Here is a 144179-nt window from a genome sequence, read left to right as displayed (position 1 = left end):
ATAAGTTGCATAATGTTGATATTGAAGTGGACTCAGATACTTAATTGCAACCTGATGGAGTAGAAGATTGGTTACGTAATTGATAGTTATATTGATCCCTATATTTTCTTATGCATATAGACCTTAATTGAGACATTTAAGTAAAAAATCAATTTAATAACCTAGGATTCACATTTGATTAATAGAATAGTAACTTTAGTTAATTACATGAAACCATGGGTGTACCAGCGGTAATAAATACTTAAATAAATGTACCATTGATAAAAGTGCAAACCTTAGGTGTACCAATGATAATTTCCCTAATAATAATAATAATAAATCATCATAATAACCGATATTTTCTACAAAAAAAACTTAATACTTCGTACTATAATATTGACTTTTAATCAAAATATACAACTGACAGCCAATTCCGGGTGGTAATATATTTAAAATTCCAACAAAAAAACAAAATAAACAAAATTAAACTGATAATGAGAAACTGCTCATAAATAAATAGTTAAAATTTCAACTAGGCAATAAAAATGGGAGAAATATTAATTTGAAAGAGATGATTGAAATATTTGTGGAGAACACAATTAAGGCATCTATTTCTAAGATTAAATTTGTCCCATATGACTAAAATTTTGGACATCAAAATTGTGTCAACTCCGATTCGAAAAATTGCATATAAAACCAAAAACCAGAATGGAACTCTTCAAATTGCATGTACAATGTAAGTGGTGCTAATTAATGTTCAACCATCACAAATTCACTTTTTTTTTTTTTTTAATTTGAAGAAAGCGGTTAGTGCATTAATTTATAGCAAAAGTATCCAAAAGTACATATGGGGAAATCTCACAAGGAACATGATTTTCTCAACGTTGATCATTATTCAATGGCGCTAACCTAGCTAAATGATGGGCAACAAAGTTTCCATCACGTTTAACATGTGACCAAATAACAGAAGAAAAACAAGTGCTAACCAAGGCAATATCCTCAAAAATATTATCGGTTGTAGAGAAAGAGAAAGAGCATTTCCTAAGCTTCGAGACCAAGAGCAACGAATCGGACTCCCCAGCGACATCACTGAAGCCATATTACCCAGCCAATTTAATCCCAAAAAGAGCAGCTTTGCATTCGGTAATGAGAGGATTGCACCTTGCTTTAACTCTACGAGCAGCAGCAAGACAAAACTGACCCCTGCAGTCATGCGTTATCATGCCTAGCCCAACCCACCCATCTTCACTAACCGAGGCATCAACATTAATCTTCAGAACACTATATGGAGGGGGAGACCAAGTCATGCTGCCAGGAGCTTCGGATTGGATAGTTTCCCCATAAATCTTCTCCATATATTCACCAAAGTCTGTGACCAACCTGTTATGCCTTTTAATGAGCATGTCATCCATTTTCCAAGTATTATAAAAAACCCACATATTCCGCTTGTACCAGATGAACCAAGTGAGGAAGAGACATTTCTTGAACATCTCCTCAAATAGCTCTTTATTCCATAGCAATAGAATTTCCCCAAAAGAAGCATTAACTCCATACTTGAGAGCAGCCTCACAGACACTTCTAATCCAGCATTGCTGGGCACTTGGGCATGCAATTTATGACAGCATGAGCAATGGTTTTGGCCTCAACACCACAACAAGGGCAAATAGGGTCATCAATTAAGTTTCTATATTCAAGGAGGTGGGCAACAAATTAGAACAGCATCTCCAAAGGAAGTGGCGAACCTTTAGAGTTATTTTAGCCTTCCAGAGTTCAACCCAATATTGTTCAAAGTTATCTAGGCAACAAGATTTACCTAAGAGGTATGCAGACCTCGCCTCATAGTATCCACTCCTCGACCAAGCCCAAGTGAGAGTGTTACTAGGAAGCTGATCACTAATAGGGATTGCAAGAATAGCTTGCTTGTCACGATCATTAAAAATATTTTCAATCATCTCCAAATTCCAGCATTTGCAACTTTCATCAATAAGATCAGCAACAAGAGTGCACGCATTTTCCCTGTTCTCAGTCATTGCAAACTTGCTCATATCATCAATAAGCCAAGGATCCTTCCAAACGTTGATTTTATGCCCATTCCCAACTCTCCAAAGTATCCCCTCCTTCACTGGAGCCTTCGAGCTCCATAAACTGCGCCAAGAGAAACTGGAAACAAGACCAAGTGCAGCCTCAAAAATTGTAGACCGAGGGTAATACTAGCCAAGTTTTGAACTTTAATAACTCCTAATTAAAATTATAGATACCTAACTATTAACAAAAAAATAAAATAATTTAACCGAAATCAATTTTATAGCAATGAAGTCAATCGACCCCACTTAACTCTTATAAAAGTTTATTACATAAAATTAAAATATAATAATTAAATAATTAGTCACTATAAGGAAACAATATGCAAGTTTGATAAAAAAATTTAATTTATACAAATTTATATAGGACAATAGATACAAATTAAACAACATATTACCATACATGTACAATATATGTACAATATATGTACAAAAATAATATAAATTAAAAATACGTACCATTTTGGATTTGTAGTTAATAAATTTTGAGTTATGATTAAGTGTAAAAACTTAAGGTCTCAATAAAAATAAATTCAAACATTAATTTTTTTAATTAAGTAGTAAAAGTATCTGTGTAAGATTAAATTTTAATTTTCATTTATTCGAATTTACCTGAAAAAGTTGTTGAATCTATCACTTGACATGATATCTTTCAAAGGCATGTCTAGCTAGTAAACCTTACAAAAATTATAGGGACCGAACCCCTATGAGCCCCAAGGAAGTTCCTCCCTTGCTTTGAAGCTAAGTCTTTGTCTGCCATGTAGTTTCTACTCAGATTCCTACTGAAACCTATACGAATATGGAATATTGTTTGTCAAATCCCAAGGAGATGTCATTGTCAAGGTCCAAAGTGGCAAATAATTATAAATAAGTTATTTAAAATTTTATCTGTAATAAGTTATTTAAAGTTATATAAATAATTTGCCCGTATACCTATCGTTGTCCAATGTCTAAATGTTTGGCTACATGTTTTGCCACAAGTCTATAGAGTATGTAAGACTTGTTTGTCTGCTTGACATCATTTCACATCTCCATTGACATTTTCACTTCCAGAGAAAAAAATCTTTGACATTTTCACTTATAGAGAAAAAGATCTTTGACATTTTCATTCCAGAGAAAAAGATGATTTATAAGTGCGACTTAAGATGGTTTCTTGCAATTTTGATCAACATATTTGTTCGACCAGAACTCCATCAATTCTTCCCACATTACACCTCTTTTGCTTCCCTTTCAAAGCCTACCCTGCTTCTAAGTGTTGCCGCGTTCTAGCTTTCAACATCGTTCATGACATCCTTCTCATGGTGGAGTGAGGCCATAAATTCACAATTAGAGCAATGAATACAAACATATTTATCCGTATAAGTATCATAACAAAAATGTTATTATTGCAAAACACCATGAACTTGCCTAATATATTCCAATTCAGGTATATTAACAAAAACGAAAAGTATTATTGTGAAAAAAAGAAATCAATCCGTAAATATAAAATACTACTTCCGATTATTTTTTTATCTGCAACATTGGATCGGAATATTATTTGTGAGATATAAACTATTCCAATGTTAAAGATGAAAATAATCGAAGGGAGTACATGAATTGAAACATATTACATCATATTACAAATTACATGAATTATGTATGTCATTACAAATTACATTCACTGCTTTATATAATTCTTAGAATAGTATATAATTCTTTATTATTTGATCTTTCTAAAATCAAATTTTTCCCATGGTTAAAATTTTAGACATCAAAATCATGTCGACTCCAAGCCGAAAAATGGCATATAAAGACAAGAGCATGGGGGAAACTCTTCGAATTGCATGTAATAGGTAAGCCGTGATAGTTGAGCCAGTTTGATCGACTCCGATGGTGTCTATCTCAGAGATTGATAGATCTAGAAACAGTAAATAGAGTTAATGTTTCACCATGGCAATAAGAGGAAACAGTCTAGAGATGGAAATATATTTACCCATCATCAATGTAAGATGATAAAAATGCCAAATCAAGCCGTAAAACAAAATATCACATGGTGTAAAATCAATTATTTTATAAAGAAAATGTTTATCAAAATGATTAATTAACGATGGTGGTTGTGGTGGTGTTGGAATTAGTAATAGGAGGTGAAGAATTAATGGTGGTGTAATCAGTGTTAGAAATGGTGGTGCGAGGAGGCAAACAAGTGAAAGGTGAAAAATTGGTGATGTCGGGGGGAGGCGAAGAAGCTGTGGCGATGGGAGAATCAAGTACATGACATAGATTAGTATCGGCGGTTGAAGAACCAACATATTGGGATATATTTTGGGAGATGTGATAACAGTGAATATTGTGAAAAGATAGCATAGAATATTTTGTGAATTATCTTTGGAATATTTGACCTTGACCTTGCCCTCCAAGAATACCTAGTATATATATTTTGTACACGGCCGTGAACATTGAATGAGAAATACAGTGAAACACTTTGACATTAATTTAACATGCTTTCAAGAGCCCGAGCGAGGTCTAAAATTTTTTCAACGTTGTTTTTCATAGACATCTTTTGTTACTATGACGTTTTTTTTTTTTTTGCAAGGTTTCATATATTCTTATTCTTTTCCCTTCCTCTGTGTATCTTTGAGTGATGAAGGCAAGACAAAGGCTAATTTGACCAACCACCTTGGCTCAATAGAGTGATGGGCCAGAAAATATCATCACTCCGATTCAATTACGGGGTGAGAACTATGATGAATGGGCGAAGGCTGTGAGAATGGCTTTGAAAGCTAAGCAAAAATTTGGCTTTATTGATGGCACGATTGCAAATAAACTAATTCGGAGAAACTAGAAGATTGGGTGGTTGTGCACTCTATGTTGGTTTCTTGGCTATCCAATACATTAGATCCGATTATGAGGTCAACTCATGGGGATTATGATGGCTTACTTGTACTGTTGTGGAGAAATCTACTCTTCTGTTCCAACTTTTTTTCAGTTTTAACTAGTAATCAACAAATTAAACATCCATCACCAGGGTGTGGAACCTCATGATATTCTTTATTTCAAACGAAAACAGAGATACAATAAAGATTGGTCCCTTGAAATAAATTTACACATGAATTTTGTCAAACCATGCCATGAACGGCTGTCATGAACTTCTTGATGCCACAATGTTGTTGCTATTCATTGTATTTAGGTTCACAAGAGTACCGCAAACGTTGTGATTGAGCAACTCATAACTCTTTTATTTCATGACCAAGCTACAATGCTAATCATACATCACAAAGTAACACCCCCCAACTCAACCATCCTTGCTAATGTAAACTTTCAATTCAAGCAAAAAACCTACAAATTAAAATTAAGAAAACACACCCAAGTAAACTAATAATCGAATATAAAACAAAATGACTCTCAAGTAATTAAATATAGGGACAAAGTACGACAAATATCATATAAAAAGTGGCGTATAAAATACATAAATTATCGTGTTATAAATTATTAATAAAATTATTACTCCATGGGTCTGTTCTTCCCTTACACACGCAAAATTAAACAAAACAAATAAAAAAAATACAATATATTAATTCTAAAACACAAACTAAAAAGGAAAGGGAAAATGGGCTAAAATTTAAATTTTTTTTTTTGTTTTTTTTTTAATTTTTTGTTTCTTTTAGGTACTCCGTATATGTTTTATGGTTAATAAATTTATACGTAACCAATGAATAAAATAAGGAAAATTTGTGAGAAAGGTCCTTTTAAGTAGATCTTTTTATTGTAAAGGTCTTTTTATAAAAAAAAATAGATGGCACAATAGGTCTTTTTATCGCGCCTAGGTTGTGGCGAGGGTCCTTTAACCGGATTCTGACAATTGACTTTTTTCCGGCCAAAAAAAGTCTCATATGTTGCACATGACCACTTAAAATACTTTTTTTTTCCCTTTTCCCCACTTTTCCCCCTAATACCTTGCTCGATTTGTCTTCAATTGCCCTCAATTATAATGCGAGGGACTAGAATCCGAGTTTGATGATTTTTTTTTTCTCAAAATAGGGGTTGTGTTGAGGTTGATGATGAAAAAATTAGGGTTTAATAAAGGGAAAAGGAGGAAAAATAGGTTTTTGTGCAAGGCACATGACTTTTTTTGGTCAGAAATAAAAAGTCAATTGCCGGAATCCGATCAAATTAAATAACCCTTTCCACAACCTAAGTGCGATAAAAGAACCTTTTGTGCCACCTTTTTTTTTATAAAAGAACCTTTACAACAAAAAGGTCTACTTAAAAAGACCTTTCTCACAAATTTTCCTAAACATATTTTGTCAGTGAAGTTCTTTTAAGTGGTTGTTGTGGTAAAGATCTATATATATTAAAAAAAAAAAAAAAAACGGTAAATAAGGTTCTTTTATCACACTTAGGTTATAAATAGGGTCATTTAACTTTAATTATGGTCATTGACTTTTTTCCGGCTAAATAAACCTTTAAAATCATTTTTTTAAAAAAAATATTTTCCCCCCTTTCCCTCCAAGTTAACCCTTATTTCTCTTTTCTCTCTCCTCTGTGCGAACTCTAATTCTCAAGAAACATCAACTATCTTTGAATATAGTCTCTTTTCCATCAAAATTGAAGGCAATCTGAATCAAATCAGGTGAAAACTCCTTTGTTTATCTAGTGTGAGTTGAAAAGTGGGAAAGAAATTTCAAAAAGGGATTTTTTAAAAAGGTTTTTTTTTACCGGAAAAAGTCGATGACCAGAATCCAGTCGAAAGACCCTATTTACAACCGTAGTGTGATAAAATGACATATATATATATATATATTGACAAATTTTTCTAAAAGAAGTTAAATCATATTAAATAAAATATGAAAATGATATAAAACTAGTAATGATGGTATTTTTTTCCCTTAGCAATAAGCGACTAGGAGTCAAATATTCAGAGTTATGGTATTATAGTTTACAATAAGGGTGCTTATGAGACAAGACAACTCGAGGGCTAATCGAGCTCGACTCGGTTAAAAGTCAAAACTTGACTCGAACTCGAGATTGACTCGAAATGTTAATGAGTTGAATCAGGTGACTCATTACTCAACTCGAAAACTTGTGAGAAGAAACTTGAATTACTTTATACAATATTAAATTTAATAAAAATAATAATTTTTTGAATAATTTTTTTTTTTTACAATAGTAACTAATAAATATACAATACTCATATCATAATATGTATACTTTTTAAACTAAAGAGAAGGAACATATGTTACATTAAATAGGGAGTTCTACTAATACCGAATCAAATAGAAACCTACAAGAGATCAGCTCGGTCAAATTAAAGCTCGACTTGGTCAATTTTGATCAAACCTCAACTCGGTCAAAGTTTGGTCAAAACTCGACTCGGTATGTTAACGAATCGAGTCGAGCTACCCCAAACTCAAATTCGACTTGCATCATAAGCACCCTAGCTAATAGGGAATTTTTTTTTTTTTTTTATAATAAAAAAACAAAAACTAATTTGTTAAGTAAATAATTAACAATAATAATAATATACAAAGTATACTCCGCATATGTTTGTAATAAAGGACACGGGATTATGAGAATATGACTATGGATGACAATCTTGTTCGGATATGAACAAACAAAAAATCTCAATAAAAAGTTGCTAAATTTTCATGTGAGTACTCCGTACTAATTGTGAAGAAAAAAAAAGCGAACAATGGAATAAAGATTAAAGAGGTGCATGGATTAGAAATAAAATCATGAAAGAAGAATTTAATCAACATTTTTCGTGCGATTAAAGTGATCAAAGTCAAGGTACTTGGATGTTTATTGATCCAAATTGATATTAACGGATTCTAAAGTCCCACAAGAGACTCTTTCATGATTTTATTTCTAATCCATGCACCTTGACAAGATCCACGAATTTTACAGTCAATATTTACTAAATCAGCTCATAATTAACTTTTTTGAACTCATATAATCTAATGATGTCCTACTAAATCAGCCCATATTTTCTTTTTGAACTCAAATGGGCGTGCAATTAATAGTAAATCACAGCTCATATTTACTTTTTGTTTAGCATAACAAAGATACACAATCATAGCTCTGTCATACGAAGTATAAGCTAAATCTTAAGTATTTATGTTTAAATTTTAATTAACTAATCCACCCATACTTCAATTCTTTACTCAATACGGGGGAAGCCCCTATATCACAGGAGCGGTGGGGTAAGAATCGAACCTAGGTCACTTCTAAGGGAGATGGAGGGACAAACCGTCCTTCAACTCAATCATCATCATATTCATGTTATCATGTACATATAAATCTACTGTATAATACGAGTACAATTACAACGATACATGATGTTTCAAAAAAAAAAAAAAATTACAACAATACATGACAGTATGACACCCACTACTTCGGAGAAATTTTTAACTAATGTTTCCCCACGACTCAAACAGCTAGCGGTCTAGTCTTGGAGTCAAAACACAATATTCGATAGAATCTAGCTAATTTAATCTAATGTCTAGAATAATTGTTTTGAAAGTATTCTTAAAGCCATACTTCATACATTATTGGGATCAACGCGTGCGTACATTTTCAACGGAATGATTATATTATATATTTTTCTACGCAGAAAGGGATAATGTTGCATTAAATTACTTGGGTATAAAACCTCGTAATAAGTTACAGTGAATGAATCTTTTTTCATTTCTTTTAAATTGTTTGAGATAACTCTTATCAATTGTATTTGAACAGGATAATTATACTTTTTAAATTATTTATTTACTTATTTCAATTGTATTGAACAGAATAATTATACCCTTTAAATTGTTTATTTACTCATTTGCTCTTATTAATGCTAATTGTCTTTTTTGTTTTTGAATTTTTAAGAATAGTGTGTACACATTTATCCCTAATTCCCTACCTTTTAAAAAGTTTGAAATAATTCTTATGAATAACTTTTGGATAACTATATCCTCTAAATTGTTTATTTATTTGTTCTCATTAATGTTAATTGTCCTTTTTATTTTTTGAACTCTTAAGAATAGTGTGTAGACATATATACCCTTAAAATATCTGTTTAATATTTTTCCTTATTAAGTTATTAATGTTAGCTAACAATTAGAGTTGTAACATAAAACCAAACTGAAAGATCAAGCTTATCGAGCTTCCCAAACATGGCGCCACCCTAGTGATTTAAAATAAAGGGAAAAAAATTTATAAAATAGAATAACAAACTTGAAATTTACTGTAAAATTTATATTTTTGGTTACTCAATTTTTTTAAATAAGTAAATAAATTTTGTATCAGATTTTTTAATAACAAAAACTATTACACACTTGGAAATAAATGGACTTGATTTAATTTTATGAATAAAAGCTCTATCTTTCCTTCAAAAAATAAATAAAAGGAAATACTATTGTAAATGATCACATGGCACTACCTTGTGGCTTGTGGAAATTTAGAATTCATGTTTCCTGATACTCCTTATATCGAGTCCCACAGATAGTGTGAAGCCTGGGATTTTCCCGACAGAATCTTCTGAATGTACTGTATAATATAATTCTACAATATCAACTGGAGTATAACTTTATGCTAACATTTCTAAGGCACCATCTTCCACCTCTCATATGTCATACCTATCATTAGATCTGCTCGTGCACATTTTCAACAGAATGATTGCATATATATATACTCATCACAGATCATGATCTCATTTTTTTTTATTCTAACAACAATCAAAACAAGAAAATAATCCAAACAACACCCAACAAAAATGCTATCTACTCATACTCAAGGTCGTCATTACTATGACATTAGATGGATCTTTCTAATTCTAATCAATTTGTTTGTTAGACACCAATTCTATCTTTTCTTTGCAGATGACACTACCACTACTACCACCACCACTACTACTACGGCCTCACCCCTAAGCCTCCTGAAAGCTACCGTGCTTTCGTTGGTGTTACTCTTTTATCTATCAACTACTTTGAAAATAGGCATTGTTCTCGAAGCTGATGGTTGTATTTTCATCCGTTTACTAGTTAATCATCACGACGGATGGTCTTTTCCTTTAACTTGTTCCTTCATATTCTCTCTACTATGTCCTACTTTTATTTTTTCCTACATTTACCTTGTACTATTCTTCCTACTCACTCTTTGGCATTACCTTCTTCGCCGTTGTCAATCCTTCAATGTACTTCCCTTAATTACTCATTCGCAATCGCCTACACAAGTATCTTTGTTTTACTTCTATGACGTAAGATGGATTCTTTTATTTGTCATAAATTGTTTCCTAAGGCCTTATTTCAGCCTATTTTTCTCCAATCATACCAATACAACGTACCAAAAAAATCCCCTTTTAACCCTTTTACTGATTTTTCTGATATTGCTCATTTTCCTCTCTGTCTCTTTGCAAATGTGCCTTACAGTGTCTGAAGAATTTGATAGTGTCCTTTACATATTCTTACGAATCAATTATCGACACGGATGGTCGTTTCTCCTGATGGGTGCACTAGTATTCTCGCTCCTCTGCCCAACCCTTGTGTTTCTATACCTCTACCCCTGTCTTCTCATGCTCTCTCTTTGGCCTTCTTTCTTTCGTAACTTTGTTTATAATAGTGTTCTCCGCTTTCGACACGGTTTGACTGCCCTATTAGCCTGCATTGCGCCCATCACCAACACTCTGCAAGATGAAGATGATCCTGCAGCTGTCTTTGCCTAACAGCGCCTTAAAACACTTTGCTTACTATCAATGGTTTCAGAAGTTGCACCAAAAAAAAAAAAAAAAAAAAGAGTACTGTTTTTAGTTGCTACAAAAATATAAATTAAAGTGATTTTATGGTTCACTAAATTTGTTAAAATTTGTTGTGTGTGTTAACCTCATTATAGTACTGTATATGTTTTTGGAAAAAGATCTTTTTAGTGGTTGATACAATGATTTGGTACTTTGTATTTACTTTATCGATGCTTAACGTTGGATTTATTTTATTAGCATGACAAGCAAGAGAATCTCCATCATACAATCGGGTATACGTGTATCTTATACGGAACAATCAAGACTATTTTTTTTTTACCCATGTTAGTGGCGGATCTAGGGGTACACAGAGGTACAACTGTACCTCCAAAAAAAAAAAAAAAAAAAACTGTTTACAAAAGAGACCAGTTTTCTGAAATAAATGATCTCTAACGTATGAACTAAAATTTTGCGAACAGGCTCTGGCAGAAGAGGGCGGCAGAAAAACGCGTAATCAAAGAGATCGGTTATGTGTAAAAACAGATCTCTTTGATGTACCAGTTTTTTTGCCTTTTATTTTGAAGAAACCCAATTTTTATCTCTTTTGTTTACCATGGTATTATTTATATATATACTTGTATCAATGTATTTGATTTTTTTTTTAATAGACTTATACTTCTTATATAACAATTCTATGAGGTATTTGTTCTTTACTTTCTTTTCCTTGAAAATGGTTGTTAATTAAAATTTTGACTTTGATAAACAATTATATAGAGTATATAATAATGGTGTTTTGTATAATTAATTATTTTTTTCCTTAAAAAAAACAAGACCCAATACTATTGATTGTAAATAATTTATTTACAGTAAACTTTGCATACAGTACTAACTACAATGTACTACATAATAAAAAGTGTGATTAATCATATGAAACTAAATTAAATTGTTATATTATTGGTTTTGATTTTATTTGCCTCAATATACATTGTTATTATTGGAAATAAAAACTCAAAGTTTATATGACAATGCAAATAAATAGTACTCCATAAATTAATGTACTTACACTTACAACTTACAAGGTACAAGCACATTGTTTAAGACATAACTTTGATTATACTATGTACAAAGAACCAATTACACATACAAAATTGTTGCTAAAAACATGACGAGGGATACCAATCCTGTTTTGTTTAGTATTGGGATTGAAACAAGCTACTCGAAAGCTTGTGCTTAGTATCCATCAAGTGATCAAGCAATTGTTCTGTTTTAATTTCCCGATTATTAATAACAATTATCACCTTGTTCTAGTAATTCGGCCTTGATTATGATCAGCTATGCTAATTATACATACAATACCCCTTTAAAGAGCTTCATAACTTATCAAGGTAAAGACAACTTCATAATTTAATAAGCAAGGAACAAACAAATATCACTTATCAAGGTAATTCATGATAATCATTCGTTCCAAGGTCAAAATACATTATGATTCTATACATTATATCAGTAGTCATTTTAGTCTAAGGCTTAAACTCTATCCAATGCAACGCATTATTAGAAAGAATCATACATTTTGAATAAGTCGATAAATAAATCGTTAAAGGTTAGACGACTTTCCATGAATTGTTCTTCAAGCTATAAACATGAGATTCAACCTTTTTCGGGTAACTAACAAATAAACTATTGAATTTTTTTTTTTTTATATTTGTAAAATTTTATAATCGCTACTCGTGCAATCATAACCAAATCCTATCCTATATTTAGTATCTTTAATACCAAAGGGCGATACACAAACAGTCTAAAGTCTTACACGCATCGACAGCCGGGTTGTAAATCAAATAAAATTCTTTTTACCTGAAACAAAGCAAGCCATTACACGAACCGACAAGTTGAGTATGATGGTCGTCAAAAGAATGACTTAATCGAGTTAGCCTCTTGACGTTTCCCAGAGAATGGTAATCAAAGGAGTATAAGTTAGCCGAGGAACGACTAAATAATATAACAGAACCTCTTGAATCTGTGTTGTTGAATTTGATGATTTGTCATGTGTGAGACTTGATAAAACAAGGGTTTTAGATCTTTAATAGGTAACCTTGAAAGGATATCACTTAAAGAGTTCAATCTCTAATGGAAGACACTTAGAAATTGACGGAGGAGGAGAGGTTTTCATTGTATTTTCCATTGTTGTTTGATAAACGGGTCTGGGTCGCACCCGACATAACTGTCCACTTTACACGACCAAGGAGGTTCCACCTCAAAACCATATGGCAATGAGGGGAGTAGCCCCTTAGCCTTATAAAGTGGACACAACTTTCTTATTTCTTCAATGTGGGGTACACATGCATCCCAATATAAACTTTCACTTATAAACTCAACCAATTTGGGACAACACACCACTCACATGTGGGTTTTATCATAGGCTCAACACTCCCCCACACATGTAAGTTGTCCATAATATTGGCCCACATCACAACACAACTTAACCTGACTCTGATACCATGATAAACGGGCCTGGGCCACACCCGACACAACTCTCCACTTTACATGACCAAAGAGGTTCCACCTCAAAACCTCTCCTCCTCGGTCCCTCGCGAAGTCATGAGGAGGGCTTTTATATATACGTAGAATATTTATACTCTTACCACCTCCGATTATAATTTTTATATACAACTTTGAAATATTTATATCTTATATAAAATATTCCAAAGTTGCATATAAAAATAATCGGAGGTAACATAATTTTTTTGTAAAGAAATACGTTTGCCCAATATTAAAATTACGACAAGAATACAATAATTTGGAAGCCTAATATAAAAAATAACAATAAAAATCAATACAAAAGATAAAGATGAAAAACGAGCAACTCCAATGATAAGCTAATTAGCAAATTAGTTTATTATGCCACATAAAACTTTAAGCTAATATATTTTATAGCTAGTTTGTGATTCAATGGTTAACTAGTAGATTATGATTTAATTAAGTCTTAATTTGTTAATTAACTTTGTACATATAATTTTATTAATGTATCAACCTATCTTTTTGGCAAGTTTTTTTCTCAAGCATAAGAGCTTAGCTATAAGCTATAATTTGCTTGAGCAAGCTAATTTAATTTTTTAACTCTAATGGTTAAGCTAATAGATAGGATATTTTCTAAATTGCAAGTGTATGGGAGATACCGATAACTAGTACAGTGCCGATATCTATTCTTTCACAGACTAAACGGGTTCGGATTTTTAGTCATAAACACACATATCGGTTACATCATATAACGACTTAGATATCGGCGCCTCTTAAACCTCAGCACGTGGCGTTAATTAATCGACATTTGGCATAAAGTGGTTTGCATGGTATGCAACCACCTGGCAGTTGAAGTCATTATAAATAGGTGAGTTTATCCTAATTAAAAGGCAGCATTTATTACTCTCTCTCTTTCTCTTTCTCTGTCTTTATATCATCCCTTCTTTCTCTTAAACACTTTCTAACTTTATCATCAAAATGGGGTTCATATGTTATGATATGAATATACCACACCAATTATCCCCGGATTCACCCTGGGGTTAACTGACCTCATTTCCTGCGTAGGTGCTTAGCCGGGCGATAGGATTTTCACGGATCTCTGATACAGGTTGTCGGATCTCAAACGAAACAGTAAGCAAGTCACTATTATAACCATTGGAGTTGCTCTAAGGATAGTAGACTAGTACGAAGTACTTTGAAAAAAATCCAAAAGAGACTTGCAAGGATACAAGATTGTAAAACTAAAATCATACATGAGTAAATCGTTATCTATCAAAGCGAATTTTTTTTAAAGTAAATTTTCAAAACTCAACTTTATCTTTTTTTTTAAGAAAACTAATTTGTTTAATAAATTAATTTTTTATTATTTGTGATTAAATTAAACAAGATTACCAAAAATCATTGGGCATGTAATGTTGTTCCAGAGTCCATGTACCAACACGGGTCTTACTATTGAAAACCCATCATTGCAAAGGCATTTCCAAACTCTATTTATTGGATTCATGATAGATAAAAATGAATAAATTGTTACTTATAAACTTGAATCACCCTAACCCCCCCCCCCCCCCCCCCCCCCAACAACACACACACACATATTCACAGGTTACACCCACTATTCTCAATAATCAATATAATAATAATAAACAATAGCGAGATCATGCCTTTCAGTAACAGTTTTTTGACCGTTGTAATATACTCAATTTCTTGTAGTGCAGCCACACATACGCATCCACGGCGAGCAGTGCTATTGGGCCTTGGTGCGCACAGTGCATGTTGTGCCGCATGTTATTGGGCCTTGGCCTGACACCGAGGCTCAACTGGGCTATCTAGCATCCTTGGCTTGACTACTTGCTACCCGCCTTGGCTCGCTAAGCCTCGACTAGGCCTAATGCCTCGCCAATCCACCATATATCGGCCTAGCAACCCACGAGTATAGCCCTTGGCCTATTGCTCGTTATGGCTTGTCTTGTTTTGTCGTTTGTGATCATTCGATCCAATTGACAATGTACGCTTGCACTTGGCGCATCTAAGCCTAACATCCAACGTTTTGATCTAGATTGATTTATAGACATATTTTGACATTTGGTTTAATCCATCTTCTGGTTTAATTTTGTGTAAAAGGTGTGATTCAGTATTATATTGTTCTCACTAATCGAAAGCAATATCCAACTAGACATTTTGATCACTTGATTTCATTGAATAATTCACTCCACAATTAACTAAATCATCTATTAAAATAGTACATTTGGTCGAAAAACAATACTCTTTCAATTTCCTACTTGACCTTGTAATTAAGCAAAATCTGAGGCCTATTATTAAGAATTAACCATAAAAATAAATAAATAAAAGATATAAAAAAGATGTTCTTGTGAAAAAAAAAATTAAAAAAAAAAATGATGTGATGAAAGTTATAGAATATTAGAATTAGCCATAAAAAAGATTAAATACTAGTGAATTGATAGAAGTTAGGATCAGTAGACACAAACACAAAGTTATAGACTTATAGACTATTTGAATTAGCCATAAAATAAAAAGATAAAATACTAGTGAATTGATAGATATTAGGATCAGTAGACACAAACACAGCTTTGATATAGGAAGCTTTTTCAAAAAGAATTGGACCAAGACCCCACCAACGTCAGCCATGAAAGTAGCAAACAACTCTACAAGTACCATCCATAGCACAAATCTCAGGCCTACATCAACCCAAATATCCCATCAACCCAAAAGTTCCCATCACAACTTATAATTCCCACTTGACCTTGTAATTAAGCAAATTAAAACTGAGGGCTATTATTAAGAATTAACCATAAAATAATAAATAAAAGATGTAAGGAAAAGTGTTCTTGTGAAAAAATTAAAAGAAAATGTGATGAAAGTTATGCTTAAGCGTTTGGTTGAGTTAGGGCCTGTTCTGATACGATTATTTTCAGTTCAGTTCAGTTCAGCTCTAATAAGTTCAATTTAGCTCAATTTAGTTCAGTTCAACTCTAATCATTTCAGTTTAGCTCCTAATTTCCTTCTCTTATAAAATATTCATTTTAGTTCAATTCTAATAAGTTCAGTTCAGTTCAGTTTAGCTTTAATAAGTTCAGTTCAGTTCAGTTCAGTCAATGAGAACGTAGTCTTTCAACAAGGATGACAATAATTTTTATATTTTGTTACAGCTCATGTAATTTATGATGATAGATATTTTTATGATCATATTTATAAGTATATACGAGAATATAATTATAGAAATAAGCTATTTATTTCAATAATTTTTGCAATCCGTGCATCGAACGGGTCTAATCTAGTAAATAAATAAATAAAACTCACCTCTCTTCCCATTTGGTCTTTGATAAGTAAAACTGATCAAATTGTCGTTTAGATCACTATCAAAATTGGAATTTGAGAGCTCAATTTCATTATTTAGATCAAGAATAACCATTATTTAGACTATGTTTGTCCTATAAACTCTTCCGTAGGTGCAAACGTTCATGAAATGGGTACTTCATTTGCCCCCACACAAAAGTATGTTCGTCAGCTCCTTTGAACTTTTCTTAAGACCCCAGTTCACACTCCCCCCACCTATAAAACCACCCTGACATTAGAGCTCACACTTATCTCCCACTTATTAAGAGAATAACAAGAGTATCATTGTCCCATGTAAAGTCCCCATCAGCATCTCCTCTGAATCTATGATACACTACGTCATCAATAAAACCAGCGTCTCTGTTGAGAAAACACACACCCTTCTCATCAATAAAAATATAAGCTCTACATTGCGTGTCAATCCCTTCGACTCTCTTTCTATGACCCACACACAAAAGTTTTGTCCTCTAAATCTCTCTGTCTAACCTTATAAAACCCCCCTGAATCTTCAAGGCTTCACTACACACCCCCTCTTTCAATAATTTAAAATTGAGAGAAAATGCCTTTTCAAGCTCATCAACAAATTAAAAATGCTTCTTTCAACTAAGATGGGTTCTCTTAATTCTATTGAACATGTTGAGGTCCCAATTTTGCCTCTTCTTTGCATATTACTCGTCCATCTCGTTACAAGGTATTTTCCAAGCAATCTCAATTTTCATGTTACTTTCTTTGAAAACCTACTTATCATTTAACAACAGCAACCGTGATGGTTCCGTTGGTGTTTCCATCTTAGCGCAATGTAGACAAGGGCGTTGTCCCTTCCCACTCCTCGTGGCGGCCCTCGTACTCTCCCTCCTCTCTCCGACCTCTTTTTTTCACTACTGCCATCCTTTTATCCTCCTCCTTTGTACATGGCCCTCTATCCAAACCTTCCTTCGTCATCTTCTTCCTTGTCATCATTATCCGTGGCTACGCCGCCTTTTTAATACACAATTCCCACATCCCACACTACCGGAATCCTCCCTACACTACTATGAACTAAGATGGTTGCTTCTATTTCTCATTAACCGCTTTCTAAGACCGACCTTAGCATTCTTTTTCTCCGATTACATAACAACCACCTCATATTGTCTCCTTGTCAAATCCTCCATTATCATATCCACCATTACACTAGCCTATCTCTTCGTTTCCTTGAAAGTTTGTCTCACCCTAGATGCTAATAATGGGTTACTCCTCATCCTCTTACGTATCGGTTTTCGAGACGGATGGTCTGTACTCATCACCTGTGCATTCCTTCTTTCTCTCCTATGCCCAACTCCGGTTTTCCTATACCTTCACCCTTGCATTCTATTCCTCACACTTTGGCCTTCCTTCTCCCTAAACTTTCTTCGCCGCCTTAGCGCGGTTGTCTCTGACGGTGTGCTCTACCTAAGCACTCCCATCACTAATCCAGAAGCACGGCAAAATGGAGAAGAAGATCCCACTTCCTTTGTTTAAACCATGACCCACAATATACAAGTGAACTATGAAGTACAGAAATATTATATGTTGGGTACGGACGTACGGTGGAAACCTCAATTCCTCAAATATTAGATATATCAATATTAAGTTCAATAGTTTAATGTAAGAATGTTTGTGGTTTAGCGGTATGATGCACAGTTTTGGTAGAGAAGATGTGTAGTTCATTAGAGCACTTCGATTCCTATTCAATGCATTTTTCTTGCCTTTTCATATGTAGTCCTAATAGTCATAGGACTATGGTTATCATTTTCTTATTTTTTAAAGTCTTTTATTGTTGTTATGAGTATTTTTTTTTTTTTTTTTTTTTGTACGATTAATTATAAAAGACCTAATTTTTAATTATTCGCATAGGTCGCTGAATTAGAGTATATTCTTAGTTTTTTTTAAATTCTTAAAGTTGTACGAGATAGCTAAGCAGTGCAGCTGAAGTTCCGTACTTCCGTTCAAAGTCACTTAGAACTATGATTATTAATATTTGTAATGATCGCAGGTAAACGGTAAATGTATCAAGCTAGATTTATTTTTAATTGCATGGCATGAAAAATTGATATTTTATTACTACCTCCGTTACATATTAGTTGCAACTATGGAATATTTTATCTCTCACAAATAATATCAAAAGTTGCAACTAATATGTAACGGCGATAGTAAATTGTTTTTGTTGGGTACAGGTGATCCAACCTGGAATAATCTACCGGAGTAACTGGGCACCCACATTTCGATTACTTACACCCAAACACTCCTGGACTTGGTCTGGGTGGAATGACCCTTTGGATTGGTTTTTTTTTTTTTTTTTATTAAGACCCCACTTATATATATATTTTTTTAAAAAAAAAAAAAAAAAAAAAATTGCTACACGTCAAGCGAAGTAAAGGAAACTATTTTTCCAAAAGGCCATAAAATTATGAAGGTAAAAATTTTAATTTTAAAAGTCCTATATATCACATAGTTGTCAAACCCAAAACTCAAAAAGACAAAAATGGCATACCATTTGCGCAATGCCTAATAAATAATCAATCTAACCTACACGAGTACATCAACTGATATACTTATTAATAAATTTTCTTGATTTGTAAAGGTTAGTTTGACAAATCTAATACTGGTACAATTTTAGCATTGCAATGATTAACTGACTTCTTTTGGCAATAAGTTTGTTCTTTAATTGTTATATACAAGTACTGATACTATTATGCACATTCATAGTTTAGACTTTAGTGACAGAAGATGAGATCTTTGAAAGTTTAATATTGTAAATACTCATTTTTTTTTTTATTATTATTTTTCAAAACATTTTATGACAACAATTATCAAAGTAGGAAAAGAAAACTTCACAATAACAGTGTGTTCATTAATAGATTTAGGGTCTGTTCTCTTCAGATTATTGTCAGTTCAGTTCTTAAGTTCCTTCTCTCATAAAATATTCAGTTCAATTCAGTTCAGCTCCAATAAGTTAAGTTAAGTTCAATTCAATCAATCTGAAGAGGCCCTTAGATTTCATTTGATATCCATTTTCGAGTACCAAAATAATCTAAGTATTGATTTTTTGAACCTATTAGATAAAAAGTATAGATTAGTCACCATCACCAATAGTCCAACTTAGTGCATCACATAAGTTTTGAAGCTAAGTCTTTGTCTATTGAAAGTTGTCAAATGCAAGTTCTCAAACAAGATCTTCCACACTTGTAAATTAGAGCTGTAAATTCGGATAAACGGGTCGGATTTAGATCGGGTAAGAGTGGGTCGGATCAACTCGGGTCGGGTCAATTCGGGTTAATGCCATAACCTATGCGGGTCGGGTTCGGGTTGGGTCATGCTTAAGTTGGGTCACGTCGGGTCATACATCTTATCGGGTTTAGGTCGGGTTAATATCAAGTCGGGTTACATTCGGGTCGGGTGAACAATAGATCGGGTTTAATTCGGGTTTTCACGGGTTAAAACGGGTTAGGGTAATTCTTGTGTTCGAGTCGGGTTCGGTTCAAGTCAATAATTAGCGAGTTAGAATCAGGTCGGGTCATTCTTGGGTTTGAGTCGGGTTCGGTTCAAGTCAATAATTTCCGGGTCATAATCAGGTCGCCTGTCATTTCCAAGTCGGGTCATTCTCGAACTCAAGTCGGGTTCGGTTCAAGTCAATAATTTGCGGGTTATAATCAGATTGAGTCATTTCCAAGTCGGATCATTCTCGGGTTCAAGTTGGGTTATGTTCAAGCCAATAATTTGCGGGTTACAATCAGGTCAGGTCATTTCCAAGTCGGGTCATATTCGGGTTCAACTAACTATAAACAGATAATTATCATTTTTATCAAGCTAATTATTTCCTTTGACTATAATATATATGGCAACATACTAGGGAACTATAGCTTATAATTTAGGAAGATAATCATCTCCTTTAACCATACAACAAATATATATGGAAAACTATATTTAACTCTTAAATTTGGGGATGATGCTCCTTTCTTTTGCTGGCCTGGACCGACTTGGTCTCCCTAGACAAAATGCTTTGATCAACAATAATAAGGTGGTCTAAATTGAATTTAAGGTGATTTGAAATCAGGTCAAGAACAATTTGGGTTGAATTTAGGTCGGGTCAATAACAAGTCGTGTTGATTTCAGGTCGGGTTAGTAACAAACCGGGTTGAATTTTTGGGTCGAGTTAATAACAGGTCGGGTAAAATTCGGGTCGGGTCAATAACAAGCCAGGTTGAATTTAGGTCGGGTCAATAATAAGTCCGGTTGATTTCAGGTCGGGTTGAATTTCGAGTCGGGTTAGTAACAGGTCAGGTTAGGAACGAGTCGGGTTGAATTCAGGTTGGGTTAGTAACAAGTCGAGTTAAATTCGGGTTTTGACGGGTTAAAACGGGTTTGGGTCAATTTCGGTTCAAGTCGGGTTCTGTCCAGGTCAATAATTTACGGGTTATATTCAGGTCCGGTCATCTCCAGGTAGGTTCATGTTCAGGTTCAAGTCTCACATACTCGGGTCAACTTGGGTCTAGGGTTGGTTTCAAGTTGGGTTTGGGTCACCATTTTTTCAAGTTCAGATAGGTCGGTCAATAATCGGATTCGGGTCAATATTTCGGGTCGGGTCAACTTTTGATAGCTCTACTTGTAATGAACTAGTATTAATGGCAACCAGTTCACATCTATATAACAACATTTTCCTCTATTTTGTTTAATTATTACAACTCACCACATTAATTAGCAAGCAATTTTATGAAAAAAAATAGAGAGGTAAATGGAAAATTTAATTAGAACAATATAAATCCAAGTTATATTATATTTTAGAGTAACTTTTGTATACATCCGATGTATAGTAATTTACTGTACATTTAGAGTCACTTTTATCAAATTTAGGGTCATTTTTACAAGTTTTTAGATAACTTTTATCAATAAATTAAAGCATAAAATACTTCGTAACTTTCATTTATACTTGGCCGACTATCACCGTAAGCTATCCAATACAAGGCGTTATTAGAGTAAATCATACACGAAGACGTGTAATGAAGTCTTTCCGTAAAACAATTCTCTGTATTTGTTTTGATGAATTTCCAGGAATTGTTCTTCAAACTGTAAACATATGATTCAGCCTGAAACGGAATACGATAGTTATAAACTATACATGAGATTTTATAATCATGAGTCATGCTATCATATCCAAACCCAACCATACTCTGGCTACCCTCATTATTCGGAAACAATGGCGGTAAGATGTAATCAACATTGCCTATAACCGGGTTATAAAGCGAAAAAAATCTATATTTTCGAGGTTCAAAATTTAACCAACAAGTCGTTTATTAAACATGCTAATTGGAAGGTTAGGAAGACGAGTTAACTCGTTGACATGTTGAGGGGAATGGAATCCAAGTAGTATAAACGAGATGATTTATGACAAAAAAGGATGACGGAGTTACTTGTATTTGTCTTGTTACTCTCGTGAAGAAAGCGACTTTGTGATGTGATGAAATTGAGGTTGTTGATGATATCATTACTCCAATGCTTGCAAACGCATTGACAACGAATAAGGTCTTTGATTGGAAGTTTTAAGAGGATATTTGTTTCTAATTCCAACGGGAGTTGACTAATAATTGATGTAGGATGATTGATGTTCTTTCTCTTCTCCATTGTTGAACAATTTTAAGGTTTAGGGCTTATATTTGACAAACCCTAAATTTAGAGGAAGTTGAATGGCGTGAGACTGGGTTCAGGATGGTAATGAGATTTATAATTTTCTTTTTTTTTTTTTTTTTTCCGAGAACTCTATAGGATTTATAATCCTAATGGAATTAACCACTTGAGTAATAGCTTTTGTTTTTTTTTTTTTAAGTCTATCATTATGGGTAAATACATTACTACGTAACTATTCTAAAAAAAAAAAAAAAAAAAAAAAAAAAAAAAAACGTAACTAACAGGTGAAATTAATTGGGAAATTTTTATTTTTGACAAATTTTTATTGTTTGACTTCTCTTTCCGTTTTTATCGGAAGATTTTATTGTTTGATGAGTATTTAACAAGTTCATGTTCATTTGTTGGAAAATTAATTAATAACAGAAAGACAAAATGCCTCAAAAAAAAAAAAAAAAAAAAAAAAAACAGAAAGACAAAAAAACAAAAAGAAAAACACTAACACCCCTCAGGAAAGCTAAACGTCGCCCTCGAATATCTAATTAACGCCCGCAAAATAAACTAAAATTACAAATTTACCCTTTTTTAATCAAAAAAAAATTACCCCTTAATTTACCCCCCTCTTCATACTACCCACCACTACCACCTCTTCATACTAACCACCACCACCTCCTCCTCCTCTTTTAACCACCAACTCTTTACCTCCGGTTTCACGATCTACATAGCCGCGGTAATGACGAGTAAGGACAAAGGAAAGTCGGTCGCCGGCGGAGAAAATGTTTGTTTTTTTTTATTTTCTGAATTCGCGGCAAACGCCTAGATTTTTCGCACGTCCTAGGCTCAAACGCCTAGTTCGTGCGAACAACCGTGTGGTTGTATGAAAAATCTGGGCGTTTGAGGTGAAACGCCTAGTTTTTAGAATACCCTAGGTTGAAACACCTAGTTTTTAGAATACCCTAGGTTGAAACGTCTAGTTTTTTCGAATAACCTAGGATGTTTCGAAAAAACTAGGCGTTTCAGCCTAAGGTATTCGAAAAATCTAGGCGTTTATTGGGTTTCAAATTTCTTAAAAAAAATTATCGCGACGTACCGATTTTGTACTGTTCGACGAGCCTTTGGCGAGCGTCTAAGGTTGTATTTCTGGTATTTTGTCGTTATCCATAAGACCTAACGAATTTGATTTTGCAAAATTTAAAAAATATGTTTGATTTTGAAACTCACGGTGGTTGGGGTGGTTGTTCGATGAGCATTAGTGGTCGTTGACCACTAGAGAGAACGATAAAAAGTTTTGTGTATATTAAAAGTGTGAAATTGAGGTAAAATTAATTATTTTTATAATCGTTATTATAAGGATAAATACGTAATTTTATTTTATTTTGCGGGCGTTAGTTAGATATTTGAGGGCGATATTTAACAACCCTTTTTTTCTTTCTAGGGTTCTTCAAAACAATAATATTTATTTTAAACACAAAAAAAAAAAAAAAAAAAATAAATAAAATTGGTTGTCACCTCCGCTAGTCCGCTACCCTCAAATTCCCAACCTTTCTCTTTTATCAATTCATATTACCATATCAAATTCTTCATTCATATCATCATATGCCAATTTGCAGACCTAGGGTTTGTCAAATATAAACCCTAAACCTTTAAAATTTTCAACAATGGAGAAGAGAGAGAACATTAATAATCCTACCTCAATTATTAGTCAACTTCCGTTGGATTTGGGATCAAATATCCTCTCAAGACTTCCAATCAAAGACATAATTCGTTGTCGTTGCATTTGCAAGCATTGGATTGATGATATCATCAACCACCCCAATTTCATCGGTTTACACACTCACCAACTTCTCCAAAGTAACAAGACAAATCCCTCCATTATCCTTTTTTGTCCTCGATCATCTCGTTTGTACTCCTTGGATTACCATTCCCCTGTCAACAAGGCAACTCGCCTTTCTAACTTTCCAATGGTTAATCAACGACTCATTGGTTCTTGCCACGGATTGCTATGTTTTCAGAAAATAAACAATGTCGATTCTTCTCTTCAACACTATAAATGTAGACAGTTTTCGCTTTATAACCCGGTAACAGGCGCTGTTAACATGTTACCGCCATTGTTTCCAAAGAATGAGGGCAGCCACATTATGGCCGGGTTTGGATATGATAGCGTGAATTATGATTATAAAATCTTATGTTTCGTATATAGCTATCCTTTTCCGAAGCAGGCTGAATATTATATTTATTGTTTGAAGAGCAATTCATGGAAATTAATCACTAAACCGGGTTTTGTTTCAAAGATTCCTTCTTCTTCATTTATGGTTTACTCTAATAACGCCTTGTATTGGATAGCTCGTACTAACACATATGATATCCTGCCAAGTATAACTAGTTTCGATCTTGGAAGGGAGGAATGTCGCGATGTACCATACCCTGATCGGGTTGGTTATAATACATGGGTATTAGCTGATATAAGTAGGGATGTCAGTGGGGCGGGTCAAGTAGGAGACCCGCCCCATCCCCGCCCCAGTAGGGCGGGGATGGGTCTCAGTTTGGCGGGTGGTGGGGCGGGGATGGGGATAAAAACCATACCCGCCATGGGTGATGGGGCGGGGGTGGATTTTAAGTTGTACCCGCCCCATCCCCGCCCCGCCCCACCTGCCCCACTTCATACCCGCCCCATCCCCACCTCATACCCACATCTATATATCTTTTAAAGCAAAATTACATACTTTTATACTATTTATAAAATAATTACGTGAAATACAATATTAATTATAATACTTTGTATGACACTTATATTATAACACAAAAATGTGTGTAGAATGTTTTATTTTATAATTCGTATTAATTATGTAAGATTGTTTATTTGAGATACAGAGATTAGGTGGATCTTGGATGGGGATTAGGCGGGTCTTTGGTGGGGATAAGGTAGGGATGGATATCCAAGTGGGGGGTGGGGCGGGGATGGTTTTGGAGTTGTACCCGGTGGGGCGGGGATGGGGATGAAAATTGGACCCGCCGCGGGGATGGGGATGGGGATGGGGATGGGGATGGGGATGAAAATATTAGGTGGGGATGGGGATGGGAAGGCCAACATCCGCCCCGCCCCGCCCCATTGACATCCCTAGATATAAGGGGTCGCTTGCATTTCGTAAATTGTTTGAATGATGACATGATGCATGCATGGGTTATGACGGACTATGGTGTGAATCAAACTTGGGAGGATATAATTGGCATCCGACTTCGCCACGGTGTTGTTGAAAACCAAACCTATAGGGAGTGGGGTTTACCATTCAATAAACCATTACCAAACGAAGTCCCCTCATATTTTCCGCCATTGCCTCTTGCTTATTCACAGGACGGACAACAAGTCCTTGTGAGTATAGGTCGAAATGTTGTGGTTTTCCTTCAATGTCATGTGCGTAGTGGAAAATTCAAGGAGCTCAACATATGTGGTTTGCCGGATGATTGGAAAAATGGATATGTAGCGATGCCATGGTTTGGTTCCCTTGTTGCCCCTTCTTCAAGCTCGTGTAATTAATTTTAGTTTTATCCTTTATCTTTGTCTACTAATTTGTTAATGAATTTTGTTTTTAGATTTTGATGTGATTTAACAGCCAAATGAATTTATTTAAGGTTTTTGATTTACAATCTTGCAACTGACACTTTTACCATTGTATTGCATTTGGCACCAAGGTCAGCAACACCGATAAGGTTAGGTTTGGCTATGATTGTATTAGTCATGATTCTAAAATCTTATGCTTAGTTTATTACCGTGACTGCCTGAGATATGTCTAATCTTAAAGTATACCTAATGAATTGTTAAGTATTACTTATAAGTATTTAAAGACATTGTTTCATATTAGATTATTAGTTAAAATTTGCATCAACATATGTGTTCAGAAAAAACGTAACACTACATTTCGCTACACTTTTTAGGTTGAAGAAGCAAAGGTAAAAATTGAGGTCTAAACCGTAATTGACATTATATTTGGCTACACTTTTTAGGCTGACAAGGCAAAGGTAAAACTTAAGTCACATGGTCTCTCATCTTTCTTAACGACAAGGTGCACAAAGTGGATTCAATTTTCCCCTCAAAAAAAAAAGTGGATTCAATTTTGGAAGATATTAGCTACGGAGTACTGTTTTTATTTCTCTAATTTGATTGTGATGTCTGCTATGCAATCCGTTGAAATAGTATGGACTGTATGGTTTAACAATCTTTTTTCCTTTTTTTTTTTCTTACCTCCGTTAAATATTAGCAGTAACTATGAAATACTTTATATCTCATAAATATTAAGTAATATTTCAAAATTGCAACTAATACTTAACAGGGTAATAATCTTTCTTAACGACAAAGTGGATTCAATTTAGGAAGATATTAGCTACGAGTACTTTTTATTTTTCTAATTTGACTGTGATGTCATTAACTCATTATGCAATCAAGTAAAGCAGTACTGGTATATAGTTTGACAATTTTATTTTTTTCTTTTTTCATTTTTACTAAGTAGGATCAACTAAAATTTTAAGATTTATACATTGGTATATTGTTTTAAATATAATATACTACTTAAATATTTAAACATGAAAATGCATAAATCTATTATTAATTAAAAGACCAAATAATTTCAGTTACTTATGCAACTTGTTTTACAAAATAATTAATATTTTATAGATTTTTTATATAAAATATTTTATATATATCTCTCAAATAATACCCCAAAGTTGCAACTAAAAAAAATCGAAAGTAATATATAGTATAGATATTTAACAAGTGAACAATTCTTTTAGTCTCATTTATTGTAATAACCCAGAATATTATTCGAGTAGATAACTAGTTACATTAAAAAATAAAAAATAAAAAGATATAGAGTACCTTTAACATTTTCAAATAGACCACATACAAAATATAACAACGGCCTAAATAATATAGTGGACTATATAGTATATACACTCTTCGTTTTAGAATAATTAACATATATGACCATCTTTTACTGCTATTATTTAAAAGTAAAATTTTATTAAAAACTTAATATTCCAATAACATACATTAAAATAAATCAACAACTTATATTAAAGTTTTATTTTATATCATAACAGTAAATATGGTCAAAGTTAATTAAATAAAAGTCAAATGTGTCGATTATTTTAAAATGAAGAGAGTATAAAACAATGCTAACATTTTCAAATACTCCAATACAATATAACATTAGTGATCAGTCTAGATAAAGCAATAGAGAAGCATTATTCTATGTAAACACTTACTAGTTACAACAGTTTTAAACAAAGTTAGCACGTTGGTTGTTGCTAATTAAATTGTTAAACAGCAGCATGAACATCTTCGTTCTCATCTTGCATATCGTTGTTGGGCGCAATGAGAAACAAACAGGCAGTCAAAAATCGATGGAGGCGGACTACGAAACCGAAAATAAAGCTGCGGAAGAAGAAAGGCCAAATAGAGAGAATGACGATGCAAGGATGAATGTACAGAAAAATAGGGGTTGGACAGAGTAGTGAGAATATCAGAACGCCCGTCAGGAGATACGAATATCCATTTCGATAATCGATACGTAAGAGGATCAAGAGCCCACCATCATTGTCCTCTGGTACGACAGTTAGGCACATTTGGAAGGAAACAAACAGGAAGATGAGAAATATAAGGGAAATTAGCAGGAAAGGTTTAAGTAGATTTTGTGGGTAATTATTCATATGATTGGAGAATAATTGGCTGAAATAAGGTCTTAAGAAATAATTAATGAAAGGTAAAAATATCCATTTCATTTCATAGAAACAAGACTGCAGATTAAAAGGAGATAAGTTGATAATAGGGAGAGCATTGGAGGACAAAGACGAGGTATGAGCGAAAAAATAAAAATGGAGAGAGAGTAAGATGAAGAGGAAAGGGTAAATGCAAAGAAAAACAGGGGTAGGACTGAGTAGAGAGAATATGAAGGAACAAGTTAAGGGAATAGACCATCCAGTTCGATGGCAGATGAGTAAGTGGATGACAAAGCGGCGGTGTTCGTCGATGGAGAACAAGGTTATCAAGGACGATGAGAGAAAAAGAAGCAGCAGCATGAGAAGAAGAAGGGTATTGGAAAGGGTTAAACAAGTGTAATCTGAGAAGAAAAGATGGAATTGTGGTCGAACAAATAAGTTGATCAAAACTAAAAGGATCCATCTCAACTCATATTGATAACTCATTGAGGCAATCTATCGTTTCTCTGAATTTGGAGTTTGTGACTTGGTGGTAGTGAAAATGTGAGGGAAACGCGGTAGTTATGGATGGACTTTGTAAAGTATTCCCTCCGTCCTTATATTACATTCCTACTTCTCTTTATTATATGAAAATTAAAATAAATGCTAAAAGTTAAAATGTAATTTAGGGACAGAGAGAATAGTAAAATTACGATCATAGATAAAATTAAGACTGATGCAATTTAAATTAATAAAATAAGGAATGATGTCAAAAGAGTTCCTAACTTTAATAAAATGCAAAGAACGAATGTGAGATGTAAAAAAAGTTTCAAAAACAATACGGAGTAAAAGAATTAAGAGCAAGGCAAAAAGCAAAATCTGGCCCCACGTATATCTCAACATGTTTTTTACTCTGTCTTTAACAGTAATTTGACTACTAATCATGCCAAAAAAAAATTCAGCTTTAATTCTACAACTTTTCCAAAATCCATTCAATTTTTAGCTTCAATACAAGTTGAGACTTTGATTTTGCAATCGATAGGAGTGCACCTAGACGCATAGGTATATGTATTTGGCATGGATATACTTTTTCCGTTTTGTATTAGCTAAAACAGTAGGCTTGTTCATAGTTTTAGAAAATTATAGTATAAGCTATTGTTAGTAAGAGATAGAAATAAATATAAATAAATAAATTTTTTTTAAAAAAAAGTAGTATTGATGGAGTTTGTAGAAAAGAGAAATAATAAAATATTTGTGAAACTGGTGGGGGGTTCCACCGTCCTCCGACTGTTGAAGCGTGGAAAGACGTCTCACATTTAGCTTCAAAATTCTAATTATAGAAATTAAATTGATAAATGAATCACCCTATTTTGAAAATTCGGGGTTTTTAGTTAAAATAACAAAGACAAAATCGGGTTTTTACATTACTGTTTTGTCAAATTTGAGCTCAATTCGATTCCTTAGACTCCATATAAATGCAAGTGATGAACACTGCATATTGCGTGTTGATGGCAAAATTGATTCAACTGCATATTGATCCAGACTGATAATCAAGATTCAAATCCAGGTAAAACAAAACTTTCAAAAAAATGCAAGAAAGAAAGAAAAAAAAAACTTAGAAAAAATGCATGGATCCAAAAGTTGACAAAACAAGAAAGTTGGCCAAGCAAAAAAAGTTTTGATTCATATCGGGTTATTGACAAAACTTTCTTGCTTGGCCAACTTTCTAAGAAAAAAAAACTTAGAAAAAATGCATGGATCCAAAAGTTGACTTACCAAGTCCCAACTTAGATAAGGTGAGACCTATTAAAGAACTCCAACTCAAAAAATAGTGGAAAACAAAAGGTTGGGAAAAGTTTGAAAGTCGTTAGTTGTCTGTAAAGGTAGTTTTTTTTTTCTTTTTTCTTTTACGTAATAAGCCGAAAGGTAGTCTTAGGGCCTGTTCTGATTGACTGAATTGAGCTGAACTAAATTGAACTGAATATTTTATGTGAGAAGGAAATTAAGAACTGAACTGAAAATAATCTGAATAGAACATACCCTTAAGTTGGGGACTTGGTGCAAAAAAATAAAAATTTCATACTTGCCTTGCTATTTTGTTGCTTTTGCCTTCAGTCATGTGACTCCCGTCGAATCTACAAACAAAATCTTTGTTAAGAGGGCAAACATATAATACCTCACTACATAATTTTAGGTTAGATCGTAAGAGACTCCAATAGGCAATAGTCTAATTTTTACTTTGAATTATCTTTACCTCACCAAAAATCTTTCAAGTTACAAGACTTGTGTACTCAATTTCGTAGTGTGTGTGACCATGTTTATTTATAAAAATAATCTTTAACGTATGCACAGTTTTCACTGCTTGTATATACGTTTACGTTTAACATCAAGCATTCAAGCATAACTTCAAATAACATGAAAACTAACTCCAATGAACAGAAACACCAAAAAATAAAAGGGTGATGTAATGTTCATTAATTACAATTTATGTTTATTATAGTTTTAGTTTTATGTTCTCTAAAGTTCGGTTTGATGTTCAATGTATGCTCTGGCCATACACCTCCAATCCCCAATTAAAAAGAATGGAAATTGGGAAATTTGCCTTTTCCATTTAAAAGCAAACAACCTAAAAAAAAGATAAAGAACCCTAGTAGCTCTTTCCCCTCAAGCTCGTTAGCTGCCCTTTTTCTCCAGTCTTGCAAGATTCAATCCCCAATTTCTTCTGTCCCCTATCCTATAGGCACCATAAAAAAAATATGTATCCTTTGTCTGCGTGACTACGTTCCATTTAGTTTTTTCTAGCGTCCTCTTTCCCTTCTTCCTTTAATTTCCTCCACAAAACACCAAACACAAAACCTTTTTTCTTTTATAACAAGAATTAAAGCTTGTTGCTCATTTTCATGCTAGGGTAAGCTTCGCATAGTATAATCACTTTCTTCGATTTTTATTACTTGCATTATATACATATTTGGTACTATACTATATTCAATTTTTGCTTGTGTTTACCCACAAAATATCCTATCCATTCTTGCTCATAAGTAATAACAACCATTATTATTATCAACCGTGTCTCTCTCTCTTATTTGTTTGTCACATGGTGAAATTTGACATTCTTCACAATTTCACATTATTGTACTCTTTTTTTAAAAAAATAAAAAATATTGTGTCTATATCAAACGTTACTTAAAAAAAAATTAAGGCCCTGTTCAGTTCACCATATTTTTGCTGAACTGAAATTATGTTTACTAAAATGAAATTATTTTTGCTGAACTTAAATTATTTTTATTGAACTGAAATTATTTTTACTGATTTTCTATTATATTTCTTCTTTCACTTCACTGATTTTTACCGAATTAAAATTATATGGGATACCTTGGTTTCCTAAACAAATAGGGATCATCCTTTATTATTAGAACGACATTGAAAATTATGTACTCCATATATCTCAAGTATATAAATATAGGAAATTTTTATTTTAATTACCCTTAAAAAGCACACTTTTCCTTTTAACTACCTTGTTTATTATTATTATTTTTTATTTTAAACCTTTACAATACAAAATCTTTTTATTTTGCTACCATGTATGACGTCTCCCATTATAGTTTGCATATCCATTCATCCCCTAACGTCTCCCGTTACGTTTTCTTTAGTGACACCATTAGATATTCTCAAGTTGCGTGTCAAAATTATTTCGTTAAGTTTTTGAGTGTCATTTTGGCCTTAATGATCCAAATTGAGCTCGAAATTACAAAAATAAAAAAATAAAAATAAAAAATAAATAAAATCAATAACTCGTTTTGCATGTTAAAAAATGTTTGAATTTGAATATTGACATATTTTAATCAAAAGAATTACTCGGTTAAAGTTTTGTGGGTTATTTTAGCCCATAAAGATCCAAATTGAGCTCAAACCCCTACCCACTATTCTAGCTTCTCGCAGATTCGTTTTTGATGGATGCGCGACGATGAAAAAAATGAAGCAAATCGCCCGAAGAAGACGAAGTAGATCGACGAAGAAGACAAAGCAAATCGACAAAGAAGACGAAGTAGATTGAGGAAGAAGCTAATGGAAATAGAAATCGATTTGGATTCTCAAGTCTGGACTCAATGTGAGTCTGTCCAACACAAATTTTTTTCCTATTAATTTAAGTACATACATGTTATCATGTGATATATGTTGTCGGATTAGTCATAATATGTACTTTAATAAATGGAAATTTCCGTCCATTTGACACCATTGTAGATTTATTTTTCCATTTGATACCCAATTTTTAGTTTTACTCCACATGCTACCATTGTAATTTTGGCTTATTCTTTACTATAGCATCTCGTTAAATGTAACATTAGTTTGGGGCGATTGTGGTCTTTCATTTCTAATTTTGACTACAAATTTTGATCCTTTAAGGTCATAATGACTCTCAAAACTTTAATCAAACATTTTTTTTGGAACGAAACAAATCAAAATATACAAATTGAGACATTTTTCTTGCACATAAACAGCGACATTTTCAAGTTTTTTTTTTTTTTTTTTTGGCTAATTTGACCTCAAACTTGAACCTTAGGGTCCCTAAGGGCTAAAAAACTTTATAAAACTTTAACCGAACAATTTTAATGACACCCAAATCAAAAAATACATAATATATATTTGATGGAATGCTACAATAGAGAATAAATTGAAAGTATAATAGTACCATTTGGAATAAGACTAAAAATTGGCTTGGGTACCATGTGAAAAAGCACAAAATACAATGGTACCAAGTGGAAAATCCCTTAATAAATCAATTTTCTTATAACTTTTTTTTACTAAATGTCTAATTAAACAAATTGATGATCAAAGTTATGTTTCAACAAATATACAGACTCAAGTGATACATTTAAAATAAAAAATAGAGAGATTACTCTTATAAATCAATGTGGTCACACCATGTAACAAAGCACACACAAGCACACAAGTACTTTACAACACAATAAAACAAATCTTTTACAAAAATAATACTTGTATTATTTTTTTTGCATATTCCATATTATTACTTAGTAATTATATTTATAATTAAGGTAAAATGATTTATCTTTCCTAAAAAAATATTGACAATTATAAACTAAAGAATATATTCTTAACATAAGTGACATGTTCTACAATGGGGATAAATTTGTTTTATATTTTTGAACTACTTTTTTTTAAAGGAAGATGGGAAACTTTTATTCAACAGCAAAGAAAAATTAACTAAGATTGATTTTTCCCCTACTTTTGTTTTAGTTATGTCTTAGAATATACAATTATCAAATCAACATCTCATACTTTTCTTCTACATCTTATTAGAATCTATTTTGAAATAACACCACTATTTAAAAAATTGATATTTATGCACTACATTTTGAAACGATTCTAATAAGATGTTGGTACGTCCTTAATTTTTTTATATTTTCTTTTACATTTTTTTTTGGAGAAAATCTTCTTTGAGTAAAGTTTAACAAGGTAAAAAACAAAAAGAAAAAAAAATGACTAAAATGGAAATAATCTGAATTGTAGAAATTCCAATTAATTATGGTCTCAATCTTTAATTTTAAAAAAAACCATGTCAATGAATTAAATAAATTAGTTTTGATAATTACCTTGAATAAAGTTAAAAATTATAATTTTTTTCCAATCAAATCATCTTGATAATCAATTACTATGTAATAATCATGAATCAATAACTCAAATTTATTGATTAATGACTATAAATTTTTATTCAATATATTTCCAAAATATAATATTAAATATATAGATATTTAATTAGAGTTCATAATAGGATGAAAGTTTAATAAAGAAATATACGTCATCACAAAGATGTAGAATAATTATTAGATTTGCATAATTTTGAATAAATAATAGAATGATTTTAATAGTGCGTAAAAGGAAATCTTTTCACGGGGTTAGATACCTAGTTTTAAAATTTTCATTTAAAAATAACACTATAACTTTATCATATTGAAATGCATAAAAATATCATACAATCAAATGCATAACTTCTAAGTGCATAATTAGCTTATAGGCTTTTTTATGTTTATGTTTCATTTTACTAAATAGTTTGGTAGTATAGTTAGTTCACACTATTTTAAGATAATTTTTTTTACACTAATTAAAATAGTATTAAATTGGTAATAATACTGAAAATTACTGTACATGGCACGAGATGTAACCTAATGTACGGCTATATCCGAGTATCTTTCCTAGTGCAATAAGGCCTATTGGAGAATTGGTTGTCTTGTTTAGATGTTTATTAATGAGGAAATACAAGTTAGATAAACTTTGTATGCAAATCAGGGGGTATTAATGCCATTTTAGTTATTTAATTGGGAGTATTTTTGTATTCCCACCCACCTTCTTCCTCCAAGCCAGTAAACCTGCACACCAATGATACCACCGCATGTGGCGGTTCAAAATGCCGCTGCGATGGTAAGGCTTTTCCTAAGGGGTTGATATGACCCTAATTTACACCGTTTGCTACTAGGGTGTTTTTTTGTTACCGCCGCGAAGCGGCATTGGACTATGATGATGATGGACGCGAAGATGTTGGTGGTTGTTATGGGTTGTGAGTCTGTGATGGGGATGGCGGCTGAGAAGAAGATGGTGGTGATGGTTGTAATGGTGATGGATGCGAAGATAGAAATAATGGTTCGTGGTTGATCGGTGATGGTGATGGTGATTGAGATCTACTTTTTTCTTTTTCTTTTTTGATTTTTTTTATAAAATGCACAATATTACAAAAATGCCACCTGATATACATTTGATGTAGAGGTGATCAAGTTGAGCCTGGCTCGATTTTGGGAGGGCTTTGGACAATTTTTTCCGGCTAGACCTGAACCGATTTTCTTAAAATTTTGGTGGGCTTGGGAAATCAATTTTATGTAATTTTAGTTGTTTTTTTTGGCTCGGTCTGAAATTGGTCAAAAAAGCCTACCTGGCCCGTCTAGTTTGGGCACACATTTTCCGACTCAAAGTTTGACCCAGCCCAGCCCAATAATTGGGCATATTTTTTGACCCCAGCCTGGCCCAAACTCGTCCCGCCCATTAATCACCTCTAATTTGATGTATATAAGGCTGATTAATCGGGCTTCCTCTTTATCAACTGGTGAAGGCTGAAAAATATTTCCTGATTCGTAAGCAAATAGAGCAGTACAGACGTACAGTACACAAACTTCACTTCCTAGTTCGCTAGTATGCCAGTAATCCGCAGATTAAAGTAAACATCTCATCTTTATCTCTTCCTCCTTTCATTTTACTCTCTCTTCAATGGTGGAACTTTCCCGCCAAATAAATCCTCCATAGCAGCAACCATTTTACATCTCCAAATCCGCCATGATCAAACCTCAAAGTTCCGCTTCTTTCCTTTTCTCTCTCCTCATTCTCTTCTCCTCTTCTCTTCATTCCCCCTTTCTCGATGACGGAACCCTAACCCTAATTCACCGTCCTAAGCCGGATTCCTCAAATTCGCGAAGAAACTACATCGTCCGATTCTTCAATTACAAGGACGCCGATGTTCACCGAAGTTACCTCCGTCGTAGCATCAAATCCGACGGCTGGGACTGGATCGAGCGCCGGAATCCTGCGGCGAAGTTTCCGACTGATTTCGGCGTCGTTTCGATTGAGGAATCGGTGGAAATGGCGGTGATCGGAGAAATTAAGGGTTTGAATAGGGTGAAGGATGTATCCGTGGATTTTAGCTACTCGAGGAGTTTGCTTGAGGAGGAGAAATTGGAGAGAGAGAGTGTTTTTTGCGATGTGAAGAAGCGGCCTGGGAAGATATTTACCAAAATGTCCTTTGAGGCTGAGGAAGAAGTTGTTGGAGGTCACTGGAGCTCGCTGAGCAACCAGACGATCAATTGGAGGCGCCGGAATCTTCTCAAAAAGGTCAGCTGATGATAATAAGTTTGTAATTGTTTTTGATAGATTAGAAATCTGTATATTTATCAATTGGTACATTGAATTTTTCTAGCATGTGAATGTTGATGGATAATCTTATCAATGAATCAATGATGGATTGATGATATCAATATCAACTCAAGATATACTAGTATGTATTGACATCTTACTTTGATTTTGATATCAATTAAGGCTAATGCTTTGCTATCTTTGTCTGAAATTTGTGAATCTTTCTGAACTTGATGGAATTTTACTGAGCTGGTGAGAGTAAATGTAATGGAAAGTTTCTGAAAAGAGTAGGACTGGCATTGAATTTGAGAGGTTCGATTATGATAGTGTTGAAATCAATGGGAATATATTGAAAAATTATTTCAATACCTTCTAATGTTTGGAAATGTGTCAATTGAGTTTATGTCAGTGTCATGGATAGCTTGAGAAATGTATTGAGAATTTGAGATATTGGTGGATTTGAATTTGTTGGAAACCAGTTTTGGCAGTTTGTGTTCTTTGCTTAAGCAAAACCATAAGCTGTTCTTTGTGCCTGTGAAAGAACTAAATATCTTTTGGTATAAGATTTAAACATGGAGATTTTGTGCATTGTATTTGTGACTTGGTTGCTGATTATTTTTGTTCTATTTCTGATGCAGAGTTCTCAAGTGACCTCTCTCTTTGGCGCTGATGTTTTATGGGCCAAGGGCTACACAGGTGCTAAAGTAAAAATGGCAATCTTTGATACTGGAATTAGGGCAAATCACCCTCATTTTCGCAATATTAAGGTATACTATATTCCTAATAGATGGATTGTAAGTATAAAATGTTATTTTAGTCATGGAGGTGATATTGTTATGACCTAAAGAATGAAATTTGAATACTGTAAAGCAGTAGTCTGATGTTTTGAGTGGTTTGCAGGAGCGAACTAATTGGACGAACGAAAACACTTTAAATGACAATCTTGGACATGGGACATTTGTTGCTGGAGTTATAGCTGGCCAAGAGTCAGAGTGCCCTGGATTTGCTCCAGATACTGAAATTTATGCTTTTCGTGTATTTACTGATGCACAGGTAATCCATGTTTTACTACAGGAGAGAAAAAATTGATAATACTACTATTGCTAGACTTGCAAGCCTTCTTCTTCCCTCAAGTTAAAAATTTGTATATAACTGGAATTTTTAACCTATATAGTTTATACATTATACTGCTCTCTTGTTCTTGGACTTTTTCCTAATACAAAGTATATTGATTCAATGGTAAATCTTAAAAGGTGCTGTGATACTTGTGCTTTCTCATTGAATGGATCATTTCATCATCAGCTTCAATTAGAGGAAAAGTTATACTGTGCTTGGCTGCGGTGACCGAAAGAGCTTTAATAAAGGAGAATAAAATGTATAGAGAGAAGAAGCTATAACAATCAACAAATTTGGTCATCTTTAAAAGTGACATTTCTTAGTTTAGTGAATTGGCATTTTTCCTTTTTAGAGAGTTCCAGATTTTTTTTGTTACACGACTCTTCCTAGTCCTTTGCCCTTGTAAAGAAGAAGCTGGTATAGCCTATTAGATTACATGGGAGTGGACTAGTGGAGAATAAATACTTAGTCTTGAATCTTTGATTGGTTTGAGCTAGATACAAAGTTTCTGTGGATGTGATGAAAGTTTTTATTTGATAGGCTTCTAAGAATACTGATCCTTAGTCATACTCAAATGAACACAGAACATAGAAAATAAGAAGAAAAATGCAAACTGATCAAGGTAAGGTATCAATGTATGTAGCCATAATCAAGGTGTAAAAGCTAACCAACTCTCAAGAAGTTGACACTCTCCTTCCCTACAAATCAATCACCACTTGTCTGAACATTCCTACTCCCTAGCCTATGTGTACATTCCTCTATTCCTTATATTGGTACCAAAACTAGTGTGGCTTCCTCACTACTATAAACCTGTAACTAACTTCTTTCTTGTTTCCATAATTTCCCTTGTCACAAACTCAAGAGAATTCTTTTCCCATTCCCACTTGCTTCCTTCTTGCATATTGTTGGGGGGTTGGGGGCCTGGATTGATTCTCTGCATTGGCCACATATTTTTTTGAGTCAATTGATAATAAGCTGACTAAAGATGGAGCTTTATCAAAATCATGCTAATTACATCTCTCTTTTTATATTCTCCCCCTCTGGAATGTTCACTTCAAGTAGCATGCTATCAGCAATTTTGTGATAATCTTTTATTCAGCTTATTGCAGGTGTCATACACATCATGGTTCCTTGATGCATTCAACTACGCCATTGCAACTAATATGGATGTGCTAAATCTGAGTATTGGTGGTCCTGATCACTTGGACCTTCCATTTGTGGAGAAGGTATGTTGGTTAACGGTTTCTTTTCACATAAATTGTGGTATCTTATTGCAGTATCAAAATCTTATATATAAGTGCATATTCGTCTACAGAACAGGAGTTTCGTTGTTGGGGGGGGGGGGGGGGGGGGTTACAAAGTGTTTCAGATTTTCACCTCCCATTTTTAGTGTATATGTATTATTATTTTTATGTCGAGACTTACATGATACCAAAAAAAAAAAGAAAAAGAAAAAGAAAAAAATTACATTTCCTTTTAGCTTTCACAATTAGAAAATTGATCTGATACTCCATTATTTTTTACTTGCTTCTATTTTCCCTTGTTATTTAAGGTGTCTAAACTTAATTTATGTACCTTATTATAGCGTGTTAGCATCTTAGTTGCTGATGGTTAAGTGGTGGCATATATAATATAGTTCTTTTACATGATGCCTAATAACCCTTTCCGGTGCTACTATTGGTTGTTACATCTTTGCTTTGATTGCACTAGAATCGTTGATAACATCTCTATGGCGGAGACAATTGATAGTCTCATAGTAATGCTGGAAAGTAGGCTATTTTATCCGATGACCTCCCTTTAAAAAGCTTCATGTCTGTTGTATAGTGATCATAAGGCTTCCTATGGCTCACTCGCCTAAAAATGTTATATTTTTCTTAAGGTCCGTGAATGTTGATTTGGTTGATTCATTATATAACATGTACACAGCGTAGAGTTATCATTTTAATTATAAGGTAGATGCTACTATATAAATAACTATGGGTAAAACTCACAAGTGAAGGAATGGGGGTGGGGGAAAGGGGAAAACCTGAGAATTGAATGTATTATTTAATTATAGTGTTTAGGTTTTGATGATTGTTTCTTGTAACCCTTACTTCATGCATGTTTTGATGCTAAGTGGTTCTTGTATACTGTTGGAAGATGACTGAGGCTTTGGAAACTTTTTCATATTGTTTAGGTTTGGGAACTAACAGCTAACAACATAATCATGGTGTCTGCAATTGGAAATGATGGACCACTCTATGGTACACTGAACAACCCAGCTGATCAAAGTGATGTCATTGGAGTTGGTGGTATAGACTATACTGATCACATTGCATCATTTTCTTCACGTGGCATGAGCACATGGGAGATTCCACATGGGTAATAGTTTAATTGTTTTCTGTATGATTTTTTGCTTATAATAAGTACATCTTTGTAAACTTCAGCTAATGCAGCTATATAGTTAATAACAATGGAAGAGACCTTAATCATCTTTTCAGCAAATTGTGCATACAGTGTATTTGATATTCTATATTGAGTTATGGATTTATATGTGATCAGATATGGCCGTGTGAAGCCAGATGTTGTCGCTTATGGACGTGACATTTTGGGATCAAAAATCAGTACAGGGTGCAAAACTTTGTCAGGCACAAGTGTTGCAAGTCCCGTGGTTGCTGGAGTGGTGTGCTTGCTAGTCAGTATCATTCCAGAGAGCAACAGAAAACGTACCCTGAATCCTGCAAGCATGAAGCAAGCACTGGTTGAAGGAGCTGCGAGGCTCTCTGGTCCTAATATGTATGAACAGGGTGCTGGGAGAGTTGACCTGTGAGTTACTTAATTTGTGCATACTTCTCTTCATGGTCTGAAAAATACACTAACTTTGTTTTCACAAATGCTGACGCCTTGCTTGTTACAATTGCAATCAATTGCTGATTATGGTGTCAGGTTAGAATCATATGAAATCTTAAAGAATTACAAACCACGGGCAAGCATCTTTCCTAGTGTGCTGGATTTTATGGATTGCCCTTATTCATGGCCTTTTTGTCGTCAACCTCTCTATGCTGGTGCCATGCCTGTTATATTTAATGCTACTATTCTGAATGGTATGGGAGTGATTGGCTATGTTTATGAGTCACCAAACTGGCATCCATTTAACGAGGAAGGCAATCTGCTTAGCATCCATTTTACATATTCAGAGGTTGTATGGCCATGGACTGGCTATTTGGCACTCCATGTCCAGATTAAGGAAGAAGGTGCACAGTTTCATGGAGTGATTGAAGGTAACGTGACTGTTAAGATCCGAAGTCCACCTGTTCAAGGTGAGAAAGAAGTACGAACTAGCATATGTGTTCTCAGGTTGAGATTGAAAGTTGTTCCAACTCCTGCAAGATCCAAAAGGATCCTGTGGGATCAATTTCACAACATCAAATATCCACCTGGCTATATACCGAGAGATTCATTGGATGTCCGCAATGATATCCTAGATTGGCATGGGGATCACCCCCACACAAATTTCCATACTATGTTCAACATGTTGAGTGATGCCGGATACTATGTTGAGACCCTTGGTTCTCCACTTACATGTTTTGATGCTCGCCAGTATGGGACCCTCCTGCTTGTTGATCTTGAAGATGAATACTTTGAAGAAGAGATAATTAAGTTGAGGGAAGATATTCTGAACACTGGATTGGGCTTGGCTGTGTTTGCTGAGTGGTATAATGTTGAGACAATGGTTAAAATGAGATTTTTTGATGATAACACAAGGAGCTGGTGGACCCCTGTTACTGGTGGTGCAAATGTTCCTGCACTGAATGACCTTTTGGCCCCATTTGGGATTGCATTTGGTGATAAGATCCTTAATGGTGATTTTTCGATTAATGGTGAACAAAGTAGGTATGCATCAGGAACCAACATACTAAGGTTTCCAGCTGGTGGATATGTTCACAGTTTTCCTTTCATAGATAGGTCAGATGGGGGAGCTACTCAGAATGTGCTATCATCCGGTCTGATGAAGGTAATTGGTATCCTATTTTATAGTCATTCAACTAGAGTTAATAATTTTTATTTTATTTTTTATTTTTTTGAAACCGCTAGAGTTAATAATATATGCTTAGATGTTGATTGCTTATTTTTATTTATTGGAGTAATTTTTATTTTGCCAATGGATCAGGGGTTGGGAAAGACTGCCCAGTGCCCACATTCTTTATCAATCAATCAATCAATCAATCAAAGCCTTAATCCCAAAAGTGGGGTCGGCTAACATGAACCAAATTTGATTATTCCGTGTAGTCATCAACATAAATCTTTCTCCTCCATCCCTTACGATCCAAAACTTCATCCTCACGTAAATCCATGCACTTCATATCCTTCCTCACTCCTTCCAACCAAGTCATCTTTGGTCTCCCTCTTCCTCGTTTAATCCCTCCATGGTCCCACTCTTCCACTCTTCGCACCGGTGCACCCTCGGGTCTCCGTCTTACATGTCCAAACCAACGCAGACGATTTTCCCTTAATTTATTCTTTATCATTCTTTATCATTCAAAATTTAACATTGACCTTTTAGTCTTTCCTTTCAAGAAAAAAAATAAAATAAAATAAATGGAAATGCCTAAATCAAACAATCCTTTTATAATTTCCCCATTTTGGTGAGTGGGATGATTTTCTATTTTGCTGGCTGGTTGACTGGGATCACCTGCTAATAGTTTAAGCAGTTAAGCTCCTTTGACATGTCAAGTAGGTCTATCTTGCTAACATCTTTATCTTAATTCTTGTAGGAAAATTCACCTATTCTTGGTTTTCTGGAGGCTGGTGAAGGCCGGATATCAGTTTATGGAGATTCAAATTGTCTTGACAGTAGCCATATGGTTACTAATTGCTTTTGGCTGCTTAAAAAAATAGTAGAGTTCACCAGTAGTAATATCAGGGATCCAATTCTTTTCTCAGATTCTGTTAGACAGGGTGCATCCTTGTATATAGATGATAAGCAATTGCCATCACGAAGGACTGACGTGAATTTCTCAGCCTATTCCGCTGTCATGGGGAAGGAATTGATGTGCCGGACTGACTCCAGGTTTGAAGCGGTAGGAACTAAAGGTTATAATATGCAAGTTAGGGGAAGAAACAGAATACTTCCTGGTTACCATGCTATTGATATGGGCAGAAGTTCAAATTCCAGTTTTGAGGGCTCAGGTCTGAAAGTCCACCGTATAGTTCCCCAGAAAACTGGTGATTCTTTAAGTAACAAGTATTTTGGCCTCTTTTACACGGATGAGGTAAGGAACTGATGCTGCACATATAATTTGCTGTTTCATAAGCTATTTAGTACCTCATATATGATTTTTTTGATGATTTATACAGCTTGACATGCCTGTGCTGGTTGCTAGTCATTGGCTTGTACCTGCAATAATCGCCACTTCTGGTTAGTATTGTATTCTTGATGAAATTTCTTTTATGTCATGATTATTTTTTTCATCTCTGAAAACATTATCCCTATTTTGCCACCTAATCTCCTTCCAACTTTATTTAATTATTTTGCCGTATGGTTTTGTGGTCTCATCCAGTAGTCAACATGTTCGAGGTTTTTACATCTGATTGAATCTTGCACATCTAGTTTTCAACCCTAAATTTTATTACAACCTGTGGATGTCTTATTATTTATGTGCTTTTGTAGGATTCTTGCTTGTTTTGAGCTTTTGGCGAATCCGACAAAAGCGGCGGCGACGGAGGAAAGGTTCAAGCTCTGGTAGATATCCAAATGTGTAGTATAATTGGCGGAAAAGTTTTGTAGCAAAGATCGTAGTTCTTAAGATTGAAGTACAATTAGTTTTTAGGATCTGTATTTGAAACTGAAATTTAGATTAGTCTTTTTCTTACTCTTATAGCTTTTGGGTAGATCGAACTTAAATACATTGTAGGCTCCAAAAATTACACAAGTAAAAAGATCTTTGTTGTACTGTTACTGTCATGTTGGTAGTTAAGTTTCTATATAGTAACTCAGTAACTGCAGTCACATATAAAGATCCAACTTATGGAACATTGTTGGCTCTCAAAAAAATCACGCTGAGTTAGAATTTATTTTTCTCCGACTGTAATTGCCAGCAACCGTTAAATCTGTATACAGTTGCTCGATTTTGCCAGATATGAATGTGATCTACGGTGCATGCTGCTGTGCAGGCTACAGTGAATTCAAGGAATATGGATTTTGGATAGGTGAGTAAGTAGTATTATCACCAGAAACTATTTGCCAAAAATCTCTTCATGCCCTGCCAAGAATCAAGGAAAGCAAGCAGATTAAGGAAACCCGGTTCAATTATATTATACAGACTACGGAGTAGTAAAATTTAGACCCTAGGTCAAGACTTTATGCCATTGTTTGCAGTTGGAATAACTTTGGTGTGAACATAAACATGATCCCATTGCAACCAGGATATATCTCCACAATCAACATCAAACGACAAAGAATTATTAATAATAATGAGAAAACAAGTACAGGTTGATAATCCAATTCCTCCTCGATTCTCCATTATGATGTGTGTACATTCACAGACAAACTTGTCAAAATTGTAAACAATGGAACAATTCAGGATTTAAGGCAATTCTTTTACACGGCAACAGATTCTTAACATTCACAGGCTGAAGAACTTTGAGATTGTGCTCTGTTCGTCATATCAATGGTGTCAGGAACATACCTATAACATGGTTAATAGATCAAACAATTAGAATCCCTTTGAAGTAATATATAGGTGTAGCAATGGAAAGAAATAACTCCAAAGATGTTTAAGGATTCATCAAAATATAGTATGGAGCTGAATGAATGCTCCCTCCATCGATATATATATGCTCCAAATACATTTAACATGGTTTGGGTGGAGTTCATAAAAGGTAAATTAGTGGAACCATATACAATTGATACGAGTAAGTAGATGGGGTCACATGGCTATCAAGGAAATGGAGCATTCTTTCAAGGACACCCATAAAAGAAATCCATATAGGGACGATGGGAGTGGTCCGTTTCCGTGCTCAAACATAATCAGACAATACAAGCCAAAGGAAAATCACTTAATGGAAACTCACATTTCTTCTTCAGGTTCATTCTTTATGGCATTTTTAGCTATGCACATGAAAGCCTCTTCAACATTTGTACCATCTTTGGCCGAGGTTTCAAAATAAGGAATATTCCCCTTGCTCATGCACCAAGCTTTTGCCTTCTTTTCTGAGACCTGTTTTATTTGGAGATATACATGAGCTCATATGATTACTGGCAATTTATTTTTGACCAAAAAAAAAAAAACAGGGTAGGTACAGCATACAAGTAACAAGTATTAACTCCTTTTACATTGACCCAAAGACTTCAGACTAGTTCTACTTGATGTACATTATCATCATAGGAAATGATTCTTATAATGTCCAAGATATCAAATTGGAGAAAAGCCATTTATTTTTAAGATTTAAGAAAATTTACCACTCTGCCGCTTCCACCATCAACATCTATCTTGTTCCCCAGCAAAATAAATGGGAAGTTATCTGGATCACTTGGGCTCGCCTATCAAACAAAAAGAGTAAAACTCAGTGTAGTTACCTCCCTTGAAGTGTTCCAAGTATTTAGGACAAACTTGAAAGAACACATACCTGTAATAAAAACTCCTCCCTCCACCGATTGAGGTTCTCGAAAGACTTCGTGACATTAACATCATAAGTAAGAACACAACAATCTGCACCACGGTAAAAAGCAACACCTAGACTCTGAAACCTTTCCTGTCCAGCTGTATCCCAAATCTGCAATTCGGCCAAACAACATTCACCTTAATTTAGAGTATTGCGGGACAAATTTTTCAGTATAGAAGAGACAACAAGCAAACAGCTGCTGATGGATACACAGGATACATGAATTACAACATTTTAGACCATCTTTCTCTACCATTTTCCGTATGTTCTTTGTTTTACAGAGGGTACATCACAAGCTCGCTGATAGGTAAGCTACCGTTATGGCGTTATGCGTCTGGGAAAAAAAATTTCAACAACAAAGTCTCTACCGTCAACCGTTTTTTAGGTTAAATTTCATTATCTCATCCTATTTCGTTATCTCATCCTATTTAACTGCATCATTAATATGCAAATCAGAGCTCTAAACCCCTTTAGTACATTCAATCCATGGATACAGGGTGACAGAGAAAGGTCATCTTTATCTTTCTCAATGCCATAGATAGAACAAAGTGATCACAATTCACCAATACGATAAGAAAAGGATCATTGGATCAATCTCTAGATATAAGAACGAGAAAACGCATACGAGAGAATCTCTTATTTTAAATATCTAAATGATCCAAAAGGAGGTTTCTGCACAGCTATAAAGCTACATTTGATGGGTGAAACTTAGTAAGCACAATAAAGAATATATATAAAGGAAGAACAGTAGGAGAAGCAAAGCTCCCACGACCAATCATTCCCACTGAATCTTTTCATAAAAATCCAACATAATGGTTATGAAGGATGCAGCAAATTGTTTCCATCACCATATGAGTGGGGTTAGGAGAACAAGTGTCTACTCTAGGTCCATGAGACAGAAATGAAAGATGGATGACAACATAAAGAGCACAGATGCAGTCTGTTGAATAATTAGTATTTAAGCCATTGGCTCACATCCTTCAAAATGTATTCAGATTTCTGTAGAATCGAACACGTAACATGATTTTGGGATACCCTAAGTCCCAACTTCTTCATGCCAATGAAGGCAGACATGCTCATACATCAGTATAAAAGCTGCATAAACTTATCATCTTTGCACTCTGAATTGAAGGCAAGGAAATTTCCTCTATCTTATTTTATTTTTTTATTTCGAAGAAAAGGTTCCAAAAAATGCACAAGTTACCCCCATGCTTTGAAACATGCACCATGTATTGACATAATCTACGAAGCTCAGGCGAGTGAGGAAAGCTTCCAGCTTCATACAATTACACTTCTTCCATACAATTACACTTCTTCAAATTAAAATTATAACCAAATTCCCAAATTCTTAAAGATCTCAACACTAAACATGCATTTAACATAACACAGCAATTGAAGGCAAATTCACTCGCAAAAACGAAGTAATTAACGAATGCAAACTGCGAAAAGGATGAGTCATAAACATGATCATACCTGTAATGTGAAAAGCCTATCTTCAAATTGAAGTTCTTTAGTCAAGAAATCAGCTCCAATTGTTGCTTTATACTGGTTACTGAACTTCTTATTAACAAATCTGAATTTTATCAAATTTAAGGCAAAACCCCAAATTTCTAATTCCAACTATTATACATCATACATTAAAAACACATTCCACAAAATTGATTAAAATAGGTCAGCAATAAATTTAGAAAATGGGGCATGCAATAAAATTAAATTAAAAAGGGTAATCACTAGAATTGGCAAAAAAAAAAAAAAAAAAAAAACCAATAGACACCAAAAAAGGTGGTCAAAAATATAGAGAAAGCATAATTCAATTCAAAGGATACTGATTCATAAGTGAAGTCTTCCCAACTCTGTAAAATCATCATCAAATATTCAAAAAGATTAAAAATTTAAAATCAACCCATCAAAATTCATCAAATTCCAAAAGTAATTAAAAATCAAGGAGAGAGAAAGAGGATTAAGATTACCCGCTATCACCAAGGATGATGATTTTAAGGAGCTTTCGACGACGCGATGCCATTGACCTTGGATTTGAGAGAACCCCTTTTGGATTTCTGTTAGAAAGGAGGAGAGAGAAAAAAAAGGGGAAAATGGGAGAATTGAGGAAGAAGAAGAAGTAGACGAAGAAAAGGAATATGCAAGCTAAGGGATTCGTTGTCTTGTTACAGAAACTATTGCAATTTGCAGCTGTAATTTTGCTACTTAGCGACCAGTCTTTTTACGGAATACATGTTTAAAAGTCTAATACGTACTTGTACTCGTATTTGCTTATTTCATAAATGATTAGAATGGACTATACTATTCGTGTACGGAGTACCCAGATCATATTTTATTTTACGGATTGGTGTATAAGAGTTCAAGTTTGAGTTTGTGATTGGTATCTAAAGCTGGACTTGTTAAATCTATAAGAGATGTCGGGGGGTCTTTCTTCTTAACTTAAAAAAAAAAAAAAATCTAAAACATGAGATTATTATTTTCTTAAGTTTATTCAAACTAGATTAAATCAAATGGACTAAAGCATAGTATATATATATATATATATATATATATATATATATATATATATATATATATATATATATATATATATATATATATATATATTTTACGTTTCTCCATTTTTCTTGGCGTACTTCTCCATTTCAGAATAATTGATATAGTTTGACCTTTTTCACTATTTATATACATTAATCATTGTGATTGGGTTTTCAAATGAACCATAGTATGAAAAAACTATAATCAAAAGAAGGTAATCAATTGGACTAAAGCATAGCCTTTTTATTTGTTTTCAAACGAAGGTAATCAAATGGACCAAACAAACAAAGGTTATCAAATTGACTAAAGCGTAGCCTTTATAGTTTTTTCATCACCAAAAGTATACATTATTAGGGTCATATTACTCATAATATGTTGTGTTTGGAACCATATACAAGTATTCAACCATTAGTTCGTTATATAGTGGCCTTGAGTTAATGGAAGGAGGAACCTATATAACTAGCTATATGATATTTTAAAGGTGGAGTAGACGATTCCAACCACCTAAATGACCTCTCAAAGACTCGTGGGGTCTAAAAGCCACAAAATGCCTAATTGATACCCAGAAGGCCAAAACCATCTCATTAATGGATTAAGCATTTGGGCCACCTCTTGTTATCATGTCTTAAGATGCCTTTGCCCTTGTATTGCCTTGGCTTGGCCTTGTTGCCTTGAGCAAGCCTTCCCTTCCCTTCCCTTGATCCTATGTCAAACCAAGATCCGACCCTCAATTGCCAAAAATAGATGTTTAATATGGATGAGGTGTCTTTATGTCTTATTCTCGTGTTCATGACTTTTGTCCATGCTTAATGCCCTGTGTCCACATTTGCCTCAAAAAAAAAAAAAAAAAAAAAAGCCTTGTGTCCACATCACCACACGTATATTCTTTATCATTTGTCCAGAATGTTATGAATGCAAAACTTCCTCTATCCATATTTGAAGGTCAAAAACAAACTCCTAATTTAAATTTGTATAAAGCAAAAACTCCAACATTTACTTAGAATATTCATATTAATAATAAAACAAATTAATAAGAAAAAAAAAAATCAATTTCCTACAGAATTTCTCTATGAACAAAAATAGTTACAATTGGGAAAAACATTTTTTTTTACATTGAAAGAATATGAAATGGTCAGCAGTCCAACTCACTTACTCACACATGATGACTGATGAGTGTGGCTAGCATGAAATTGTATTAGACAACAAGTTATAGGATCTTTTTTTTTTTTTTTTTTTTTTTTTTTCTTTTTTTCTTAACACAACCATCCTCATCTCCCTCAATATAATCCAGCATATGCAACTTAATAAAATGTGAATACTTGGAAAATTTCTTGAATAGCACCTGAACATACCATCAGTGAACATAATAATGCGACTGCAAAATTGATTTCTTTAAGTCATCCTTTGTAGTAATTGATTTGCAAGCTAGAATCAGCTCGAGGAATTTAAGATCAATAATACGGAGTTACTTAACATGTGCCTTATTTCTCTGCACCTCTTCAGTATCCAACTCTCGAGTAGTCTGTTCTTCGCTACTTGAACCAGTCACATACAATCCATACTCGCTTGTTGTTCCATCATACTCAGTGCTAACAAATTCTGTTGAGTCCCCTTTGGAACCTTTCTTGTACTGATTACCACTATTTTCTGAAGCAGTTTCATATCTATGTAGCATACTACGGCCAGGTGTTATTCCTTCGGTTAAATCAGTAAGGGACAAATTCCCTTCAAGAGCTCGAACTACCTGCTCATTTCCATAGTTCAAAAACAGCATCAGAAAAACAAGACAGATAAGTTGGCATAATCGTAATCAAAGGGAAAACAGATGCAGAAGTCAATAGTATGCCCTCTTATTATCTGATCAGTAACATATGAAGAATGTGCTCATTGAAACAGATTGACAGGGAATCTAATACCCTAATTATCTGCTTCAGAGAATTTCAAGGCTAAGCAGATGCATTAGTCCATAGTATGCCTTCTTATTATTATACATTTTCAGACATGCATGTTGAGTACCTGACTCATCAGTGGTCTACTACGTGCTGACTTTCGAACACATGTAGCAGCACAAGTCACCATACGAGCCATCTCACTATGCTTGTAACTAAATTGCAATCGTGGATCAACAAGTTGATTGAAGTTCTCATCCTCCATAGCAGTTGTGAGTAAAGGTCTCGCCTGCAAAAAGCCAGCAGAACGCTAATTTATTTAATTTTCTGAGAATCTTGTAAGCTGTAGCTTCTCAGCTTGATTGAATCCAAATGTATAATAATCTAGAAAGAAGCTGTATGAAATTATACAAAATATAGATATGAGGTGAACCGTGAGAGAATAAAACTTTACCCATTCCACTAGATTATACTGCTTTTGTGTTTTGTCAACAGGTCTACGTCCAGTAATCATTTCCAGAAGCAGGACACCAAAGGAATAAACATCAGACTTCTCCGTGAGTCTCCCAGATGAAGCGTACTCTGGAGCCAAGTATCTGCAAGCATGATATAGAGTGAAACATCAGCATATGGAGTGTTAAGTTAATACAGTACTTAATTAGATTTTTTGGATACATCTTTGGATAAAATACATAAATAGACCATGAAGAAGGGATCAGATTATACCCCAAGGTTCCCATAACTCGAGTGGTAACATGCGTATATTCTTCAGGTGTAAGCTTTGCAAGTCCAAAATCTGCAACCTGCATAACACAAGCTTGACATTTACATTGTAGAAAATGATTTCTAACGTAATAAAAGTTCTCATATACTCCAATAGATGTTAAAGAGTTCAGAAGGGAGAAAAATGATGAATATAATGAACAAATCAATACATAACAGCAAAATCAATAGCAACACTAATCAAACATGATCAGAAAGTCACCTTGGCTTGATATTTGTCGTCTATGAGTATATTAGAAGCTTTAATATCACGATGTATTATTCTTGGTTGGCCTACATTATAGTGACCGTAACATGCATTAGATTTACACCCATACACATTGTGTATCAGGAAATCACCAAAATTGGTTCCTGACATTGAAGGTATAATGACAGCAAGAGTACTTACAATCTTCATGCAGATATGCTAATCCTTTTGCAGCCCCCACAGCCACCTTTAGTCTCGTAGGCCAATCCATTGTAGGCTGATCCTTACCTGCAACTTGATTATTTCATCAGATGGAACCAGAATAGATACATTCTTGAAAAATTAACAAAATTAAAACAATGATTAAGTAAAAGTAAACATGATCTAACCATGAAGGTGGAACTCCAGAGTCTTGTTAGTAACAAATTCATAAACAAGAAATCTTTTCGAGCCAGTGATGCAGAAACCCGCTAATTTAACAAGATGCCTGTGATGCACTCGGCTAATGATTTCAACTTCTGCCGCAAATTCACTCTCTCCTTGACCACTATTAGATCTTAGAGACTTAACAGCAATCGCTTTCCCAGTAGGAAGAAGTCCTTTGTGAACAGACCCAAAACCACCTTCTCCCAAGTAATTATCTTCTGAGAAGCTATTTGTTGCCATTGCAAGATCATTGTAAGTAAACATGGTCTGTGAAGAGGCATATGATAAAGCTGGAGAAGGAGGTGGGATTAAGCTTCCACTGCCGGATAAATTGGACTGCCCTGAGTTCGAGTAAGCTGATGGAGCTTGAGCTGCTGGAGAACGGCGAGATGGTTGTGGAGGCAATGGGTTGCTGCCATTGCTTCCCACAGAAGACTGTGAAGGAAGATGTGATACAGCTGAAGCGGGAGGAGTATATAAATCCTTATGATGTTCAGCCCTTCTAGGTGGATTATGGTGCTGCTGCCGTTGTTGAGCTGGTTCAGCATGCTGCTGGTTACCTAACAACCATTCCATCCATTTAGACATTTACACAAACTAATGACAAAGGATTATTACATGTTTTGGTAGAAAGATAAACATAGAAGACAGAGAGTAACAGATTTAAATGGGTTTTTTTCACTTCATATATATATATATATTGACTAAATATCATCATATCTAATGGAATTCCAAAATACCATGAATGTGTAAATCATAAGAAATTGTGGCATTTCTTAAGCACTTGTATTCGTTTACTTAATTCCTAAGAAGTTTGGGAAATTTTGATCACCAGCCTTAGCTTACAAGCATAAATTATCCCATTCATTATTCAGATAAAAGCATAAAACCCATTCATTTATGTAAAAAAAGGGCAGGATCATATGTGCTAACACCAAGATAGAACAAAATACTAAATTCTGCAGGATAGGGTTATATATACCTCTAATAGCTCCAGGAGGATTTTCTACAGAGATACTGTGAGTCGGTCTCCTCCTATCTCCATCTCTTCCTCGACAGAGCATGCAGCACAACCAAATCAAGAGTATCAGTACTATTAAAAGTCCTACAGCAATACATGCTACAACTAAAGTAGATATATGTGCTCCTAGAATGTTAATGCTCATAATGACCTCTAAAGAAGCAAATATTCAAAACTATCGAGAAAGTATAGCCTGATCGTCTCCAATCCTAATGTAAGAGAGAAATAATTTGAAAATCGAGAACCACAAACAGAAGAAATAGAGGCTAAGAGTTGAATGTGTGGCTCATTCAACTTTGCATGTTTAACTTCAGATAGATGTACTCAAAGATGATGAGATTCAATCGTTGCTACCTTGAATGGTATAATGAGGGCATGTTTGGCTATGATGTAATGCAAAACTTTGAATGTCAAACCAAGACCAAGTAGTTGACACACTATTAGCAAGTCATGTATGCAAGGAATGAAGCAGTCAATGTAAATAATCTTAAAATAGACATCTAAAATTCTTTTTTTACATATTCATAATCACAAGCAAACAAACTATAGGCAAAATTTACTAATTTAAAGTCAAACTCATTAAAAGATATTATCATCCTACGAATTAATTAGGAACAAGTTGATGGTTTTCTTCAGTTAATACTGCTGTTAATGATCTGGAGGTATGGTACTTAGTCTTTTTCCAACCATCAGCTGTACAATCAAGTCAAATTATTCAACTGTGTTTTGGCCAAAAAGCATATACAAAGTATAACGTTTAGAGGAAGTAAAAGGAAATCAGTTATTCAACTTCCTATATACTTCGCCTGTCTTTTAACTTTCACATCAGTGCACTACTTTGGCTGCTAATAATATCTTTACATATGAGTATCAAGTACAAAAAAACTAAAAATTTTGAGGATACAAATTGAGATTAATCAAACAACTTACATAATAATATTAATCATCAATAAAAAGTCTACAGCAAATTAGTAGCTAAATCTAAAGCAGTATATGAGGTGCAAAAAGTCAAAACGTTGCATGTATTAAGGAAAGGACAAAGGTGTTAAAACTATGGGATATCCCGAAATTCGTGGTCTCCAACTCTCCATTCATGCACAGCTTCATGTCATGTATTCCGTACAAGTTGTCAAAGCAAAATAATCAACCTCTACCAACTGCATAAATTAATTCAGAAAGATTACAAATACCCCCTTTTCAATCTGGTATAGATTTAATTAAGTAAAGATTCTATTTGCCATAGGGCAGTTTTATTAAACAATACAGGATGCAGTATTAGAGCACTAACTATGTTCATCAACTAGACAATTTACTAATATTATACAGCAACAACTAACCAGAACAACGGCGAAGAGGACGACAACAACAACAATAACTAGGGCTATTGAACATTCCACAAATGGAAAGTGAGGTTATTTCCAAGAGACTTAAATAGAGCTACCTACATTGAAATATGATTGCAATCATTTTTCAATTGTCACATTGCCTCAACCCATCACAATCATGATTACTACTAAAGTTTTTTCTGACATTAATTTTATATCATAATTGATTAAAAAAATAATCAAATTTCATATAGAGCTCTAAGATATTAGATAGTACCTCCGTATTTGTTAAGATGACTGAAAACAGAACAGATAAAACTTACCTTCCAATTAATGCTGACTGCTTTACAGCTTTGTGAATTTGCTTCTATGGCTGCTTGATCCTTTCAACTTTTTACCAATGCCTCAGAGTCCAAAAACCCTCCTTCCACTGATGTTGAAAAACCTAACAATCAAGCTCAAGTCAATCAAGCTCTTAACAATGTTTGATTGATAATAGGAAGTAAAGCAAGACTCGAAATTTTCGAGGTATATTCATTGTCACTCGCTTATTTGGCAAAGATTATAATGTTATGATGAATATATGATACATTCGGATGTATAGTAGGCATTTGAAGCTATTGAATTGAAGGTGACTCGACTTGTAATGTATGAGAGGAATGAAGTTATAATTCGATTAATTTCTTAGTTTAGACTTTAGATATTGGGTTATTAGGTTCTACTTGTACAGATTAAAATACATTTTTCCCTAATCAAAATTGATTTTGAACTGATAATGTTATATTGTTATACATAGTACATGTAAAATGAGAGTATTTGTAAGAATATGATAGAATCTAAATACTTGTACTGAGTATTACACAACAGCTTTTTTTTTTTCTTAGTAATTTCTTGTTAGATTGGTTCATTAGTATCAACACATGAATGACTTGATCATTTCAAAGGGTAAACAGAGTTAGGAATCGACTCCGAAAACGAAACGGTGGCTTTATTCTAAATTGGGAATTCACAAAATCAGGATCTGCAAATGGAGTTTCACACTCACTAATACTGTTTCAAACTTTCAAATTATGAAATTAGGGTAATTTCATTTAGTAAAATCTTGGGACTCCAAATTCATGTTAATTCATCACTAAGCTGCCCGGCTTTGTCCATGAATTTTCATGGTGGGCAATATTAAGTACAAATTACAGGTTGAATAAATAAACAAATAAATAGATACATCAATGGCCAATGGGGCAAGTTGGAAAAAAATATATACTCATGTTCGAATCAAAATCATGTGAAAAAATCCTCAGGATAAAGTGGTCAGTAACCTACATTCAGGCATGTCTTTGTGAATGGCGCTGCATCTCACTACTGCTTGACAGTCCACCATCACTGAACTCACTCCGTGTCCTATTAAACTCGTTGGTACCATACTCTTCACTTAGATATACCAACTTCCTGAATTTCTTTTCATCTTCCACACCACTATCCATGTCAGCAGAATCAAGGGATGAGCTAAATCCTGGCTTAACACCGTCATTGAGATCAGATAGTGAAAGATTTCCTTCTAGCGCTCGAACAACCTGTTGAAAAATGACATGATGAACACCGTGAGAATCTACTGACAAGGCAGCATGAGGAACAGCATACCTATTAAAGTTAGCAAAATGATGGGTGGATTTGGTAAGAGAAAAACTCCAATGTGGCAATATGAAAGAGGAAGCTCCAATGTGCTAATATGGAAGTAAAAACTCCAATGTAGTTCGCAGAAGTTGATCAAATCTTGGGACTTGGGAGTAGATTGATTTATACATATTAAGAGCACTCAAATTCAGTTGATTCAAGAAAGTTGCACCTCATGACGATTTAGACTTTTGATCATATGAAGTATACTTTATTATATTACTCATTTTTACAAAAGTTTGAACATAATTGATGACTGCTGATAAAACCAGTAAGTTCAATAAGTTCAGAGTATTTGAGAAGATTTCAGGTGAAGGGAACATGGCCTTAAAAACAGCTTTGTTAAACTGACTTATAATACATAGTGTTGGAATGCCTAATATAAACCTTTCACCGACTCCAAATTCAGGAATACAAATTACTTATTTTATATTATTGGTGCCCACTATCTACACATTCATCAAAACAATCGTTGTTCTACACCAACGTTTTTCATTGCATCTTAAAGCATATTGTTCTCTAAAGAAATATATGAAACCGTCAATTATGACAGAACACAGAGGTCTACTTCGAATAGCAACATAGTTTTATGGAGGTGAGAGTCTCTCAGCTAGCATCCCTCCCCATCATCTCAAATAATAGAAGCCACTCGAGTATCAAGACATCCCTTCTTCAGGACAGTCTTTGAAAAACAATTATTTGGAGTAATGTTGCTTCTATATATTGTCTCTCTTTTCCACACAAGTCAAATCCATAAAATATCAAGCACACAAATAATAAGATACATGGTTGATTATTTCATGTCATTTAATTCAGTTGGATACTGTATCAGTCAAATCCATTAAAGCTTGCTATACGATCAGAAAACACTTTCAATTGGACTTCAAAGTAAATCGAATTGCCTATCCACATTTTGTTGAAAATATCCCAGAGTTAAATAGTAGAATATTACCTGGCTCATTCGTGGTCTGCGTTTCGCAGAATGACGCACACAAGAAGCAGCACAAGTAATCATGGAGCCCATTTCTTCATAGTCATAACTGTTTCCTAGCCGTGAATCAACTAAAGGATCAAAGATTCCATCTTGCACAGCTTTTGAAAGTAGTGGTCTAGACTGTAATGGAAAAAAAATGAGTTTAGCTTTCTAATGATCCTGTTGCACCCCCCTTAATGCACAAGACAAAGCATAGGGAAAATAATTATTTTATCATGACGAATCTGTTTCCAGATAAGTAAATTGAATATTTACCCAGTCCACCAAACTGTCCTCCATCTCAGAATTTGACGAGTAGTCAACTGGGCGGCGACCTGTAATTAATTCCAAGAGCAATACTCCGAAAGAGAAAACATCACTCTTCTCAGTGAGCTTTCCGGAGTTAGCATACTCTGGAGCTAGGTACCTACAAGTATTAGAGAGAAAAGAAAATGAAGCCACTATGTTAGGTTCTTCCTATTGTTCACACTGTTCACTCTAATCAAACAATGTACAGAAGATCACACTCAAGTAAACATCAGAATGACATGATCAAGTCCCCTAAACCCAACCTCAGTAAATTAACATTAAATAATAAAGGACCAACAAATCATTTATATCAACTAGATAACAATCAGACAAAGAAATTATACGAAAATTGATTAAACGTGAGCCATTACCCAAAAGTTCCCATAACTCTGGTGGATACATGAGTATTAGCATCAGAAGTAAACTTTGCCAGTCCAAAATCAGCAACCTGAATGAGGAAGAATAAATAAGTAAATAAATAAATCAAAAAATCTAAGAGGAATCTAAGTAGCTGACAAGCTGTAGAATCAAGTCAGTTTTATCTTATACAGAAACAAGTCAAGGTCTATTTATCATAAAGGCAATGACATTGAGTCATTGGCAAAACCTTCTTGCCCTTCTTGAATAAAGAAGCAACATCATCTAAGGCAAGAAAATAAAAGGCTAACATGGAGTGAAGACTAAACCCTGACTACTACCCATTATAAGCTTACCAATGCCTCAAACTTGAAATCCAGAAGGATATTAGCTGCTTTAATATCCCTATGAATTATTTTAGGATGACCTGCAGAAGTAACAAGTAAGCACATTTTCAGATTGTAGTTCAAACAAAATCAGAGCATTAATGTGTACAGCCAGAGGTTGGTAAGAAGAACAGCTTACAGTCCTCGTGCAGATATGCCAATCCTTTTGCAGAACCAATAGCAATCTTCAGCCTTGTAGGCCAATCCATAACAGGTTGTCCCTTTCCTGCAATACAATATTTCTTATTAGATTAAAGGAACTGCTCTTTGAGAAAAAGGACCTAAAAAACTACTTGAGTGTCATATATTGTTGATGATTATATATGCTTAAAAGGGAAGCCCGATAAGGATAATATTCAAATCATTCTGACCATAGCATCCATATAAGGGGGTCTTCAGAGGTAGTAAAGTGTCAGAAAAGAGTGACAAACTAACCATGCAAATGAAACTCCATGGTTTTATTTGGAAGAAATTCATAAACCAGCAATTTCTGGGGACCAGTGACACAGTATCCAACCAATGACACAAGATGTTTGTGGTGCACTCGGCTAATTGTCTCCACTTCAGCCTGAAATTCACGCTCTCCCTGCCCGCTATCAGCTTTGAGTGATTTGACAGCTACTATTTTCCCATTTGGAAGTATTCCTTTATGGACATATCCAAAACCACCTTGTCCAAGGAGATTTTTGCTCGCAAAGCCATCAGTAGCAACAGAAAGCTCTTCATAAGAAAAGGAACTCGATGAATTTCCTAACACCATGCCCTGCGAAGATGGTGGAATTGAGTTCTCAGGCCCAGAACTGGGAGACCAGAAAGATCCACTGCCGTTTGTAGAAATTGGTTGAGCTGTTGAAGAATTTGATCTCGATGGTACAGCAGCCAGTGTTATAGAAGATGGCTTGGACATCGAATAATGTTCAGTTGACTGGGGATTACTATGTTGCCCAGGTTGTGCTGGCCCTGGATAAAATCCATCTACCAAATATGTATTCATGATATACAATAAAATCAGCAAGAGTAGCACAATAAAATTTTCAGTCTTAGTCCTCTTCCTGGAAGAGTTAATATAAGCATAGGTTTCAATGCAACCATAGATGTGAGAAAGAGGAGTACAGGGTTGCTAAAAAGAATCTAGCATCTTTCCAACAAGTGGAAATTATTGTAAAATTAATCAAGACGTAAATGAATAAAGAGAAATATGCCATTTTAATTATAAGTGGGCTTTTCTTCCCATACTATTTTTTAACACTCCAATCCTTCAACTTCTTTTGTAACATCATGAAGATGGAATGATAGCATGTGAAATACAAAATTTTTCAACTCATTAAGATTAATCGACTAAAAAAAAAAAAAGCAGTAAATTGGAGGAAAGGACACTGTTACATTGTTATGAAGTTAATAGGCCTACAAAGAATTAAATGACCTTAAGCTATAATATCTGGAAAGAGGTTTCTTTGATCTATAATTCTATATGAAGGAACTGCAGAAGACCTACTTAAGATTCTATTAGGATAAATAAAATTCCAATCAAGATAATTGCGTATTATCAAATAGAATTGCAGAACTCATATAGCACTGAAAGGATAAGATACAATTGATATATATACATTTTAGACACATCTTTTTTGAATATAACTCAATGACTCAAGTTAAGTCAATGAATTTCCTAACGACAACTATTTTGAAACTTTTGTCATGAAACTCATATAATATTTACAGAATTCTCATTAAGTTCAAACGCTTAAGCATCTTAAGGCTCAATTCAAAACTTCACACCCCACAATAATAATTAACAACTCCAAAAGACAACCTTAGCCAGGACGAACCATAAGAATCAACAATCCAAACAGTATTATAAGGAATCATCCAGAAACGAAAGAGGATTCAGGCAAAAAAGTATTGCAAGATTTGTAACCATATAAATTAATATAGACACAAACCTCTAGGTACGTAATATCCCTCTGCTCCATATGAATCTTGCCTTTTCTTCCTCCTAGCAAAGAGCATCCACAGAAGGCCAAACACAGCCAGTACTATCACACCCCCTATTGCGACACCTACAATAAGACCAGTTTGTGTATGAGTTGATGGACTGGGTGGAGGAGGAATGTCTGGTGAGGACGGTGGAGGCTTTGATGGATTCAAACTAGGAGATGGAGGGCTTTGAGATATATTTGGTGGAGACAGGGGTAGAGTTTCAGGTGTTGATGATGGAGGTGGGCTAAGAATTGGAGCTGGTGGCGTAATTGGGGAAGGTGCAGTGGTTGTAGGGGGAGGAGGAGAAGGAGATGGGCTAGGAGGGGGAGGAGAAGGGCTTGGAGGAGGCGTCTCAGGAGCTGGGGTTGTAGGTGGTGGAGTCTGAGGAACCGGGGCTGGAGGAGGAGGTGATGGGCTTGGTGTTGGAGGAGGAGGTGATGGGCTTGGCGTTGGAGGAGGAGGTGATGGGCTTGGCGTTGGAGGTGGAGGTGATGGGCTTGGCGTTGGAGGTGGAGGTGATGGGCTTGGCGTTGGAGGAGATGGACTTGGAGTTGGAGTTGGAGGGGTGGCATCTGGTGGTGGGCTAACAGGTGGAGTTGGAGCTGGAGGGGTTGCATCTGATGGTGGGGTAACAGGCGGAGGATCAACTACTGCCGGTGGGGTGACAGGCGGAGGATCAACTACTGCCGGTGGGGTGACAGGCGGAGGATCAACTACTGCTGGTGGGGTGACAGGCGGAGGATCAACAACTGCTGGTGGGGTGACAGGCGGAGGATCAACTACTGCTGGTGGGGTGACAGGCGGAGGATCAACTGGTGTTGGGGGTGGTGGACTTCCAACATCAGTTGGTGGAGGCGAAGACATTTCTTAAATCTAATCAAATGTTTCCTGTACCAGCAACGTTGAACAGGAAGTAGAGGAGAGGATGGAACACCTTTACCTTCCTCTTGAATAGGAAAAATGAATCAATTTGATTCTCTTACAGTTTTTCAAAATTAAGCATCATTATGCAGGCCTCCCTCTATTTTCCAATTCCCAGGCAGTCATTGTATAAAATAATCAACTAATTACTTAGACATAATCCATCTCCCAGCAACCAAAACGTGCTTACTTTGTTATATCTGAACAAGTCCTAGTGTCTTACCCCTACCATTAAACAAATAAAATTCTAAAAAACATCCTTGCATGTCATATTGTCATGAATTAGCTAGCTAGAAAAAGCTGTTTCCACACCTCCAATTAACATTCAAGACCAAGTCACCCGATCAAGCCACCGTCTTCAACGGCCGAGTTTTATTTATTCATACACATGTATATAAAAAATAATAAAACCAAAAACCCCAGATTATAGATTGAATAAATCACAATTAAGCTGGATGTTTGATAAACTCCTTAAATAATTAGTCTGGCAACTGAGAAAGTCAACTAGAACATCAATTCAACACCCCATTTTTTATAATTTCTTCTTCATCTCTCTCTTCTATAATCATTACCAATTCAAATTCGTTCAAGTAATAAGAATTAAGAAATCAAAACTATATCAAATGTTCGTGCCCTCCAGTATATCCGACTCCCATGACTATACCAACCATAATTCATACAGGAATAACGTAAATTTGAATAAATGCCAGACAAATTCAAATTGCGGAATCTGATGATTATTATACCAACCCTAATTCATATCGGAATAAATTAAAATAAACAATGAAATTATATCAAAGCATATAATATATGAGAAAATTTAGCGTATTATATGCAAGCATAATCAATCAATTCTAGGTTTAAATTACAGTAGCTTACCTTCTTCAATTGTTGTGTCAAGCAGTCAAGCCCCAATTGAGATTCTCTCTCCTCGCAACGCGAATTGCTCGTTCCATAGGAATCAGTTATTTCATCCGGTGATTCTATTGAGGTGATGTTCATGTTGATGTAGCAGAGTAGGAGAGTGAAAAATGTCGAGGAAATTTGGCAGTTTTCTCCAGAAAGAAAGGGAAAGTGTGGAAATTGGTTAGTTGCATCATCAACGGTATAGTGTTGCGGTGAGTTTGGTCTTTTTCTAAGTTTTGGCTTTTTTTTTTTTTTTTTCATTTTTTGCTTAGAGTGCCACAAGGGCGGGGTGAAAATCAATCCAAAATATTTTAGAATTTGGAGGGAACTCTAACCATTTGAGCCATCCTTCACTCTCTAAGTTTTGGCTTATGTGATAGGGTGCAATCTACGGAATAAACGAGTAAAGGTACGTTCCAATCTGAATCGAAGTTAGTAGACCCGTTTGGCCTTAATTTCATCACGTGTTTTACCCCTTATTTGAGCTGATTAGTTTTGATTAATCCTAAATAGTGTGAATGCACTTAGATTAGTTCAATACGGAGTATTATATTATGTCACTGCTCTATTTATTGTTTTAAAAGCACTTGCATAGTAGTTACCTGCTTATCCAAACCAAACTACATACATAACTTAAACAAAAAGATGAAACTTCTTACCAAGTACATTCAACTACATCTACTTCACTAATAGTTCATGTTCTAATAAACACATCAAGAGAACAAGTCTTGAATAAGATTGTCTTATAATAGTATGTGAAAAGGTGTCCTTCAAGGAATAGGTCACTCCAACAGATAATGAGGTATGTTTAACTGAAATTGATGGGCTAATTAAAACTACTGCCATATAGGGCTTAGGCAGTCGCTCAGAAAACCCCATCGCCTAGAAGGCTAGAACTCAACTAGAAAACCACCATTAATAATGCAATGTCTATAAAACTGAAGTATGGGCTTTGGTTCAATGATTTAAGGAGTATGGGCTTCTAAAGTTGTAACCATACTTGGAAGGATCTTGCCCAGTACAAGTCTACATAGTCTTTGTGGTATATCATCTACTTCCTCCATTAGTCAAACTATTGCAACTAAAACACTTGCATATGAATCACAAGAAGGCTAGTGGCTTGTTTGCATGTAGATGCCAATTAAATAGCTTGTCAAAGCTTAGGTCTTTTTGGATGGTGTCCAAAACTTGAGATCAAAGTCCGTTCGTAGTATTTACCTTTAATTTTAATGAAACTTCGCATGGGGTTCATGATCGTTACAATGGCCATTGAAAACAATGTCATATGAAGATGTCTTGGTAATATTCACAATTGAGCTCAACAAAACCAAAATCATTATACAAAAGAATTGCCCAATATGTAGTATGTTATCTCTCTGTAAAAGCAATAGTAAATACATTGAGGTGAAAACCAATCATTCCACTGCAAGGTAAAAGAATGCCAAAAAAAACGAAAAAATTGTGTTAGAATCACGTCACTCGCAATCTAATATATAAAACAATTAATTTTCCTTTTCACATCAGGGTCTTTCTTTACAGGAACCAATGATGCAAGAATCTTTGCATCAAGAGCTTCCACTAAAACCTCTACTATCTCCTTTCATCTTTCCCATCTCCATCTCTCGAGTAGTTTGGCGGCTTTGGCTTTCGCTGAAACCTTTACTATCTCCTTTCATCTCTCGGGTTGTTTGACGACTTTGGGCTTCACTACTTGAACCAGACGGGTACATGCCATACTCGCTAGTTGTCCCACCATACTCACTGCTGCCATACTCTGTGCTTTGAAGAGCCATCTGTCTGAATTTCTTCATGTCATCCTTGTATTGGGAGGTATCATAATCTGAGCTTCCGTAAGAGCTGTAGATTGAACTGTGTCCAGGTCTTATTCCTTCATTTAGATCGGATAGAGACACTTCTCCTTCCAAAGCTCTAACAACCTGCTCATTGTCAGGTAAAAATTAGAAATCAGAATCATCATACCCTACTTTTTATGAGGACAAAGAACGAGCCCATTTTTTTATTTTATTTTTTGAAAAAAATTATTATAGAACTAAGTTTATGAAACAAGAAGCCCAGTAAATGTATGGTATTGCTTACGAAATGCCAATTAATTGCCAACAGATCGCTTTCAAGCCCATTCAGTACAAACTCTACAAGCAACTGTCATGAATCATTCATACTCACAATCCACAAACATTAAGTAATGCTAAAAGTCTACCAAATCATCAAATGCACTCTAGAAGTCTTTGTCCTTGAGGATTACTCATGTTATTATCCCCTTTTGGAAAGGTAGAGAGCTGCTGTCTGCCTGTCTAGAATACCAAGTAATCCATAAACTTGCCCAAATGTCAAGTTCACAGAATTTGTGAATTTTAAAATTTTCATTGCCAGTATTAATCAATAACTAACGCAAAGGCGTAATGTATTGCATGTCAGCATTTGGCGGCAATACCAGGTCGCAAGTTGTGGGTGTTAGTAAATTAAACGACAGATCTGGGATATGTTCCTAGATTAGGTCAATAAGGAATCATCTCCTAAAAAGTTTAGCAAATAATCTACTAACATAAAGCTCTCAATAGAAATCATCTCCTAAATAATTTTAATTGAAGGTTAGGTCACCAATTCAGCAATCTCGTTAATTGCCTTTAGTTCCCGATTTTTTAACAAGTCTTTTAATATAAATGCACAGCTTCTCAAAACTTTGCATATCAAATTTAATTGCCTTCATTGAAGAGTATTATATGTTTACCTGGCTCATTCGAGGTCGACGTCGTGCCGAGTGACGGACAGAAGCAGCAGCACAGGCGACCATGCGGGCCATTTCATTGGGGTTAAAATTGTTTTGCAGACGCGGATCGACAAGAGAATCAAAGTTATTTTCTTCCAGAGCTCTTGTCAGCAAAGGTCTTGCCTGCAGACAACAGATAAGGCTTATTACTTCTCTGATTTATCTCATCAATTGTCAGGTTGATTTGAAAAAAAACAACAGTTTCATAAGCAACAAGATGAATCCAGTAAGTAGCTCAATGTATGGAGAAACTGCATACCCAATCAACTAAACTGTCATCCATGTAAGCATTTGTTGGGTCAACAGGCCGTCGCCCAGTAATCAATTCCAGAAGCATTACTCCAAAGGAGAAAACATCAGATTTATCTGTAAGTTTCCCACTTGAAGCGTACTCAGGGGCCAGGTATCTGGAAATGACATAGATAAAAGAAACTCAGTAAGCACTTGTTCCAACTTGATGCAACGACAAGTCAGAGAATTCAATTTTTATCACATACATGCACAAGGATATGAAAGGAATTGTGCATGCAATATTCCATCTTCAAATAACTTACTAGCAGTGGTATCTACAAAGAACAGAACATGCAAAGGATAAAAGTATTAAACATACCCAAAGGTCCCCATCACACGAGTGGATATATGAGTATTAACGTCCGAAGACAACTTTGCTAGTCCAAAATCTGCAACCTGAATAAATGAAAGCAAGAGCAAATAAGTAAAATTCGTGATAACTAAAATTTAAATAAAAGTTAATGATTAAATTGCAGAAGTTCGTCCAAGCAGGACAAAATCAAGTGAGCTTTGTAGTGACTCCTGCCCTACTGGTTATGCTAAAGCTTGGAGAAGAGAGTATAATCAATTCGATAATCAACCCAATTGCAAATAAAATATTAAAAATGCAAACTCACCATTGCCTCAAACTTGTTATCTAGAAGAATATTAGCGGCTTTAATGTCCCGATGAATAATTTTCGGATGGCCTACAGAAACAGACAGCATAGAATCAATAAACTTTGTAGTTGACTGTCAACACTACTACATAAGGAAAAAGCAAGTAATACAAGATAACTCACAATCCTCGTGCAAATATGCCAATCCTTTTGCAGCTCCAAGGGCAATCCTCAGTCTTGTAGGCCATTCCATGGTAGGCTGTCCTTTACCTGCAATGAGACAATTTGAAAATTCAATCAGATCAATGCCAATATTAATTATAAGCATAGAAGCCAAATCATTAATTATAAGCACAGAAGCCAAAAGAAGTGTTATACCAATGCTGGCAGTGACTGCAATTAAAGACAGACAATGTAGACACATATTAAAGCAAAGAACTAAAGGAAAAAAGCTTACCATGAAGATGGAACTCCATGGTACCGTTTGGAACGAACTCGTAAACCAGCAACCTATGAGCACCAGTAATGCAATATCCAACCAAAGAAACAAGATGTTTGTGATGGACTCGGCTGATGATTTCAACTTCTGCCTGGAATTCGCGCTCTCCCTGTCCACTGCCAGCTTTAAGAGACTTAACAGCAACCTCCTTACCATTAGGAAGGATACCCTTGTGGACATACCCAAAACCACCTTGGCCCAGGAGGTTGTCCTCGGAGAACCCATTAGTAGCCATTGCCAACTCCTCATAAGAGAAGGGACTCTTTACAAACCCGAGTGAAAGTCCAGGGGAAGGCGGTGGAAGCGGGTTTTCAGACCCGAAGCTGGATCCTGAACCTCCACCACTACTCATAAACGGTGCAGGTGGTGGCGGCGGTGGGGGTTGGGGGGAAGGAGGTCTAGGAGGCCGTTGTGGGGCCACAGGCGGTGGAGGGGGTTTCGGCACCTGATAATGCTCAACTGGTGGAGGATAATTCTGCTGCCACTGCTGTGCTTGAACAGCATATGGACCATCTAACATTAACAACACAACATCACAATCAAAAACAACACCATAAATGCACCAACAGATCATACCAAATCATAAAACTTAATCTAGGAAAAATCAATAAACATGCATTTACATACAAACACTCAAATTCAAATTATGTAAAAAACACTCAAATTCAATACATCCAGATCTAATCCAATCCAATCAACAAACATTACCATATTCCCCAAATCAAAAACCAAAGAAACACCTTTCAAAATCAAATGAATTAAACTCAAATTACACCCAAAATAGAAATATTCATCAAAAGATCCAATCAAAGAATTCAACCAAACAAAATCCAAATTAAATCAAATTATACAAAACAAATCAAGAAATCAAAGAAATAATACCTTTAGGACCAATGGTATGAGGAGGTGGAGGAGGAATATAATAACCTTCACCACCATATTCATCTCTTCTTCTCTTCTTCTTCTTTTTAGCACAACACACACAAATTATACTCAAAATCACCAGTACTACAACACCTGCAATTGCTATCCCTACTACAGTCCCCGTCGATATCCCATTACTCCCACCTGAACCTGAACCCGAATCCGAACTCGAGCCCGGCGATGAGCCCGAAGAAGGAGTTGATCCCGACCCAGAAGACCGCGAAGGAGGTGAAGGTGACCCACCACCAGAAGGCGACCTTCCACCGCCGGAAGGAGGTGAAGGGGACCCACCGGAAGGCGCAGGAGGAGAAGGGGTTTCACCGGGGGGAGCAGGGGGTGAAGGGGTAACAGTAGGAGGAGCAGGAGACGACGTCGTAGGAGGAGGAGAAGTCGCCGGAGTTGACGGCGACGTCGGAGGAGGAGAAGTCGCCGGAGTTGACGGCGACGTCGGAGGAGGAGAAGTCGCCGGAGTAGACGGCGGAGGAGCAGGAGGAGAAGGGGAAGGCGTAGTAGTAGGAGGAGGAGCAGCGGTTGGTGGTGGAGTAGTGGAAGGTGCCGGAGGAGGAGTGGTGGTGTTAGTCGCCGGAGGAGACGTCGCCGGCGCCGGCGACGACATTGTGGAAGAACAGAAGAGTTAAGTAGAGAGAGAAAAAGTGGAAGAAGAGAGAGAAAATGAGAATTTCAGAGTTTAAGTTGCTGAGTGTGTTGCTTTTACAGAGAGAGAGAGAGAGGGTGGGGAGGGTTTTTCACACTGCACATGGGAGGAGAGAGAAAATGAATAAAATGTGGGACCCACACGAATGGCCCACGCATATATTTTCCAGTTTTCACTCTAATAAATAAATACACTCGTAGTTTAGGCTAATTTGCCTAATTTCTTTGTTGATTATGGATGTGGTAATAATAGTTGTACTGCCGTGTTTTTTTGTTTCTCATTATTCAACGCGTTTAAGTGGAAATTTTCTTCATTTTATTTATTTGATGATCTTTTCTTTCTTTGATTTATTGGTGTTACCTTATCCGGTGTTATAATTGATGGATCCATTTCATACTAGAGTGTTGGTGATGTTGTAAGTTGTGTAATTAATTTAAGCCAAAGCCAATGCTTAATTGCTATATGTATCGTGCATTTCATTTGCTATCATTCTTTTGTAATTAAGTCGTTCTTAAATTTATAACGAAGTTCTTATTAAGGTGTGTACAATATACATGTGACTCTTATAAAATTATTGTGTTTGTGGTGTTCCATAATTCATTATGAGTGGGCATAGAGATAACTAACAAATAGAAGTACAAGTATGCTTTTCATTAATAATAAAAGATTAAATGTAACTATGTACTGCTTGTTTGTTTATGGTATTTTCAAGTCTTTCATATGTGTCAGAAGTTATGTTATGATTTGCGAAATCTTGAATGAGAAAGAATAAAGCATTGTGTGTGTGAAACTTGTAATTGTTATTTATTCAATACCTTCTAATTAAGTCATAACATGTACATTTATTAAATCGAACTATGTGTTTATCTAATTTAGGTATTTTTTTCATTAATCACCCTTTTATACTAAGTATTGGTTTTGAATTTATTTGAACTCATTAGTTTTACAACCCGTCTTGTGTATGACTAGCCATATCGTGTGACCACTTATAAAAAACAAAGTAACCCATATAACACTAATCAAGTAACCCCTTTAATATCCCCTATTATACTGATGAAGTAACCCATACCACACGGTGTGGCCAACCACATATAAGACTTTGTGTTTTATCTTATTTCATCTAAATTATCAATCCTTATCTTATTGAACATTGAACATTATTAGACTTTAACAAAACTTATTAACTTCTTATCTTGTATCATATTATCTTATCTGAACTTATTAACTCTTATTTTATTAGCTCGCTTAAGTTCTCACCTAATTTTTTCTAAAATCTTATAATTTGTGCTAACTCTTTTACCATGGCTGCTTGCTTGCTTGAAAACACTACATGAATAACATGATAATGCGAAAACACTTGGAATCCTATACAAAAAAGATATACCACTTTTCCTCGAAGTGGGCACTAAAATGGAGGTTGATGCTATCATAGCTTTAACCCTCAATTCCCCCTTAAAGTTATGCCGATAGCTAACAACATATGCACATTAGCACATATACCAAATATGAACGACAACAAAAGCTTCAAGTAGAATTCATTTAAATTCAACGTACATGAACACTTTGCCAAATTTTGGATACTCCTACATACACATTTATACTATTCCTAGCATATTTATTTCCTTGTGTAAATTTCACAACCACAAAAGTCATAAAAGAAATTATAATAAATACTAGCCACTGATTATTTGTTGTGTTGCATACTTGCATTTATACAAAAAGTGTAATTTTAAACACAAGTATTTATCTTCCTCAACCTATTTTATTCATTTTATACTATATATTTAGACATAACGGAATTTAAATAACAATATTGTCTACTCTATAAAATATTTTCTACCTATATAACTACATTGTAACATTTATAATTGTTTGATCACTCTACTAGAAATTAATAACAATGGAAATGATACGTGTTTGTGCATTACAATTCAACTGATAAACATCGCAGAGATTTTCAAAACCAATAAGTTACAAAAATTGCGGTGTTACCTAGCTAGGGAATGGATGGATCATGGATCTTTCACTAGAAGACGAACATGACGATACAAGAAATATATTGTTCTATGAAAGTAACGCTTAGTAACATTATTTATTTAGTAATTAAGGTCAAAAGTTAGGTTAGAAAACAAACAAACAAACAAAAAAAAAAAAAAACCTATAGGTTATGATTTATTAGCCATAAAATTAATATAAATTAGCAATTCATGTTTCCGTTGGCCTATGGCTGGCTTATTGTTAGCTAGTCTAGCAGTGGTGGTTAAGTAAAGCAAAGCCAAGATCCGGCAACTAACAGCTGGATAAATAAACAGCTAATTAATCTCATACATTTTGGTGCATAAAGTGTTTGGTCAAGCTTTTTAGAATTGAAGAGCAGCTTTTTATGCATATAAAACTCACTAAACATATTCTAATTTGATTTTATAAAATATTATAATTAAGTACTTATATAATTATATTAGATTGTAAATCTTAGTGTTTCCTAGCTAATTTGACGTGTGCCTAGTGCTAAGTGTTTTTCGTATTACAACGTTATTACAATATCATAATATTTCAATATTTCCTCCATATATAGGTTTTTGTACGAATTGTGTGTGGTCTATCATCTACACTGCTACACACTATTGATGTAGATTTTTGAATTGTGTGGTCTCATCTAAACATTTTATATATGGGGAGCAATGTAAATTGTGTATTAATAGGGTATACTAATATGCGTAAATATAGTTAGGCTTAATATATATACTACCTCCGTTAATTATTATGTGCAATAAAAGAATATCTTATGTCTCATATATAAACCCTTTTGTTGCACATATTAATTAAGGAAGATAATATATAGTTGATGTTTTAACTTTAGCACAACCTAAAAAAAATTGAAAGTTGACACGCACATGTGTATAAAGATTGTCAACTTTCGTCAGAATGCAAGTCTTACAAAAACTCTGTACTTGTTTTAAGTATATATCAACGACTCGTAACAAACCGCTAATCATTCTTCAAAAGTTGTACATAAATTTCTAATCATATTTAAGTGTATTTCATATCTCTAATTGCAAACTACTCCGTACCAAGTATTCAAGCCATTTTCAATAAGAGGTAGTGACGAATAGCATATGCATGCCTGCTTCCCTCGTTATGGTCAATATTACTTTTATTTACTTTGTTCCCAATTTGCATGCATGCATTAGTTTAATATTTAATCATCATAGTCCTTATAATGTGCATAAGATAAATGGAGAAAATTTCAACTCGGAATTACAAATGGTTAGACCAAATTGAAGAATCATGCAAAATAAAAATTGTAAATAATTTTGGGAAAGGTCTATCATTTCATTTTATTCATTTTTTTTAATGCAAGGGAAAAAGTCTATTAAATCTAATACTACGTATAAAATAATGCTTCTTAATATAATAGATCATTCTTTACTCTTATCCACTAGTCAAAATATAGAAGAATTTAATTTATTATTATTGTTGCAATCTTAAAACAAATCTTGGTTTTATCATTACTTTTATATTACGGTTCTGTTGCCACATTAAATGTAAGGGAAATTTAGTAAAATGTAAACATGTATGACTTAAAACAGGCTGGTTAGTCCTTAATTAAACTTTATGAAAATAGTAGAATAGTAGTATTCAATTATAGCCTGCCTTCAAAGTTCGAAGAAAGATTCCAATTAGAATAGAGCCTAACATGGACAATGGACCCCTTTTATGTTTCTTTTGATTTTTAAAGGTAGGCAATAAACCACAATTGGCCAATATTCAATGATGATGACTAGAAATTAAACAAAATAACGATGTTTTTTTAAAGAGATATATGATTATATCATATTCTGATAATAATGATATATGGATCAAAGTTATTATTATTATTATTATTATTATTATTATTATACAATAGGTCCTTAATCATCACACCAATAGCGAGAGGGGTAAAATTTTATACGTGAATGAGATAATTCAAGAGGGAAAAATTACATTTGGATAGATCATGGAGGATGTTAGAGGACCAATTCAACCAAAAGCTTGATTTGTGTGACTCACATGAATCTCCTATGGAGATCATAATATATAGCCTTGTATGCAATTAATCAATAACTAGTTTTTGGCCAGGGCAATGCCCCGGGTCATTGTTTGTATGTAAAATATTATAACAAAATAAAGCAAGTGAAATATAAATTGGTGGCTTTATAAAAATAATATCATTTGTTAAATATTTTAAATATAATTGAACATCAAAAATCATTATTTAATATGCAGCAACCTAAATGATATATTGTATCAGTTTGTTTTATTTGTTAAAGGGATTTTTTTTTATTATTCAGCTATCATAATAAATTTCTTCTAGTAAACATATTTTGTGGTTAAAAAGAAAAAATCTTTAAAATTATTTTGCATTTTTGGGTTATATATTTTAATTAACTATAACCTATATGAATTATGGTTGAGTAACTGATCAAAGAAATGAAACTAATTTTGCAATCATATTGTTGTTAAAATATACACATATAAGTTCACAATTAAAATTTTAGAATTTATGAACATGAATAACACTTTTTAATACAATTTTATCATCATAAGATGTCATTGGAGCGGTGGTTAGTTAAAGTTAATTTTAATGAATATGAGGTTATGGGTTCAAATATTAATGCTAATAAATTATAAATTTTTATGAGAAAACATTGATATATAATTATTAATAATAGGTGACATGACAACACGTGACGAGATTGGAAACACATGGCAAGATTTAAAATCCTTGCCATTGAGTTTTAATATATATATTGATTGATTTTAATACAAATTTCATTCAATTACTAAACTCTAAACTCAAAGTTTTAGTGAAATACTACGTAGCTACGTAATATATACTTTGTATACGGAGTAAATTATTATTGTATGTACGTATGGCATATATGATACGTACTACCACCTCAAAACATTACACCTAATTAAACTTATTTTTCACAACCTTAGCTTGGTTGTTGACAATTGTAATTGCTAAATGTAAATAGAATATATGCTTAAAGTCTTAATTAAATTATACTCAGCGCTTGGTACACTTGTTGTCAATCACATTTTGACATGTTTCTATCTACACAATGTAAAAGTTACATCAGAAAATGATAAGAATTATGGAGTGGAGTGGAGTACGACATGGGTAACAAAGAATATGTGAAATGTTGTCCAATGAAACATGGATAAGCTTACAAGAAACAAATTGTGAAATGGTCAAGACCAAATAACCAAGTTGGAGGGAATAAACACATTCACTCAAGTCCCACATAGTAAGCCTACAATTATGACTTCGATTCTCTTCAATGCAACAAAAATATCTTTATCTTAGCTTGCCCAAACTATTTTGGGTCAATTTCTTGCTTCTTATGCACGATTTTTGTTTATGCGCAGTCATCGGCGACCCCATCGCAAAGGGTTCCTTGATTGAACTTTTGGCCCATCTCATGTTTATGTTCTAATCGCCTCCTTGGTGTGTTTGATATGTGTTGCTTTGATAAATTGGATCTTACTCTTTTTGTTTTGAATTTATTATGTTTACCCATTTTTAATAATTACATGGATTTGACTAGGGGGCTAACACGCGCGATGCGTGTCATATCCAGTCATGTCTGAAAAACTCTTTTTAAGGGTATAAATATTCTCACATTATTTTTAAATTTTTTTTTTTTAAAAAAAGAAGTAATTAACAATAATGAGGTCAAATAAGTAAATAAACCTTTTAAGGCATATAGTTAAACAAGCATTTTAATGATATAAAATTGTAATCACATTATTCATAAGTGTTTTCTCATACTTATTAAAAAGGTAGAGATATATAATAGTATGGATAAGCCATTTATTAATAGTTCAATCAATTATATACAAGCACAATGACATGTTTAATAGTAAGGCCCCGTACATTTCACCTTATTTTTGCTGAACGGAAATTATTTTTACTAAAACAAATTATATTTGCTGAACTTAAATTATTTTTATTGAACTTAAATTAATTTTACTGAATTGAAATAATTTTTGCTGAACTGAAATTATTTTTACTGATTTTCAATTATAATTCTTCTTTAAAAAAACTGAATTTTACCGAACTGAACTTATTTTTACTGAACTGAAATTATTTTTACTGAACTAATATTAATTTTACTGAACTGAACTTATTTTTGCTGAACTAAAATTATTTTTAGATAATATTTTTTTTTAAGGTGAAGTGAACAGGGCCTAAATTCCTATAACATATATGTTTGTAGACATTATTAGCTATACGAGTAGTACCTTAGTTGGTCCAAGTTGGTGGTGTACAAATCAAAACCACAAATTAAACGAGTAAATAATGATTGGAAATTTGGAATATGGGCAATTGACCATATGGCAATTATAAAGGCATACCACATACGAAGTATTTATTGGGATTAGCCGGTGTTACATGTTCTGAAATCAAAGCTCGATATGTCGTAATATGTATAGTCTTGCACATGTAGTTATCGACGGCAAATGCGCTCTACCTTCCTCCCTTTCCATTTGCGTTGAAATTGTTAATGTTAGAATATTTGTCCCAAATAATAATTAGATAATCTTTTTTGATAGGTTCAATTTTGGAATTTTGAAAGAAGCAATCCCATTTAAGGTGAGCTTACATTATATATTCTGCTCTTAGATTGCGATTATTAAATAAACCCAAAGAATATTATGAACAAAATATCGAGAGAAGTGATACAACAATCCGAAATACTTCGTATATTGGCAAGAGACCAAGAGTACATTATATTTTACATTTCAGGAATAATCATCGAAAATACAGTGTAATTTATCTATACATGTAAAATGTCCTAACATTTAACTTACAAAGAATTTAACATAGTATATTGAATCAAGCCTGCACACTACTTCTATACAAATCCTTTCAATGGAGAGCTCAATACATTCGTTAATGTGTTGAATGTTTTCTGTAATCGAGCATGGCTTATTCACAGAGTATTTAGTATAATTGTCAGCTATCTAAGGGAACCTATCATTACCCTGCTTTCATGCTTAGATGCTTCTTTCAGACTTATCTTTGGTTGTTCAAGTGCCTGGGTATGGGCTGCCTGTGCTTGAGAGTATGATGAAGGCGCAGACTACAGAGAGAGAGAAAACAGAAACCCAGGTGTTTTCTGTGTACATTTCCATTGCATCAGTGAAAGAAAAACGGGTACGATTCTCTGCCCAATTCCTAATTCGATCAGCTTCAGCTGCATACAATGCCCTTCCCTGAGATACATGCAGTAAATGATATTAACTAACAATCAATCAAGGATAAGTAGCAAACTCCATGATTATGGTCCAAAATGAAGTGTATGGCCCTAACCATGTTTGAGGGCTATTTGACCCCAGTACTTTATTATGACTCGAGTAGAATAGCTCTTAAACAACTCTTCTTTATTAAGAATTGTTTATTGTTTATAGATTAGATTTACTTTGAATCTGCCACTGTTTCTGTTTTAAGTCCATCAGATCTTACCAAGTGAGTACTAGCAACTTTATATTGATATCCTCGTCTCATCTATTATTTGAAAGACATTTCATAAAAACATCCATTGTTATGGCTTCTAAATTATATTCTATCGTCAATATCAAAGTTTATGAAACCACCCAACAGTCATAAGAACAAGTCCAAATTGCAAAGCCAGGACCTACTCAGGTACAAATGCAATAGGCTCAAGCCATTTCAGGATAATATCATGGATTACGCGATAATGAGGAATACCTTATCATCAAACCAGCGACCACGTCGTAGCCATGAAGTGACCAGAGCAAGCAAAATTCTGGGTGGTGTTAAGTAATTGATGGCCTTTCCGCTGCCTTTCACAACCCTCATGCGTGGGACCAAAGATCTAGCAACAGTCTCAGGAAGCTCGCAGATAATGTTAAACATTTGCTTATTCTTCAGACTGGAGCCACTGCAGGTGCCAACAGTCATATGCATAAGTTGAAAAATAAGTGCATGGCCAATGTGAAAAAAGCACTCTCAAGTCTCAAAACAGATCGGGTATATATAATTACCAATACCAAAAATCAGGGAGTTACTCTAAAGCCCAATGATGTAGGGAGGACAAACACTAAATATAAAAGACAAGCATGCTGGGTATATAGTGTGGAAAAAATATTAACTTTGTATACGGAGTATGAACGGAGTATGAATGTATGCTATATTAAAAGATAGGTCTTGAGAGCTTTTGTAATTATCATTGAATATCAATGATTCCTTAAATAGTGCAGCTTGGATTTTTTACTCTTCTCTAGCAAAGTGGAGGTTTTTCCACATTAAAATCCTTCGTACACTTCAAGATTTCAAAGTTTGATTCATTAAATAGCAACCATGGTCAAACTCACTTAGGTAGCAACTGCAGAGATTGCTGGAAAGAAGGTTTTTTTATTTTTTATTTTTTTATGAGTCACATACCTCAACAGTAACTCTGTCAAGACCATGCCAGGCGACGCTGTATGGACACCTATCTTGGTCCGTTTGCACTCTTTCAAGAGTGAGGATTGAAGCTGTCGCAGACCACATTTTGTTGACCCATAGCTGTTAGTAAAATAGGAATTATTTAGCTAAAACAACAATTCCAAAAGTCTTAGCAAGGTTTTACTCAACCTTTTAGGACTGGAAGGAATATATATTACGAGTACTACTTACACAGCTGTCAAAGGGGTACTAGAACCCCCAGAACCTGCACCATCCATGTTAAATATGTGGCCTCCCTTTTTCTGGCTGGTCATTGCCCGCATAGCTTCTCGGGTACAGATTACTGACCCAACTAAGTTTGTTGATACAATCTACAGATAACCCAAAAGTGTCAATAGATCAGCTTCAACCTTAAAAAGTAGTCACCTGATTCAGCATGTTTCTAGAAAACAGGAAAAGTATTAGCAGATACACACTCCCACAATTAGGGTGATGGACAAGATTTCAACAAAAAATGTAGAGTGCACTAAATGTCTTCCAAACATAATAAGCACAGGCCCCAGATGATTATTTTTACTTAGATAAGAGTACATGCAATCATAAAAACACATCAATTCATCTTTCGAAAATGACAGGCTAAGTCACTGGAAAAATTGACAGATTACAGCACAGAACCTAGAAGATAAACTTCAATAGAGTTTTTTAGAGAACTAAAAATTGGTAATGACCACTGATCAGTAATATCATAAGAGTTGTTGCATGAAAAAAAGTAGAAGCACACCTGCTTGATATCTTCATCAGTGAACTGCAACAAGGGTCTGAATCCTTTATTTGTTCCCGCATTGTTTATCTGCCAAGTATAATTAATAGTTTATAAAATAAAACGTCTAAAATGAATACTGTATGAGATGAAGTCACACATGATAAGTGTATTTTTTCATTTGAAGCCACAGGTATACATCAAAAGGAATTTGAATAAGGACAACATAGGTATATTAGACGATGCAAGGTCACCAGTTTATGTAGCAGTGACAACAGCAAAATTGGTCGTCCTAACTGTTTATATTTCACAAATCCACATTGGGCTGGGGTAGGGCTTTGTGATTGAGTAGAATCATACAGTAAGGTTTTTTAATACAGGCTAAGAAGTATAGATTGAAGAAAGACAGGAGAATGGGAAGGAAACACTTTCAAAATTCACAATATAACCATACGAGTATTACTCACCCAAATGTCAACTGAGCCAAGTTCGTTTACAGCGAAAGTAGCTAGCTTTCTCACATCATTAGGGTCACAAACGTCACATGGTATACCTACTACTTTTGCATATCTCTGAGTTTTCCCATTTACAGCTTCTAATTCCCTTAGATTTTCTTCAAGCTCTTTGACGGTTTCATCTACTGAATCAGCACTGTCTCCAAGGGAAAGACATGTGAGTTTGATTTAAAGAAAAAAAAATAAGAAAGGTGACCCTTAATTTCCAGAATATAACCTGCGTGAAGTCACAACCACTCGGTCTCCGGAAAGAAGAAATTCTCTAGCAAGTGCTTTACCAAGTCCTCTAGTACTGCACCAAGTAAAGTGGGTGTAAGACTAAGCAGAAAATAAAAATAACCATCTTTAAAAGGACAAATCAAGCACAGAGAAAATGAACATTGGCCTAGTACCTCCCAGTTATTACAACATTCCTTGGACCAGCTCGGCTATGCTCATCCATAACCATGTTTGCTCCTACCATAGTCCCAATTATAACCCCTCCAAGCCAGCTATACCAGATCAAGTCATTCATCTCACCACCTTTACATCATGAAAATGTAACATAATCAGCTGGAGAATTACTGCAGCTAAGCTAAGGTATGTGAGGAAGAAGCATCACATGTAAATGCAATGCTAACCTGACAATTGAAATCCAGTTAGCAGAACAACGCCTGTGCTCATCATGGTTACAATGTATCTCCCAACATGTAAAGCAGCCTATGTACATAAAGAGCAACAAAAAGCTTCAGTAACCCAAAAATAAAAAACCTCGGAATGCCTTGAATCTGGCACTCCAAGTGACCCAACACGAGGGTTTTGATGGTCACACATGTAGATGTAGTAGCTGTTATGTTGGACTAAGGTTTCCTCTTTAGGCTAATTTTCAAACCTAGCTCATTTCTGTGTAGGGAATATCATACAATCCCTTAAACTTAACCTAGCCTAATTCTTCAATCCTTATTTCTCGAGATCAATAAAACTTCCTCTCCTTTGCCTAGTGGATATAGCTAACGCATTGTTAATGGACCACGTTAAATATATGTTCTTGTTTGTTGATTTCATTTATCTTAATAGCATCCGTTTTAACAAACTTGTTGTACATGATGAAATATCAATTAGAGAAAAATTAAAGGCAATGCAATTATGCAAGTACCGCAATCATAACAAGGTTCTCATATCTGAAGATTAACAAGATTTTTAACATTAACAATTTAACATCCAATATTAGGAAAACAATTAACATTGGCATCAAGACAAACCTAGATAAGAAACACCATCACCATCCAAATAAAATTCTATCATTTCATTCATTTCCTAGAACCATGGCAACTGAAAGAGGCTAAACTCTTATATAAATCTCAAATCAGTTGGCTTGATAAGTGCTAATACTAAATTCATTCATAGAAATGTATAAAATCTTATGCAACTTCAGAAATTATTCAAAAATTCAGTCACTACTCACTAATAGTACAACGTATAATTCAACACAGACCGTTTAGTAAATGGTTATAAATGACGGTAATAGTAATAGTAACGAATCTGTATCGACTGTAAATAACAAAAGAAACATACCGAGAACAGAACTTTCTCAAGCTCAGCTAATGCATCCCTATTCTCATCCCCAGAAGGAAACTTACACAATCTCACAATTCCTGCCTTAATTGAACTACGAATCTCCCTTCCATTCGCTTTAATTTTCAACACCAAATTCAAATCCCTTTTTCCCCTTTCTCTCTCCTCACTCTCATCACTCCCTTCTTCTTTAAAACCCCTGCAAACTTTCCAACACCTTCTTCTTCTACTCTTTCTAGAAACACCCAGTACCGGAAAACTCCCCGGAATCGACAATTTCCGGCGAATTTCCGGTCGAAGTGGCAATTGGATATCTGGGTATGATCCCATTTTTGTAAGGGTGGCCATTTTTGGGCCAAAGATTGAATCTTTTTATAAAATTTAGGTTATCCTGCTAAAAAAAATGTTGTAGTTGTATATACGTAAATATACAGAATTCAGAAAAATTGGAACTTTTGTAGAGAAGAAGGAAATATCTAAATCCTGGTGAATTGGAGAAGAAGAAGATTGGAGAGAGAAAGAGGGAGTGGTGAGGAAGAAGAGAGTGTGATGTCCACACGTTAAAGCAAAGTTTCTTTAACGCTTGGATTTGTAATTTTATGGTTCCACGTAGCTAACAATGTTTGTATGTTCTTTAGCCTCCTCTTTCTCTTCACGTAAGTTAACATACTTCTATTTTTACTTAACAACCTCTACGTATGAAATCATTGAAATGTACTTATTTGTACTTATTAGCTCTACGATAAGTATGGGTAATTAGCAACACAAATTTTTATATGTGACTAATCATACAGTGTCGTTGGGATTACTCAATCAAGCAGGGCTTGTGTGGCCAAGGTTACTCAGTCGATTAGGTGTTACCCGATTGATATTTTAGTGTGTGTCGGGTTACCGCATAAGGCGACTGGCCATACCGAAAAAAGCTTGAAATAATAAACGTTTTCTTCACTCCTATGGAAGTAGAACGATAATGATGATTTCATTGAAATGAATATGGTTAATATAACACTATGTTATGAGACATAGAGAGTAGTATATTTTTCATCACTGCGATTAAAATTCAATCCGATCATGAAAACCAATCAAAACGAATAAAATTCAATCCGATCGTGAAAACCAATCAAAACGAATAAGACGGACTACTTCTCAGCCAACAACCACTGACTAATTGGTGGGCTCTAAAATGAGGCCAGAAAAATGGCACTACAGGATGAAACAACATTGGGCTCATGAAATTCAGTCCAGGGATTAACAAACACTGTTAATGAGATCCTTATCAAGTGTGCTAAATATTGGCATCACATTAATAACATTGTTTGCATGTTGATTGATCAGGTGCAACAACTTAACGTGCAAAATCAATTGTTGAAATCTTTAATCAACATCACTATCAGTAATTTGCTGTACTATAACAGGCTGCAACTAGGGAGTAGTATTATCCTGCCTTTTGGAGGTTATTATCCAGTTTACACAACCGTCCACATGAATTACATGGTATGGTCTTTTTTTTTTTCTTTCTTTTTTTTTGTTATTCTTTTTTTAATATTGCATATCCAAAATTCCACATGGACTAATATCGGATAGATTATACTTCGTATATTAGCTGGAGCCTGGAAACCAAATACTCCATAGTAGGCTTGCATTCATAACATTTGAGTGAGCTTGCCCAACCCTGTAATTGCTATATGGTCTCATATTACTTTGTATGTTTTGACCATTTTAACACAAAGTTGTTTATATAAACAAGTAGACGATGACAAATGACAATACTTCAATTCTTGTATAATGGTTATAATCACATAATATAGACATTGATTGAGAATTATACAATCTCATAGCTACCTTGATCAAGATTCGTTGCTTTAAAGTTTAAATGCATTCTTTGAATCATTCCTAAATAGAATATAAATTCAAACAAATTCACTATTAAAGTCAATATGTTTTGACCATTAAAGTCAGACACAGCCTATTATTTAAAGACGAATCATGAATGACAATATGTATTACACTATTACTCCATAGATACCAACTACAATCTATTCCATTTATAAGACCTTGATGGCTAGAAACTTAGAATCTCATTCATCGATCAACACTAATTACAACCTCATACATTGCTTCAATCAAGACCAATTGCTCTATATTCAAGCTCAGCAAGTTTCACTACAATACTTCACTTATACAAATCCCATTTTAGTGAGGCAGGCTGAAGGTATAGGCACCCTAACGGACCATACCTTCACACATTTAAAGTCAGTCCGAGTTTACAGGCAAAACTCCTTATTTAATTATACAGTACATGATAGTTATATTGTACGTAGGGTGGTAAGTATAGTAAGTGGTAAAGCAAGCCACCGCGTTGATAGATTTGGACCTTCCAAATCCCAATAAAAACGAGTCATCTTCCTCAGTGTCCCGCTTTTAACTCCGACACGAAAATTCTCAGAAAACGCAGACGCCTTTCTTCTTCTTCCTCCTCTGTATAATCCTCTTCTTTTGCTACTTTCTCTCTCCTCTGTTAAACCAAGGAGAGAGGGAATAGAAAGAGGAACAAAATTGATCATTTTATTAGTAGAAAGAGAAAAATGGCGCCTGCTATGGATCAACGCCCAAGATCTTTGAAGCCTATCACCATTCATGGATATGCTTAGTCTGGTGATCTTGTTGGGTTTCAGAGATTGCTTAAAGAAAACCCTTCTCTTCTTAATGAACGTAATCCTGTGGTATGTAATCTTCTCTTTTGTAATTTGTGAAATGGGGTGTTGATTTTGATGAATTTGGGAAATGGGGTTTTGATTTTTGTTGAATTTGGGAAATTGGGTTTTATAGTTTGTTATTTTCTTTGATGTATGAGCTTTGTCGGTGCTAAATTATGGTTTTTGATGTGATTTCTGGGTTGGATTTTTGTTGAGTTTGGGAAATGTGGTTTTGATTTTGTTGAATTTGCGAAATAGGGTTTTGGTTTTTGTTTACAATGAGAAACGGGGATTTCTGGGTGTTAGTTTTTGATGAAGGTATGAGCTTTGTCGGTGCTAAATTATGGTTGTTGGTGTGATTTCTGGGATGGGATTTTGGTTTATATGCAGAATTTTGGATCTGTATATTCAATTATATTGTTTTAAGCAAATTAGTTGTTGAATTTTGCAATATGTATTAATTTGTGTTGGATCTGAGAATGAAGTGGGTCATTTGATCGCCACCATTAGAATTTCATATGCATGTAATTGATTTTCAAATTAGGATCTTCTGTTCAAGAAACTCTTTTTGCATGTAATGTTCTTTCTTGGAATCTTTGCTCTTATAGAAAACTTTAAGGTGCATTTTTCTGATGTACTGTAAAGTTATTATCTAAGGCAAATCAAAGAGCAAAGAATGATGCTTTCGGGTTTTGAAAGGAATGTGCCACTACTTACATCAGTTAGAGATTGGTAGTTGCATTAGAATCAAGTAGATTGGTATTTAATAACGGAGTCCACTCTATTGGCTTCATATAGAAGACGAGATCAGGGAATTGCCCTTGTGTACTGTGAATTTTAAGTGAATGTGATTGTTTCATGTTGCTGTCATTTGAAGTTTTGCTTTCAGCTGATATTGACTGACTTATTCCTCTTACAATTACAGATGGTGCAAACTCCTCTTCATGTTGCTGCTGGCTACAACAATGTTGAGATTGTTAAAGTTTTGCTAAACTGGAAGGGATTAGAGAAGGTTGAAATGGAAGCCAAGAATATGGTATGACTTTTTGCACTTTGGTAAATTGTGCAAGAGTGCTAAAATTGCAGCGAGTTGTGAACTTTTTTGTATTTTTGATCCCTAATAGTATTCTCATTTTTTTTTTTTTTTTTTTTTTTTTTTGCAGTACGGGGAAACTCCATTACATATGGCAGCAAAGAATGGCTGCAATGAAGCTGCGAAGCTGCTTCTTTCCCATGGTGCTTTTGTGGAGGCCAAAGCCAATGTAACTTGCCTTTTCTTTCTCCATCTGTTATATCATTACTAAATACTAATATAATGCAGATGACTTGGTAAACCTGTTAGAACCTTTGTAAGGCCTCATACTTATTTCTGTGCAGAATGGAATGACACCCTTACATCTTGCTGTTTGGCATTCACTTCGATCAGATGACTGCTCTACAGTGAATACCTTGCTTGAGTATAATGCTGATTGCAATGCTAAGGACGACGTGAGTCAATGGACAACATTTTTACGTATTTTCTACTGTCACTATAAATGCTAGCTGGGCTAAATTTCACAATTGTGTGATATTTCTGATGCAGGATGGGCTGACCCCTTTGAACCATCTATCACCGGGTCCTGGTAGTGAGAAATTGTGGCAACTATTAAATCAATTTCTTGAGGAGCAGAGGAAGCGCAAAGCCCTTGAAACTTGTAGTCAGACGAAATCTAAGATGGATGAACTTGAGTGTGAATTGTCAAACATTGTGGGTTTACATGACCTCAAATTGCAGTTGAGGAAATGGGCAAGGGGAATGCTTCTCGATGAAAGGCGTAGGGCACTTGGATTAAAAGTGGGTGCTCGAAGACCACCTCACATGGCATTTCTTGGCAATCCTGGAACAGGTAATTGCTTGGGTGGTTGACTTAGGATTGTTTAAAATGTGGTTTTTTTTATTTACTATTCTTGCCCCTACTACTAAAGCCTGAACGAGCCAGTTGAATGCTTATTTTATTGACATTGCCATAATAGGCAGCCATGCAAAAGTTGTCCAAAAAAAAGGCAGCCATGCAAAACCTGTTACTTGAAACGGATTAACCCTATTGCCATGGTATTATATATCTTACTACTATTTCATTGTTGAATGATGATTATATGACTGCTCGTATTATGTGATCTATAATAGTCAACAAATTATGGGATTAGAGATAGCATGTGCATTATTATAAACAATACACGATGTGCAATTTTAAGTATAGATTTTCTGTAAAGCAGTATGCATTATTATGCCAAGCACATGGTAATTATTTTTTAAAATTACAAATAGATTATCTGGAATGACTTTTTGTTGTCTTCCTATAATAGAGGAGGGCACATCATATGGATTGTTTATCAGATGCAATGTAATAATGACTGATTATTATTGCTTGACAGGCAAAACTATGGTGGCCAGAATTCTTGGAAAATTACTCCATATGGTGGGAATTTTGCCAACTGATAAAGTGACGGAAGTGCAGAGGACAGATTTGGTGGGCGAATTCGTTGGTCACACTGGGCCAAAGACTAGGAGAGTGGTATTGTTCTTATCCTTATTTTCCCTTCTACCCCTGCCCTACTAGTCAAATTATTTGAGACTTGATTGTTGATGACTGTCTCTAACAATTTGTTTCTGGATATTGCGTAGATTAAAGAAGCTCAAGGGGGGATTCTTTTTGTGGATGAAGCCTACCGTCTTATACCAATGCAGAAATCAGATGATAAGGATTATGGATTGGAGGCTTTAGAAGAGATAATGTCAATAATGGACAATGGGAAGATAGTTGTCATATTCGCTGGATACAGCGAGCCTATGAAACGGGTAATATGTTCCAATGAAGGATTTTGCAGAAGGGTGACCAAGTTTTTCTATTTTGATGATTTTAATTCTAAGGATCTTGCTAACATTACCCATGTAAAGATGAACAACCAAGTTGAAAGTAGTTTATTATATGGATTTAGGTTAGATTCTCTCTGCACTTTGGATACTATTGCAGAGTTGATTGAGAGAGAAACCACTGTAAAGCAACGACAGGAAATGAATGGGGGTTTGATTGATCCGATGTTGGTTAATGCTCGGGAGAATTTGGACCTTAGGCTTAGCTTTGATTGTATGGACTCAGATGAGTTGCTGACAATCACTTTAGAGGATTTAGAGGCAGGCCTTCGATCTCTGTCGCAGTGAGCGGTCTGGACCAAACTAAGGGATTGTCCATAGCTAAGAAGCATTAGTTACGAATAGTTCAAGGCATAGGGGTCATGATCAATCTTTCCTCTTGGTGTTCATCAATCATCTTCCTCAATTATTACTAGAGTTGTTGATCACTCCTCTATCCTTGGTGCTGCAGGAAAGACCATTCTTTTGTCCCTTTCTTTCTTTTTTTTTTTCCCTCTTTTTTTTTTTTTTTTTTTTTGTAATATTTAATTTATGTAGTACAAATCTATATAATTGATTGTAAGATTAATATAATGTACTGATAATTTTGTAATAAAATCAAGTTTTTGTATGAATGAAGGAATTATTTATTCCTTAGCAACAACTCAATGTACTTGTACAAGAAGTCAAGAATAGATCTCCTAACACCTCACTTTAGCATGTAATATTTCGAAAGAACAAGTGTTAATTTTTAGAGACAATTGTTGCGGTCATCCTAAAGATTAGTTAGAGTAATTCATACGTCATAGATATACAACTAATTCAAGTAACTAAGTTAGTGAAGTAACTATAGGAGTTAAACTATTAAAGAGTTTTACACGGAATATAACATATTAAGATGTGTTCATGATGCTCATTGGGAGAATTTAGTCATAATTTTTATTTTTTAGGCCTAATTTGGTTAGTAGAAGATATGATTTGAAAGGGTTGAGATTTTTTTTTTTTTTTTTTTGAAAGGTTTGCGATTATGATTGTTTTAATAATTATTTACTTAGATCTCCATTTATATGGTTACTTAAACCGTTAAACTTAACTAATCAAATATTCAAATGACACATCCTTTGCAAATATGAGGTGGCAAAGTGATGAGATGTTAATTAAAGAAAGAGGGTGCCACGTGACATAGTCTTGTTAAACAACTCTATTTTTAAACATGTTTTAAGCTAATTTTTTTCAGAAAAATTACTTGCAATATACACCATTAATAATTACTCCGTATTACAAGTATATCAAGCTAATGTTGTAATTTTTTGAACCATTGAAAAAAAATTGTACTCCATTACTACCTATGGATTACCTTTTTTTTTTTTTTTTTTTTAAACGGGAACTTATAGATTATCTTAAAGAGCTAAGCTAATGTTTCATTTCATTTCATTTATTTTTTTTTAACAAAGTTTTGTGAAAAATTCATTGTAATATGGATGAGTGAAAATTAAGTGAATGCAAAATTACAGTAAAAATAAAAGATATTTCTATTTAAAGAATTTTATTTTATTTTTTATTTTAAAGAAAAAAAAAAACAGAAAGAAACAGAAAAAACGAGAACCAGACTAAAATGAGGTAACCGATTCATCTTTCTGTTTCTCTCACAACCATCAACAATGGTAGCTCACTCTCTCTCCATTCTCTCTCCTCTTCCTTCCACCTCTTCTTCTTCCTCCGATTCTCTCTCCTACCCTCAACCTACCCACTTCTTCACTTTCTCTCGCCGGAACCCTAACTTTCTCTCTCCTCCCCGAGCTTTCTCCGTTTTCCGGCAACCACCATCTCCGCCGCTGGAAGATGATTTGACGACGTCTTCGCCGGACCAATTTTTTCAGAACAATTCCATCGCTGATTTCATGAGGTTTCGTAAAAGCTCCGATGGCGGTGATGGTGAATTGCAGACTGCTGTTGTTGGTTTCCGTAAGAAGTTCCCTTGGTCCCTTTTTCGCCCTTTTCTCAGGGTAATTTCCCTTTTTTTTTTTGGAGTATAAATGTAATTAGGTTTGTTGATTTTTGATTAAAAGTTTTAATTTGGGGGTGGATTGAATTTTGCAGGTTGATTTGGTTTCTACTATCCACATTGCAGATAAAGAGTAAGTTTTCAACCTAAATCAATTTTCTCTTCGATTTTCTGTGTTTTTGAGATTAATTGATGTGATAATGGGTAAAGAATTGGAGCTTCAGAAACACCAATTTGAATGAATTAAGTTTTAACTATGCCTTGTTGTTGAATTGACTGAACTGAGGAGGTTCTGCAACTCAAACTGGAGTACTGCCCCCGTTAACTATTATGTGCAACAAATGGGTATTATTTGTGAGACATAAAATATTCCTTTGTTGCACATAATAATAATTAACAGAGGTAGTATATATGATACTAAATATATCAAATATTAGCACGGTGTATACTAATTTTTGTTAGTTAACTGTGTGAAATGGAGGGGTTAGTCTATAGCACTGAATTAGTGCGTTAATGTGGAAGGTTAGAAGATATGATTTTTTTAGGATTAAATGATTAAGTAATCGAAAAAGTAAAATGGAGTAGGTGCTAACTTGATAGACATAGTATAGGGTGTTTCCAGGAACACCTCTGTCTATAGCTAGAGTTTCAGTATGTCATGAGATTAGCTCAGTGGTGGTAGTATTCTTAAAACAAATTTAGTTATTGAATCTATTTAATATGATATTTATACTATTCTCAGGGAATCTAGTTACTTGAGGCTAATTTCTGGTTGAATTAATATCATAGTTGTATTTGAATTTTACAAACTGAGTTATTGAATTGGAAATTGTCCTAATCGAAATATTACTCTGCTAGGGGGCTGCACTCCACTGCATTCATTGTTTCCCCCTTTTTTCTTTTCCTTTTTTCTGGTAGGTGCTGGGACTGTTGTTGATGTAGCTCATGTTGCCAATCAATTAGCTTGCAACTGTCCTTAGATGTATACTCACTGCGGTCCTCATTTTGATGAACCAATGTCTGTTACTGTGCAGATATTTTGCTAACTTGCAGAAGGATCTTGAACCATATGACTGTGTCCTTTATGAGATGGTGGCTAGCAGAGAGAGTTTAGAAAATCGTCGAAATGCTGCGACTAAAAGGAGGCTTAAATCTTCCCGCTCACGAGGCTTTAATATTCTTGGATTTATTCAAAGACAGATGGCTCGAATACTTATGCTTGATTTCCAGTTAGATTGTCTTGATTACCAGGCGGAGAACTGGTACCATGCTGACTTAGATTTTGAGACCTTCAGGTCACTTCAGGTACAATATCTACTCTAAGATTCCTGTGAATTATGGGCTTGTAATAAACATTCTGCTACTGTAACATTGTTTTGTTTGTCTACTATCCCATGTATTGTTGTGTTGAATATGATTATACACCATAAAATGCTAAACAATTTACATCGGGAGTAGTCAAGTGATTATGTGTGCTTGATTAACAACAATTTCAGATCTAACCTAGACTCTGAGGCCTTAGCCATGAGGTTTTGTGTTTTGCAATCTGCTTAGAGAAGGTAGACATGATTGTGCTCATGGAATGTTGGCAGTTGAAAATGATAGAACAAGAGGCTCAAACTTGATTTATATCTTCTTTTTATCTTCAAATCTTTCAGATGGAAAGAGGTGAAAGTTTATTTACCTTTGCAAGAGATATGACCCTCAAATCGACTAAAGCCTTGATACAACCGGAAATTCCTGAAAATCTTGACCCTTGGAGATCCAAGCTTTTATGGGCTTCTCGTGTACTTCCTATGCCACTTGTGGGCCTTCTTATTATTGGAGGTATCTGTACTGATGTTGGAGGCCAGGTATCAGATTACCCTGAGCTTGATGCTTTGTCTCGGCTTGATTTTGGTGCAGCAATGAAGGTTTTCCTGGCAAAGCGTCTCACATCTGAGTAAGTATATGGCATGATTTTCTATATATATGCAACTACATTTCATGAATTATCAGCACTTGTTTTTTTTTTGCTTAGTTTGAATATACTACTGTAGTATCTTTTAAACTGTTTATGATCTGTTGTTGAATATGAACTGGCCATTAAAAAAAAATAAATAAATTATAATGTTGAAGATGGTTCTGCTTAACTTTGGAGAGCAAGTGGAGTCAGTGAAAAGTGTGTGCACTACTACCTCCCCGCTTTTAATTCAAACTTTTTATCATTGAGTTCATGACATACTGGAATGAACCTTATCTAGTTCAGTCACTTTCTATAGATTGTGTATTGCTGAGAAGGCAAGATCACAGGATATCTGAATAGTCTGATTTAAGTGCCATGTGCTACTCTGAAACACCTATACAAGGAATTTTTGAGCTATCATAATGATGTCCTAACTAATTATTGTTATGTGTTCTTTTGTTGTGATCTCCTCTTTGTTCACTTACAAGAATAAAGCTATGACCGTTTGATTAATTATAAAATCCATTGTTACACAAAACATAGGGCTGATAAGAAAGGAATTTGAGGTAGTAAAGATCCATGTTAGTCTCAAACTGCAGCTGTAGCTAAACTTTTTGTGCCAGTTGATAGCTGAATTTGGGGGGTTGGATTGGGGCCATCCTTTGGTTTGGACCTGCAGTAGACAACATACAATATAAGTTGGAGGGCACCGACTATTGCTCCAAATGCATTGCTAATTAGAATATAGGGATCAAATCTGAGAACACCATATGAACTCCAGACAATTCCATTAGCAAATCCAATTAGGGATAGAGACAGTGGCATGAATTCAACACTTTTTGTCTTGATAACGTTCCACATAGCAGTAAGTGGTGCTCCATAGAATACAATCCCAAAGATATCGCAGAGTACTCCCAGAAAGTTGGATCTTGTCGTCTGGTTGTGGAATGCTAGAAACGTCACACTAGCTAAGAAAAGTAGAACCCCCAACTCAGCACTAAGACATACTTTGATTTCATTCCTTTTACTATTTACTGTATATATCCAGTATACAATGACATAGGCAACATTCATAAAGAGACCAAGGCAGTTCACGGTTGTGACTGGAATGCTATGTGGGTGTACAAATGGCATAGAATAGAATACCCACAGGATGCAATTCATTATCCCAGCAACTTAAGGGTGAAATGTGAACTCCTCCACTGATTTTTTCTCCAGGAATCTCCAAATTGTAGGCATTGGTGATGCTAGTCGGATGAATGAAGTTAAGTTGCCAATAATTCCAAGAATGGTATGAACACCATTTACATTCACCATTTTGTTGTCTTCAATAACTTGCTGAAAAAGAAAACTGCCAAATCAGAGGACATAAACCAGTCAAGTATGAGAGAAGTCAGAGGAAACTCTTAATAGTTAATAGTAGGCAGTTAAATGCTGAAATTTTTATTTTATTTTATTTTTTTCTTTTTCTCTGTGTGCGCTTTCTTTTCTTTATCCTTTTGAGTTTAGTGAACTTGAAGGTAGGAAACTAGGAACTTGTGTTGAGTATTTGATGCTTGTTTTGGTTTACCATGTATGTTATCATACCCAGGAGTAATTATTATCTAATGAAAAAATGTTCTTATGTGAAGGTTCACGCTAGGGACAGCAGACGTTGAAGAAAAATCAGTTATCATCGGTGAGAGAAACAAGGCAGCAATAGATGCACTACAAAAGGCTATTGATGAGGGCCATAATAAGATAGCCATACTGTATGGCGGTGGGCACATGCCAGATTTAGGGAGGCGATTGAGGGAGGAATTTGACTTGGTACCTACTCAAGTTCAATGGGTAACTGCCTGGGCCATAAGGAAACGAGCTTTACAAAGCAACTCATTCCCATTTCTGAGGACCTTAGCTGAGGTGTCTGGCTGGCCATTAAATCGTTATCAAACCTTAGCACTCCTTATCTTTTCCTCTGTCCTTGCTTTGGATCTTTGGTTTTGGGAGCTGTTCTTTGGCAGTGCTGCTAATTGGATTTCTGAAATTGCAGCAGAAGCTGGACAGTATATAGGCAGTTGACGACTTGATGATAGATGGGGTAAGGCTTTGTTGATGACTGGTAGATGGGAGGTTCCATATGTGCATGTGTAAATATTGCAGTAAGATACAGTGACTGTTTCCAAAAAACAAGCAACCATTCATATCATGGGAGCTAAAACAATGGCAGAATGCCAATTTCATTTCAATACCTGTACAATTAGAGTACATTTTTCATTGTACTTCACATGTATTCTTTTGATAGTGTCTAATAAAACAAGGTTATCAATACTTAAAACAATTTCTGTTTTAGCAAGGCTATTGGTTTGGAAACTTGGCACATATCGGAGGACTGTGGCAGATATAGGAATATAGTAAATCACTTTGTTACAAGATTGAGTGGATAAGTTGCATAAGACAGTCCAGAATCATGCTTAAACAATTTGAGTTTTATAACCAGTCTCTTTAAGGTGTATATTCATGTATTGTAGATAGTCCAATGAGTTTTCATACTGGTGATTTTCTTACATTACCACCACCACCACCACCTACATCAATATCGTAACCTATTTCAACGATGGAGTCAGCTACATGAACAAAGATTTTCGGCCAATCGATCTCAACTACTTTGACTGACATCATCAATCAACACTGAAATCATGCTTCTTAAATGGAAAACTCTTTCAACATATCAACACCAAGCTCGATATCTAGACTATACAAACACCCCTTTACAGCCATACATGAAAATGTCATTCCACAGTAATATGTTTATGTTAATTCGTTCTTTGTAACAACACAACTCTTAACTTGTTAAGATGAGAAATGTTGCTCAACATATTGCATAGTGCTAGGAATTACAATGAAAGGAAAAGTTCAAAATCAATCAAAATCATGTTTGCTCAACAGTTAACATACGCACACATCTCATCTATTCATTATCCCACTCCACTAGTAAAGTGATCAATAAACCAATTACACTTTAATCCAAGATTCAAATCAATAAAAGGGGAAAGAAAAGCTGGAAAATTGGTTTGTGTGATATTAGTAAATCTCTATCATCTGAAAAAAAATGTTTCTTTTTTTTAGTCTTTAGTTTTGGTGCGCTCATATTCTATCTGTTCAGATTTTAAAGATGTAAAAAAGAAAAAAAGCTCAATTGTAGTCATGCTAAGCTCTGGAGGTGGACTGTTTAGATGTTACCACCACAAAATTTATAAACCTTTACTTTAATTATTATTTTTTGCTAATTGAATAACTTGATTTTTTTTTTTTTTTTTTTTGAAGATAAACTGACATTATTTATTTCAAAATGGAAATTCTTTACTATATGTTTACACAATGATTACATTTAATTTCATGTGTGTAACAAATTTGTTTTTGGCTTCTAATCTATAGTCATGATTGCTATAACTTTGATTTTTTTTTGGTAAGGAGAACAACTATACTAGGTTAGTTGGTCGTGAGTCGTGACATCTCCCAATAATCCCAACTTCCCAAGTAAGCTATAAATCTAGGTTAATGGGGACCAAACTTATAATTTTAAGGTTATAAGGTGAAATTCTTACCAACTACACCAAATACTACTTGATGATGAATATCATACCAGTTGCGGATCTCAACAAATCTTTGACAATTTCCGAGATTAACCTATACCTATTCCTCAAACACATCCGCCTCCTCTTCCCCACCCCAATTTTTCACAAATGATCATTTATCTCATCTAGCTTCAAACAGAAAACAAGTTGTAGTTGCATTCGACATGCTCATTTGCCTTAGGGTAAATTTTCAAGATTGAAGTCGTGAAAAATAGGAATTCATTCATTATGAACAAAATTTACAGTACATTAAAAATTTGTTAGACATCGTATCAATTTAAGCAAAAATAGAGAGAGTTGCCTTGTAGTTTGAATTCTTGATCAAAAGCGTACCCCAACAAATTGCAATTGAAATCAATAGAACCAGCTCAGTACAAATTCTTAAACAAATTGATTAGATATGAAGTCTCTAGAATCTTTGTTTCTATTGGAAATAAATTATGAGAGTAATCTCACGTGTAAATTCAATCTCTATAATTAGGAAAAAAAAAAAAAGCAATGTTGTTAGTAGATATTTTGGAATATCTATAATGTAGGAATATCTTTTCCTAATGTTTTGAATTAGTTTTCTTGTAACTTAATTGTGTAGATACACTCTTCTTTGATGTATGTGATGATATATATATTCATAATCATACCTTAATGTTAACAAAAAGAATACGGAGATATTATTTGGTAATGTATGTTTAATTGCTAGAGTAGAATATAAGAAAATATATACAATTAATCATTTATTCCATCAAAAAACAAAGAAAAAGTTAAGTACGACTGCACTATTTATTTTGTCTAACCATTCCCAAACATTGTGAACCATTAATGGCATTCTTAATTGAGAGGGATTGAAGTTAATTTTGACAACTAATTTCAAACAAAAGCAACATCCTAGTACTCGCTTTGCTGGAGTAACAATTTATTTTATTTTTTTGGGTGTTGCATATAATCATTTAATATACTTCCTTTTTTAGTATTAAGTTGGGAATTTATCGACAATTTATGAGTAAATCGGTGTAATAAATGTTTATTTATTGTTAATTCTTTCCATTTTTAGCTCCTTATATGCGGCTCTAAGGGCTGCATATATCTTTTTCCTATTTTTATAAAGAACAAACAAAGTTGCATATTTGTATACTTGTATGACTTGTATCCCATTATCTTGTCAAAACAACATTGTTCAGTTTAATCTAAGCAAATATATAATAAAAATGGATAGTAAATAGACATGTGGGATTATTTCAAGCTACCTATATAGTGTCCGATCTTTAGAGAATATTATATCGGAAAAATTATAAAGGAGAAAATGAAAATAATAATAATACTCCATAAAATTTATAGTCAATTTTGTGAAAAGAATATTTACTTTGTAAGTTTATATATGGCATAGATGCCAAACCATCAAGCATTGAAGCTTTGGCCAAAGTGCCAAACCATTTTGAAAAAGACTAGAAAAAGAAAATGGGACAATCCTAAGAGCAATATTTGGTGGAATGTCATGTAATAGTATACCAAAAACGTCAATTTTTTCTTTTTCTTTATTTTAAATGTTTTTTTAAAGGTTGAAAGGGATTTAGACTAATTTAAATACACATTATTGAAAAGGATTTTACAAAATTGAATAATTGATTCTCAAATTATAGAAACCATTGTAATTACTAGGGATGAGCATAACAAGGTACTCTGTTAAAAATGGAAGCCGGAACCAGAATCTGTTGCACAGGTTCATGAAAATTGGGAACCGAAACCAGAACATGCAGGTTCCGATTTATGGTACCATGTCTTTTAATATCCTTAATAACTTTTTGCAGAATTTTTTGTAAAAAAACTGAATGATCACTAATTTATACTCCGAACTCGCAAATAATTGTTTAGCAAATTTAATACAAATACCTATAATTGTTATTTTGATATTTATTATTTTAAAATTAGGTTAAAATTGGTGCGTAATTTGAACTTAAGCAATACTTTTATCAAGTTACAGGGTACCCTGTAGGTTCCGGTTACAGGGTGAGCAAAAATTGGGTACCCTGATTTTTTGCTCACCCCTAGTAATTACATTGGATACTTCTAATGAAGTGCAATTTTTTAAACAAGGTGCAATTTGGAACTAAGTTGTACTCCCTCCGTCCCCAAAAGTTCGACTCTTTTGGCCTAATTTTAGTCTTAAAATGATCGATCCATTTGCATTAAAATATTTATCAATTTACAACAATATTTGTGCAAACTTAGCTTCCCCATATACAATTTTGTTTTTTCGTGTATTTTTAATACTTTATCTCTCTATTTTTTTACAAACCCCATGTAAATTTATCTTTCCAATATGTTTTTATTTCTTTTTATTTAAGTTTCTTAATAACCACGAAATCAACTCAAAAGGGTCGAAATTTTGGAGACGGAGGGAGTATATGAGTATGAAGGCCTTGAATCTTAATGGCCATGTTCGGCAATTAGCTTTAAGTTTTTTTTTTTTTTTTTTTTTTTTTTTGACAGTAAGAACTAAGAAAGGAAAAACAAACAACTTAAAAAGACCAAAAAAGAAACTCCCGAACACGACCTTCCCAGCCAACCAATGCGCTGGAGATACCCATTGCCTTGGAACTTTCTGAATCTTGCAGGCCTCAACAGTAGCCAAAAGAGCCCGAATATCCTGAATTAACCAGCAGAGAGAAATGTCGTCACGTTGTTTCTGGGCCAACGTCATACAAAGAGGTTCGCAATCAGAGAAAATGAGGATTCTACGAAAACCCCTTGCGCATACATGTCTTAACCCCCAGTAACAAGCCTGTAACTCAGAATGGAGAGCTGAAGAGGAGAAAGAAGCACGGGCACCCCCTCCTCGCACTACAGGCGAATCACAATCTCGAAAAATCCAACCCGCACCAGCCGAATTGTCCAAGGACGACCAAGCCCCATCAAAAATCAAACAGATATCAAATTTTGAAGCAATCTCCCCACAAAGAGTGGCCACCATACCTGAACTAGGTATCCTAGGCCGAAGATCCCCCGAGAAAGGACGGTTGTGGAAATCCTAAGCTTGTTGACCCCGCATAAACCACTGAGAAGCAAGAAGCAGAACATCATCTGGCGAGACTACCTGATGCCGAAACCTGATATTATTACGCGAAAGCCAAATAGCCCATAAAAGAGCGAAAAAACGCATCAAGTTTTCCCAGTCCTTAGCAACCCTCAACAGTGAAATCATCGAGGAAAACCAATGAGGAAAAGGAAGGCGAAGAAGAACCCGACTATTAAACCGAAAAGAACTACCGACCCATAAAGAGACAACAAAGTTACAATCTCTGAACAAATGGTCCACCGTCTCCAGCTCCCTATGGCAAAAGCAGCAAACAGGATCAACAGACAGGCCACGAACAACTAGAGCTGCCGCCACCGGAAGACCAGACTGAATTATTTTCCAGCCAAAGATCTTCCATTTAGGAAGGAGAGGAAGCCCCCAGAATTTTGCCCACCAGGAAGAGGGAATAGATCCCCCATAAGAGTGCCTAGAAGTCTGCATGAGCAAGAGGGCATAAGCAGACTTCGTAGAAAAGGAGCCGTCTTTAGTAAATTTCCAATACACAAAGTCATCCATGAGCTTCAATGGACGATCTAAACTTAAAATCCGATTAGCCGTTGGGCTGTCGAAAAATCGATGGACCTTCGAGGGGTCCCACGCGTTAGAACGCAGATCAATGATATCAGACACATGAGTCGGAAGTTCCGACTGGGATAAACCAGACTTAAACAAAACCGGACCACCAGGAGCCCAGTCGTCAGCTGTAATACTAACACTCCTACCACCACCTACCTTCCACTGGACACCCGAAACTACTGCAAACATCGCCATCTGTAAACCCCGACACCCCCAAGAGGGCCGAGACACTCAAGCGCCCGAAACAGAAGCAAGAGAAGGGTACTTAGAAAACATGAGGCGAGAAACCATCAACTGAGGATTATGTATCATCCGCCATCCAGTTCCAGCAAGGAGGGCTGAGTTAAAACAGGCAACATTGCGTAAACCTAGACCGCCCAAGCCTTTTGGCAAATGCAAAAGAGAAGCTGAGCGCAAGGCCAAGCCCTTAGTAGAGCCAGAAGATCTCCACCAGAAACTAGCTAACATACTGTCAATCTGGGAAGCAAAAGAAGACGGAATCTTGAAGACCGAAAATGTGATTAAAGGAAGCCACCAACACCGAGTTTATAATGACCAGATTAGCAGCAGCTGACAATTGTAGGGAAGCAAAAGCGGACAGACGATTAGCAACCTTATCAATCAAGAACCTGAACTCCGAGACCTTACTTTGCCCTATATCAACCGGCAAGCCAAGATAAGTCCCAAGTGAATCCTTTGATTGAAGTCGAAGACTGCGGGACAAGAAATCCCGAAAGTCAGGGGGAGTATTTGGGCTGAACTTGACAAAGGATTTCTGAAGATTAATCATCTGGCCTGAAGCTGAACAAAAATCAGAAAGGATAGCCAGTACATTATCACAAGCCTGCGGCGAAACCTGGAAAAACAACAGCAAGTCATCTGCAAAAAAGAGGTGGGAAACCGAAGGGCCACCTCTAGAAACACGGAGACCAAAAAACAATGATTGTTGTTCCGCCCGACGAAGAGATGCTGATAGCACTTCCATACACAGAACAAACAGATATGGCGACAGTGGATCTCCTTGCCGAAGACCACACTGTGGACGAAAGGAAGGTGTAAGACTCCCATTCACCAGAACCTGATAAGAAACGGTTGTAACACATTGCTCAATAATATGAACCCAATACGGGGGAAAACCAAAGGCCCGTAAAACCTGACTCATGAAGTCCCACCGCACTCTGTCATACGCCTTATTCATGTCTAACTTTAGGGCCGCATAAAACCGCTTCCGAGCCTTTGAATTATTCATAAAGGTGAGCAGCTCATGAGCTACCAGAGCGTTATCAGAGATCAGGCGGCCTGGAAAAAAAGCATTTTGAAATCCAGAAACTAGAGAAGGGAGGACCACCCGCAGCCGTCCCGTGATACATTTGGCAATACATTTATACAAAACATTGCATAACCCAATTGGCCGAAACTGAGACACTAACTCCGGTTGAGAAATCTTAGGAAGAAGAACCAAGAAAGTTCTATTCCAATCCTTTAACATATAACCATGAGCAAAAAAGTACTGCACCGCCGAGATCACAAAATGTCCTGTATCCTCCCAGTGTGTCTTGAAAAAAGCCGAGGTAAAACCATCCGGCCCAGGGGATTTATCATTTGCGATGTGAAACAGTGCTGATTTAATTTCAGAAGCCGAGAAAGGAGCTATTAGCAAATTCTTTTGAGACAAAGATAATATCGGAAGGTCAAGATTTTCCCACTGTAAAGGAAGACCGTTCCCAGATTGAGACACAGGAGTATACAGATCTGCGTAAAAAGTCTGAATAAGAGCACGAAGACCATCAGAATCAGATACCCAATGTCCAGCATCATCCTTCAGGCTAACTATCAAATTTCGGCGACGTCTAGCCTGTACAACCGAGAACAGTAGGCGGGAGTGAGATTCTCCAACTACATCCCATTTAACCTTAGCCCGTTGTTTCCAGTAAAGAAAAGCTGCTGTGGCTTCCGCAACCCGTTCTTCCCTTATATTAAGGAAAAGGACTCGCGCCACCTGGGATTGCAACTGAGTAGAACAAGATGATAATTCAGAACTTAAGGCCTTCCAGTTGATACCCCAAGATTTCCTGTGTTCAAGGCACCAGTCTTTTAGTTTCCCGCGAATAATACCAAGTCTACGGGATAAGGAAAACAACGGAGAGCCCGCAAATTGTAGAAGACATCCTTCTTTAACAATCCCTGAAACATCCCGAGCAGATAAACACCAATTCTCAATCCTATAAGGTCTTCGAATTGTATCTCGACATACCGAGTCCGAGAAAATAATAGCAGCATGATCTGAAAATAAAATGGGTTGATGATGCACTCGTGAATCCGGAAAATCAACAAACCAATCATGAGATGCATATGCCCTGTCCAGGCGTTCAAAAGTGGGGTCCACTTCTATCCTATTATTTGTCCAAGTGTAAGCAGGACCTGAAAAAGGAACATCCACTAATCCCAAACCCAAACGCCACTGAATAAAATCCAATCTACCCGGTATAAACGAAGACCCACCTAGTTTGTCTGAGAGATACTCAACTTGGTTAAAATCACCAATCAACAAAATATTCGGAAAGGTTTGGACAAAAGTAGTTATAGACACCCACACCCCCATTCTATCAACTATATGAGGCGCACCATACACAAATATCACATATTTTATTGCTTCACCAACTGATATCTTACAAACTACAAAGTTTGGGGATATAAACAACGGGACTACACTAAAAGGAGCTAGCCAAAAGATAAACAAACCACCACTTAAGCCCATAGCATTCACACCACAACAACCCGAAAAAGGAATAGAAGCTAAACTATGAACAACATTATCTACAGAAACCATTGTTTTCATCAAAAACACAACATCCAAGTTCTGAGAGCGGACTAAAGAGCTAAGATACAGAACTTTAGGGGAGTCCGCTTGTCCAAGACCCCTACAGTTCCAAGCTGCAATCCTCATCTCGACCGTGGTGGCTCTAAGGGTGCCACCAAACCCGCAACAGAAATAGTCGAAGTTGAGACCGAACCTTCCTGACCCTTCCTCTTCTTGAAGGGTAAAAGGCATTGCAGACAACCAGACGAACCAGAACTAATAGTGGTAGAGAAAGTTTTACAAGTAACAACCACTCCTCTCAATCTCTTCCTCTTCTTTGAAGGAGTAAAGCAAGAGAAACACCTAGTTGAATTAATTGCAGGAGGCGCTGTCGTATCAGAAACTGATGCTCGACGATTTGAAGGGAATATTTCCTTAGCCCAATTCCAACCTATATCTTTATTACAAGCCATCTTGAGAAAAGGAGGTTTTGGTCGCTTAAGAGGATGAAATCGTTTATGTAACCTTGAGGATCGGGGAGATGGAGTAGATGGACTAGGCTTGGAGAGTGGTATTGGAAAGGAGCCATGACAATGCTGCTTCTTTTTTGGAACGCATAGAGATATTTTGTGGAATGAGAAAGTGGGCTGGGTTTGTGTTTGGCTCGGATCATTTGGAACAAGGTTAATTTGTGTTCTAGGTTTTGATTGAAATTTTCTCTTTTTCAAAGGTGAGAGGGATGGAGTAACAAACTCAGGGGGTCTTTTGTTGGATTTAATGTTCTGGGGTTGGTATGGGTTGATACCTTTGAAAAGACTTCTGAGATTTACTGTAGTTGTTCTAAATTTTTCAGTTCTCTTTAAACCAATATTCATATTTGAGAGATTATGGGCAGGCAAAGAAGCAGACCTACTCAACCCACGCCCATCAACAAGACAAGGAGCAGTCATACAAGAATTCAAAGAGCAAGAATTCTGCTTATGGCCAATTTTATTACACTTAGAGCACAAAATAAACAAATTCTCATATCTGAAATTAATCCACTTAAACTCCGAATGTCCAAGGTTCAAGTAAAAACCAGAAAATAACGGCTCCAAAACATGAACTTGAATTTTTACTCTAACCAAACATCTTATTGAACCTGGAAGGGGTTCATCAATACTCAGAAAGTTTCCAACCAGATTAAGCATAGGATTAACGATGTTAATATCACATAAGTCCAGGGGAACCTCATCTAGATGAACCCAAATAGCAGCCTTGTCTAATTTTATATCTCTTATTGACTCACCCTGATTCCAAGGTTTAAAGATTAGAAGAGCACCTTGATTCCAAGCTTTAAGTTGTTTGTATCAAATGGTTTGACTATTTGTGTAAAGTATTTTGTAAATGCTTTCATATGATAACTAATTTTTTTTTTATTTGAAAGACTGATAACTAATATTTTTAGTAAAATGACTAGCTGTAAGGATATTGACCTGAATAATTTACAAGGCAAATAGTTGAGACTCTTTGGTAAAGGGTGGTAAACTAGTAATTTTGATCAACTTATACTTGTAACTCCTAACTTCCTACAATAAGCTTTTCAATCCCTTTTTAAAAAGGCAAAAGTTAACGAACGTCCCGGGGGCGTTAGATAAGCTAGTTAAAAGTGGAAAGATTAAATTAAAATGATCATTAATTACACCGATCGACGCGTGATTTTATCACGCTTTCCCAAATTTATACCACTTTTGGTAATATTTTAAATGCTTATCCAACGCCCCGGGACGTTCATTAGCAAGATCCTTTCAAAAATTAGAGGTTTGGACTAGTTACAGATTTCTTTCTACGTACCAAAAACCTGGGCTCTCAAAACCATACACCCTCAATATCTTTCTTACCACACAAAAGTTTATTGTTGAAATGTTGAGTGAATATGAAGCTTCATGTGTTCTCTTCCGAAATTAAAAATAAAAATCGATTTCTGGCGTGCTATAAAATAAAAAAAATAAAAAAAAATAAATTATATTTTCTTTTAACTTTTCTTAATGAAATTATAATGAGAAAACACAATGGTCCATCATTGAAAATAACTTATGAATCTAAATACTCCGTAGTTGCGTAGTACAATTTGTTTTTATCAAATAATTATTCAAGGAAATTAAAGAAAAGAGAGAAAAGGTTATGTTTCAAATAATTTTCACATTGATCCGCTAATCATCTCCCCTCCAAATCTAAAATCATTTAAACAAATAAACAATATTATAGCTTAATGACTTTAATCTAAATATAAATTCCTACCTAATGTCGTGCTTGTTGAATGTCAAACGATAATTGGTTAATATTTCAAAGATCACGATATTTTAATGTAGATTAAAAGAGTGAAAAACAAACATATACTCCGTATATACTCCATTACTCCGTATTTAAAGTCATCTCGAATCTACAAGTATTACAACTCAGTTTAGATTTATTTTAGAATCGTGTCGATTAATCCAATAGTCAACTATAGTCAGTTTGATTGAGTCAAATACAATCTAAACTGTCATCACACATTAACACACCATTAAGTTCTTGTCTTCTTGGTAATATGACCTTATCACACTAATATATGGGGACACCTCCATGCATTCTAGAGAATGAAAATAAAAGCTACGCAACAATTCTCAATAACACACAAAATCCCAAATACACTTGGCCATTTATTTACACTTCACCAAATTAAAACCACTTAAAAATCCCACTTTAAAAAAGTTACAAAATACAAACACTTAAAGTTGAACCAAAAATCTTGCAAAAAACATATTAGAAAAGGTCTAGTGCAATAGTCAAGTAGCCTGCAAAAGCAAAAGAGTGCGAAAGTAATACTTTGTGTTTCAATCGGTCAATCCACATTAATCGGACCCTTTTAATTTTTTAGAATGAATTACTCCATCCACCTCATAAAATAAATTTTTTAGAAAAAATATGAGGGAAAAATATGATTTCTTTTAAATTTTAAATTTTTTGTACTCGAGTGAGTGAAATAAAATAAAATTATACGTGGGGTGAGATACTTTGGAAAAATGCCAATAATTTCATGGCTATATATGCAACTGCCAGTCTGCCACTTTGCATCAGATCCCACAATTTAAAAGTTTTACAAAATTTTCTGTTTTTTACTTCATGCTATTGTGATGCTAATTACTATTATGTCTATTATTGGTACAATAAACAGTGTTCACACACATTTTCTCCCTTCTCTCTAAGATAATAATTTTTCTTTCCATTTTTACAAATTAAAATTTACTTCACTCTTCCAAATTATATGTCATTTATCTTATCTCATTAAAAAAAAAAAAAAAAAAACTATTATTGATTTGGCATGCACTCTGCTATCCCAACCTACCTATATAATAGTGAAATAAAAGTGGTAAAATAAACTATAGAGAGGTATTCAAGAGCTTGCACTCGTCGTTTGGGTTTAAAATGGAGAAAACTGAAGTTGGAGATCATTCAAAAACGAAGGAAGTCATTGTTAAGCCAAAAGTTAAGATGAACAAATATGCTCTTGCTTGTGCTCTCTTGGCTTCGACCAACTCGATTTTGCTTGGCTATGGTATGTTCATTCTCTAACAATCTCTCTTTTAATGTACAAAGTGTTGAGACTCCAACTTAAGATCCATTGCCTCACTTTTAGTGCACACGGTCATTACTTATTGATGGTCCACGTCAAAAATTGAATATAACAGTAACGAACTGACAAATTCGTCTGATGAATAAATATATGGTACACAAAAAATAAAATAAAAATTTTTGAACTTTTGCGGAGAAATTATTAGGTACTTACATTATGCTAGGAGAATGGTTCTCCGATGCCAATAAGATGATAGACCTAAATGTAAAGTCGTGTGGGTATAAGGAATCCATAAACATGGAAATAATGATTGATTTAAAATATCTCAAATTTAAGTTGTTGATTGAGGAAGATTGGTATAGAAGATTGGAAGGTGCCAAGGTAAGGATAGCCTCAAATAAAAACAAAATATATGTCTTCTTTTAAATACATAAAAGGTATATTTGACGAGTTAAGGCCTAATGCTTACCACTTGTGAATTGATAGTGTAAAAGAATAATTCTTGTTGAATCACCCGAGTTGCTCTCTCATTAAACGCAAAGTTTGGTTATTTTTTAGTTTTTTCATTTGAATTTAGATAGTATCTTGTGGTTCAAAATTAAAGTTTACTTGTGAAAGAAAAATTAAAAAAAAAAAAATATAGCAATAGCTAAAGAAATTGGTTCATGTAATTTCTTAGATAAAGCTGGTGAATCATAAAAGTTTGGGATGATTCCAACTAACTACATCATGAATATACAATGAGATTCATGCCACATAGTGCATTTGTGCTGCTGTGCCCGGCAAATTAAAGAGCGCCATCAAATATAGGAGTATAATACTACCTCGGAATTTTATTAGTTGTAATTTTGAGATATTATTTGTGAGATATAAAATATTTCAAATTTACAATTAAAAAAAATCAGAGGTACATAAGAAGTTTAATTTAATGTTCGTAGACATGTACAAGTAGTAAATGAATTGACTTTAGCCATCCACATCACATATTCCAAATTTACAACTAAAAAAAAATCAGAGGTACATAAGAAGTTTAATTTAATGTTCGTAGATATGTACAAGTAGTAAATGAATTGACTTTAGCCATCCACATCACCATAACGTCAAAGGTTTAAACCCCACTAGGATAATTTTGAAGAGGAGATTTTCTTACTTTTTTTTTTCTTTTTTTCCTTACTCTTCCAAATTATTTAGTTCCTAACCCTGGTTAAGTTGATCCGTGATGGGTTCAGTCTGATAGGGCTCTTCTTTTACTCAGAATCTTAATCTTATATGAATGATGACGTGTTGGATAAGAATGATGAGGTGGCGGATAAAGAAAATATAAAGAATAATAATGACAATATTACGCGTTAGGAAATTAGAGATTCCTAACATAAATGAAAGATTTGTAGAATGAAAAAAATGAGAAAATATTATATCCAATATTGCATTTATTTTTGTTCCTTTGGAAACATAGATTATTTGTTGTAGAATGAAAAAAGTAAGAAAATATTATATTCAATAAGGAATAAAAAAAATTGATTTTAAACATTATTTGATTCTATATGTAATGATAGACACAAGAGTGAGTAATATTTATATTTTCAAAATCTTAATTCATAACAATTGGTAAAAAATTGGTTTTCACTTTATTCACCGCTCCATTCAAATTGTATCCGGATTATTAAAACGGACCAAAACAGGACAAATCCAATTTCTTTTGTTATTGTTTGGTTAAGGAGATGCCTTAGTAAGGAATTAAGGACTGCACCTACGAACCTTTAGATTGAAAATTTAATCTTCACTAGCCATATTTTGAGGATGAGAATCTCTTACCCTTCTCCCCCATAATCAAAGTGTTTAGCCCATTAACCTGGTCTTTTTCCATTAATCCACCACCCTTTAATCTTTAGTGTAAAAAGTTTTAATTTTTGGTTATAGAGTGTATAGTTTCAGTCTAATGTCTATTTCTAATATTTCAGATATTGGAGTAATAAGTGGAGCAATCCTGTACATAAGAGAGGACCTAAAACTAAGTAAATTCCAAGAAGAAATCTTAGTAGGTTCCCTTAACGTATGCTCACTCATTGGCTCTCTACTATCTGGCAAGACCTCGGACCTCATTGGCAGGCGCTACACCATTGTCCTTGCAGCCTGCACCTTCTTCGCCGGGGCCATGCTCATGGGGCTGGCCCCGTCGTACCCTTACCTAATGGCAGGTCGTGTGGTGGCTGGTATAGGAGTAGGCTACTCCCTCATGATTGCACCCGTGTACACAGCTGAGATATCACCAGCAATGACACGTGGATTCATGAGCTCATTGCCTGAGGTTTTCATAACTGTAGGGATATTGTTAGGGTATGTGGTCAATTATGCACTTTCAGGGATACCTAATGGTTGGAACTGGAGGGTGATGCTCCTGTTGGCAGTTGTTCCATCAATTGGTGTTGGATTGGGTGTATTTTTTATGCCTGAATCACCTAGGTGGCTTGTCATGAAGAAGAGGTTGAGCGAGGCGAAAACAGTCTTGGTTGCAACGTCCGAAAATGAAGAAGAAGCTGAGGTTAGACTTGGAGAGATCACTAGAGCATGGGAACTTCATGGTAATACTTTATACTTCTATTCTTTGGGTGCATAGACATATACATTTTGGTTTTTTTTTACATTTCTAGTAGTGTAGTTTATAATGTCAAATGTGTTCACTAATTGGCAGAAGCAAGCAACTTTGTTGGGCAAAGTGTATGGAAAGAGCTACTCTGGAGGCCAACACCAGGGACTCGCCGGATCCTCATCGCTGCCATCGGGATAAACTTCTTCATGCAGGCTTCTGGGAATGATGCCGTGATCTACTATCTCCCTGAGGTCTTTAGCGCGGCTGGAATCAAGAAGAAGAAGCTGCTATTTGCCATCAATGTGATCATGGGAACAGCTAAGGCTACCTTTGTTATGATATCAGCTCTTGTATTAGATAAGTATGGTAGGAGACCTCTTTTGTTATTGAGCTCAGTTGGTATGGCTGTGTCCCTATCAACTTTGGGCCTTGGGTCCATGTTTCTTAGGGCTTCAGGCCATAAGCCTAGTTGGGCTATTGTTGTGAGTGTGATCGCTGTCTGTGCTGATGTGTCATTTTTTTCAATTGGGCTTGGGCCTATAACTTGGGTCTACTCATCGGAGATTTTTCCGACGAGGCTTCGGGCTCAGGGGACGAGTTTGGCGGTCTCTGTAAATAGGTTGGTCAGTGGGGTTGTGGCAATGACATTTCTGACTATAGCAACAAAGATAACATTTGGGGGGATGTTCTTTGTTTTGGCCGGAATTATGGTGTTGGCGACGGTGTTTTTCTTCTTCGCTATACCGGAAACTAAAGGGAAGAATTTGGAGGATATAGGGAAACTGTTTGAAAATAAGAAAACTAGTGATGAAGGAAGAGAAATCAGTGAAGCTTGAAAAAACATATAGTAAAAATACTCGTAGTTGATATTTGATCCAAATGATCCATGTACCATGTACTTAGACTACATCATAGAATTTTTAGCAATGTAACGTTGAATCAAAATGTAATAGGTAGTTCGTATCAGTAGTTAAAGACCTCTACATCATATGTAGAGAATCAAGTCCAAGCTAATTGTAAATTTGTAGTTCTGTAGCCAACAGGCTGATAATTTAGATGCCATTTTCAGTGATAAAGTCTCAAATGTGCCTATTCACTACGACAAAGAATGATTACGAGCCACAAATTGTGTAACCAGTTGTACAAAATCATCCAGGCCAGCAATGACAATTGTGTTCCCCAATCAACGTCTTAAGGTGAGAGACGAGAGAAAAAATGATGATATAATAGACGAACTAATACTAAATTTTCAAAATAAACAAGGGATTACCATAACTCATGTTCTTGACAAAAGGACTAGGCACTCTAGTCAGTAAGTCAGTTCACAACTTCACATGTTGCAAAACATCATTTACATTGTATAGTTTAGACTAGCTAGCAAGTTAATAATGGGATATGATACATATAGAATTATACACATTGGTATTCAGTTCTCATTTCTCAATCCTTCATCCCCAGAAAACGGAAAGTTTGAACTTTCATGTACGTTCTGATAAGTAATTTACAGGGAGCCATTTGACTAACATGGCTGAGCGGGTTTGGCCTGAAATAAATATATGGATACTGTTGTAAGCACGTTTTCTATCGAGGTATACACATTTAATTGAAGTTTAGAAATAACTATCACATATCGTAAAATAGTAATGGTTTATGATTGGTTTTTCTAACAAACTTCTACTTAAATAAGATGATAGAGAAATGACAGGTATCACCACTATAATAGTTTTTTTTTTATAAAAAAAAAAAAAGTACTATAACATCATGTCAAATTCTTAATACGAGTAATAAAATATTAAGACAGTGTAAAAACTAATTCTAGAAGAAGAGAGTTTTAGGATTATAGTATTGCTTAACTAACCTTTTCAGAAGCCTCTTGTTCTACCACAGTATAATTATCAATTGTGCCCCATGAATATGAATTAGTTACCGAATAAGAATCTGTATATTCAAAAAAGAAGAGAATTAGATCACACAAGCATACAAGTAAGCTTCAACTAATTGCACTGTAAAAGAAAGTTACATCTACCATTGATATCAGTCCATAACCAGCTTTGAGTGGACATCAACTTCTCCACCATGGTTGGATGAAGACGACTACGATGTGGACTCTAAACTCGGTAATCTCCAGTATCAAATATGTGCTCTGGAGCAACTGAGAAGATAGGAATAGCCAGAATATCTCTAGCCATCTTCTTCAAGATAGGCTTGTTTGCATGCCTCCACCTACCCAAAACAGCAATGTCTGCAACACTTTCATCAACATAAATGATATCGTCTTCCAAGTAAGCATCCAATTCAGGTTTCTGATCAAGTTGCTCCATTTTTCTCTTCTTCCTTGCACGCTTCTTCATTTTTTCAAAGTATGGACAAGTCTTTAAGACATCAAGGTCAGAAGAAGAATGATCATCACAATTTGTCTTCTCCGGGATCACTTTACTTTGATACTCGTTGAACAGATCAAAGAAAATTTGGCGAATGTGCTCCACCTCGATCTGACTTCCATCTCCATAGATATCTTTGAAACATTCCTCAACACCAACCAAGAAGCAACAGCAAAAATATCCCGTACTGAGTTCCAATATTTGTCAAATATCTCTAGCATTTTCAAAGCCATGTTTCTCACAAGCTCATTAGTGCAGGTAACCCACTTAGAGATAGCTGTTTTGATGGAACACAAATCGAAGAAAAAAAGGTTTGCACAACGATAGTTAGAGACACAATTTATCAATGTATAGAATAGTCTCAACTTTTGACAAATTTCTTTGGCTAACTCCCACTCCTCTTCGCTTGGCACACACAAGTATTCAGACTCCTGTTTCTTCAGGTGACAGAAGAACAGGTTTAAGCAAAAGAGCTGATTGTAACATCAGAAAGGTTGTGTTCCACTTGGAGACAGAATCAAGATTCAGCTTACTGTCACTATCAGATGCGCTTAGCTCATGGAATGCTTCCTTAAAATCTTCCTCTCTTTGAGGTGTTGTAGATACTCTCACGAATTTTCTCAATCACACTTCCAATTACATCGAAACCCTCTTTAACCAACAAGCTCATAGTACGAGCAAAACATCTCGTTTGCAACAATTTTCCATCCAAAATAAGAGAGCTACTGGAAAGCTGATCAGCTAAAATATCAGTAAGTCGTCTCTCATCAGAATCATCAGATGCATATTCAATGGCAATTGTAGAGATTTTTGAGGCCACATCCCAGTCAATAAGACAATCCGCAGTGAGTTTGGCAATCAACTCATTTTTAAATTTATAAGGCACATATACAAACCTTCAAAATGTGTATAATATGAAAGTCAATATTCACAGTAACAAACTACATTACAAATATAAGAAGGTAGCAGAAACAAGCAAATTTCACAGAAACAAGGGTGGTTAATACACAGAATTAAGATTTATGTATAAAAGTACCTCATCATGCGACGTTCAACTTTCCAGTTATCATCGATTATCTATCCTGTAATAGCAATATATCTCTTAGTTTGTTCACATGAAATCCACTTATCTACAGTAATGGCAATCTTGCTCTCATTATCATTGAACGATCCCATTGAAATATCCCTATTGAACTCATGGATTTTTGATATATCACTGTTTAGTGTGTTTTGAGAAACCGAGGGGTAAACAACTTCAAAGAGTTTTTTAAACCCCATATGATCAACCATGGAGAGGGGATAGTCATGTAGAATTATTGCTTTTGCCAATTCTCTCCTTATCCCCATTGGAAAGAAGGTAAGCTGATTGATGGTTTTAAGTCGTCCAGCTCGTTCACGCAAAGGTAAATTATATAAATCAGAAGTTTGCATAGAAGATACTCCATCTTCCTCATGTGATGGTTTTGAATCATTGACTAGGGCAGGAGATTGAATGCCAGCAACCGGTTTAGACTCAGAGCTTAACCCTCCAGAAGACATGTCAAACCTACCAGGTTGAATCAGATTAGAAGTTTTAACAATCAATAATATAACCATAAGGAACTAACATTGACCATAAACAGTTTCAAATGAACCTTAGTTTGAAGGATAAGCGAAAGTAAGTTTCAAATCCAAGTGTTGAATGTTGACAGGATCCTAAAGTCCTAAACTATGGAAGCATAATGCTGTCCTAGAGTAGTTTATTAAAGCTACAAGTACCAGTACAAAAATCAATATATGCTTCATTACAAACAAAGTAAAGTGAAAAAATTCATCAATAAAGTGTATCTGTGAGAGCTCAGCCGAACCCAAAGGGCCCTGATCACACCTTCAACCTCTATAGATGCTACCTTTTTACAAGACTCTAAGAGTCTGTCCCCCACTCCCCCCCCCCCCCCCCCAACCGGGTTTTGTTATAGTCCGATCCTTATGAAGAACTATATGTACTGTCTTAGCACAAGGCTACTAATTAGAAGGCAAACACGGCAACAAGAGAAATTTCCAAGCTTGTACATTAGTGTCTAGCAATTTGGAACAAAAATAAGCGCCAATCCAACATGGAGCATAGATAAAAATAAATAAATAAAATTGTTTTAGATATGGACTTCATTGACACTCACTATCAAAACCAAGTGAGTAGTCAAACTAAAGTAACAAGGTTACATAGTTACAAAACAACAAGAAAATATAAGTTCATCCCTTTGATAAACTTGGAATGCAAATCAAGTGGCAAGCTTATAATTAAATCGTCGAATGATGCAAATATGTATTAATGTGTCGAATCCAACAAGATCTTACGTGAACATATAATCACTTATGGATTAACGGAAATTTATGGGCAAAGTTTTTAAAGTTTGACCTAAAAAATATTAGCTAGGAAATCATATGAGGATGGAGGGAGTAGTAATTTACTACCTTTTAAGTTTTTTTTTTTTTTTTTTTTTTTTTTTAAACCCTAATTGCTACTAGTAATTCACAAAGATAGAAAACTAAAAGACAGTGGTTCACAAAATCTCCGTAATTTCAACAGAGAATTTTCAATTTGTGAATTTATGTTTTCGAATATACTAGAAAACCCTAAAATGACAGAACATCACTCAGATTTTCCATGTATTATCAAGGAAAAATCCACAAAAATAAAATTAACAAAATTATACAGATCGAGCACAGATTATTAATAAAAGTTAAGCAATAATTTCTAGCGAATTTATACAGAGCAGACAATATCAATACAAGAAAATAATAATTAGGCAGTAAAATTGAAGGAATAAAATGGTGTAAGAGAAAGATAAAGAATTTCACCTTGTAAAAAGTTTATGCTTCCCAATTCATCAATGCTTTTGGAATGTGTTGAGAATTGAGAGTTGAGAGAGAGATTTGCGCTGCTGAAGAGGAAGAGGCGGGAAAAAAGATGACACTCTTGGTTTTGATCCAGTCACCACTGCTACGTATTCATTTTCGATTCTATTGTCAATATGTGTTACGCATAGTTAAATACTTCGTACTCCGTGGTGATATTATTAAGTGGTTGACGTTTTTACTATATATATATACGGAGTAGTATTCACATGTCTCCATTTGACCGTAAATATATTTACTCATACTATGGAGTAAAATGTAAAAACAAAACAGGTGTTACTCTATAATACGGAGTGTAATTTATACTCATACTCTGTAATAAGAGTTGCTAATAATCAAATTGTACATTAATAAGTGTGTGTTGCAATATAATTTGAAACAAAGGAAAGGGAGTATTGTAATCTACACATTCACATTGATTATCGAATCATTTTGGACCGAGTGAATTCGATTAGGTTTGAGTTAAGTAATTATATACTCCATACAGCCGAGTGATCGGATGTCAGTTAATTTTGCATAAATGAGTTATTACAGAGTATGTTTTAAAACTAACTAATGACTTGAAGCTATTTTTATTCGTGGTTTCTAAAATCCGAGATCACTCATAGATCGTTGTGATTTTAGAAATGAAAATTAATCTTAAAACACATGACAATATCATACATAATTAGATGTATTTTTTTACAGTACAAAGTATTCTGTATCAATGTTTAAAGACTACTTTGGGTTTGACTCTAGGTTTTGGGTGGTTGGAGGAAGTTATGCCTTGGCCTTCACCTATGTTTCATGTCTGGGATTTGGAGAAGTTGGTCTCCTCGTTGTAGTCCTTGGTAGTGGGTTTGTTTTGAAGAACAATTTGGGTGAAAGTCATTTGTTAGTAGCTCTTCGTTTTTTAAGTTTGCAAGTGAACGACGGGAAGGTTTGGTGTTTTGTTTCGTTGTTAGTTGGCTCTAATTTTGTTAATTGGAGTTCTTTTAGTTTTAGTTTTTTCAGGTCTGTAATGGGTTTTGTACTCATTACACTCAAAATTTTAAATCCGTGCGCTGCTCCCATGTTATTTGGGGTTCATAGTATGCTACCATTCAAGAACTTCTTTCCTTTGAAGGAGAGAATCAAGTTACTTGTTACCGTGTTATTACCTTCTTTTCGTTTCTTGCTTTGGTGTTGTTCAAGTTCCATAGGTTAATAGATGTTTCTACCATTGTCAGTTACCCACCGCTTCACCCTTGGTGGAAAAAGGACACCGAGAATAACATGTAATGTAGGCTACAACTCGCTAGATTCAAGGCGGTGCTACCTACAAAGTAGTTCGACACTCATTGGATAACTAAGAAGACAGTTTCTTTTAAGTTTGTTTGTTTTCTTTTGTTCATAAGAGCAAGTGTTGCTCATGGCTTTGTAAAGGTCTTAATAGGCCTATAAACTTTTCAATATATGCATTTGAAATTTTGAATCCTTTGACAAAAAAAAAAAAAGGGTTTGATAGAACTTACATTCCTAATCTAAACAAATAATTACTTTTTTTGAAACATAAACAAATAGTTATTCCATTTTATCGAGTAAATTTGACTTGTTACTTTCAAAAAATCAAAAAAACTGACTTGTTAAGTTCTTTGAAAAACCAATTTGGACTCACCTTTTAATGAGAAAAGGCGAAAAGCATATAAAAACACGAGTGCAGCACCGATTAGCAATAAGTCCCTCTGCCCTTCCATGTCAACACTACTCAACTCACAAGGCCACAACCAGCAAGTAATATTCCCAACCCCTTCAAAATCACCACGACACCTTTGCATTGCCATGACCTCACCAACCTGCCAGTCTGCCGCCACAACTATACAATCCTAGAGACGACAGAAAGAGCAGGGGAGAAAAAGAGGACCCAAGAAAAATCCAACGAGAGAAAGATGGAAAGTTGAAAAGGAAAAACATGCAAGTATGTAACACACCAATTTTTAATACATCACAAGTGCCTACACTACTATTGTTGTATAAGGTCTACAATAGTACTAAGTCACCAGTTTACTCAGTTAACAGCGAGCTTCTACCAAAATCCAACTCTTTCTCCCTAGACACCACCAGGCATACATGTACAAACGAACTAACATTTCAACAAAATTCAAAAGCTATCAGTGAGTAATTCTCTGATATCAATCATTTAGGTGACTCTGAAGGGTCGTCACTAGATTCTGCAGTCTTGTCCTGAGAAACAATGTTATGTGATCAAATCCAGTTCAAGGGAATTATACCAACGTGAATATAGGAGTATTTAGATAGAACTATAGAAGTGAGGTTTACCTAAAAAATTATTCCACATTCAACATAAGCATCATCAAAGATTGCACATTTGCACCTAGTGAATGCAAATTTATAGCTGAAGATGAAACTGCATGCAAATACATAAAGTAAAATATGTGTGATTATCCCATATATAAAAGCAGTAATACATCAATGTAGAAAACACTAAACAGTAATAAGATTTCCTGATTTTCTTTAACTTGGTTTACCTTAGGAATTCAAGTTTTTGCGTCTCCTGATCCAACTCTGAGTACACATCAATGCCTCAACCATTGTTGGATGCAGTCTGCTGCGATTTGCACCCAAAATCTTATCACCGATATCAAATGCATTCTCTACATCAACTGAGAAAATTGGAATAGACAAGACATCTTTCGCAATCTTATACAAGACAGGATATATTGTCTTCTTTTTATCCCACCAAGACAAGATATCAAAATCTTTTGTTTCTGGATCGAAATATTCTTTTAAGTACAAGTCAACCTCGTAATGCTCAGGTTCTTTCTTCTTCATTTCTCTGAGATACCTCTTGAACATGAATTCTGCAGGATTTTGCCGCAAATCTAGCAAGCTTAAGCCCTCATTACTGGTTTTTTACACAGGAAGGGAGCTCTTGTACTCATTAAATAAATCATAGAACATTCGGCGAATCCTTTCAACCACACCTTCAGCTTCATTTCCATAAATTAACGGAAAAAAGTGCTCCACTAAGAAAAATCGATATTTAGGGTGAAACACAGACACAACCCCTAGTATATCATGTGTTGCAAACAAGTACTTATCAAGCTTCTTTACCATCATTGAGGCCATATTTTTAATCACTGGAGCCTCACAATCGAGCCACTCGGTTAAAGTCTCTTTAATGAAACACGAGTGCATATAATAGAAGCAAGCAGCAGGACAGTCTGCCAAAGACTTCGGCCCTGTTTGGTTTAATGGAAAACATTTTTAGTGGAAAATTAGTTTTCATGGATAACATATTTTCAAGGAAAAACACAATTACAAATTAGTTTTCCTTTGTTTGGTTGCATACAAGAAAAGTTCAAGAAAAATAAAAAATAGGAGTGGAAATGTAAGGATGAATGAGAGGAAAGTAAAAAAAGGAGGTAAGGAGGAGAGAGGAAAATGTGGCTTCCCTTGTTTTGGGAAGGAAAATGTTTTCCATCATTAAGGATGAAATTTTCCACCCTTGGGAAATTTGTTTTCCACCCCTTAACAAACCAAACAAAGGAAAATGGGTAAAAAATGGAAAAATCATTTTCTATGAAAACCTTTTCCATTAAACCAAACAGGGCCTTCGTCTCATTATACAGAAATTGCAGCCTATTGCACACTTCCATAGCTAAATCCCATTCTTCCTTAGTAGGCAAAGAGTCGTATTGAGATTGCTGCTGTCTTAAATGAGAAAATACATCCTTGACAACAATTGAGTCTTGCAGCATCAAGAATGTTGAACTCCAATTCAACCCATCATCAAGCACCAACTTTGTTGTAGTGCTTACACCCAACTCACAAGCAGCTTTCTTAAATGTCTTTTCTCTTTCTGGTGATGATGTCCAAAACACGATACTATTACGTATTTTCTCAATTACATGCCTAACCACATCAAGTCCATCTTGCACAATCAGGGTAAAAGTATGAGCAAAACATGGTAACCGAAAAAGTTTTTCTCTAAAGAGTAGTTTATTTCCCGGAAGCTTTTCCATTAGAATGTCAACAAGCTGGTCATCAGAAGTGTAACTATCAACTGTTATAGTTGACAGTTTTTTTATCACATCAAAGTATGAGAAACAATCTAGAATGACCTTGCTAATTGACTCATTTGTACAAGGTAATGGCAAATTTGCAAACCTGCAGCAAGCAGAGAAATATAAGGTTGCAACTGAGACTAACATACAGCACATACAGTTCACAGCTTTGATAAAAACAGCTTTTTGTTAAGTGTAAAGTGAAAACTGAAATTACCTCAAGATATATGATTGTCTTTTCCTCATCAATTACGTGTCCCGTGATGGCCAAATATCTTCGATTTCCATCATTAGAAATCCACATTTTTGTTGTAATAGCAACTCCACAGTCTTCACCTGAAGAACTATTGCCTAAATCGATGTATATCATGCACCTCTCAAATTTGAAGATTTTCATTATGTCATTCTCAACAGTGTTTTGAGAGTGCAATCCCAAATGAAGGATTAACTTTGCACAAGAAGTCCCTAAACCCTATGTCCTCAACCATAGAAAGAGGATATTCATGTAATATAATCATTTTGGCCAAATCTTTCCTTGATAGGACAGGATCAAAGGTGAACTTTTGAAGAGTTACCAACCGTTCTGCATCTACATCATGAAATTCCATTTCTGAATCGCAGTAATCTATTGACTGAAGGGACTCCACAGAGCATAGTGGATGGGATTCAATTCGAGACTGAATCTCGTCTTCAGGTGTAATTAGTTGACATGGCTGTTTAGAGAAAGAATTTCCCTGAATGAGCATGGTATCAGCTTATCAGATCCTTTTACGTCTACTTGACCATTGAGGGGAAATAAAAACATAGATAGAACTCTTCTTTTTAACAAGATTGAAAATGAGAATGAAAAACTCCAGATACTGAGAGTAAATTAAGTGTTACAAAAATTAGTTAGGTATTAAGTATCTCATCCAGTACAGCATTAAACTTAGGTTCCTCATCCACTGCCCTTCGTTTCTTCACACATTCCGAAGAAGCTTCATCAGCTGGCCTCTTCAGTGTATTGGACGGTAACATATGAGCCATCTTGTACAGCCTAAATATCAGATTCTCATAAACTTCAGAAACCTATTTACAGAACAAAACTAATCAGTACATCCCTACAAATCAACTGACATATCATCTTCTTTTGAGCAGCATTTTGATTGTCACACCGTAACCTTTGTTCAAACTACACTAACTAATATCTGTAAAATGGAACTCAATTTTCTTTTACTATGTATGTGACAGGAAACAGATAAAAGATGCAGAAAACCGCTGTTCGTTCTTAGTAAAAACGAGCAAATGACCGATGTGGTACAGTCTCGGGGGTGGTACCTAAGATTTGAGACTGAATTTCATCCACATTATTAGCATTATATGCCTCTTTATGTTATACACCAAAAACAAAAACAAATTCCTGATAAAAATACACCTTGTAAGAAAATGGTGGTTTTTTTAGACATCTTAATTTGCAAAAATGAATATGGGTATTGCTCAACACAAAGAAAAGTTTATAATTTTATTTTATGTTTTACGCAATTCTTTGCAAAAGTCATCCATTACCAAAAAAAAATGCAGAATAAATTGAGAAATACAATCTTATTCAAGGTTAAGGATAATATCATGATTGGGCTTTAAAATCATATTTAATCAAAGTAAACATCCATAACAAAGTGAAAAATAGAAAATTGGAATAAAATTGCAAAACCCTAGAACAACATAACCTCCAAAATTTCAGAAATTTAGCAAATACAAATTGCGTAATTCTACAAAATTGTAACGACAAAGTAGATGATCAAGGAGAAACACAAAGTAAACAAGATTGTAATTAGAGCATATAAACTGTAGTTTTGAGAAGAAAAAAATTGTACCTTTTTTCTGAAGCGACACTTGAGAGCTGAAGAGGGCGATTGGGGAGAGAGAGAGAAGTAAGTCAAGTAACCAAATTGGAGAACAGAACAGAAGACTTCAGCAGAAACTAAGAGGCGCGAAAACTAAAGGCTAGTACTTAGAAATAGTTACACACATAGGTCAAATAATATCCTATTTAAACTAGATGTCTTACCTCCATTTTTATTAGTTGACACCGTTTGACTTTTACATTATTCACATAACATGCTTTAACTCGCTTTTGTGGTTTATAGATATTTATGTAGATTCGTCTTTGAATCGCCTTATAATTTTGAGGTTATAAGTTCGAACCTTATTACATATATTCGTTTGTGAGGTTATGAGTTCGAAGCCGAACACCTACTTTATATCTTAGTTAAATGCAAATACAAATCAATAAATTATGAGCTGATAAAACTTTGATTTAATATTTTATTGATAATGAACACTTTAATTTATCGATTTAGGTGAACCAAACACTCCTAAGTGTATTTTAAGACGTCACCAAGAAAATGCATAAGCTGTCAACATGTACTTCAAAACTAAGGAAAATCATTAAAATGTAACGTCAAAGTGTTTCACTTGTTATTAGTGGAAAACTTACCTTGTGACCTTGACGTTACGAATTCGAGTCCCATCAACTCATTTGCTTGGTAATAGGGGATTTCCTTACCCCTAATGATACACTAAATATGCTATGATGCTCAGTTGCTCATAGGCCTAATACAATATGCACCCAAGATCAAAAAAAATACGGAGTATAAACCATACAAGTAAAATTCAAAAGTTATAAAAATACAAATTCTATTACGTGGCGTGGCCAATATGATATGACCAGATGCACATAAAACACACCGTTAAAAATATTTTAAAAAATTATAGTAGTAAAAATAAATAAATAAATGCCCTATTTCCTGATGTTGTACGAAAATGAGAAAGCATTATTTGTTTGTGTATCAGTGATAACCCAGAAGAAGAAGAGAAGAAGCAAGAAACCCTTGCTCATATTTGTCTCCTCCCCACCAAATCCAATCTCATCCCTCATTTACCCACCATACCCCCTTTCTCCCCATTATCAAGGTCAGTTCTTTTTCTCTATTCTCTTTCCAATTCTCTCTTTCTCTCGTTTCCTCTTGTTCTTGGATCTGCTCTAATTTCATGATGATTCTTTTTATCTGGGTATTTATGGGTTCTGAATTGTCAGGAAATGAGTACTTTTGGTTTAATTTTGTTGGGGCTTTGTTAGAATTTCTTCCATGTTTCAATTTCAATTCATTATGTGATTCCTTTTACTTCAATTTTAATGAATTATGTAGCTTTTATAAGCTGTATAATAATCAAATCTTGTTTGGGTAATTCAGTATTGTAAATGATTCATTTGGTTATTAATCTTATTATGCCTAGCTTGCTACTCCACTTGTTGATTGATTTTGAGTTGCGGATAAAAGACGAGTTGGATTGGGTGAATTGACCTTTTGTCTGATTAGTAGCTTAATCACATATAGGAATTCAAGTTTGCAACTTTTGAAGATTTCTAAGGGGGAGACGTAGTGACTGTCGGTATTTTCGTACCTTTTCGATAGTTTTCTTGGTTGGATGGCTGTAGATTTTAGCAATTAATATTTGGTTGTGTCACTGTGTGTGAATATTAGACATATGGAATGTGTATTGGCTCACTGATTGCATTTGTGGGGGTAATTTGTGGCTTAACTTTCTGGTATTTGATAAAGATTCTGATTTGGAAGTATTTGGAGTTTCAGTGATACTCCTTTTGGTCTGCTTGTATTTACACTTACTATTTAGGGTTGTTTGACTATCCGAGAATAGTGATGATCTGCAATTGGATTTTCCAAAACACCCCTGCTTTAATTGAATGGCAGGGAGAACTTGGGAATTAACTAACTATTATGAAGAGTGATTTCGTGGTAGGGGTTGTGGAAATCATCTTTGAGGAGTAGAACAATAGCACTGATGACGATATTATTGTATTTTACTTTGCACAAGAATATTCTTTGATGTACCAATTAAGTGAATACAATTTTCTGTTTTATAAATAGCTAAGAAGTTGCATGGTTTGTTTTGGCATTTTTTTTTCTCTCGCCCTATTCTCTGTATCAATTTACTTGTTGCAACAGAAAACTCAAAATTATACTACGCATGCATGATCATGTAATCATGTGTATACTGGATGATGATGATTTTATTACCTCCCCACACCATTCTTCAACATGTCTCATGAGGCTCTCTTTTTCATAGTTGTGCGTGGATGCATAATTTTTTCCTTTGGGGTTGGGTTGGGATCTGAGCTTGTTTAAAATGAATGTGTTCTTAATGGTTGAATTTTAGAGTTTTTTCTTTGAAATACTTAATTCATAAGCCATCTATCGATTGAATACTTTGACGTATTTTATGTCACTTATTGGTCTATCATAAACAGAAGTAAAATATTTTGGCAAATAACTTTTCAGCGACTTTGGGAATAGACAGATGGGAACACTTTGGTTTCATGTATGTGTGGTGTTTCTATATAAGTGTCATCAATCTATTGAGATTCAAGAAGAAGAGATTAACAATGTTCTTTTTCGGAAATTATGTACTGCCTATGAAGTTACCTCATGGCTTTTTATTTATAGGGTTTTTTAATTGCAAAAATATTCCTTATTGACTTTGCATGTATGTGGTTAAGATTCTATTCATGTTACTCATTCTTGTGTATGACAATGTAGATGATTGTTGCAAAAAGGGTGGATCTCAGCTATATGAGGTTCTCTTCTTTCCTAGGTTTGGAAAATCGTGTTTCAAGTGTCATTTACACATAGCCTCCATCGGAGTATTAAAAGCTGAGAGTTGCAGTGGAATGATTTTACGATATTCTAAATATTCAAAGCGTTCTCTTCTGACCTAGGATTTTAATTGTGCTTCTGGCTTCTGGGGCGTGGTGTTTCTTACCTCACTTTTTTTCGCCACTCTTATTCTTCTTGTCTAAGGTTTCCTCTTTCTCTTTAACTTTACTAGAATTCTAGAGCTGGAATTTGTGGAGTTTTTGACAAAGAAATAATACTCCAACTTTGCAGGATGTTACAACAGTGACTAGTTTTAGGTTCTATTTTTTCGTAAGTCCCGTAGGATTGTATAAACATTCATCGTGGATGATTATATTTCTTAGGTAAGTCCAAGGTTTTTTTGGATACCTAAGGTTTTTTAATTAAAAGACCCAATCGGAGACTTATTAATTTATTATATTCTTTATTTTCTTGTTCATTTGTAACACAGTATCATTAATCTTTCTCCACTGCTTTTTCCACTTTTTGCATTGTCCAAACCATGGCAACCTCTTTCCTCAAGCTCACATGAATAATTGATTTTGTTCTCCACATTACTTATTTGTATGCTTTTATCTGAAGCCTCCTCCCTTAACTTGCAGTAGTGATACATCCTCTATGGACGAATACCTGTTAATATGTATCCTGCACTGTGGCCTGTGGGGTAATTTTGATGAGTATTTCGCCTTTCTTGGTCATATTCTATATTTCTCTTTGATTTCTGAATATAGGAAGTTTGTGAATTATATCCTTGGTATATAAATGGAGGTTGGGACTAGCGGGTTTTTAGAGATTTACACCATATTCACCAATTTGATATATTTTTAAGAGGTTTGTAGTTTCATGCAACCAATAGTTATTGTGTAACACATTGGAGAGTTCTAAAGGCATAAGATCAATTTTACTGTCATTTATGCAGCTGATATAGAGAGCTTATTTGGAGTGTTGTATCATACTTTTATGCTAGGGTTAAAGAAGGTTACTGAAAACCAGAAGGTCCTTCACTAGTAAACATTCTTCTCTTGCTTCATACAATTCTCAGTTTACCAATTTACTATCTGCTCAGGTTTTCCACTAACAGTCAGCCATTTGTAAGTTTGGGAAACCACACTAATAATTAGGAATCTAGGATGTGGTGAATTTATGGTGCTCTGAGCCTCTGACTGTATGACTTATGATTGATTAGTCAAAGAAATTCCAACTGTATATCAACTTCAAGGGTCTTAATCACCATAGTAGCCTCTAACCTAAGTAATAAATGGTGGGTCATACATGACTCTAGACCATTTTGGATAACCGCTCAAGGCATACCTAGGCGATAGGGATTCCCTAGCTGAGAATATAGGTAGCCGAAAGTTTCGTAAATGCTATAAGAGGCCATTGACAACAATTTAAAGACAAGTACAAGATGATCATCTCTTGTTCTTATCACTACTTCAATTGATTGTTATGGCCATGAAGCAACAGCAAATCACATCCCTAACTCTTCCCATACACATGGAGGCTTTTAGCCCAAATTGCTTGGGGCAAGCCATCTTGGATAAGCTTCTGGATTTTTGGATTGCAAGGTGACATTCATGGTTGCACTACTAATTGCATAGGGAAGAAGTTAAGCCTGGATAATTGGTCCAAACACCAAAACAGATTTGATCAATAGTTTCAGAGTAGGATTCGGTAGATCAGTTGATGTATGACATTCCTATTTTTCAGATGATATTTAATTTAAGAGAAGTCATTGATGACCAAGAAAACACTGGATGAAGATATGACATTTGAAGACTGAATTATATGAAAACTGTTCTTTGCAGCCTGTTAATGACATTGTCCTTTTGTTTTATGCGTTTATAAGGCTGTGTTGTTTTCATAAAACTTCTCTCTGCTATCTGAATTACCTATCCTGACATGTGATCAAATCTTCTCTTATAGAAAATGACTTGCAGCTACTTTATTTTTGAGTGTTATCTGTTATGTAATGAATTATTTTTCCTGATATGGATATACTTTATATATGTTATCTTGGTGTTCCTGCCATATACTCTGATCATTGTTGTGTGGTTAGTAATGATACTTTACTACATAAATTTCTCTCCCTGCTCTGTAAAATGTAATGTTTCTTTTATTGAAGATGTGACTTTGTCTGCTACGTAAATTATTAAAACCGCTGTTCTCCTATGCCAATTTCTACATCTTTTATGTGTTTAATCTGCTTTGTTTGCGCTTCACAGATCCTTTGAGAAAATTAATTTAAGATCAACAAAATGGAGCTGAAGGGTGTGAAAGATGCATTTGACCATGTTACAAAAAAACAAAAGATGTGTTCCTCCAAATGCCATGAAGCAGTAGAACAGATAGGCCAGGAAATTGAGCAGGCTTTAATTGAACTACAATCAGCTGATGCTAGTACTTCATACCCAGATCACAAAGCCATAATTGCTGATCTCAAGACCAAGTTGAAGGAGATTGCTCAACGCGCCCAACTAGAATCCAGCCAAAAAGAGCTGAATGGACCATTAAGCAAGTACCCAAAGCAGCTCGAAAAATCTTTCAACCCTGATATATCTAAAGCATACAGAAACGTTGATTTCAATAGCCATACAGTTAATCAGATCATAGCCAGTCATCTGTACAGGGAAGGCCTATTTGAAGTGGGAGACTGCTTTGCCAATGAAGCTGGGGAGCATGAAGCAACTGCCTTAAAATCTCCTTTTATTGAGATGTACCATATCCAACAAGCCATGAAGTCACATAATTTGGAACCAGCCCTAAAATGGGCATCTGCTAACCGCGAGATACTCAAGCAAAATGGATCAGATCTCGAGCTTAAGCTTCATAGGCTACAGTATGTTGAAATTCTGCAGAATCACGGTAGAGATGATGCCCTAAAATATGCCAGAACATTTCTATCTCCTTTCGCTTCCTCCCATATGGCTGAAATCCAGAAGCTGATGGCATGTCTTTTATGGGCTGGTAAACTCGACTCCTCCCCCTATTCTGATCTTCTTGCTCCTATCAACTGGGAAAAGTTGGGTGAAGAATTTACAAGGCAATTCTGTAATCTCCTGGGACAATCTTTTGAGAGTCCCTTGAGTGTTAGTGTAGCAGCTGGAGTTCAAGGGCTTCCTACCCTTCTTAAACTGATGAATGTGATGACGAGTAAGAAACAGGAATGGCAATCTATGAAGCAGCTCCCTGTTCCGATTGAGTTAGATAAAGAATTTCAATTCCACACTATATTTGTGTGCCCTGTAACTCGGGATCAAGCAACTGAGGAGAACCCGCCAATGCTGATGTCTTGTGGGCATGTTCTTTGCAAGCAATCAATCACAAAACTCTCGAAGAGCAGTACCAAGACCTTCAAGTGCCCTTACTGCCCAGCTGAAATTGAGGCTACGCTTTGTAAACGGTTATATTTCTGATGTTGATGAACAAGTATGGCTGTACTTTTTAGGTTCACAATTTCTCACTTTTCCTTTCTCACATGAACATAAGAAGTTGCTGTTGTGAAGTATGTTGTGTTTGTTATTGTGCAGGTTATATCTTTCTTGGGTGGTAGTTTCCCTGAGAAACTCCCTTTATGGATCTTTATGTTTGTGTTATTGGTGTGATGTCGCCAATTGTATATATACATTCTTTCTATTACTTGATGGCGCTTTGTTTAGTCTCTAGAATTTTAAAACTAATTCTTCATTTCCTCTGTCTGTCTTGTTTATTACATTTTCTGCTGCTGTTATCGTTAATTTACAACCGTACTCTCTTTCATGGCTAACATGACAACCCCAACCATCTTTTGCTATATGACTATACCCCATGAGAGCTAAATACCGTCGTAAAGGAAAAGGTCTTTTGTCATTATTCTTACTAGTTATGGTCTCCACTAGATGAAGGCAAGCTTAGCATGCTTTCTGAAGCTCTTCCATCATCTTATCAGGTGATTATGTCTTGGTTGTAAATCTTTGCTTTTGATAGGTTTTCTGCCTTTGTACCTAGAACCATGATGCTCCAGGATTCCGAGCCATCAGGTAGGTGCGCGTGTTGCACACATCATTTAGTGTCCTCTGTTGGCCTTTTGCACACTTAAATTACTGTCTACTCCAAGTCTCCACATCAGGTAAGGAAGAAAAAAAATTACTTTCAATGTACACATACATTAAAACTTGCGCATGCATCACATGTGCCACAAATTGCACGTCTATCATGGCAAACATAATTGAGAATATGAAACCTTTATTCCAGATGCATGATATAAAATCATAAATCGACTTTGTAAGAGAAATAGGAGTTATACGAAGTATATATATACAATGCAGTTACATCATTAGGTTTTGAAAATGACGTGTTTATTTGACAATATGCGAAGGATAAGAGATCGACCTAAGATGGTGCAATGTAACTCTTTCGGAATTATGTAAATTGGATGTTTCCTGTTTCAAATTCTCAATGACGTGATTCACGTACAAGTAATGATGCACAAGTACAAAACAAAGGCAGAATTATGCAAGTCTTAAGTTACCAAATTCCAAGTACGTACGAAGCATGGCATTTACCCGCAGAAACACAAGCAAATTTTAATCATTGCTTTTGCTTCATCAGCATTGTCGATAAAAGGGTAGAGTACAACCCATCCCTTAAAATTTCAAGTACACTCTTTTAAAGTGATGGGTTTCGGGTATTATTGAAATGTACTCTTACTTTTACTTGCTACTAACATATTTAAGGTAAGCTACTAAGTGCCTAGCTAAATCCAAAGATTATATTTCCACAAAACAGCCCCAAAAGTATATTCATCAAATATTGATAACTTGAAGGTAGAGATGGGTAAAATATGGGTCATGCTCGTGTTTGATTTCATGTGATTTAGGGTTGTTCACCATGCAATTCACCAAATAATGCAAAAGGTAGGATAATTGCATAATATAAATTACAATATATTTAATTCGGTTGATTTGTGCTCATATGGTGTTGATTTGAATTTCTCTCAGCACTTTGGGCTTAGTTATTGTCATTTTATCGTGTTGTGTCATATATTACTCCCTCCGTTTTTAAATACTTGCTCTACTTATCTTTTGCGGCCGTTTTTAAATACTTCTTCATTTCCTTATTTGGAAAACTTTGATAATATTTAATTTATTTTTTTCAACTAGTGAGACCCAATTTCATTACTTTAACTATGTATATTCTCTCTTCCTCCAATTTACCTTCCACTATCTCTATATTTTATTACTTTCTCCAATTTCTCCTAAAACTCCACGCATGGAGAAATGGAGCAGGTATTTAAAAACGGAGTGAGTATCAATTATAATAATTTGCATGGCATCAGATAATCAAGAGATTAACTGTGAGCTTTTTTTTTTTTTTTTTTTTGTATCATAATCTGCATTAACTAACATCTTAGACCGACATAATAACTAAACTCAAATGATCCTACTTTACTTATAAAATGTTGTGGAACAGTGGTTAGAAGGTGAGTGAGGTTAGAACTGTTCAAATATTAGCCCCTCCAATAAATTCGGCTAAGATCCGCCACTAGCCTCTAAACCGTGTATCTTTGGAGTAAGCTATTAGATTCATGTGCAATACTGCAGTTTCTTAGGCGTAAGCAGCAAGATCAATTTAAAAACTTTCATGTAGTAAGTACTCACCTAATCTTATAATATGGCCTGGTTGTAGCATGCAAAATGCCATAATTCAAGACAACCTCACATGAAAACTTTGAAAAGAAGACTCCTACCGCCAAAAGGACACACACAAAGTTTAGTACTCCGATTACTCCCATACCTTCATTTGCTTTCCCTAATAACCTAGTTGAGTACTTCAATATAAGTGGAACTACGACACAACAAAAAAAAACAACTCATAAAATATGATATCTTTGGTAGTACTTCATATACAAAATTTTAGGTTAAATCTTTATGAAAGAATGTTTTATTCGTCGTATAATATACTATAACTTCATTAATGAACTGTACTTATACTATGTTACTTTTCTCGGATAATAGATTAATAAGTAACTTCGATAAATTGATTATAGTTATTCTAAGTAAACGGAGTATTATTACTCACGATCTTATATATTCGAATATGAAGGGAACCTAATTTTAAAAGCTTATTTTTCTTATCATGGCCAATAAAATTGGTCCCAACCTAAGATATAATGCAATGCATACAAGTATACAACACATACCAAAGCATAGAGTCAAATCATTAAAAGGCAAAGAGATCTAAATGAGAGGTTGTAACTCTTGTAAGTCATGGGTTTCATTTTGTCACTTTTATGTACAAAAAATACATGTATAAGTTTGAAATCATAGAATTTTGTCAAAATTATGAAATGTATTTTAGCTATTTGTTGGTATTTCAGACTTTAAAGCTACTGAAAACTAACTGACTTGGTAGTATTTTGTTGGTTAGCTTTTGGAAAGTTCTATGACTTTGGGATGCTTCGAAATATTAGGGCCTCTTCCCTTGAATTTTGGGCCCACCCTCACTTGAGCGATATTTGGGCGGGTCGTGCGCGGCCCATTTTGTTGGGAATATGAAAGCGGGCAGGGGTTCTGGTTTTTGGGCCTCAACTTTTTTGTCTTCTAATATTTGTGATATTTCGTTTAGACATTAGCTAATTGACAAATTTGAGTCAATTTATTTGTTTAATTAGTAAACTATAAAGATTGATTTGAAACTTGAAACTTGAAATTTTGAAAATTTATCAAAAATATATACTTACGTAGTTGGGAAAAGGTAGAGATTAAACACTTTGTATTTGTCTTATTCTCTCTAGGACTTAATCTTTCATTATTTTATAATTGAGCTATTCTATTAAATACCTTTTCAGTTATTCTTGAGATACTAATTAAAATCTAATAAAGTTTCTTAATTATTTTTAATCTTACCCCCCAAAAAATAGAAAAGCTAATTTGTTATATGACCTTTAAAGTCCTTTGTAGTAAGTACTAATTGGACCTTTAGTCGGATAATGGGTTTTTCCTCGTTAATGGCTTATTGTGTATGTTTATTCTTTATCTATCATAAACTCTGTAGTCCGTATGTGCTTCCATTGTATCAACGGCAATCGAATTAAGTTTTAGGAGGCAATATGTGTAGCCATGTTGATTGAAGATGGAGCATGCATGCATGCATGCACATATGAAGTAGCTTAGAGGAGAAGCACCTAGAGACCAAAAATACTAAGTACCTTATATTTTGATGAAATGATAACAAAGCCATATAATGAACTCGCTTGTATCATGAATATGTTTAATTATGTTAATTAATTAACTTCTCCCCTCTTCATGAGACAAACAGTTTTATATTTCTTCTCTCTCTATATACTCCGTATATAAGAAATACATACTATATATCGAAAGACAAGGCAATATTGAAAAGATTGATTTGAAACTTGAAACTTTGAACTTTTACTAGAAATTATAGGTGGGGAAAAAGGTGGAAGAAACCGTTTGCATTTGTCTTATTCTATGTTTTGTATAATAGTAGACTAAATTAATCTACATTTTTACACTTTTTCTAATTGAGTTGGTTAATTAAGTGGAATTTTGAGACGCAACTTTATGTTAAGTGGCATGAACATGGACTTGAAGAAATAGAGAATCCTTTTGCTGTGGAAAGAATTAGATGATCTTCACTAGGGCAAAATCAAAATTCTGTGTTTAATGGAATGAAATATATATCTCTATAATAATATGAAGTATTAATTTTATTCTAGTTGATAAAAAAAAGTATATACCTTGCTCGATTGCTTTTGTCAACTTTTACATCATCAGTTCTTCACAAGCATGCATGCAATCATTTCTTTTTGTTTACTCCGTATTATATTGCTTTGTGTGCCCGTCTACATCTACTTATAATAATAGCAGTAGACGAAGTACTCTCATAATAGGTGTTTCAAAATCATTTCCTCAGTATGATCATATGATGTATACTTTGTCAGCACTTATAGCTTTATAAGGATAGATGCTTGTTTTGGTATAACAATTTTGAATCAACGTAGGTTAAATTACATAGTTGAATGATATTACGTACACTTTGGAAATGAGGTAAAATTACAGTCTAAGAAATGAGTTGCAGGGTGAAACCAATCAACCTCCTGGATTTGTTATCTACTAGTATACAACTGCTATGCATCAAAATTTTGTAATTTTCATGTTTCTAATCACACGAGTTTGCCCTTTCAATAAAGAGTACGTCACAAGTCACAGGTGATACATATGGATTTGACATAAAATTTACTCCATTATTTTTGTAAAAATATTTACCATGCTAAGATACAATTTATAATAAGATGTAATTAATTTAATTAATAATTTAGTCACAAAAATTAAGGAGTATTATGTTTATTTTACCATCTTCTAAGTTGTCATTGTATGTGAAAGCATCAACGTAGAAGTTTGGATAAAACCCATACAACTATGACATATTGCACACGTTAATACGTACTTAAAAAATGATTAGATCGAGTATATTTATTAAAATATTTAAACATACTATATATTGTTTTAATATTACGGCATTTCAAGAATTAAGATTATCTAATCATATGATATTATACGATCATGATCACATATTAAGTCAATAAAGACCGTGTAAAGTTTTTAATTAGTCAAATAAGTCACGGGCTCAAGAGAAATCATAGTTCTGTAAAGTTCGTAGTGCTTGTATGTGGGTGCAGATTAACTTTATTTTTTAAATTACAATGCAAGTATAATTATACACTTTGTCAACTTTAATCACGTATTAATAATATTAGTATAAATGTATAGTATTATACTCGTATAAAATTAATTTCTTATCATAATAAATTTTAATAGGTGATTGATTACACACAAATAAAAGCCTAAATAAAGTTTGATGACCCCATGCAAATATAACAAGTTAAAATCTCATCTTAAAACAAATTGTTATTTGTTAATAGACAAAACATCGATCATACTCCATCATCCTTCTCCAACGCGTGACATTTAATTTAGTCTCGACCTATTTATATAAGTTCAGTTTAGTTGTTTTCAGTAAATCGAAACAAGTACCGAAGGATTCTATCAACAAATAAATAGAAATAATGCAATGAAGGAAATTAAATACATTTCCAATTTATTTATTTTTTTAACAAATTTGAATATTTAGAATTTTGGTTAAACGAATTTGGTGACTTTTCTCTTAAATTATTGACCAAAATAAACATTTAAAGAAAATTGTCTACTATAATTGGACAAAAAATACATTAGTGAATTACATTAGCTTAATGTTTACAGATGAGACTTACTACTTTTGCCTTAAAAAAAGTCTACAAAAAGATAAAGAAAAAGATACTCCGTAATTGTGTGAGATCTAAACTCAATGGTAAAATTCTACCTACTAATAAAAAAAGTTAGAGGTTTGATTCTAACCTCCCCGATTACCAAGCAAAATTCAAGATAATCATAACCTTGAGGATCTTTTCTTACCTCCACCTATTATACTACTAAGCAATAAAACAGAAATTACTTATTTCTTGATGCGTGAACCAAAGTGACAATAGCCGCGTCGTGGAGAACCACTGACCTAAAAGACGATTCCGCGCTACCTCCCGGTACAGTAGACTAGAAGCGGTCGCCCTCCAGGATAAGCACGGCGCCGGAGTTTATGTGCACTCACAAACCCGACTGGAACTCAGAATACTTGCCCAGAAAACAGAACAGAAAGAACTCATGTTTAGTTAATTTTAGAGAAGAGAGAAGACTGATTGTGTTGTTGTATTTTTAACTAGGAAAAGCAACAAGTATATATAGGCAGTAGAAGGGAGACAAGAAGCATAAAACGAGGAAAGAATCTGGCTAAGAAAACGACCAGATTTTATTAAGCCAGTCAACAACAGAAGCAATATACAAGGAATTGAATCAGTCAGCTACAATCAAGGGATTAATGACTGATTTAATTCCGTAACCCCAACAGTCAGAAAAGAATAATCCCAACAGACAAAAAGGAATATTATGTTTAACAAAGAAAAGGAAATAAAATTTCTCCAAAAAGATAACAAGGACCCTGTAGGGAATATTTCAAGCATTACGATCCCAAACTTGAACCCCACTGTGATCATACACTAAAGTATGGTGGCGTTCCAAAGGGAAAGAAAAGAGAGCAAAAGAGTCGCCAACAAGTTTTAGGAACTTGTAAACCCAAAAGACAATCCAAAAGGACCATCAACTCCATAAGGTCTTGAACCAAACAGGGTTCGGGGATGAGGGTACGAATCCAATCTACAAAAGAAAGGACCCGCCCTATAAAATAGGCCTTTAATTTGTTCTGCTCGTATTCATGTGCGCTTTTCGAATAACATACAAACATTATATTGAACCTAACCTGTTTAATCTATGTTGGTTGAATATTAATGCACAAATAATTCTATTATTGGCGATCACTTGAATTAAAATCACATTAGCCTAAACCAAATTAATAATTATCTTATTAAGCGTGATTTCAAGTACAAATTCCCTTTAAACAAGCATAAAAGGTGTGATCAAGCAATAACAATAAATAAAACAAGCAACATAAACATCATAATAATAATATCATGTTAATAATAAAGCTTAAATATAATAGCAAGATCCTAGGCATGATACTAACAAGATTAATAACAAATCCTAGCATGTCACTAAACGATAAAGATCAAAGCTTTAAACCTAACATGGTACTAACATGATAACATGACATTAAAAATAAGTAAAGGCACCCTAAACATGACACTAGAAAGCATAAAATAACATCCTAACATGATACTAGGAATTATAAAACAATAATAAGCATGCAATTTACATTGTTAATAAAATAGGGAGTAAGCTAATCTACTTACTTTGAAGCCTCATACCTCTTTCTAATAACAAAATACACAAGTTAGTAAACTTCAATGAAAATAATAAAGAACAATTAAATAATTAAATTGAAATCAAATTAAATAAAGTTTTGACTAGTTTTGGACCAAACCCTCAGAAATTATCAACCTTTCACGTCTAGGGCGAAGGCAACTTCGAACTTGGCTAGGTGTTTCAAGATCTTGTGAATGCGGAATATTGTATGTAAAAAGGTTGGTTTAGAAAGAGAGAGAAAGAATAAGAATTAAGCTATATTGCCTAGAGAGAGCATAGAGAGAATTAATGAGGAGAGTTGATTAAAGTTGATGATTGATAGTTGATGAATAAAAACAGAAGTTCGGGACCCTATTTATAAGAAAACAGTACGAAAAATCATAGAATTTGATAAGGAATAAAACTACACGCTGTCGCCAGGAATCAACTCTGTCGCAACGCGACAATGTCTGTCGCGAGGCGACAGGGTCTGTCGCGTGGCGACAGACTTGTCGTTTGGCGACAACCTGTATTAGCGCGTTTTCTTCACACAGAATCCGATCTTTAATCAACTTGATCTACGGAATCCGTACAGAAGATAAAATACGTATTTTTAAGATAATAATAATAATGTTTTACTCCAAATAAAAGTCTATTTTAAAATAAATAATTATTAAATCTAATAATATTAGAATTAAAAAGAACTTTCTAGAAACTTCCAGAAAATTATAATTAATCCTAATGATTTTAGGAATAATAATTAACATTGGGCCCTTCTCTAGATCATTGGGCCGTATGTAAATAATTAACCGGGCCCAGTTTAGTATTTTGGCCATAACTTCCTCAATATTCATCGGAATTGGGCTTATAATATATCGTTGGAAAGGTCTTTTCGAGCCCCATCCAACTACGTTATTATTGGACCTTAACTATGGACCAAAATAAACTGGTTTGGCTATTTTCAAATAAATAGAGTTATTTTCAAAAACAGAAAGAAGAGAATTTTAATAAAACTAAACCGCAACACTTGACTTTCAACCACTTTCACCTAATTCGATTATAGTTCGACGTGAAAGGCATTCATCACTGGGTTTGGTTTTGGGGAGACACAAATGGGTGTCTACAGAAGCCCCCACTTTGACTGAGTTTGGAGAAACTTAGGTTTCGAAAACAAAAGTCAAAGTATCAATAGGGACGGAGAATGATTCAAAACGTTCTGCGATTCCAAATCATTCTTATAACGCCGATACCTGCAAACAATGTTAGTTAAACAGATAAAAGAGTTAAGAAACACGTATCTTGCACCATCGAGCACACGTCTCTGAACGTAACCGTTTTGCTGTTGCTTCATTTGTTGTTTGTGACAACTTCCACAGTATTTCGTGAACGCCATCATTGAAAATAACCGTATGACGTCGTCTTCAATATTCTTGGTGACAATCCTCCACAGTATTTCAGGAACATCGTCGAAAATAACTGTATGTCGTCATCTCCAGGGTTGTGGCCGTATGTCGCCACGGCAGTGCGTCGCCGCTATAGACAATCTCTTCTTTACCTTGAGGGACCGTCGAAGGTGACCATATCTCGCCATCTTCAGAATTTGTGACAACTCTCTACATCCTAGGGAACGCTGTCTATCATTGCAGCTACATCTCGAGCTTTTCCTTGAATCATGGTGACAACCTTCCCAATCATAGCGAATTTCGTCGAAAACCACCTCATCACGAACCGCTTTTCTTAAATATAGGTGACAACTTCCACAATCTTAGTGAATGTCGTCGAAGAACGCCTCATCACGGACCGCTCTTCTCAAATATAAGTGACAACTTCCACAATCTTAGCGGGCGTTGTCGAAGATTGCTCATCTCGTGCTATCTTCTCAAATCAAGGTGACAACTTCCACAATCTTAATGAATGTTGTTGAAGATTGCCCATCTCGTGCTATCTTCTCAAATCTTGATGACAACTTCCACAATCTTAGCGAAGGTCGTCGAAGATTGCTCATCTCGTGCTATCTTCTCAAATCTAGTGATAACTTCCTCAATCTTAGCGAAAGTTATCAAAGACCGCTTCATCTTGAATCGTTCTTCTCAAATCTAATAATAACCTCCCCAATCATAGTGAAAGCTATTGAAGGTCGCTTCATCTCAAACTGCCCTTCTCAAATCCAAGAAATAGACTCTTTTAAATCTTAAAGCCCCCTGTTGAAGGCTTTGTCTTCTTGAACCTTCAAATCATCTTCCATCCTAGGAAATCGTTGTGAACCGTTACTCCGGTGCTTGCGATGAGCCAATGCTTAGGCGCTTTAAGCTAAGTGAGACGATCTTTTGTCAGGTCGATCACTTATTGTTGATTGTAATCGAGCCGATTACTAAATCATGTCAAATTGCTTAGAGGGGCTAACTGGCGTACCAAGGAACCCAAAATTGCTGAGCCAGGTCTATATGACCACATCATGAAGCCACGTGACCTGTCGCCGCACCAGCGCAAGCCAAAACCTTCTGTCGCCGCGATATCGTTCTGTCGCCAGGCGACAAACCTGTCGTTTGGCGACAGATTCCTTTTCCATTTCTACTGCTACTGCTGCTGTTCATTGCCTTGGAAAAGTTTCATACATCTATATTCGCGGTTTTTCGAAAAAATCCGGAAATATTCTTGCTCGCTGGAATGTACCTGCATCTATATTTCAGACTATAGGACTTTGCTCATCTTTTATTATCTTAGGGTTGACCTAAGGCTTAGTGTTGCTTGACTCATTGATTTGACATGACTCAACTCAAAGCGTTTGACACATGTGTTAGCTAGACTCCACTCGATGTGATATGACACGACATGACTCAAAGTGCGACTTGAAAATGCAAAAAAGCAAAAATTTTCCGTCATTTTTGTGGAGGGTATCGACTTTCTCCCGAAAAAGAAAGACGCGAAAAAGAATCGAAGTGTTTGATGGTGCATGTTGAATGAGCTTAATCAAGTATATGCATTTGATACTATCCCTCAAGGTGTAAGGATTAATTCCTCCTAAACTATCTTAGTTGACTTGATTATGAAAGTATTTAGGTAACTTAGGCACGGAGGCTAAGCACTTCATACTTTGATACAATGATGATTATAAGTGATGAGTGATGAGTGATTTTGATAAATCATGCTTCAACATTATGTTAAGACTTCATGACAAAGGGTTCCTAATTGGAAGTCTATTTAGTCATGTATCTGTGCAGTGTGTGAAAGTGACACTAAAGTTAGGCTACAAAGGCTAAGTGTATGGAAAAGTATTATTTGATAAGAGTCAAATAATGATGACTCTTAGGCTAGGTAGGCTAATGATGTAAGGATCAAGCCCCCAAGTCTAGCTCTAAGTGAATAGGGATGAGCATTGGAGATCCCTTGACATGATCATGGTGTAAGTGTGTGAATGTGAAAATGAATGCATTTTTATTATGGCCGCACCTCAATATGAGGTTACCTACGTATCCGTTAGGAATCAGGCCAAACGTAGCTCTAGCCGAACCTCGCACAAGTGTGTGTATACCTCAAAAAGGTCTTTTTAAGGGTTGTAACGTGGTTAGGCTAAAGGTTAGAGAAGAAGGGGATAAAGGCTCAAGACCCTAGATAAGCCCCCAAGGTGTGCAACCTTGCTTTTGAATCTTTGTATTTTTTATGCTTGAGTTTTCTCATTTTTGAGCTTTTTTTCTTTTTTTGTTTTTGCTCTTCTTTTTTTTTGCTTTTGCATTTTTCATATTCGCATTTTTTTTTATAAGTGTGGGCAATCTCGATCATGCGGTCTATCACTCACTTGGCATTCATGTTTCTCAGGCACGGTACCGAGCACTCGATAAGAAACGCAATCTGAGACATGTTCTTATCAAAGATATTTTTATATCCAAGACATTAGAACACTTGCCCTTGTGTACACTTTTATTATATTTTTTTATTTTTATCACTCAAGCTTTTGTAAATTGGAACTTGCATAAGTTACACACCATCCCATCCCAAGGTTAGTAGATGTGGGTTGAAAAATGAAAGGTCTATCGTTAGAAGAGGCTCAAAGTGGTTTATCAAAAAAAGGATTATATATTTAAAGGGTGCAGATGATATGACATGGCTACAAGGGGTGCCTCTAATCATGGGTATACCTTGTGCTTAATTCGACATGGATTTTTTTTTTTAATTTTTTTTTTTTTTTTGCAATGCAATGATCATATGTGAGGGAAGAAACGCTCATTTTATTAAGAAGGGAAAAAGAAAAACCTACAAAGTAAATCTAAGGAAAATGCAAGGTGCCTATGCTAGACTTACGGGGGAAAGGTTTGAAAAAAAGAAGAAGAAAGCATGAAATCTTAGTGAGAAGCTTGCCTTGTATTTTGTCTCATCATTACTTTTTTCTTGTCAATCATATGACTCAAACTCGATTCAACATGTATAGATGGGAAAAGATCATGAAAGAATGAAGGGAATGATATGTATGGAGAAAGTATGTGGAGTGTAGGAAGAAGATGTAGATGAAGAAATATGGAAGAAAGTATGTGGAGAGTAGGAAGAAGAAGTAGATGAAGAAATATGGAAGAATTAGGAATAGAATGAACCCCTCAACTCAAATGACAAAAAAAACAACTCATGCATGAGCCTAAGATATGGTCATGGTGCGACTAACGTGTTATGTGTGTGCTTTATGTGTATGTGAGTGACATGCTTTGACTCTTAGTGTATGACCATTGGACTTTAAGTGCCTAGACTCAATCAAAGACTTAAACGTGGTTTGAACCATTAATAAATTAATAAACTGATTAGTAGACTGTTAATTAGACTCGTCGTGAGGACTCGAGCAAGAAAACTGGACTGTCGCTAAAACAACAGAACTGTCGCCACTGTTTAGAGCCTGTCGCCAGACGACAAAATTGTCGCCAGGCGACAGACACTAAACGGCAGCGCCACAGTCCAAATTTTGTGCCATTGCTGGAACATCGATCTGGACTGTTTCCAGTAATTTTACTCTAAGTGGACATGCCTAAAGTCGTACTAAGTCGAATTGATTAATTTATTAACCTTTAATTAATTCAAAATTAATTAATTAGACAAAGTCCTTTTAGTCATTAGTCAATTTATTTAGTCTTAAACACAAGTCAAACAAACGGTTAACACATATATAATATGTACAAGCAAGGATGCACAAGTAGTTCACATAGTCACAATATGATGAGTTTGCAACCTAACCATGGCTCTAGTTCTCTAAAGTTCAAGGATATGGGTTAAGTCAAAAAGGTCCATGGTTATGAATCCATATGCATTGCACACAAGCCTACCGTGAGGGTTGGAGCGAATGGACGGGACCCCGCGAGTTCGTGATGAAATCGAACTCGACTCCATGGTTTGGTGGATTCACAAACTTTGCACGTACCCAAATTTGAACTTTGCACATGATAGTGGATTATTCCATTGGGCAGGTGAAGCAGGAACCCCCATAGGGTTATATCCATATGTAGAACACATATGGGTTTAGAAAAGTGAGAAAAGGACTCAATCAATAAGTAAAATCAAGCCAACAATGCTAGAAATGGTCAAAGCAAGAAGGCAGACCCCTGGCTCGGTATTGGAAGAACTTGGCGCCAGACTACAGGGACTGTCGCCGCAAAAAAGCCTCTGTCGCCAAGCGACAAAACTGTCGCCAGGCGACAGAAACTTTTTACGGGCGACAAGCCCTGTTTTCTACACGCTAGTTCCTACATGCCTTGGCAAGTTTCTGTGTTCTTAGAATTTTCTAGATTTCGCATCGTTTTTTCGATTCTAGTCATGAAAGATATTTCTCAAATTTCCTACGTGTAAAATTCCTAGGTATTGACTCATGGGGCTCTCCCATGAGAACCTTTTAATGCATATGACAATAATGTTAATCAAATCGCGCACATGAAATACTTAGAATTTTTCGAGTCTCATCCGCTCATTCTAAATAATTGCCAAAATAAATTTCAGGAATATAAATAGAAATCCTCCCCGGTGGAGTCGGCAAAAACTGTAGGGAATATTTCAAGCATTACGATCCCAAACTTGAACCCCACTGTGATCATACACTAAAGTATGGTGGCGTTCCAAAGGGAAAGAAAAGAGAGCAAAAGAGTCGCCAACAAGTTTTAGGAACTTGTAAACCCAAAAGACAATCCAAAAGGACCATCAACTCCATAAGGTCTTGAACCAAACAGGGTTCGGGGATGAGGGTACGAATCCAATCTACAAAAGAAAGGACCCGCCCTATAAAATAGGCCTTTAATTTGTTCTGCTCGTATTCATGTGCGCTTTTCGAATAACATACAAACATTATATTGAACCTAACCTGTTTAATCTATGTTGGTTGAATATTAATGCACAAATAATTCTATTATTGGCGATCACTTGAATTAAAATCACATTAGCCTAAACCAAATTAATAATTATCTTATTAAGCGTGATTTCAAGTACAAATTCCCTTTAAACAAGCATAAAAGGTGTGATCAAGCAATAACAATAAATAAAACAAGCAACATAAACATCATAATAATAATATCATGTTAATAATAAAGCTTAAATATAATAGCAAGATCCTAGGCATGATACTAACAAGATTAATAACAAATCCTAGCATGTCACTAAACGATAAAGATCAAAGCTTTAAACCTAACATGGTACTAACATGATAACATGACATTAAAAATAAGTAAAGGCACCCTAAACATGACACTAGAAAGCATAAAATAACATCCTAACATGATACTAGGAATTATAAAACAATAATAAGCATGCAATCTACATTGTTAATAAAATAGGGAGTAAGCTAATCTACTTACTTTGAAGCCTCGTACCTCTTTCTAATAACAAAATACACAAGTTAGTAAACTTCAATGAAAATAATAAAGAGCAATTAAATAATTAAATTGAAATCAAATTAAATAAAGTTTTGACTAGTTTTGGACCAAACCCTCAGAAATTATCAACCTTTCACGTCTAGGGCGAAGGCAACTTCGAACTTGGCTAGGTGTTTCAAGATCTTGTGAATGCGGAATATTGTATGTAAAAAGGTTGTTTTAGAAAGAGAGAGAAAGAATAAGAATTAAGCTATATTGCCTAGAGAGAGCATAGAGAACATAGAGAGAATTAATGAGGAGAGTTGATTAAAGTTGATGATTGATAGTTGATGAATAAAAACAGAAGTTCGGGACCCTATTTATAAGAAAACAGTACGGAAAATCATAGAATTTGATAAGGAATAAAACTACACGCTGTCGCCAGGAATCAACTCTGTTGCGACGCGACAATGTCTGTCGCGTGGCGACAGGGTCTGTCGCGTGGCGACAGACTTGTCGTTTGGCGACAACCTGTATTAGCGCGTTTTCTTCACACAGAATCCGATCTTTAATCAACTTGATCTACGGAATCCGTACAGAAGATAAAATACGTATTTTTAAGATAATAATAATAATGTTTTACTCCAAATAAAAGTCTATTTTAAAATAAATAATTATTAAATCTAATAATATTAGAATTAAAAAGAACTTTCTAGAAACTTTCAGAAAATTATAATTAATCCTAATGATTTTAGGAATAATAATTAACATTGGGCCCTTCTCTAGATCATTGGGCCGTATGTAAATAATTAACCGGGCCCAGTTTAGTATTTTGGCCATAACTTCCTCAATATTCATCGGAATTGGGCTTATAATATATCGTTGGAAAGGTCTTTTCGAGCCCCATCCAACTACGTTATTATTGGACCTTAACTATGGACCAAAATAAACTGGTTTGGCTATTTTCAAATAAATAGAGTTATTTTCAAAAACAGAAATAAGAGAATTTTAATAAAACTAAACCGCAACACTTGACTTTCAACCACTTTCACCTAATTCGATTATGGTTCGACGTGAAAGGCATTCATCACTGGGTTTGGTTTTGGGAAGACACAAATGGGTGTCTACAGACCCACACCAGCGCATCGCATTCCCTAAGACCCAAGACCCAAGGCCCGACCCGGCTCGGCGCGCGCGCGTGTGTGTGGAGTAACACTTACCTCCCACTCACTCAACTAAGTAGTGCTAAGACACTATAATATAAAAACAAGGAAAAACCTTTTTCCCCCAACCAATGTGGGATTTTCCCCTTTCATTTGTTTATCCCCAACTCTCTTGTTTTTCCCCAACTCTCTTATTTTATATCAAGAACTTCCAACAATCCCCCACAGGTTCGAAGATATGAAAAAGAAAGGAAGGAAAAGACAAATTCTAGGCAAAACAAAACAATTGCATAAGTGTCAATGTCTCGCGACTTGAATTAACACATAGTGGACATCAAGCTATGATCCCTCACCTACCAAGTGACTTTCGTCTTGAACTCAATAGGGAGTTAGGGACCCGTCACTTTGAGCCACACAATTGAACATGTATAATATTCTGAAATTCCGCGAATAAAGATGACGTATTATACTGGCCATACGTCCAGCCTGGATGCTCATAGGTGCTCTAGAGTATAAGCCCACGAAATACTCATAGGAAGCGGCCACACTTCCACACCTAAGTAGGTGAACTCCATCAAGTGTGAGCTACAACACACCTCCAAAAATATGGATATGGGTTCATTAAGAGCCATATGCTCAACCTCCTTCTCATTTGTAGCTAAGCACAACAAACATCTAGAGATGGACAAATAAAATAAAAAAATGTGCTTCCGAATTATTATATAATGTTCCCCTTTGAACTCATGGTGAGTAGGAGTTCTCTATTTCACAATTCATGCAACGGGCTTTAGCCCCATCTCTTCCGATATTTCCAAAACTAGTTTTTTACATAGGCCTTTAGTTAACGGATCCGCAATGTTCTTTTCAGACTTAACATAGTCCAGTGATATCACCCCTTCAGACAACAAATTTCTGACAGCTTTATGCCTCAGACGGATGTGTCTCTTCTTCCCATTATAGGCATGGTTGTGAGTAACGGCAATTGCAGCTTGCGAATCACAATGAAGTGCAACTGAAGGAGCTGGCTTCCCCCACAGTGGAATATCTGCAAGCATGTTCCTCAACCATTCTGCCTTATGACCTGCCAATTCAAGAGCAATAAACTCAGATTCCATAGTAGACATAGCAGTACAAGATTGCTTACAAGATTTCCAGGATACGGCTCCACCCCCAAGGGTGAAGACATAGCCACTAGTGGAGTTAACTTCATCATTATCAGATACCCAGTTGGCATCACAAAAACCTTCCAAAACTCCAGGAAATTTGGAGTAGTGCAAACCCCAATCCGCAATACCCTTAAGGTACCTAAGCAACCTCCTAAAAGAAATCCAATGATCACTGCTTGGGTTATGAGTGTACCTGCTCAACCTACTAACAGAATAAGCAATGTCAGGTCTAGTGTAGTTCATTAGAAACATAACACTACCAATAATTCTAGCATACTCAGACTGATTAACTGGATCACCATTATTTTTCTTTAGGTGGAAACTTGGGTCATATGGAGTCTTAACTGGATTGACATTAAATGGTCAAACTTTTTAAGAAGTTTTTCAACATAGTGTGACTGATTAAGACAGATGCCTTTTGGAGTCCTTTTGATTTTTACTCCCAAAATCACATCTGCCTCACCCATGTCTTTCATTTCAAAATTCGAACTCAAAAACTGTTTTGTCTCATTTACTCGATCCAAGTCAGTCCCAAAAATCAACATATCATCCACATAAAGACAAATAATTACACAACCATGACTATCATGCTTAAAATAAACACAAGAGTCACCTTTATTAACATGAAAACCATTACCAGTCATAGTCTTATCAAATTTGTCATGCCATTGCTTTGGAGCTTGCTTAAGCCCATACAATGACTTGACTAACTTACAAACCTTGTTTTCTTGGCCTGGAACAACAAACCCTTCAGGTTGGACCATATAAATCTCCTCATCCAAGTCACCATTCAAAAATGCAGTTTTGACATCCATTTGATGAACAACAAGATCAAAAATGCAAGCAAGAGCAATTAAAGTCCTAATAGTTGCAATTTTAGTAACAGGGGAGTAAGTATCAAAATAATCAATGCCAAACTTTTGTGTAAAACCCCTTACCACTATTCTTTCCTTATACTTGTCTATGGATCCATCGGCCTTCAATTTTTTCCGAAAGATCCATTTACAAATAATGGGCTTACAACCTCTAGGAAGTTCAACCAATTCCCAAGTGTTATTATTGAGAATTGATTGTAATTCACTGTCAATTGCTTCTTTCCAAAAAACAGCATCAACTGATCTCATTGCCTCATCATAGGTCCTTGGATCATCTTCCAAAATAAATAAATGCACAAAATCATCATCAATTAAGGAAGATTCAGATAAATAAGATGAAATAAAATCAGGACCAAAACTGTTTTCCTTTCTTGCCCTTTTGCTTCTCCTTGGCTCCAAAACAGAATCATTGTTAGTAATAGGAGAATTAGCAATAGGTAAACTAACAGAACTACTAGCAATTAATTCACTATCATTAGAGGGAGATATTTTCCAAGGAAAAATATTCTCAAAGAACTCAGCATCTCTAGCCTCAATGATATGGCCACCTGCATAAGTGTTGTTAGTACCTTTGACAAAGAAACGATAAGCTGCACTTTGATAAGCATAGCCAATAAAAATAGCATCAACAGTTTTAGGACCAATTTTATCCCTCTTGAAACTAGGTATGCCTACCTTTGCTAGGCACCCCCACACTTTCAAGTATTTCAGGTTTGGCGCTCGACCCTTCCATATTTCGTATGTAGTCTTGTCAAGCTTCTTGTGAGGAACCCTGTTCAAAACATAACAAGCAGAAAGAATAGCCTCCCCCCACATGTTATTAGGAAGCCCAGAACTAATAAGCATAGAATTCATCATATTCTTTAAAGTTCTATTTTTCCTTTCAGCTATACCGTTTTGTTCAGGTGAATAGGGAGTTGTTGTCTCATGAACAATGCCAAGTTGCTCACAAAATGCCTTAAGAGTGTCAGGGTTGTACTCACCACCCCTGTCACTCCTAACCCTTTTAATCTTTTTGTCCAATTGGTTTTCTACCTCAGCTTTATATTTGAGGAACATTTCCTCAGCTTCGTCCTTAGACCTGAGAAGATAAACCATACAAAAACGTGAGCTATCATCAACAAAGGTAATGTAATACTTTTTACTCCCTCTACTTTCGTGATTGTTAAAATCACCCAAGTCACTATGAACAAGCTCTAGTACTTCAATCAGTCTATCTATTGATTTAAATGGCTTCTTTGTAAATTTGGCTTCAACACAAATTTGACATTTCGAAAAATCAGTGTTAGAAAAACTTGGAATCAAATTTAAGCTTTTAAGCCTTTTAATAGAATCAATATTAACGTGGCCTAATCTAGCATGCCATAAATCAATAGACCCAGCAATATAAGCAGAAGAAGTACTAGCATTCTTATTCATAGTGTCAATTTTAACATCAAGAGTAAAAAGCCCCCCATTACATAAGCCCTTTCCCACAAATTCCCCATTGCGAGTAAGAACTAATTTGTCAGAATCAAACGAGAGCTTCAGTCTAGCTTTCATGAGTAAACTGCCAGAAATTAAATTCCTGTGCATTTCTGGAACATGCAAAACATTAGTCGGAGTAAGCAATTTTCCAGAATTGAGAGTGAGAACGATCTTCCCTTTGCCTTGGATAGAAGCAGAAGCTGAGTTGCCCATGAAAACATTTTCACCTTCAACCTTGTCATAGGTAGTGAACATGTCCTTGTGGGCGCAGATGTGTCTGGTAGCTCCAGTGTCAACAATCCACTCAGCAGCATTACCTGTAAAGTTAGCTTCTAAAACAACAACAACAATAACGTCAGAATCCTCAATAAGATTTGCTTGACTTTGCCCATTCTTCTTCTTCTTGACCCTGCAATCCTTAGCCTTGTGACCAGTCAAACCACACTCAAAACAAGTACCCTTAAACTTGTACTTCTGAACCTTCCCTTTAGGCTTAAGAGAACTGTTATTGGCTTTGGACTGGTTGTTGTGTTTGGGTTCAACAAGATTGGCTTTGGCAGAGGAAGAGGAAGGAAAAACAGAAGGGCCTTTGTCTTTGATACGGTTTTCCTCTTCAATTTTGAGGTGTCCTACAAGCTCCTCTAAGGTTAGGTCTTTCTTTTTGTGCATCAATTGGTTACGAAAATCCTTCCAAGAGGGAGGGAGTTTCTCAATCAAAACAATAGCAAGGGTAATATCACAAATAGACAGACCTTCAGCAACCATACTAATACACACATTCTCATAAGCATGAATCTGATCATTAATAGGCTTATCATCAACAACTTGAAAACTCAACCACTTACTAACACAATAACGTTTAGTACCAGCATCATCAGTCCCATATTTTTTCTCTAAAGCATCCCAAATATCCTTAGCATGATAAAAACCCATATAAATATCCAACAGATTATTTGACATATAATGCAACAACATGCCCTTACAGGTTCTATCTTCCTTAGCAAACTTAACATCAGTTTCAGACAAATTATCCTTATCATCAGGTTCAACAATATCATCAAGAATATATGCAACATCAATTTGCTCCAAATAAAAACGCATCCTAACAGCCCAACGTTTATAATTCTTTCCATCAAGAGGTTCTAACTTAGACATATCAGGATTCAAAAACTTGGAAGTCATAATCGTCTTTTAGATTGTTATACTACTAAGCAATAAAACAGAAATTACTTATCTCTTGATGCGTGAACCAAAGTGACAATAGCCGCGTTGTGGAGAACCACTGACCTAAAAGACGATTCTGTGCTACCTCCCAGTGCAGTAGACTAGAAGCGGTCGCCCTCCAGGATAAGCACGGCGCCGGAGTTTATGTGCACTCACAAACCCGACTGGAACTCAGAATACTTGCCCAAAAAACAGAACAGAAAGAACTCGTGTTTAGATAATTTTAGAGAAGAGAGAAGACTGATTGTGTTGTTGTATTTTTAACCGGGAAAAGCAACAAGTATATATAGGCAGTAGAAGGGAGACAAGAAGCATAAAACGAGGAAAGAATCTGGCTAAGAAAACGACCAGATTTTATTAAGCCAGTCAACAACAGAAGCAATAGACAAGGAACTGAATCAGAGACAAAAAGGAATATTCTGTTTAACAAAGAAAAGGAAATAAAATTTCTCCAAAAAGATAACAAGGACCCACGCCCGCGCATCGCATTCCCCAAGACCCAAGGCCCGAGCCCGACCCGACCCGGCGTGGCTCGGCGCGCGCGCGCGTGTGTGGAGTAACACTTACCTCCCACTCACTCAACTAAGTAGCGCTAAGACACTACAATATAAAAACAAGGAAAAACCTTTTCCCCCAACCAATGTGGGATTTTCCCCTTTCATTTGTTTTTTCCCTCTCTCTTGTTTTTCCCCAACTCCCTTATTTTATATCAAGAACTTCCAACACCACCTATATGGGTTATGTTGATCAAGTCCAATTATGTACCAAATACACGCTCATTTGTTTTGTGATATATGGATGAAGTAATGGTAAACTCCATATACTACGGGCCTGTTCTCATTGACTGAATTCAACTGAGTTGAGCTGAGCTGAACTGAACTGAACTGAACTGAGCTGAACTGAACTTATTAATTAGTGATTTTTAACTACGGATTAGTGATCTTTGATTATTCATTATTATACATATGTGTATATACAAATATACATATTAAAATATTTAAGAAAAATATACTATATAATTAAAATATTTATGGAAAATATATTAAAAACGTGAAACCCTAAAACATTTTAAAAACTATTTAATTAAAAAATAAAATATTATTATGGCAAAAGAACACAAAACACTTTGTAAAAAATTATCACAATTAAAAAAAAAAAAAAAAGCTGGAACGAAATTAAACAGAGCCAACCCCCCCAACTGTATACCACTCTCTTTATTATTCTAATTAATACAATGTTATTATTAATTATTATTACTATTATTATTATTGTCGTTGTTGTAATAAGAGTTTAAAAGAATGGAAGTTGGCTTTATATCATTAGCAATATCATTAGACATAAACCGAACTGAACTGAACTGAACTAAACTGATTAGAGCTGAACTAAACTGATTAGAGTTGAATTGAACTTGAAAATAAACGTATGAGAATAGACCCTACGTATATCCTCAAAACAACAATTAGTCAAATAGCTATATTATAAGTTGAAGGCAATTAATGCAATACATGCATTGTCATTTTGGATATAATTTCAAATAAGTAGAATTGTCTACACATAATTAGAGTTAAGTACAACAATACTATTACTAGGTCTCCATCAACCCTATTAATAAATTACAAAGAACAAAACAAAAAATTGTGAAATATTTAATTTGGGATGGTGATGAAAGCCGCACCGACTAAAAAATAAAATGAACCAATTCTAATTTTATTTTTTTCTCTCTAATTTTTTTTTAATTACTCTTTATTATTTTTCGAGGGAATGAACCAATGGCAATTAGTAGCAAACAAATTACACCTCCAATTACCATATTCCACATTTCCACGTACCCCCAAAATTTTTATTTTTATGTTATTAAAAATGGAGGCAAAACCCCCCAAAAATAAAAAATTAAAATTAAAATAATTTTGACTTCTTAAATCATAATTCCTCCTATTTAATCCACAAAGATCCTCCATCCACTACCCCTCTCCTTCCCAAAAAAAAACATCAACTTTCTCTCTCATCTTCCAAAAATGGAGAAAGAGAACAAATTCAAGCTAAAAATCCCTAGAATCTTTACTTCTTCATGCAAAACCCAAGATCTTTCTGAAGTAGTTGATCATAAAGTTCCAATCTTTACCCCTGAAAACACCATTTTTCTTCAAACTCCATTAATGGAGGTTCCTCAAGAAGAAGAAGATGATGATTACCCTTTCCCTTCCCCTGTAATTAAACCAAAACAATCACATCCATCATCTTCCTCAATGATGTATTGTAAGCCTAGATGCCCTGAAACTTTTGATCAGATGGTTCGAGAGAATTGTATCATCGCCGGAAACCCTTTACCTCGCCGGAAAATTGCCGGAAAATACTCTCTTTTATCACCGGCTGTGGAATATTCCGGTGGCCGGCGTTGTCCTCCTGCATCCCCTGCTTCTCCCCTGTTTTCACAAAAACAGGGGAAAAGAAAGAAAAACAAGAAGAAAAACAAGGGATTTTACAAAAATGAAAATACCCTTTTGAAGAAAAAGGAAAACCCAGATAAAATATATTACTCTTCTTCAAATGAGACAGACATTGGTGATTGGTTCAGCAGTGATGATGAAAGAGAGGAAGATGAAACAGAGACTTTATTTTCTTTAAAGTCTGTGTCTTTTTCATCTAAATCAATTTCTCTATCTTCTGATTCTGATGATCCAATGAACAAATCGAGTCGAAGTCTAACCAGGGCTCGGCCTCGAACACGAAGGCGAAAGCCGGGTTCGAGGCTGAGGAACGAAAGTAGAGCAATGGTGAAGGAGGAGGAAGGACAGGAGGTTGGAGTTGTCCCATTGGAAGGGAAAGTGAAGGATACATTTGCAGTGGTGAAGAGTTCAAGTGATCCTTACAATGATTTTAGGACATCAATGGTGGAAATGATAATTGAGAAGCAAATATTTGGAGCTAAAGAATTGGAGCAACTTCTGCATTGTTTTTTATCTCTTAATTCTCCTCATCATCATAGGGTTATTGTTGAAGTTTTTACTGAAATTTGGGATGCTCTTTTTTCTTATTGCTCTTAACTATTTATTCCCATTTAAAAAAAAAAAAAAAAAATCAAAAGAAGTTTTTAATTTTCTTTTTTAGGATGTTAAAAAGGTGAGATTTAGTAGTGATTAGTGTTGTATTGTACTTGTACTAACTATTACGTAGTATTATTATTATTATTATTATTATTATTATTATTATTATTATGATTATTGACTGTAATCAATGAGCTTTTTTTGGTTCATTTGTGTGATCTTATTTGGATTTTTTTACACTATTTTTTTTTGTCTTTCTATTTAATTTAATTTAATTTAATTTTTATCTCTTTGGATTTTCTGTCTTGTTGCTGCTTGATGGTTTGTTTGGTTGTGAGAGATAAACAAATAGTGTTCAAATGAAAGGAGGGAAATGTAGGGGTGAAAAATTGATTTGGAAAAGATTAAACAAACATGACTTTGGATGTTTCCTTAACTTTTGACAATATTTGCA

General features: G+C 35.0%; 13 protein-coding genes and 2 pseudogenes across 18 annotated transcripts; 7 read left to right on the top strand and 8 right to left on the bottom strand.

The window, feature by feature from the left end:
- The first annotated feature begins 23915 nt into the window (after positions 1-23915).
- LOC145579721 (F-box protein CPR1-like) lies at positions 23916-34617 on the top strand. Its single transcript, XM_081636954.1, has 3 exons — positions 23916-24731; positions 25610-25784; positions 34442-34617. The coding sequence occupies exons 1-3, from the start codon at positions 23916-23918 to the stop codon at positions 34615-34617; spliced, it is 1167 nt and encodes a 388-aa protein (XP_081493080.1).
- Positions 34618-35075: 458 nt separating this feature from the next.
- LOC145578593 (subtilisin-like protease SBT6.1) lies at positions 35076-42916 on the top strand. Its single transcript, XM_081635892.1, has 10 exons — positions 35076-35841; positions 36501-36629; positions 36763-36915; positions 38088-38204; positions 39155-39339; positions 39520-39783; positions 39904-40972; positions 41733-42230; positions 42316-42376; positions 42629-42916. The coding sequence occupies exons 1-10, from the start codon at positions 35290-35292 to the stop codon at positions 42718-42720; spliced, it is 3120 nt and encodes a 1039-aa protein (XP_081492018.1). The 5' UTR covers positions 35076-35289; the 3' UTR covers positions 42721-42916.
- A 488-nt stretch (positions 42917-43404) lies between these two features.
- On the bottom strand, positions 43405-46791 carry LOC145578592 (ras-related protein Rab7A). The gene is made up of 7 exons (XM_081635891.1): positions 46593-46791; positions 46449-46475; positions 46096-46195; positions 44587-44733; positions 44420-44500; positions 44032-44177; positions 43405-43646 (listed from the first exon to the last, which is right to left on the bottom strand). Exons 1-7 carry the CDS (start codon positions 46643-46645, stop codon positions 43577-43579), a joined length of 624 nt encoding a protein of 207 aa, XP_081492017.1. The 5' UTR covers positions 46646-46791; the 3' UTR covers positions 43405-43576.
- A 1426-nt stretch (positions 46792-48217) lies between these two features.
- LOC145578591 (proline-rich receptor-like protein kinase PERK1) lies at positions 48218-51506 on the bottom strand. The gene is made up of 8 exons (XM_081635890.1): positions 51428-51506; positions 50409-51005; positions 50221-50307; positions 50035-50105; positions 49776-49852; positions 49504-49645; positions 49177-49338; positions 48218-48904 (listed from the first exon to the last, which is right to left on the bottom strand). The coding sequence occupies exons 2-8, from the start codon at positions 50707-50709 to the stop codon at positions 48626-48628; spliced, it is 1119 nt and encodes a 372-aa protein (XP_081492016.1). The 5' UTR covers positions 50710-51005; positions 51428-51506; the 3' UTR covers positions 48218-48625.
- Positions 51507-52662: 1156 nt separating this feature from the next.
- LOC145579868 (proline-rich receptor-like protein kinase PERK1) lies at positions 52663-60569 on the bottom strand. 5 transcript variants are annotated; one of them, XM_081637154.1, is made up of 10 exons: positions 60265-60569; positions 58428-58544; positions 56923-57462; positions 56627-56713; positions 56458-56528; positions 56116-56192; positions 55712-55862; positions 55415-55576; positions 54112-54362; positions 52663-53236 (listed from the first exon to the last, which is right to left on the bottom strand). In XM_081637154.1, the coding sequence occupies exons 2-9, from the start codon at positions 58492-58494 to the stop codon at positions 54114-54116; spliced, it is 1404 nt and encodes a 467-aa protein (XP_081493280.1). In that variant the 5' UTR covers positions 58495-58544; positions 60265-60569; the 3' UTR covers positions 52663-53236; positions 54112-54113. The 5 variants fall into 5 exon arrangements, with proteins under 5 accessions (XP_081493280.1, XP_081493279.1, XP_081493281.1 ...); XM_081637153.1 differs by lacking the exon at positions 52663-53236 and having other exon boundaries at positions 53892-54362; positions 60265-60567; XM_081637155.1 differs by lacking the exon at positions 52663-53236 and having other exon boundaries at positions 53892-54362; positions 56923-57447; positions 60265-60567.
- On the bottom strand, positions 58510-60254 carry LOC145579719 (uncharacterized; the record flags this gene model as incomplete). Its single annotated transcript, XM_081636953.1, has 1 exon — positions 58510-60254. A coding segment is annotated over exon 1 (819 nt), but the record flags the coding sequence as incomplete, so codon positions are not given.
- A 1003-nt stretch (positions 60570-61572) lies between the features above and the next one.
- On the bottom strand, positions 61573-66100 carry LOC145579867 (proline-rich receptor-like protein kinase PERK15). Its single transcript, XM_081637152.1, has 8 exons — positions 65350-66100; positions 64426-64980; positions 64152-64238; positions 63988-64058; positions 63690-63766; positions 63339-63486; positions 63041-63202; positions 61573-62228 (listed from the first exon to the last, which is right to left on the bottom strand). The coding sequence occupies exons 1-8, from the start codon at positions 66005-66007 to the stop codon at positions 61857-61859; spliced, it is 2130 nt and encodes a 709-aa protein (XP_081493278.1). The 5' UTR covers positions 66008-66100; the 3' UTR covers positions 61573-61856.
- A 6673-nt stretch (positions 66101-72773) lies between these two features.
- LOC145579866 (putative chlorophyll(ide) b reductase NYC1, chloroplastic) lies at positions 72774-77903 on the bottom strand. Its single transcript, XM_081637151.1, has 10 exons — positions 77337-77903; positions 76403-76481; positions 76175-76304; positions 76000-76074; positions 75735-75918; positions 75289-75357; positions 74739-74878; positions 74505-74627; positions 73809-74001; positions 72774-73312 (listed from the first exon to the last, which is right to left on the bottom strand). Exons 1-10 carry the CDS (start codon positions 77682-77684, stop codon positions 73127-73129), a joined length of 1527 nt encoding a protein of 508 aa, XP_081493277.1. The 5' UTR covers positions 77685-77903; the 3' UTR covers positions 72774-73126.
- A 1736-nt stretch (positions 77904-79639) lies between these two features.
- On the top strand, positions 79640-83556 carry LOC145578589 (uncharacterized). Its single transcript, XM_081635889.1, has 7 exons — positions 79640-80059; positions 80958-81068; positions 81196-81294; positions 81410-81520; positions 81615-81918; positions 82448-82587; positions 82698-83556. Exons 2-7 carry the CDS (start codon positions 80958-80960, stop codon positions 83232-83234), a joined length of 1302 nt encoding a protein of 433 aa, XP_081492015.1. The 5' UTR covers positions 79640-80059; the 3' UTR covers positions 83235-83556.
- Positions 83557-84500: 944 nt separating this feature from the next.
- LOC145579864 (uncharacterized) lies at positions 84501-89195 on the top strand. Its single transcript, XM_081637150.1, has 5 exons — positions 84501-84931; positions 85026-85063; positions 85965-86235; positions 86589-86872; positions 88507-89195. The coding sequence occupies exons 1-5, from the start codon at positions 84587-84589 to the stop codon at positions 88934-88936; spliced, it is 1368 nt and encodes a 455-aa protein (XP_081493276.1). The 5' UTR covers positions 84501-84586; the 3' UTR covers positions 88937-89195.
- Positions 87464-88192, bottom strand: LOC145579865 (bidirectional sugar transporter SWEET6b pseudogene; annotated as a pseudogene).
- Positions 89196-99858: 10663 nt separating the features above from the next.
- LOC145579863 (polyol transporter 5-like) lies at positions 99859-104199 on the top strand. Its single transcript, XM_081637148.1, has 3 exons — positions 99859-100515; positions 102495-103115; positions 103226-104199. The coding sequence occupies exons 1-3, from the start codon at positions 100386-100388 to the stop codon at positions 103957-103959; spliced, it is 1485 nt and encodes a 494-aa protein (XP_081493274.1). The 5' UTR covers positions 99859-100385; the 3' UTR covers positions 103960-104199.
- A 5807-nt stretch (positions 104200-110006) lies between these two features.
- LOC145579718 (zinc finger BED domain-containing protein RICESLEEPER 2-like) lies at positions 110007-112845 on the bottom strand. The gene is made up of 6 exons (XM_081636952.1): positions 112666-112845; positions 112552-112588; positions 111986-112447; positions 111366-111623; positions 110965-111242; positions 110007-110246 (listed from the first exon to the last, which is right to left on the bottom strand). The coding sequence occupies exons 1-6, from the start codon at positions 112843-112845 to the stop codon at positions 110007-110009; spliced, it is 1455 nt and encodes a 484-aa protein (XP_081493078.1).
- A 2396-nt stretch (positions 112846-115241) lies between these two features.
- On the top strand, positions 115242-120800 carry LOC145578588 (protein RMD5 homolog pseudogene; annotated as a pseudogene). The gene is made up of 2 exons (XR_014098889.1): positions 115242-115400; positions 119368-120800. The product of XR_014098889.1 is annotated as a protein RMD5 homolog pseudogene (transcript).
- A 21827-nt stretch (positions 120801-142627) lies between these two features.
- Positions 142628-143843, top strand: LOC145578587 (uncharacterized). The gene has a single exon (XM_081635888.1). It carries the CDS (start codon positions 142697-142699, stop codon positions 143723-143725), a length of 1029 nt encoding a protein of 342 aa, XP_081492014.1. The 5' UTR covers positions 142628-142696; the 3' UTR covers positions 143726-143843.
- Positions 143844-144179: the final 336 nt, after the last annotated feature.

This window comes from Chenopodium album, chromosome 14, assembly GCF_948465745.1.
Source record: "Chenopodium album chromosome 14, dcCheAlbu1.1, whole genome shotgun sequence".
Classification (NCBI taxonomy): domain Eukaryota; kingdom Viridiplantae; phylum Streptophyta; class Magnoliopsida; order Caryophyllales; family Amaranthaceae; genus Chenopodium; species Chenopodium album.
Note: the sequence above shows the minus strand (reverse complement) of the source record. Positions and strands in the feature narration are given on the sequence as shown.

Bases quoted from the DNA above. Each gene is read 5' to 3' on its own strand.
- LOC145579863 (XM_081637148.1), top strand. From the start codon at position 100,386: ATGGAGAAAACTGAAGTTGGAGATCATTCAAAAACGAAGGAAGTCATT. The intron at 100,516-102,494 runs GTATGTTCATTC...CTAATATTTCAG, and splicing joins CTCGATTTTGCTTGGCTATG to ATATTGGAGTAATAAGTGGA. The intron at 103,116-103,225 runs GTAATACTTTAT...ACTAATTGGCAG, and splicing joins TAGAGCATGGGAACTTCATG to AAGCAAGCAACTTTGTTGGG.
- LOC145579718 (XM_081636952.1), bottom strand. From the start codon at position 112,845: ATGAAAATCTTCAAATTTGAGAGGTGCATGATATACATCGATTTAGGC. The intron at 112,589-112,665 runs GTAATTTCAGTT...GCTGTATGTTAG, and splicing joins AGACAATCATATATCTTGAG to TCTCAGTTGCAACCTTATAT. The intron at 111,243-111,365 runs GTGTGGTTGAAA...AAAATCCTGCAG, and splicing joins TTATGGAAATGAAGCTGAAG to AATTCATGTTCAAGAGGTAT.
- LOC145578592 (XM_081635891.1), bottom strand. From the start codon at position 46,645: ATGGCATCGCGTCGTCGAAAGCTCCTTAAAATCATCATCCTTGGTGAT. The intron at 46,476-46,592 runs GTAATCTTAATC...ATGATTTTACAG, and splicing joins ATCATCCTTGGTGATAGCGG to AGTTGGGAAGACTTCACTTA. The intron at 46,196-46,448 runs GTATCCTTTGAA...GATAAAATTCAG, and splicing joins AAGACTTCACTTATGAATCA to ATTTGTTAATAAGAAGTTCA.
- LOC145579721 (XM_081636954.1), top strand. From the start codon at position 23,916: ATGGAGAAGAGAGAGAACATTAATAATCCTACCTCAATTATTAGTCAA. The intron at 24,732-25,609 runs GTCAGTGGGGCG...GCTTATTCACAG, and splicing joins TAGCTGATATAAGTAGGGAT to GACGGACAACAAGTCCTTGT. The intron at 25,785-34,441 runs GTAATTAATTTT...GTTTGCTACTAG, and splicing joins TGCCCCTTCTTCAAGCTCGT to GGTGTTTTTTTGTTACCGCC.
- LOC145579864 (XM_081637150.1), top strand. From the start codon at position 84,587: ATGGTAGCTCACTCTCTCTCCATTCTCTCTCCTCTTCCTTCCACCTCT. The intron at 85,064-85,964 runs GTAAGTTTTCAA...GTTACTGTGCAG, and splicing joins ATCCACATTGCAGATAAAGA to ATATTTTGCTAACTTGCAGA. The intron at 86,873-88,506 runs GTAAGTATATGG...TCTTATGTGAAG, and splicing joins GCAAAGCGTCTCACATCTGA to GTTCACGCTAGGGACAGCAG.
- LOC145579866 (XM_081637151.1), bottom strand. From the start codon at position 77,684: ATGGCCACCCTTACAAAAATGGGATCATACCCAGATATCCAATTGCCA. The intron at 75,919-75,999 runs GTTATATTCTGG...CCTTGGAGACAG, and splicing joins GTGGTTGTGACTTCACGCAG to TGCTGATTCAGTAGATGAAA. The intron at 74,879-75,288 runs GTGTGCTTCTAC...GGTTATCTGTAG, and splicing joins CTGATGAAGATATCAAGCAG to ATTGTATCAACAAACTTAGT.
- LOC145578587 (XM_081635888.1), top strand. From the start codon at position 142,697: ATGGAGAAAGAGAACAAATTCAAGCTAAAAATCCCTAGAATCTTTACT.
- LOC145578589 (XM_081635889.1), top strand. From the start codon at position 80,958: ATGGTGCAAACTCCTCTTCATGTTGCTGCTGGCTACAACAATGTTGAG. The intron at 81,069-81,195 runs GTATGACTTTTT...TTTTTTTTGCAG, and splicing joins AAATGGAAGCCAAGAATATG to TACGGGGAAACTCCATTACA. The intron at 81,521-81,614 runs GTGAGTCAATGG...TTTCTGATGCAG, and splicing joins ATTGCAATGCTAAGGACGAC to GATGGGCTGACCCCTTTGAA.
- LOC145578593 (XM_081635892.1), top strand. From the start codon at position 35,290: ATGATCAAACCTCAAAGTTCCGCTTCTTTCCTTTTCTCTCTCCTCATT. The intron at 35,842-36,500 runs GTCAGCTGATGA...TTTCTGATGCAG, and splicing joins GCCGGAATCTTCTCAAAAAG to AGTTCTCAAGTGACCTCTCT. The intron at 36,916-38,087 runs GTAATCCATGTT...AGCTTATTGCAG, and splicing joins GTGTATTTACTGATGCACAG to GTGTCATACACATCATGGTT.
- LOC145578591 (XM_081635890.1), bottom strand. From the start codon at position 50,709: ATGTTTACTTACAATGATCTTGCAATGGCAACAAATAGCTTCTCAGAA. The intron at 50,308-50,408 runs GTTAGATCATGT...ATCAAGTTGCAG, and splicing joins TCTGGAGTTCCACCTTCATG to GTAAGGATCAGCCTACAATG. The intron at 49,853-50,034 runs GTGACTTTCTGA...TGTGTTATGCAG, and splicing joins ACGACAAATATCAAGCCAAG to GTTGCAGATTTTGGACTTGC.
- LOC145579868 (XM_081637154.1), bottom strand. From the start codon at position 58,494: ATGCTCTTTGCTAGGAGGAAGAAAAGGCAAGATTCATATGGAGCAGAG. The intron at 57,463-58,427 runs GTTTGTGTCTAT...CATATTTGGTAG, and splicing joins GGGATATTACGTACCTAGAG to ATGGATTTTATCCAGGGCCA. The intron at 56,193-56,457 runs GTAAGCTTATAA...TTCCTCATTCAG, and splicing joins ATTTCAAGTTTGAGGCATTG to GTTGCTGATTTTGGACTGGC.
- LOC145579867 (XM_081637152.1), bottom strand. From the start codon at position 66,007: ATGTCGTCGCCGGCGCCGGCGACGTCTCCTCCGGCGACTAACACCACC. The intron at 64,981-65,349 runs GTATTATTTCTT...TGTTAATGTTAG, and splicing joins TCATACCATTGGTCCTAAAG to ATGGTCCATATGCTGTTCAA. The intron at 63,487-63,689 runs GTATGTTTAATA...TGTCATTTCCAG, and splicing joins CGTGTGATGGGGACCTTTGG to ATACCTGGCCCCTGAGTACG.